This window comes from Haliotis rubra, unplaced genomic scaffold (assembly GCF_003918875.1).
Source record: "Haliotis rubra isolate DU_JTF1 unplaced genomic scaffold, ASM391887v1 Scf72, whole genome shotgun sequence".
In the NCBI taxonomy this organism is placed as follows: Eukaryota; Metazoa; Mollusca; class Gastropoda; order Lepetellida; family Haliotidae; genus Haliotis; species Haliotis rubra.
In genome coordinates, this window is record NW_025767435.1 from 368,660 (window position 1) to 492,131 (window position 123,472).

The 123,472-nt window shown below is 40.0% G+C and overlaps 4 protein-coding genes across 10 annotated transcripts; 2 read left to right on the forward strand and 2 right to left on the reverse strand.

The window, feature by feature from the left end:
- Window positions 1-20,747: 20,747 nt before the first annotated feature.
- Window positions 20,748-39,320, reverse strand: LOC124259367 (neuronal acetylcholine receptor subunit alpha-9-like). The gene is made up of 6 exons (XM_046693493.1): window positions 39,243-39,320; window positions 37,932-38,054; window positions 26,689-26,934; window positions 24,349-24,805; window positions 21,158-21,245; window positions 20,748-20,847 (listed from the first exon to the last, which is right to left on the reverse strand). Exons 1-6 carry the CDS (start codon window positions 39,318-39,320, stop codon window positions 20,748-20,750), a joined length of 1,092 nt encoding a protein of 363 aa, XP_046549449.1.
- A 2,242-nt stretch (window positions 39,321-41,562) lies between these two features.
- Window positions 41,563-102,420, forward strand: LOC124259353 (purine nucleoside phosphorylase-like). 4 transcript variants are annotated; one of them, XM_046693476.1, is made up of 6 exons: window positions 41,563-41,757; window positions 82,232-82,401; window positions 83,022-83,125; window positions 94,262-94,437; window positions 95,380-95,570; window positions 97,581-102,420. In XM_046693476.1, exons 1-6 carry the CDS (start codon window positions 41,687-41,689, stop codon window positions 97,781-97,783), a joined length of 915 nt encoding a protein of 304 aa, XP_046549432.1. In that variant the 5' UTR covers window positions 41,563-41,686; the 3' UTR covers window positions 97,784-102,420. The 4 variants fall into 4 exon arrangements, with proteins under 4 accessions (XP_046549432.1, XP_046549433.1, XP_046549431.1 ...); XM_046693477.1 differs by lacking the exon at window positions 41,563-41,757 and adding an exon at window positions 53,169-53,250; XM_046693475.1 differs by lacking the exon at window positions 41,563-41,757 and adding an exon at window positions 56,085-56,213.
- A 348-nt stretch (window positions 102,421-102,768) lies between these two features.
- LOC124259411 lies at window positions 102,769-111,104 on the reverse strand. Of its 3 annotated transcripts, none has more exons than XM_046693554.1 (6): window positions 110,948-111,104; window positions 108,426-109,908; window positions 107,313-108,296; window positions 105,597-105,766; window positions 105,068-105,275; window positions 102,769-103,923 (listed from the first exon to the last, which is right to left on the reverse strand). In XM_046693554.1, the coding sequence occupies exons 2-6, from the start codon at window positions 109,144-109,146 to the stop codon at window positions 103,541-103,543; spliced, it is 2,466 nt and encodes an 821-aa protein (XP_046549510.1). In that variant the 5' UTR covers window positions 109,147-109,908; window positions 110,948-111,104; the 3' UTR covers window positions 102,769-103,540. The 3 variants fall into 3 exon arrangements, with proteins under 3 accessions (XP_046549510.1, XP_046549509.1, XP_046549508.1); XM_046693553.1 differs by having other exon boundaries at window positions 107,313-108,362; XM_046693552.1 differs by having other exon boundaries at window positions 107,313-109,908.
- A 223-nt stretch (window positions 111,105-111,327) lies between these two features.
- LOC124259412 lies at window positions 111,328-115,373 on the forward strand. 2 transcript variants are annotated; one of them, XR_006893830.1, is made up of 3 exons: window positions 111,328-111,384; window positions 114,362-114,459; window positions 114,720-115,373. XR_006893830.1 is itself a non-coding variant. In XM_046693555.1 (3 exons), exons 1-3 carry the CDS (start codon window positions 112,572-112,574, stop codon window positions 115,158-115,160), a joined length of 588 nt encoding a protein of 195 aa, XP_046549511.1. In that variant the 5' UTR covers window positions 112,402-112,571; the 3' UTR covers window positions 115,161-115,373. The 2 variants fall into 2 exon arrangements, 1 of the variants encoding a protein (XP_046549511.1); XM_046693555.1 differs by lacking the exon at window positions 111,328-111,384 and adding an exon at window positions 112,402-112,620.
- The last annotated feature ends 8,099 nt before the right edge of the window (window positions 115,374-123,472 follow it).

Below are 123,472 nucleotides of genomic sequence, written 5' to 3' on the forward strand. Positions count from 1 at the left end.
AAATCGTGATTCATCACTGAACCAGATTCTACGCCAATTCGGTAGGTTCCAGGCCTGAACGTTGGTGCACCATTGAACTCGATGTCGACGATGTTGTTGTCGTAGCATAGGGCCAAAATAAGGTCTTCTGGCACGTAAACCAGCCTCTCTCAACCTGTTCCTGACGGTCTGTGCAGAAAGCCTCCTCAATCCGGGTATTTGTCGAACGGTACTGGTCGCCGTAGCTGTTCGATGACGCAGGTGATGTACCCGCATGTAGCAATCCTGCGCCGCAGTGGTCGCTCGAGGTCGCCCACTACGAGGGGCATCTGCTACCGCATTCTGCCGGCGATATCTCTCCCAGAGCCGTGAAATGGTGCTTTGGTGAACATTCATGCGTCGGGAAACTGCACGTTGAGACTGGCCAGCTTCAAGCAAACCAATGGCGATATGACGGTTGGCTTCACTTAGACGTGGCATTTTGCGTTCGTCAACAATATTCCAAATACAGTGAATAATCGATAGACAGCGATCAACCTTTTATACCCATCATTGAGACTATCTGATCCCCAACTTTTACATGCATTGCATGTGAATTGTGTATTCTGTGACACTACACGCCGAAATTGAAAATCATGCTGTTAAATACGGGTATGTTACGGATGGTGCGTTTCGTTGTGATGTTTCAAAACATAAACACCATAGGACTCATAAACAGAGCAAAACCTTTTGTAAAATGAATCACGTTTTAATTCATTGCTACATGTAATTGGTTTTATGATGCGTTTCTTTTTTGGGAGAGTATATATTAATTATGTCTAGATCAGGTTGTTAGGGTATATGCAATGTGTTGGACTGACATTATTGAGTAATGACACACGTGATGTATAGTGTTCATAAAGACAATAGAGTATTCAGTCTGAACTGGCTTATTGACATGAGTAAGGGGACGTACAGTGTGTGCAACAGTCAGTGTATTGCTGTATGATACAACATGTGTAGTAAGGCTCAACGGCTGTGTGTTTGAGGTTCAGGGATAGCCTAGTGGTTAAAGCATTCGCTCACCACGGCGAAGACCCGGGTTCGATTCCTCACATGGGTACAATGTGTGAAGCCCGTTTCTGGTGTCTTCCACCGTGATATGGCTGGAATGTCATACTCACTCACTATTGCGTGTTTGGAGATACTATTGTATGCAATGGCTCATATTCTGGATATTGTCTGGATCAGAGTACGCAAGTGTCGTCAGCATGGGCAATTCATAGACAGTTTTATGACGTTTTTTTGTTACCAAGTGTCCTGGCCGGCAGTGATCCGAGGCTGTGGGACATAGGTTAGTGGAACAGCTTTCAAGAAGACGAAGATACTGGACCTTGCCGTGCCGCGCACGCTCGTGTGTGTCTGTGTGCGTGCTTGCGTGCGTGCGTGCGTGTGTGTGTGTGTCAGGCTGGCTGCGTGTGTCTGTGTGTGCGTGCATTCATGTATGTATCTGGAATGTGTTTGACAATAGTGTATCGATATGGGAGAGCTAGTTGGAAATCAATATAGTCAGGATTTAATTGTAGATCTTATGATTATATTTTGAGTGAGAGATGAATTACAAGGTTGAGAGATCCGTGTGAGATTGGGTGTGATTACATGTTGAGTGAGGTTCTGAGATCCGCGTGAGACTGAGCGCCTGTGTGCCTGTGTGTGAGGTTCTGAGATCCGTGTGAGACTGAGAGCCTGTGTGTGAGGTTCTGAGATCCGTGTTAGACTGAGCGCCTTTGGCCTGTGTGTGAGGTTCTGAGATCCGTGTGAGACTGAGCGCCTGTGTGTGGGTTTCTGATATCCGTGTGAGACTGAGCGCCTGTGTGTGAGGTTCTGAGATCCGTGTGAAACTGAGTGCCTGTGTGTGGGTTTCTGATATCCGTGTGAGACTGAGCGCCTGTGTGTGAGTTTCTGATTTCCGTGTGAGATTCCTGTATGTGAGGTTCTGAGATGAGACTGAGTGCCTGTGTGTGAGGTTCTGAGATCCGCATGAGACTGAGCGCCTGTGTGTGAGTTTCTGAGATCCGCGTGAGACTCAGCGCCTGTGTGTGGGGTTCTGAGATCCGTGCTAGGCTGAGTGCCTATGTGTGAGGTTCTGAGATCCGTGTGAGACTGAGTGCCTGTGTGTGAGGTTCTGAGATCCGTGTGAGACTAAGCGCCTGTGTGTGAGGGTCTATGATAGGGTTCAGGAACAACTTAAACATGTATCTGGGTAATAACCTGTCAGCCTTCTCTCCAAAAGCATCGATGTTGCTACTTCATGCTTGCTGACCTTGAAACAATACAGAAGAATTACAAAGTGAATGAGAGAGAGAGTGAGAGAGGCAGACATTAAACACAGACACAGACGCACAGGGGAAAAGATGTGGAGAGGCAGACATTATAGACAGACACAGACGCACACGGGAACAGAGATGTGGAGAGGCAGACATTATAGACAGACACAGACGCACAGGGGAACAGAGATGTGGAGAGGCAGACATTATAGACATACACAGACGCACAGGGGAACAGAGATGTGGAGAGGCAGACATTATAGACAGACACAGACGCACAGGGGAACAGAGATGTGGAGAGGCAGACATTATAGACAGACACAGACGCACAGGGGAACAGAGATGTGGAGAGGCAGACATTATAGACAGACACAGATGCACAGGGGAACAGAGATGTGGAGAGGCAGACATTATAGACAGACACAGACGCACAGGGGAACAGAGATGTGGAGAGGCAGACATTATAGACAGACACAGACGCACAGGGGAACAGAGATGTGGAGAGGCAGACATTATAGACAGACACAGACGCACAGGGGAACAGAGATGTGGAGAGGCAGACATTATAGACAGACACAGACGCACAGGGGAACAGAGATGTGGAGAGGCAGACAGTTTGTTTATTTGTTGTTTAACGCCGCACTCAGCGATATTCCTGCTCTATGACGGTTGTACACAGGGACAGATGGTCAAAGGTAAATGTTCTGTATTTAACATTACCGATTGACATTGATCTTCTCAGACTTAGAACTACAGTCCTAGCCGAATAATGACTTCATTCTGCGTGTTACTATCAGGGTTCATAATACCTCCATTCAGTTTAAATAGACGATGGATACGGAACAAGAGCTTCACATTGGAAGTGACGACACGACCTCAGTTGCCCTGTCTCTGACTCAACACTCAATTTCTTTCGCTCGTACGGACATTTTGATTGATCTGTTATTTTTAGGATCTTGTTTAAATGAGACACAAAATAAAGCCATGGTTTAAGATATAAGAAGACCAACATTAATATTCTGTAATACAGGGTTATTGTAACCTATCTTACAATAAGAAATTTGTAAACACTGTTATAACAAAATCTTGACCTTTATCAGTAATTTCAAATATGGGTATAATATAATGACTAGACATTTCTTCACCCCCGTAATAAATTTAGACCAAAGTGTGCTTAATTTATTTACTATCACAAACAAGGTGCGCTGTCCCTGCATACATCAAATATGACAAAAAAGTGGGTCAAGCCTTTAACCTTGACCTAAATTCAGACAACAGACTAATGCCGTACAATACAATTCACCGAGGGTTACATGATCTACACACACTTGCTTGTCTGCTTGTAACATGATATGTAATGCGAGATTAGAGGCAAGAGTTACCTCCTCTTACATAGGTAAGACATAATTAGTGTCGCTGACTTTCCAGTGTAAAAAATTATACCTGAGGCAACCATCCTGAATTTGGCAAGAGAGAATGTTGGAATTATTCTTACAGTATAGTTTCTCTTTTCATATTTTTTGCTTCTCGCCCGTTATCGTGATACACGGAACGAATGCCATGAGGTGAGTTACGTTATAACCTCAAGGATTAACAACGTCATAAATAACCATCGACACGCCCATAAAACAGTCACGTAACAGCACCAAGGTATATGACTGCAATGTGTCACAACCTCTTGGCTTGTCAGTGTCGACGTCCTGTACAAACACTAGAGTCCCATTCAGACAACATTGATCAGTCACACGATGAGCTTGACAAAAACAGTACCGTTCGGAGAGGAAAAAACCAAACCTGAGCACTTTAGATATATGCAAAGAGGGGTTTGCACCACATTCAGACTAATTAAATTGATTGATTGATTGTAGTTTAACGCCGCACTGAGCAATATTCCAGCTAGTTGACGGCGGTCTGTAAATAATCGCGTCTGGACCACACAGTCCAGTGATCAACAGCATGAACATCGATCACATCGGTTCTTACGATTTTTGTTCCATAACCGCAAAATATATTGAAGTTAGTTTTTTTTATAATTTTATGAATGCGTTTTAACTCTAGTTTGGAAACAATTGAACAAAGTACAAACGATCATTCAGATCTGAAATTTTCTCAACGTTTTATAACAGATTCCTTATTTTTTAAATTAAACCGATCCGGTGGATCAACTCCGGGCCCTTATCTTACCTTGTTCTTGGAACCAATAGTCCAAACTCGCTTCTATTGAATAAGGCAGCTAACAGAACCAGATTCCTGGACAGACTGGTTGATCTCACACGTTGTGTTATTCCGTGCAATTTAATGGTAACATCAATGTGAATAGTTTTTACGTTTATGAAGCAGTGTGTTTATGTTCAGTATGTTATTCTGTTAATTCAGTGAAATGTACTTTCTTCTTCATCAGAGATGTTTGTTGAAAATAAACATATCAATATGGGACAGACATAGTTTGGTAAATGATAATGTACTAGTAGTTACCTGGATATGTGCGCTAAATAAATATCCTAAAATAACATATGAATTCTATGTTAGGTTGTTGGTTAACGTCCCACTCCGCAATATTCCAGCTATATGGCAGCTGTCAGTAAATACTCGAATCTGGACCAGAAAATCCAACAATCAACAGCATGAACATCCAGCTACACAACTAACCGATGACACGTGTCACCCAAATCAGCGAGCCTGACCACCCGATACCGCTAGTCGCCTCTTACGACAAGCATTACTGTGGACGATTCTAACAGGGAACTTCAAGGGTCTATGATTTCTATGTTTATCCTGCAGCTGGGAGAAGCAATACTTTATTCGTACTGCCATACACGGAAATTATTTTATTATTGTTGTAAAAATGTACAAGTGAACAGTTATAAACATGATAACTACAGGTACAGTACAATGTCCGGCCAGGTGGTCTATGAGACACGGTTCGTTAAAATATCAAATTGCACATATAAGATAAAAAGCAGCACATATTCAAACTATTTCCAATGCAATGTAGGTATATATACTTGTAATTAACAATGTCTATATGGCAATAATTGAGAAGTAAAATGGATGTTGTGTTATTGCTAAGTTTTCAAGAGAGTGACGGTGTCTCTGAAACATTATGATAAGTAGTGCAGCTATAGGGGTCTAACAAAGGCTACTGTCTCGCAAGAGAAATACGGTCTGGTCAACAGGAACCATATGCACAAATTGTGGAGAGAATTGAGATGCTAAACTCCATAAGTTATATCTTAAATCAGAGTAGAGGGGACATTCACCTAAAACATGTACCTCATCTTCAACAATATAAGTTTTACATAGCTTACAGATATGTTATTGAAGTGAGGTTTGGGGGCGACTGAATGTACCTAATTCTACTTCTAGAGTAGACTAACAATTAGTCTCTGAAATGAACATATTTTACAGAAAACACAGTTCATAATAAAATATATATGCTGAAAAGGAGCCCTGAGACTTTCTTCATTTCAAATCTCCACTTGCCACATATTCTAGACTTGCATGGGCTTTGGATGTATTTGTTTCAGGGTCTGTATGGCAGACTACTTCTAGACGTCATGAACCACGTAAACAATCAGAGGGATCTAGACACAAAAGGCAGGTTTTAGACAACAAAAACTCTTCAGCTGAGATAATCTTCAAATCATAAATTGGCAAATGGAAATGTTGCAATTGGTTAAAGACAATGTTATTCCAGGACCTACGGAATGTTACTGACCATCTGCCAACAGTACTTAGTGTTCTAGAATAATCTGCCGTTTGTAATCTGCGCCAAATTCGGAGTATTTAATTCTTTGCTTTGTTAGTACGGATCTCCAGCCCATGTCACCAGGGACAGCCAAATTTGGGGTTTTCACGCCAACTGCTAAGTAAAATCTACAGGATCGATTCTGTACAGTATTGATACAACTGAATTCTTTAGTGCTCAAATTACCGACCCATATGATAAGATAGGCTCAACGAAAACATTACGTTTGCAGATTTAGCTAATTCCCTTACGGTAAATTCAAATCTAAATTTCCTTGCAACCAGACACCTAAAGTACTTTTAAGCTGGGTGTACTCAACCGGTTCAGAACAAATAGAGAAAACAAAATCACACCTTTCAACACAATTCGGGTGATCATGGCCAACTTTAGTTTTCTTTATATCAATAAGAAGACGCCACTTAGAACACCAATTGCTAACACATTCTAACATTCTCTGAAAAGAGCTCGCATCTGGAGTTATCAATGCAATATCGTCAGCATATATAAAAATACTTAGCATGTCAGTGTCTAATGAATACCATAGTTGCAAGGTGTTCGAGCAAAAGGCTCTGGGAAAACATCCAAACAGTGTTGTTATTGCAAAGAGTTCTTTGATATCATTTCAATATGGTAATTTAAACGCTTTTGTTCAAACATTATGTGCTTATGTCCCTGGTCATGACTTAAGGAGGTTAGGGCATTCGGCCCCTGACTCTTAACACTAACCCCTGACACGGTCACTGACACATGCAGAAATTCCAATACGTAATTTCAATGGTAAAAAGGTGAATATTCACGTCTGTTGAGAAAGAGTTCGCCAACACAACATCAGCCTTTATTGTTGTATTTCTGTTTACTTGAGTCCACAAGATGGCGTCAAAGTCAGTACTTTGTATGGCCACTATTGGCAGCAATTACTGGACGGAGCTCTGTCGGCACAGACTAGATAAGTCGACGATGTCGCTCTTGCGGAATTCTTCCCCACTCTTCCTGCAATGCGATGGCCAGTTGTGGAATAGAAGTGTCTGAGGCGTGTTTTGACTTTGACGTACATGTCGATCGAGTTCATCCCATAAGTGTTCTATCGGGTTTAGATCTGGTGATCGGGAAGGTCATGGCAAGATATTGACGTTAGAGTTTGCAAGTTAGGTGAACTGACGTTGTCATTTTCTTTGAAAGGCATTTTAGAAGTTTTAAAGATGAAGGAAAACCAAGCTCTATGGAAAGACAGCTTCTTTATTGCAATGAGTGCGACGTTTCAGCGTAGGTACCAACTCTTGGACGACCGTTTCTCGGGCGATCTTGGGCGTAATTGGTCTGCGGGAAACGATCCCAAAGGCGAGATATGGTGTTCGGATGAACGTTGAAACCTGGGGCATATGCAAAGTGCCACTACCCAGCTGCAAGGCGGCCTATGGCGATGTTTCGATTGGCGACACTCAGTCGTGGCATAATGATTTCCTCTTTTCCTGGCAAAAAACGAATGACAAAATTAAACACAACGTTTGCTCTTTTATTGTGAGCAATATAACAAAATTATTAGTTTTATTTTATGCTTACTTGCACGTGCATTTTGCTTTGCATGTTGCATGAATATTTCTTCAAACGCTTCTAAAACCTGGGGAAAAGTTAAATCTGCCGCGTTTTGGAAAGAAATAGTTTATTTGTATTGTTTTTGCCGGAGCTACATGAGTCCCAGTAGTCTCAAACTCGCCTATGCGTTTCTTTTTCTTTCTTTTTTAGCAGACAGCTAAGATATTTCATTTTTCATTTTTTCGCATTTTGTCACATTCGGAAGAGGTGTTAACTCAAACATACCTCATGCACCTTAAGGACGGATTCTACGCAATGCATGAACGTAATGCAATTTCACTATAAGTTAACATAATCTCAGCTTCCAATGATACAGCATCCCCCAGTCCAGTCACTTTAAAAGCCTCTCAATATTCAGGTCTGAATAATAACCATTTATTGATATTTTCTGACGCTATTCAATTAAATTTGTGGCAAACATTTCAAAAATGATTTCTGCCGACACTGACGCTCGCCTCTTGTCAAACACATTCTGTCAAAATAGTCCACCGTACTTCTAGGACATTATTGTCTTTGAAAACTCAATTCTATGTACATATAAGCATATGCAAACGATAAAAACGCATAAATATCCTACTTATTTACAAGAATGAGATATACTTTTCAGATTCCTCTTGACAAGGGCATCAAAACTGAAAACGTAGAAGGGTTTTGGTTGACGATTCCCAGACTTGTAAGCATAGATTTCTTGGAGAGTACTATCGCCTTATCTCTCTAAACAAACTCCTTCTAAACTTGTTGATATCGCCGGCTTCATTGGGTGAAGTGACCATCTTGTATACAGCTGGACACTTGAAACAATAAAATCAGGATGCATCGAACTTTCAGTCAACCAAGACTGCTGATTGGGCAACGTTCATATTGGCGGTGGTTGAAGTGTTCTGGTGTCAGTTCCAGACTTTCCAACTTTCTTACATATGGTTATGACGGAGGTTGTTTGGCCAAACATGTAAACATTAGCTTTATCTTTTATGACCTCTAAACTAGGTAGACACTTTAACGTCCCCTTAACGTCCCTGCCTTCTTTCCATAGTTTAAAAAATTGACCAGGATGTTGAAAGCAAACAAGCAGGTGACAGGTGTCACATCTATTTACAACTTCTGGATGTATTAGGTTATTGTTTTGTTGTGTTACATCAGTGATCTTGGGTTAAACTAGTTGTTGGGTGAATGGAACTTTTAACTTGACGTGGGTAAGCAAGCGAACGAAAGCAATGTCAGTGGAAGATCGAAGCTGCAGGTACTGTGATTTCTCGTTATGTATCGCGTCAATAAGTAACCAAAATATTGCACTTGTACTTTTAGACTTGACGATAGAATGTAAAGAAACATTTTAGTCTTTAGACAACGAACACATTCTGTCCATGAAGTTTTCAATGAATGTTTTGCGGCAATCAGAACATAATAACCATGACTAGATATATTATTCTGTTACAGTCAGTGGTTTTGCAGAAAATGTCTTCAAAGAAGAGAAATACGCGTATATAAAACATTGTTGCCCTAAAGCGTCCTTTTAGATTCATCAGACATTAGCAGTTTTATAGTGTCGAAATTATTTATGTCAATATTGTTACTGAAAATGATATACCAATCCATCGACGAAATGTTTCTACCAGAAATTTCAATTTCGATTATACTTTCAATATTTCATTATCAATAATTACATAACAATTTGTTTTATTGCGAACAAGCCAGCTAAGACAGTTCCATCGTGTATATTTACAGACTAACTGTTTGTCAGACATCACGAGACAGCCATGATACAAACATGGGGGGTAGCAGAAATCAAGAGGACTTTACCATAGCGTTAGATTGTTTGGAACCATTGCATTTATCAATAACGATGACAGAATACAAATCATCACCAGAACATTGCGAACTAAGTATTCCAAAACTTATTTTCTCAGTTGCTGCAAAAGTACTGTAAGCCCCCATGGACCCTAGTATGATGATCTACCTTCAATTGTTGGCGACCTATAGCCTGTTTTTATATTGTATTATCTTCGTAAATAAAATAGTTTTAGATTTTAAAATTACATGTTGGTTTTAAACACCCATTCGACGATGAAATTAATACACTGCAGATTCCAACAATGACTTTTATACAGAAGTAGATCAACTTGTACTATACAGTCCTATTGCTGAACAGGAAATATTAGAAGCGATCAATCATCTTACACATGGGAAGGCTGCTGGACCTGACGTTATCATAATAGACATGATAAAGTGTTCGAAATTCGAAATTATTCCGTTCCTTACGAAATGTTTCAATAAGCTGTTTGAACATGGAAATTTTCCCTGCAGTTGGTCAAGCTCTGTAATAATTCCACTTCTTAAAAAGGGGGACAAAAAATATCCGGATAATTATCGGGGTATATCACTAATGAGTATCTTGGGGAAAGTATTTACGTTGATATTGAACAATAGACTATAAAACTGAGCGAATATGCGTGATAAGATTCCTGAATCCCAGGCAGGATTTAGAAAGGTATATTCTACCACGGATCAGATATTTACTCTGTATGTACTAGTCCAAAAAGCACTATCAAAAAGAAAACATAAGTTGTACATAGCATTTGTAGATTCCGTCAATCGTTTTAAATTATGGCAATGTTTACGCAAGGCAGGTTTACAAGAGAAAATGGTTAGCATTCTGAAATCAATGTATTCTAACGTTCGATCGTGTGTGCGTTGCAAAGACGGGGTTACAGATCTTTTCGCTTGCCCACATGGTTTAAGACAAGGTTGCTGCTTAAGTCCCCTCCTATTTTCCTACTTTATTACTGAATTATATCACGATATCAATTTAGGCGGAAAACATGAAATCCAAATGTATCCAGATCTTGTAGAAGTCCTAATGCTCCTTTTAGCTAACGAAGTTATTTTAGTGATACTGTGGTTAGTTTACAAAATTAATTAAATATCTTAGACAGCTATACTAAAGATTTGATGTTAAAAGATTTGGCAATGTGTGTTCATACATTACAATTTTTGACAGACTTGGCAAATAATTAATAAATGATATTGATAGCATCTTCACGACTTGGCCATGCAGTCATGACAATTTAAGGAGTGAAAAGTGAGCGATAGGTCTTGTGGAATTCAAAGATTCATTAAGACTGTAGCCGTCTAAGCGTAACTCTGTGTAATATTTATACATTTTCATCCACGGACAACATGCTTCTAATATTAATATTATTTTCATGGATTCATCATATTTTATCTATAGCTGTGCTATAGTTTTTCATTTCAAAAATGTCTTTTCTGTTGCTGGAATTCAAGTAAGTCCTACACAGAGCTGGGATCATATAATGTCTTTGAAATATAAATTATGCAAACGGCTGGAACCTTGTGTTCCAATACAAAACGTTCGTAACCATTGACTGGATTACATTCTCTTCGTCAGCAGAGAAATTTCGACTTCTCTTTTTCCTTGGGGTGCAGGCGACATTTTGCGTTTCCATATTTGGTAAACCGGAAGTAAACAGAAAACGCAACTATGGGATATATGGAAGCTAACCAGTGACGTTAACCACACTTAAACTTCGACGGCGACGTTAGCTAACGGCATCACTAACCATGTTTTGAACAACGCATATTTAACGTTCGGTTACCTAACGGCCGGGTAAGGATTCAACCGGCCGTTAGGATTTAACCGGCGGTTAAGATAACCGAGTATAACCGGGCCCAGATAGATAGTTAGTTAACCAACTAAGTACGTTTCCACGAACACCATCATTTTCTAATTTGTGCAATAAACCTTTATGCAATGCCCTGTAAAAAGCTTTTGAAATATCACAAAACAGCATACAGTAAAGGTGGGGATTATCTAGGACTGAGCATATATTATGATAAATGTCTATGTTGAGATGTAGTAGAATGACTAGCAGTAAAACCTGACTGGAATTTACTTAAAATGTTATGTTTATGGAAATGGTCGTGCACATGCTTTACCATTATTCTTTCAAGGATTTGCCAAAGGACAGGTAATAAACTATTAGGTCTGTAATTAGTTGGGAGGGATGTATCTCCTTCTTTCAAAATAGGAGTAACATTACCCGTTTTCCACAATGTAGGAAATACAGTCCCTCAGTGATATATTGAGGTTCAGCTATAGATGTACAAATTCGTTTTAACACTCTCATGTTAATGCCATCAGGTCCACTAGATTTGTTTGCTGGTAAGGTCTTATCAGATACCTCCTTTTCGGTTACAATGACATTTGTTATACTATTAACACAGCGATGGCTAACAAGTGGCAAAGTCTTGCCGCCATCAGTAACATTTGAAACAGATTTAAAATATTCATTTAATGTTTGAGCTTATCCAAATCTGTAAAAACTGAAGGTATCCCTGAATCATCAGTGACAAGAAGGGAATGGGTCCCGATGAAGTAGTAACCACCTGATTGAGTAGACTGAGGTGATAAATAGTTATCAAAAATAGATTAAACGTTTCCCATGGCTATTCTTTTTAGATCATTTACTTTATTCCTTTGCTTTTTGTACTTAAATAGCTCAGAAGTATTCAGAGATCGAAATGCTTTTTTCCTAAGATGTTCTCTTTTCTTTTAAGTAGTCAAACTAACTATATTATCGATGTTCAATGTTAGAAAAAAAACTTCCATTTTATTTTGAAGGAATCATTAGCAAAGTCCAAAATTTCATGTGGGTAATGTGGTTAACGAGATATTAGTCATCACAACATTGGGGTATTATGTTTCTTGCAAATTTGCAGAAAATGGAACACGATCTCCCATTTGGTATCTCGTAATAGTAATAGTCCGCTTATATGGCGCTCACATCCAGGCACATTGCCTGCTCACGGCGCTACGTACATTACTATCCCCGATCATAGGACACTATCGTAGTTTCCGATACCTTTTCAACTCCCTGGGGACTGTACAGCCATGCTGCCTGTTAGGCGCAATGAACTAAACACTCACATTGCCAGCACATACTCACGGGTACCCATTTAACAGCTGGGAGAACTGAGACAGTGTAGATATAAGTATCTTGTCCAAGGATACTACGCAAATGTGCCCATCTCGGGAACCGAACCTCGGTGCCTCCTCGAAACAGGGCCTTCAGCGTGATAGGCAGACGCCTTACAACTGCACTATTGCGCTATCTCTTGGATAATGGTATACCCTCAGATAATATCAAATAAAATATGTTCAGCATAGTATTGGATGACGTCCCGTCATCATCAACATTCAAAGATTTGGATTGCTTGATTTACATTTAGACGGGGACTGTTTTTTTTAGGACACCATCATTTTAAATTTTCAAAAACATTGTGTCCAGAAATACAACATATTGAGAGCTGACACTTGTGTGACCATTCAGTATTTAGTTTGAACCCTTGACATCATGTATGAATAAGTGAAAACTTTAGGATGAGTTATATCCTTATGATGACGTCAACTGAAAGGGGGTGGGTAGTGTCTCCAAAACAAGCCCTTTCAGTAAACATGAAGGGGGAGTCTCTTGAACAAGCGATTATAGTTTAAAATTGCTTTTTTTGTGCAGTTTAATATCTAAGATTGACTTTTACCAACATACATGTTTTTTGCATATTTTGTTTCAATTGGAGTAGGGGGATTGGATCAAAATCTATTAATTCTTTCCTGAGTTCGCGGCTACCAAGCTTGGCATGTGCAAAACTGTTACACCTTCGCTGTGACCTTTAAAATGACCTCAAGGTCACTAAATTCAAGTGGTGTCGGTAAATCTCGTCAATAAACCTTGGTACCAAGTTTGAACAAAATCCATCATTTCTTTCTCGAGTTCTTTCAGTAAACCGAAGGGGGAGTCATTTGAACAAGCGATTGTAGTTTCAAATTGCCTTTTGTGCAGTTTAATATCTAAGTTTGATTCTAGCCGACCTCTACCATAATCATACAAAAATGTTTCTTGCATATTTTGTTTCCTGAAGTTTAATTTGTGATGCATTTCATTGCTAGTCAGCTAGGCTATTCCATTTGTCCGAACCACAACAGACGGAGACAGATTATTTAGCAGACCCGGTGCTGTACTCTGAAATTGATTATCTGAAAATGTCAGAAAAACGGAAAATAGCAACAGTTTCCGATCTTGTCGCAAAACCATCCTCTTCAAACGAGCATTCGACTAAGCGCACATGAGCAGGACTCTGGATATGTAGCGCTATACAAATGTCTAATTTGATTTAATTTGATATACCCGTTAGAAACCCACCCCCACCCCACCCCAGCCCACTTTATATTTGTACATATCAAAACCTCAAAAGATATTTGCGAAAAGACATGATACACAGGACAGTAGGAGATTTTATATCGATTATATACTCTCCCAAAAAAGAGACGCATATAGGAATTTCAACTTTGTTTTTATGTTTATTTTGAAACATCTTGTAGGATTTATGAGTCAATGAAATATAGCGAAATTGCACACTGGGAATGCAGACTTATCCGTCTTTGGCACCAACTCGAGGAAAGTCAGTTTGAGTGTCACATGGAGACGTGTGGTGGCGCTGAAGTCAATACCTCGTGTGACCACCGTGGGCATCCAGAACTGCAAGGCATCGCCTCGGCATCGAACGAATAAGTCTCAAAATCTCGTGTTGCCCAATCGCAGCCCACTCTGCCCACTTGAGCTGTCAGGTTGCCCTGGATCATCACCAAATCACTTCTCCTACGGCAGGTGATCGCTCCCCACGTCATAACACTTTCCCGGCCGAATCTGTCCACCTGGGGAACGCAAGCGTCGGCGAAACGTTCACGTCGACGTCTGTACACCCGCATTCTTCCATCGCGTCGTTCCAATAGAAATCGTGATTCATCACTGAACCAGATTCTACGCCAATTTCGGTAGGTTCCAGGCCTGAACGTTGGTGCACCATCGAACTCGATGTCGACGATGTTGTTGTCGAAGCACAGGGCCAAAATAAGGTCTTCTGGCACGTAAACCAGCCTCTCTCAACCTGTTTCTGACGGTCTGTGCAGAAAGCCTCCTCAATCCGGGTATTTGTCGAGCGGTACTGGTCACCGTAGGTGTTCGATGACGCAGGTGATGTACTAGACTAAGGCTTAGTCTCTGAATATATATAATTTTGATAGTAACAAACAAGCCCATTTATATTGAAAAGGAGCCCTAGCTGAGGAAATCTAGACTTGCTTTATTTAGGGCTTTAGCACTGCAGAGAGGGCTTGGCAGTAGGGAAATTAATGTGGTTCAGGGACTGTGAGACAGACTAGTGATGTACCTGGATGTAGCGATCCTGCGCCGCAGTGGTCGCTCGAGGTCGCCCACTACGAGGGGCATCTGCTACCGCATTCTGCCGGCGATATCTCTCCCAGAGCCGTGAAATGATGCATTGGTGAACATTCATGCGTCGGGCAACTGCACGTTAAAATCGGCCAGCTTCAAGCAAACCAATAGCAATATGACGGTTGGCTTCACTTAGACGTGGCATTTTGCGTTCGTCAACAATATTCCAAATACAATGAATAATCGACAGACAGCGATCAACCTTTTATAACCATCATTGAGACTATCTGATCCCCAACTTTCACGTGCATTGCATTGAATTGTCTATTCTGTGACACTACACGCCGAAATTGAAAATCATGCTGTTACATACGGGTATTTTACGGATGGTGCGTTTTGTTGTGATGATTCAAAACATAAACACCAAAGGACTCATAAACAGAGCAAAACCTTTTGTAAAATGAATCACGTTTTAATTCATTGCTACATGAAATTGCTATTTTCATGATGCGTTTCTTTTTTGGGAGAGTATATATCAGGACGAATATCATTTTCGTCATTTGGCTAAGATTTGTCAATTCTTTCTTGGGTTATCGCGCTAACAATCTTTATATTGGCAAAACCCTCAGATTTTTGCTGTGACCTTGAAAATTATCTCAAGGTGACTCCATTTCACTTGTGTCGGTGAATCTCGCCAATATACCTTGGTACCAAATTTGAACAAAATCCATCATTTCTTTCTTGAGTTATCGCCCTAACAAGCTTATTTGATGTATGAAATGCAACGAAAAACAAACACCCGCGTATTTACGAGTGATTAAAACTGTTATTACAATTTACGCAAAAATATTTATTACATTTTACCTCAACGAAAATTATTACAATTTACGTCAATTTTTATTACAATTTACGTTTTTATTACAATTTACGTCAAGTTTATTACAATTTGCTGCAAGTATTACTATTTGCGTTTTTATTACAATTTACGTCGTAACAGGCCTTTCATACAATAAACAACTTTTGACTTGACTTTGACCCACTGTGATATTCTAGTCATTTTACAGTCCTTCGACGACTGATAATTTAACAAATTATATTTATTGTGCATGGAAAACCTTTCTCTCTCTTTGTGGCTTAAATATTGCCGAGGTAACGTTAAATTTTAACTCACTCACTCATTCTCAGTTGCTCTTAAGGAGGAGAGTAACCCATAGTAAATCCACAGCTGAACAAGATTATGTTGAAAATAGAAAGATTTCGACAAAGCAAGAATCCTCAACGTTCCTATTTCTGATGTCTAATATTCTAATATATGCGGTGGCTAGTTATGTACTCCTTGTTAGTTGGTAATGAAAACATAACAACCTCGTTAGAAGATACATGAAGATACGAGATCAGCTCGTTCATACATCTCTACTTGAAAGGTGTCAGAGAAGTTGATATCCTTTGAAAGAGTATGAGACGATACCGTCCAACGTCATGTTTTTTAGACTTCAGAATTGTTGTATTTGTAGCACTGTGGGAAGGACCAGCCAGTGTTGAAATGTTCCCATGTACTGGGCTCATGTACTGAGCACGGTTTTTTAATGTCATAACGTGCTGAGGTCTGTTGACATTTAGGTACAGTTCGCCATGTTCGAACAGTCTCGCTTTTCCAGATGAAGATTAACGTGCATGGGAATATAATTAGTTACATAATCTTACGGAGACTTAGATTTGCTTATGTTTCGAGTAGACATTCTGATTAACTGGCTTTCCGATATATTAAACCCCACACATGCTTACGGTTATTCTGAGCCTGACAACGTTTTGATAACGTTTGTAATATTTGGTCACATTCAATTTTCAGCTGTGTACAATAATATAATATATTATATTATTATATAGGTAGTATTTTTCCTGTACCACGATTGGTCAAAAGACCGTCACATGATTGACTACAAAACACGATATTGACTTGAGTTTTCTGATAAATTACGATAATGACTTGGGTTACTAAAAATAGACAAGGAATCCCGTACGAAGGGGCTTCCCCCGCTTTTCAGCCAATCAGATCACTCGGATAGATGGCACAATGTGTGCATTAAAAGTTTATGTTAAAACCCGTTTCTCTTTCATTATATAATAAAACAATTATAGACTCTTGTAGAGGTCGATATCGGTTTTTATTGACCTGAGAAAAACAATATCGACCTCGCAAGGTCGATATTGTTTTACTCAGGTCAATAAAAACCGATATCGACCTCTACAAGAGTCTATAATTAAAGTCTATAATTGTATAATATAATATGATATGATATGTGTATTGTATCATATCATACGTATCTTATCATAGCAAACGTATCTTTTCATAGCATACGTAATTACGTATCCATTTATCTGATGAAGGGGCAAGAACGAGCACAGAAACGTCGTGTTGTAAACAACAAAGAAGTTTTAAATCCATACCATACATTGTTATGCCATACGTATCTTACCATATCATACGTATCTTACCATATCATACGTATCTTACCACACCATACGTATCTTACCATATCATACGTATCTTACCATATCATACGTATCTTACCTTATTACCCACGTGGTCAACGTATGGGTAGTTGCATACTATTCTCGTACGTCACACGAGTGTCGTATCGCGTTGACCTGTGTCGTAACGACTTGACCTGAGATTCTAACGATTTGATTGGATAACCGATGACCTCTCAATTAGGTCACGTTGTGACGGAACTACTTGTCCATTCATAACAAACACGTGAATTCATTCATTCTACAAATTATATGCATTGTGGGAATGTAAACATTGTGAACGTTGCCGTGTCGCTGTTTAATTGTGAGTCGAACTGAGACATCATATCCGTCGAAAAACATAAACGCAATGGTTCCACCAGTGATGTTAGCCGAATGAAGCAACTGCAAACCAAGAAACGGGGTGCTACGGAGTAGTTTACTGTAGGAGGCTGTACGAGGCGATGACAACTGACATGCATCGTGACGTCAGTTACCAAGGCAGTGACGTCATTACAGTGTGACGTCATGCAAATATTGTACTACAGTACAAAACTCTTCCGCAACCTCTTTATGAAACCGATTTCGGTTTGAAAGCATAAAAACAACAAAAATACGCTATTTTGTCAATTAAATGCATGTAAGACGTAGGTAATAAATAAAATACCACACTCGGTCTGATTACATACGAATTATACGAAACTCGTGACCTTCCTATATTATCTGACCTCGCTTTCGCTCGCTTACATACGAATTATACAAAACTCGTGACCTTCCTATGTTATCTGACCTCGCTTTCGCTCGGTCAGATACCAAAGGAAGGACACTCGTTTCGTATAATTCGTATGTAATGAGACCTCGTGTAGTATTCTCTATATATCATACGTATATCTTACCACATCATACGTATCTTACCATATCATCCGTATCTTACCACATAATCCGTATCTTATCATATCATCCGTATCTTACCATATCATACGTATCTTACCATATCATACGTATCTTACCACACCATACGTATCTTACCATATACGTATCTTACCCATACGTATCTTACCACATCATACGTATCTTACCATAACATCCGTATCTTACCACATCATACGTATCTTACCACATCATACGTATCTTACCATATCATCCGTATCTTACATCATACGTATCTTACCACATCATCCGTATCTTACCACATCATCCGTATCTTACCATATCATCCGTATCTTACATCATACGTATCTTACCACATCATCCGTATCTTACCATATCATCCGTATCTTACCACATCATCCGTATCTTACATCATACGTATCTTACCACATCATCCGTATCTTACCATATCATCCGTATCTTACATCATACGTATCTTACCACATCATCCGTATCTTACCATATCATCCGTATCTTACCACATCATCCGTATCTTACCACATCATACGTATCTTACATCATACGTATCTTACCACATCATCCGTATCTTACCATATCATCCGTATCTTACCACATCATCCGTATCTTACATCATACGTATCTTACCACATCATCCGTATCTTACCATATCATCCGTATCTTACCACATCATCCGTATCTTACCACATCATATGATTCTTATAATACAATACGTATCGAATATTTATATTTATTATATAAAAATGTAGGCGATCATGTAATATAAATGTAAATACTAAGTAATAGAACAAAGCGTTGACCACAAGAATGTCTATGTCTGTTGCACTTAACCTCAAAACACCTCCTATTTTTGACACGTGAACATCATTAGAGCTACATCCGTAGTCAAAATATCCCCATGTACGTAATTCATTATTATTGAAAAGTTCATGTTTCACATAGCATATCCCTACACACATGGGGCGGTGGGGTAGCCTAGTGGTTAAAGCGTTCGCTCGTCACGCCGGAGACCCGGGTTCGAATCCCCACATGGGTACATTGTGTGAAGTTCATTTCTGGTGTCCCCCGCCGTGATATTGCTGGAATATTGCTAAAAGCGGCGTAAAACCAAAATCACTCACTCCCTACACACACAGTGAACCTAGTTATGATTTTCATTTTACATCATAATTCCTAGAGTATAGAAATAGGATGGATGAGTTGTGTCTATAAAAGACTGACCTTCTTGTATACAGTTTCCTATTACAAGGGCATAATTATTGCATGGACTTTAAATAGGTTATCTTTGTCTCTCGTTGGATGTTGTCTGTAAATAATTTTGTGGAAATACCAGTGAAGCTGTTACTGCGTCTTTTCCTCTCCTTAATGAGCTGTGGATGCCTTGTTCCGAGTGTCTACAGATAGTCTACGTGACTGGGCAAATAAGATCACCCTATACTTGAAAAGCTGAATCTCTGCAAACTTCCAGAACTCTGTAATGGACTAAAATAGCTTTGTAAACACAGCGCATGGTGAATAAACAGTAGATGCTTATCTATCACTCTATTATTAAGTTTATATCCGTCATCAACTGGACGTTTTGACTCCATTTAATGTGTCATTGATGGGTAGAGACAAAAGGTGTTGACTTAGTACACTTGTTCGATTTCGTATGCCATTAGAAGCAATTAGAGAGTAAATGTCTCGACAATATTTTGTAAGACCTTGCCTCTAGATTTTAATATATCACTGGGCACAGATGGAACAAATGCTTACAAAGTTGCCTCCTTTGGTCTTATCAGCACACGCAGATTCTGTTTGTCTTATTTATGAACATAGATTTGTAAAGTAAGGTAAAGTGGTAACCATCTACGATATTAAGCTGACTCACCGTAACCTAACTGAAATAACGTTCTAAGTAGCGTTAAACCCACATTACTCAATTATTTCACTCCTGGAGAGTCAAAACTTCAATAAATCAATGATCAGAAATTTATCAAACAAGTTCTTGTGAATGCGTGATTTCGGTGTGTTTTTCATGTTCACGTAACCCTTAAACCATGCCAGCAAGGCTGATTTGAGAGTCTTTCAGGCAGCATAACTCTGGCATCAAAGTATGCTAAAGTCTTTGATAAAGAGGTAGCCACGTCTGAAGTATACCTTTGAAAAAAAGTAACTTGACATGCTGTTTTGGAGTTTATTTGCTGAATGCATTTAACTGATTCAAACGTGACAGTAAACTCATCACTTTCCAAGACATGATTATCCAGGAAGTGTTTGATAAAACCACAGAAGGCTATTAAAACCACTTGGTCAGAGTAAAATGTGAGTATCTGGTGTGATCACCATGAGCATGGATAACAGCTTGGCAGCGGTGACCCATAGAAGAAAGGAGATGCCGAATGTTTCTTGAGGAATGTTTTGATATTCTGAAGTGCTGCGTGCAGTTCTTGTAGTGTCTGAGATGGCGGATTAAGCGTCGATCAAGGTTTGGCCACGGTAATACCTGAGCGTTGTTTTGCTGGAGGAAGTCCTTGCAAACACGCTCAGCGTGAGGTCAGGCATTGTCATGCTGCAAAGATCAACCATTGACGTTGATGAAGGGAACGATGTGACGTTGCCAAATCTCGTCTCTATAGAGACCCCCATTCAATGCACCTGTCACGTGCACAAGACTGACTAACTGACTGAGTTTGGTTTTACGCCGCTTTTAGAAATATTCAATCAAAACACGACGGGGGACACCAGAAATGGACTTCACACATTGTACCCATGTGGGGATTCGAACCTGGGTCTTCGGCGTGACGAGCGAACGCTTTAACCACTAGGCTACCCCACCGTCCTCACGTGCACAAGAGATGTCCGGCCATCATGATGGATACCTGCCCACACCAATTCCACCACCAAATCTATCGACCTGCGTAACGTTCATGCCGTCGTCTATATACACGTGGACGTCCATCAGCACATCTGAGAAGGAAACCGAGAGTCATCTGAGAACAGAATTGTCCTCCTTTTACCCGCGGTCGAACTAGTCTTCTGGCTGATTGCGCACCGTCTGGTCGGAGATTCGGCGCAGTCAAGGGATTAGGGTTGTTGTGGATGTTGCGGTCATGGTGCGTGAACCAAGAAGTCTCAACCGGATGTAGCGATCCTGGGCGGCGGTGGGAACTCTAGGTGGACCTGACCTGGGTCTGTCATTAAAACACCCAGTATTGTTGTATCTGGTCCACAGGTTTGAGAAGGTCTGTCTAAACACCCCAAAGTGTCTTCCCACCTCACGCTGCGATGCCCCTCCTTGTAAACGGCCGATGGCGTTGTGCTTCTGTTAGTTTTGGCATTCCTTTGTCGTCTATAGTTGCCTGGAGTACCGTTGATGAGGCTTTTTGAAGCCTACAGTCATAGGCTTTGGCTCGGGGTGATACACAATTTCATTATGTACGTGCATTTCATGTAGAGTGCGTTTTAGCGATACATTACAAAGGTGAATGTAACGTTACGTTTTTCTTCAACGCTTCTTTTTAAACGTTTTCTCGTCGGCAACCATTCCACAATATGTTGTGATTCAGGATGGATTGGTTTGTGTCGGATATATTTTCCTAAAATTCAAATTGTTCCTATGTCAAGATTCTCTTTTTGAAGAGTATAGATAAACACAGTTCACATAATTAATGTACATGTGTGTATGTCAGGCTTCTGTATTTGATCATGCCAGATATAGAAATGCCTGTTTGTTTACCAAATTGAAAATCATCTGACATTTCGTTTCTTTTCCAGACAATTATTTCGGTAACTACACACATATTCCCAGTGAGTTAATCAGTGTCCTTAGCTGATTTCGTGTTTATGGTTGACTTCCATGAACTTGAAATAAAGGAGACCAGTGAGACCGCTTCATGTGTTTCATATTTAGATCTAAGCATAAGGATTCAGAGTGAATAAACCCTCTCCACAAGGTTGTTTGACAAAAAAACGCTCACTCACTCCAAAAGTCAATTTTCCCTTTATGTCGAGCAATATTCCAACAGCTCCAACCGTAGGTGTTGACATTTCACAACGTTGGAAGTACGATCGATCATGTTCGATTTCCAAAATGTCACCCGTCCTTTACACGAAAGTTGTTCGATCAATGTTAAAACATTAAAGGCTTCAATAAACCTCTCAATAAACCTGTCAAAGTCCATCATGGTAGAGGAGAACATTTCCAAATTTGACGCATCAAAATGATGTACGATGTAAATTCCTATCTTGAGTTCAGGTGAGTGTTTTTCAATGATACAATTGACCTGCCTTTGCATGTATTTTGTGACAGGTGGGGCAGGCTACGCGCACCTTTTCGTGAACACTTGATTCATAAACACATACTTATATACTTGGATCGTAATATCAACTCTAAGGACATTTGCAGCGGACATATATATACTGTCGACAGAACGGTGTTTGTTGGTTTTTAGTTATTACTCACAAGACTTACGTGTAAACTGATTCATGTAAGATAACATAACTTCAACCTGCTTTTATTTAATACATTCCACACAAGTCTGACACGGCCACAATGCACACAGACTGTTAGCACAATTAACACGGGACTACAAATTACTGCAAAGGAATTACAATAGCAGTGCACTAATGAATGGCAGTACAAAATTCAGTGGAAACATATAATATACTGAAGTACAAAAGAAAGTACACATCTGGGGTATTGTGAATACGTTTGAAAGTAAATATTTTGAAAATCGCTTTGAGTGTGACTCAGAGGTCACAGATAACGTGTACAACATACAAAACAGCATAGATATCATACCCATTTGCGACCTTGACAGTGCCTCACGTTCCTAGCCCAGAATAGGTGCGCCCCTATCATACCACACAACACTAAGAACCTTAAACATTTAAATTGTATTTGTCAACTGTATCATAGGCCTTATGGCCCAAATACTACTGAATAAACTTCTCAGTTCTCAGTCATCAGAACCTTAAACATTTACAAAATCTCTGTACAGTGCTAGATTTGCCAGTGCTGCTCTTGAAGCTTCCAGATTTAAATGTAATAACTTCCACACCACTGCTTACATTAAATACATCACATACATTCCTGACAACTAACTATTGGTAAGCCACAATGTTATGAACTTCTACTGAATCGAAACAGTAACAGCGTAAAACAATTTCAACATTTTTAAACAGTTAATTTCATTGCCATATAACATTATGCCATCACATACAACAGTGACATACAGTACCATTCTGACAACAAAAAATAATAATAATATATTCCAATATACAGCACAACCAGGTTACAACGACGTAGAGGATGCATCTAGAATTACACTTGATACAATGCTACTTAACCACACGTCATATACTGACGTCAGCACAATACTCAGCTCTTTAACTCACATAACCTTGAATATCCGGGTTAGAAGTGGTCTGGACCGGGCTCGATTATTTACAAACCGCTGTCATAAAACTGTAATATTGCTGACTGCAGCGTTAAACTACAAACAAACTCATACGTCCTCGGAATGGCAAAGTAGCCAAAAACATAATGAATAACAACGTTTAGAATTTTGTATTTTGCACCCAAACCGCGTAAGGTTTATCACAAACTAACAGTCGCAAGTGATTCATATGACATTGAGCCGTACCCAACTTATGTTACTACAGCCACTCCCCGATAACAGGAAGTGCATACTTGCTGAAACGGAATTGACAAGGATGGGCTGCTGAAGACCAGTTCTAACCCGGGTCTTCGCGGGTCAGGTTCACATGAACAATACGGATGTCGATATCAGGGCCAACAGTAAGAATAGGATAAAACATTTGTGGTCTAGACTGACATTCCGACAACGGGATGTCGTCACACGTGTGTGTTCCTTTATATCATCAACCTTACTGTGATGACGATTAAGAACCACAAGTGTTACAATGAGCGCTAGACAACTCTGAATCAGGACGAGGCACAGATAAACTGATAAATTGGATATGGACGTTTTGGGCATGACATCATTGATAAAGTTAAGAAACACTGCATAAGTAACAAAAATGGATATCAGGAACGATATCTTCTCACCGGAATCTGCCGGAAGCAGAAACACTAAACAGTTCATCACAGAGAGAAGAATCATTGGAAAGATAACACTGACGACATAGAAATCACTTCGACGTTTGAGAATCATGTTAAACTCTGCATATGAATGATCAATTCCTGGTTGACGTAGTTCAATCACGGAAACATCCGTGTCCATAAGTAACCATTCTCCATTCACTGAGAAATACTTCTCAAGAGGAATGTCAATGACCTGAGGCTTCACAACAAACCCATAGCCATATTCCGGGGAAATGGTCATCTGACATCTCTGTTCGTCAAACGGGTAGTTCTTGACGTCGATGTCGCAGGTAACCTTGTAAATGGAGTATGTCTCCATCATAACGATACCGGTGAAGTAGATATAGATGTTGTAGTTGATGTCGGAGGAAATACTGTCTGCACCGTTGGTGATCATCAGTTCGGGTGTCCATATGTCGTCCTGTGTCACATGAAGGATGTGTTGGTCAGCAAAGTTGGCCGGATTCCATGAGAGATCTTGATCTGTCCAACTCACTTGGCTATATGCCGTGAAGGTTAAAATTCTGTTAGCTTCATCTAAGCTCAATATGGAGGTCGGTTTTAGATAGACTGTGATATTCAGTTCACTGGCCATAGTAGCATAAGGTGGAACGCTCTTCATGGATGTATAATTCTGTAGCAGATGATTCCGAAGATTCATCATAACTGTCCGTCGATTGTTCTGGCCTTCAATCCCCATGGCAACAAACAACAGAATCCAAACACGCGCCATTGACATTGTAATTATAATCGGTATGCACAGAGGGCCTCTACATGAATGATTCAAAAATGATTAAAATGATTCACAAATACAGTTGCCGAGTTATCAAAGAATCATCACCAGGTCCAATACCCAACACAATCTTCTTAAAATAGGCTTCTGTAAATGTTCCATAAAGTCAAAACTCTTTCCACGTGTTTGGCAGATTGTTCTTTTACAGAAGACTTCAGATCTAAGATTCGTCATATAAATCCTTCAGGGATGACTGAGATGACATCCATGTTTGTTCTTTAAAAGAAAATCTCAGATCTCTAACTCTCCAGAAATCCCATGAAGGTAAAATGAAACATGAAGAAGAGATTGGGAGTATCTCCTCGCCATATTATGTCGCCATGTTCACAAGCACTCTGGCTACAACAAGTATTGTGTCCTCTTCTACACGTGCCCGACACCGTAACTGCTACATGAAAGGTGGGATATATTATATATCTTTATAGGAGATCGAACTGAGAAAGCCATGAGTTTTCCACGTCACTTGGTCTCCATACAGCTGCTTTACAGAGTGGCCTGTCACTCCATATTACTAGACCTTGAAACAACAAACGCTGTTTTGCCTGGGATACATTTATCCATAGGTGCATACAGTGAATCGATCCGGTAAAAATATTCTGATTGTGGATTTGAGGTTGCTAATGTGCTGTTAGTGGGTACACTGGAGATTGATGCTGAATCGGTATACTTAGCACTTGGGTATTACAGAACATACTCTCGTTGGCGGATGATGTTACTAATTTGCTTTCATGTTGGATGCCAATCACGTTGATTGTCAGGTTTTGGAGTTGAATGCAAAGAGCAGCGAAGCGCAACTTTTAAAATAATTGTGAGGTAAACCTTAACCAATAATGTAATCGAATGCTTAATTACATTTGGTAAATACTGCTTCAGGCTGTTCAGAGCCTTCCATGTGTTATGTGTTATATACACAACACGAGGGAACAGTATTTGCCATACTTAACTATGTGAGGAAATAAACGTATCATCTGAGGCCCATATGACAAAATTTACATTCATGAAATTAAAGAGCTTTTGGGAAATTATGAACAAATATAACAAAGGAAAACCAAGCTCTACGGATAGTCAACTTCTTTATTTCATGAGTGCGACTTTTCGGTGTAGGTACTAACACCGTTATCAAGCAAGTGAGTATTACACCGTTATCACACAAAGGTGTGTGAATATGGCTATCGTTTTCTTATACAGTGACACCCCGGATACCCGGATACATTCGTTTTTGCGTAAATCATCCGGATAACTGATGTCTGGATTTTTCCTACATCTCAAGGAAAATCTATAATGTTCATGATCATCAAACCTTTATTGTACATACATAAAAGCCAGCATCACAACATAACAATCACAGTGATACCCTTACAGTTATACTGTCTTGAAAAAGTCTCTCACTGAGGACTGCTCACAATTGGTGCCGCTGCTTTGCAACCCGATATAAAACATTTTGTCCAGGTTGTCATGGTTCCCGATGTTCTCAAAGTAGCTGAGGAGACCTTCGTAATGTTTCTTTGCACCAGCAAACGAGCAAGGTGGTGGGGCTGCCTGATCATCTGTATCACCGCCACTTTCTTATTTGGCTCCTTCTTTGTGACCATGTCGATGATCGAATCATCTGACAGAGCCTCGCCAGTCTCAACATCGATGTCAACATCGACAAACTCCTCGGCAGTGGGCGTGGCTTCTGTTGTGGTGTCTGCATTGCTGGCATTGGCAAACTGTTGTTCGGCCAGCTCAGAGAGCACCAGGTGGTCGTCTGAGTCCTATGGGTCAGCATGTTGAGGCAGGATATCAATTTAGAACGTCTGAAATAATTGTGAATGCTGTCTATTTATGACACAGTTATAAATATCCTTGAAACTGTGAATGACCAAATTTAGATTTTTCCTGCAGTTCGTACCCTTCTAACAGCTCGGTCGTAGGTATATGAATTATTACCATATTGACAGAAATAAGTATAATTTATTTCAATGGTTTGGGAATATAAATTTTGTTTATATGATTTCTGTTTCTCAGGTCATGAAATAAAAAAATATGGTAGACTACGAACAATTTGACAAAGGTATGTAAATATGGCCATAGTTTTCTTATATATATAACGTCTGAAATAATTTAAATGATCAACATCATGAGCATCGTCCTACGCAATTGGGATGCGATGACATCTGACCATCCGATCCCGTTAGTCGCCTCTTACGATAAGCATGGGTTACTGAAGACCAATTCTAAGCCCGATCTTCACGGGTAGAGTTAATCAAGGATTTACATAGCTTTTGTTCCGAAGGTATAACTATTGATTATGATACGAGGATAACTATGATCGACACTTTTCGATTTGTAGTATGTGTACTCTATTTCAATCGTGACAGACATTCTGCTCTACACCCGCAATTGATTTAGTGGATAGATTATTTTTCAAAACTTCTGTAAGTTGCACCTGCTTTTAACTGATTTAAAAACACTAAACAACATAAATAAGTTAAGTTCTAGTGAGAATCACTTTTCTATGAATTTAGCCTGCCCTTTCTGAATCCTAGGGGAACACTCAGAGTGTATCTAGATATGTTGTTAGTAACCATAATATTCTGTGGATTCCAGTGGTTTATCTATGGTGGTACAATGACACGTATTTAGGAAGCCGCAGGTAGCATATGACCACCATTTTGTTCTGTTCCCACAAAAAAAAAACATTGGGTACTTGACGCTAACCTTGTCTAATATCGTAAGTGAAGCGTCTTTTGATACAAAAATAACTACCAAGCATGTCTACTGTTTCAAGTCTAGATGTCTTCAGTTTGAAAATGTTATATTTTAGCATAAAATTTACATAAATACGATTTCATCTAAGAGACTAAACTGCCTTTAACCCATACATTAGAACCATTTGTTAACTTCTAAATAATTCTTCCTCTCAGAGGGTAGGTAAGTCCCATTCTATTCAAAGTAGTTTTCATTCTCCGTGATTTTAATCGTAGAATATATGTGCGTTTAATGAAAAGTTAACTTTCGCAAACATCGCCAACACCTGAAAGAATGCTGTAAATCCAGTTAGGGTCAATGCAAGTAGCAAAAGTACTTTAAGGCCTCTTTAAGTACAGGTAAGGTTGTTTCACGTAGGGCTGGGACGGGTAGGAAAAAAATGGAATCGAGTACCCGCTTGTACGTACCCGAATCGGAATCGATTACCCGGAAATGTAAGGAAAACAGCACTTCTGTCAACTTTCGGAATATTCAATCACAATTTGACAGAGATTATCTTGGAAAATTGAGAGGGTGGCATAAAGACATTCAAACTGATCTGAGGCTTGTTCATTTTCGTCTGTTTAACGAATATAAAGAGTAATACCATTACTTACATTCCTCGTTAAAACACAGAACCTTTCGTTCCCGCTGTTACTGTAACTTGACTACTCACTGCTCATGCGCAGATAAATTACATTCGTTAATAATAACCTTCATTAACCGGGCAATACCAATGATGTAAATGTGTGCTTTATCATGACAATAATGAAAAAGACAAGTAATTAATTGTCCTTGTCTTTACAGAGTTCTTTCCCTTTCCGTGTACTCGATTCCACCCGGATTCAGATACCCGAGTATCCGTCTCAGCCCTAGTTTCACTTCAGGCTGTCGTTTTCGTTTTAGCATGTTTTTCACATACATGTGAAATACGAACTGATAGTTAGTATAGTGTATCTAAATAACAGCACCAATAGTGACGACCCTGTCGTAGCTACTGTATGCTATCGATAGACAGTACACAGTAGGGCTGCGCAATATAACCGGTTTACCGGTATTTACCGGTTCAGATATGAAATCGATACGTATTGCGATACGCTGATCGAAAACCGGTATTTTGACTTGCATTCGGAAAACTTCGTAACACTCGGAAATGTTCGGATATGTCCTTGTTTCATTTGTGCCAAATATTATTCACATTTTTATTTTATCATGATTAAAAGTTGTTATTAAAGATTAATCAAGCCTAGTGATTTTGTGTTGTTTTGGCTCTATAAATCAAGAAGTAACTCGATTATAAGTAGTTTTTTGTTTAAAAATACTTCATGCAATATATTGCAATACATATCGCAATACATGCTTTCGCATAGCAATATATCGCAATATGAAAATTCTCTGCAATACCCACCCCTAGTACACAGCATGTATGCAGCAAGTTAGCTGTTCCCTTGATTATTTCAGAATGAAATAATAAATCCCGGAAAACACTCGATGCCCGATATCAGCTTACCAAACGGAGTTTTACTTACGCGCGGTGTTTGGAATGGGTGTACGGGACTGTAAGACCCTTGTAAGAAAAACGGAATTTACAAGGGTCTTACAGTCCCGTACACCCTTTCAAAACACCGTTTGACGAATTTATTACCCTTAAGACCTTTTTATTTAGCTTATCTTGAAAACCCAGCATTTAATCTTCAGCAAAATGAGACGCAAAACGTTTCGCCATGATTTTACCTGAACGGTCATAAAGGGAGATAACTCGGGATGGCTTATAATAAAAATGATGGAATTAGAGTTTTGTTAAACGGCAAGTGAAATACAGAGACATTTTATTTTTTTAATACTTTTATTGGCACAAAAACATAAGAAATTATGACAACAGTTCTACTGCACTGTTTATGCTCATTATTGTAGACGCCAACTCTAACATTTCGAAACGATCAGCAGTTTGGCAGCCACATTCCATCTCAGGCCAAGGTCATTTGTACAACGGATTTGACGGGGTGTAGTCTACGGTCCGTACACCCTGACAAATCCCCCTACATGGTCTGGTATGCTTTGGCTATTGACCAATCAGAATGCGACAAATTCATCTTAAGGGTAACAAACGTACATGTATGTTATATTATTAGAATTTCAATGCATCTCTATACGATAAAAGGCTTCATCATTTCGCTTACATAATCAACAATCACATTTAACATGCCAATTAAGTAATTTTCCTTAATATTTTAGTCATGATTTATCAGTCTAAATTTGTCAGATATCCAACGACAATTTATGTATCCGTGGTAAACATTCAAATTTTTCAGCATCCCCTCAGAGACCTGGATGCTGAAAAAGTAAATCAAGGACATATGTACGTTTCGTAAACATGCCTACACAATTACTATATATTTTAAACCCTTTTGTTAACTGACATTTAGCCTATTTCTCAGCGTTTTAGTAATTTTCATATTAATTATGCGAGTTTATGTATTTCGTAAACAGAAGATATACGAGTTTGCCAGAAAATCTAGGATAATGTGTATGTTGCTTTTCTTATTGTTCAAGGGGGCGGTGGGGTAGCCTAGTGGTTAAAGCGTTGGCTCGTCATGCCGAAGGCCCGGGTTCGATTCCCCACATGGGCACAATGTGTTAAGCCCATTTCTGGTGTCCCCCGCCGTGATATTGCTGGAAAATTGCTAAAAGCGGCGTAAAACTAAACTCAGTCAGTCAGTCTTGTTGTTCAAGAGGCTGAACCGTAATGAATAGGATCGCCACAAACGTCTCGGTAAGAGATGCAGTCTTATTTTTCTGAAATGATCATGAGCTCGCCAGTCCGTGACTACCGCCGCTCTCATCATTAAAGGTTTCTGCACCAAATACAGCGCTCACAAGAAAATAGACAAATCGCGTTTATGCAGAATGGTTGGTTGAACATGGTTATGCCATGATACAGCATTGAAGAGTCTATATGAATTTGATGTAGCGTGCCTATAATTATTGTAACATTACCTCTAAAATTCAGCAGTTAACAAAAGAGACAAGACCCGTTGGTCTTCAGCCACCCATGCTTGTCGTAAGAGGCAGCTGACGGGATCGGGTGGACAGGCTCGCTGACGAGGTTGACACATGTCATCAAATCCCATATGTGTACATCGGTGCTCAGGATGTCATTCACTGGAGTGTCTGGTCCAGTTTATTGACTCGTTTATTTACAGACCTTTTCATATAGCTGGAATATTGATGTGTGATGTTCAACAATAAACACGAAACAACGAGAAAATCGTTTCCATAATCATAATAGATGCACCCTTTCAACCTCTCAGGAATGAATCGCTAACAAACAGCTATAATGACATGGGAGAACAGTCGAGGTCACCCAGCCCCGTCAGCGGGACACGCAACAAACTCATTCAATGGCAAGCCAGTTGTGTACCCGAAACAGAGATAAGGGGGACACACTGTACAACATGAAATTGCATGGGACCACATGTTTGTAACTGGTACGTCAAATCTGGAAATGACGTCATTAAAAACAAAACCTTTAGAAGTCCCCACCCAGACCCGAATGCTCACAAACCGACCAAACAATCCGACCAACCAAAGGATGGTCCTAATTCATTGTAATTACAGATATTTTACTCCAACTGAAACTTGAGATGGTGTAATCCATACTGGTTGTTGAGTAAATCTCATATATAATGTATGAATCGTCTTAGGATATTTAGTGCAAGTTACAAGTCTCCATGGTCCCTAGTATGGTGATCTACCTTCAGTCGTTAGCAATCTACAGCCTGTTTTTAAATTGTATTGTCATTTTTAGTTCCAATATTTTAGATTTAATTGCTAGTTTTAAATGGATATCTGTGATACACTAGTAGTTTTACTGTTCTTCGTCAACAGTTTTTTTAATTTCTAACTTTATTTATCTTTAATATAATTATAAAATGTTCTCGTCACGATATGGCTGAAATATTGCCGATGTGACGATAAATATTGACTCACTCACTCACTAGTGCAAGTTACAGGAGCTCTCGATAAACCAAACTAGCATACTTTCTACATGTAACATGTGATGAGACAGGAACCAATACCCTAGATGTACATGCCAGGGCATTTGATAGACACATACATCAGATTCAGAACAAAGCAGCTGCTAGTTAAAAGCTTCAGTACCCTAAAATCACCGCCATTACCCCGTCTCTACGCCCTGGCGTGAGAAATTCACTCATGAAGCTGTGGGGTTTCATATCAGGCTACACTGTTTGCAAACAATGTCAATAATATTAATTATAAGGTGCTTTGCTAAAAGATCAAAGGCGCCGTCAGTACTTAAACATTCGATAAAGCACACTTTTTGCATGACCTCACTACGCCATTCTCGTTTGCTCCCTCGTTATGAAACGTGCCCTTGGTAACCGACGTGACAATGCAAGCCAGTTGTCCTCGTTTCGTAAAGCCTCCTACAGTAAAGTACTCTGCAGCTCCCCGTTTCTTGGTTTGCCGTTGCCTAACTCAGCTAACATCACTGGTGGAAACATTGACCCTACGACAACACCGCAAGCGATTGTGCCGATGGAAGTCTCTCAAAACATGGGAGATAACTGGCCTTCTTGGTCGAATCCCCACTTCACGCAATCGATTACTGATAGTTTGGTCGATGACGCAAGTGAGCAGCCCGGATGTAGTTGTCCTGGGATTGGGTGGTAACTCTTGGACGGCCGCTTCTCGGGCGATCTTGAGCGCAATTGGTCTGCAGAAAACGATCCCAAGGCGAGATATGGTGCTCTGAAGAACGTTGAAATGTCGGACAAGTGCAGACTGCAGATTGGCGGCTCTCAGTCGTGGCATGATGGTTTCCTCTTTTCCAGACAAAACCGAATGACAAAATTAAACACAACGTTTGCCTTTATAAAGTGATCGATAGCGCATTTTTCCCGCGTCCGTGCATTATGCTTTGCGTGTTTTCTTGGTGGCGTTTTGGCGAATAAAGCAAGCCTCAAGACTCATTTGTTCGAGAATTAGACTTTTGATCATGATGTATATATGTTTGTGTTAGCGCTTCGAGCATACTTTGTTGCGTGGAGATTAGCGCATTATAAGACTTCTCATTATTATTATTATTATTATTATTATTATTATTATTATTATTATTATTATTATGCGTTTCTTTTTTTGAAGAGTGTATATGTGAATCCATGCCACATATACTGAGAACATATAAGAAAATGCGGAACAACTTAGTTATGGCCAGCTGTTCTATCTTGACCAACAGAGAGGACTGAGCTACAAGAACACTCTTCATACCATTGGAAAGCTTTGATGACATGGCTCTATATCACTTGATGACATGGCTTTATATCACTTAATGACATGGCTTTATATCACTTGATGACATGGCTCTATATCACTTATATCCCATTATGCATTAATAACGATTTGCCCACAAATCAGAAAATGCATGTCTGCAGACATTTTTGGCGGATTGTTTTTGCTACAGAAATTTCCGCAAGAATTATATTTTTCTTCCAGACATTTCTGTCTGAAATTCCTTTTTATTGCAGAAATATAACATATACAAAATATAACGGTTTTCACAGGTATCGCCTCTACATGTATATACATGTATTAATTCCTTCAGAAATATCACTCAATAGTAGTTTTGTAATAAAATGTCTACATTTGTGTTGAAACTTTAGACTCTGTGGTAAATCAATTATGCAGTCCATATGTCAGTATGAGAAATTCCTTTGACTGACAGGTGAAGGAATGAAATATAGATTTCAAAAAAAAAATTTCATACACTCACGTGGCTTGAAAACTAAATGAAACTGAAAAGGAAAAGCAGATAGTTGTCCTTTTACACTTGTATTACACATTACACAAAAAACACACTCTCGTAACAGCATTCAAGAACGGAGACATTCAACACTAACAAAATGCTTCTGGACATTCGAGAGTGCACTGACATTGAATATAAGGGTTACTGCTACTGGCCATTGTATTATCTTTATCGGAAAACTAGAGTGAGTGAGTTTAGATTTACGCCACAGTCAGCAATATTCCACCTATATGGCGACAGTCTGTAAATAATCGAGTCTGGACCAGACAATCCAGTGATCAACAGCATGAGCATCGATCTGCGCAATTGGGAACCGATGACATGTGTCAACCAAGTCAGCGAAACTGACCACCCGATCCCGTTAGTCGCCTCTTACGACAAGATAGTCGCCTTTTTATGGCAAGCACATGGGTTGCTGAAGACCTATTCTACCCCGGATCTTCACGGGTCTGTTGGTAAGTAAACGACGCCATATTGTTCATGAAGTATGAAATAAGGCATAATTAAATGAGCATCAAAATCGAAATCCTGAAAGTTTTATTTGCTCTATTTTAAAATCTCGAATCAGTGAGATTACAGCACGGTCATCAATGAATCGATGAAATATTATGAATGGACGTACGTAGTGATCTGAAAGTAGGTCCGACATCCAATGAAAATGTACAAATATACGATCAACCAATCAACGAACGACGAGGCGACGAACGGGGTCGGGTGGTCTGGCACACTGATTTGGTTGATCCATGTCATCGGTTCCCAGTTGCGTAGGTCGATGCTCATGCTGTTGATCACTGGATTGTCTGGTCCAGACTCGATTATTTACAGACCGCCGCCATATAGCTGGAATATTGCTGAGTGCGGCGTAAAACTTAACTCACTCACTCACTCACTTACCAACATGTTTTGTAACACGGCTACCCACTTAACTCCAATTAACGTCAATGACCTGGTCAAGACATGACATTGACAACTTTTTGGCTGCGAACGAAAACTGTTGTCGACTCGGACTAAATTTAGACAAGGTCAAGGACACTAACGCGAGCCAATTCTAGGTCACAGTTCGTTTCAGCAAAATGCTGCCAACATGTGTACCTTCTATCGCTAAAGCTCGGGACAGGGAACATTAATTTCACTCAGGACATATTTCCCGTAATCGCTTACCTTGTGGGTTATTCTCTAAATATCAGGCAGTTACCTTGTTCGAGGAATAATCCATCGCTATTCACAAGATCCCGTAAACCGTAAGCTGTGCAAAGAAACGTGTTCGATGTCACGTGTCTTTGTAACAATTAATCTAATATTTAAAACTAAATAGTTTCGGGATATTATATAACCCGTGTTTGTCTCTCAAGTTACTGATCATGTAAGTTTGTTACAGGTGATTCACGTCGGTGTCATGTCTCACTGGTCACGTGACATCTAGCACACGTGATATCCATCTTCATAATATCCCTGGAAAAGTAAGGGCTGTTACTGTTTTGAAGTTCATTCAGCGTATGAAATATGGCCCGTCCGACCGCCCGAGACGGTCTAGATTTCTGACGGACGGTCTAAATTTACAGCTAGCCAGCCCGATGGTCTGGTAAAAATTTTAGATGTTCCATACATCTGAGTAAATTCACCATATTTGGTCTGGTTAAATCCATTTTGGGCTGGTAACATTTTGAAGTTACAAGCCCTGATGTCTGGCTGGGGTTTTGGCTTATTTCATACACTGTTTCATTGTTGCAAAAATAACGAATATACGTAATTGCTGTATACTGAAATACATGATGGTACCTACACGTATGTAAATATCGAGGACGAAATGTTTCGATAAGCAGACTATAAGAATTCAAGCGGACTCCCCTGTTTGTCAACGTGGTCCTCCCAAGCTGGTCCGAACCCCAGTTTGTTGAGTCGCTGACTGTGTGTCCTTTAACTGTTGTATTGCAATTCCACAAGTAAATGTACTTGTATGTACTTGTGTACAAACCACAAACAAACGAGTCAGAATCAAGCTTTGTTTCAATATCTGAATGTGTAGAATGGGGCACAATGACTGAAGAAATGTTATAATTTCCATGGATGCAGTAACTACACCGACGAAGTCCTGGTATAAGTAAATTATCAAATAGTGAAATGACGTTTAAAACTTATAACACAGTATAATTTACGGGGCAGTGGGGTAGCCTAATGGTTAAAGCGTTGGCTCGTCACGCCGAAGACCCGGGTTCGAATCCCCACATGGGCTATATGCGTGAAGCCCATTTCTGGTGTCCCCCGTCGTGATGTTGCTGGAATATTGCTAAAAGCGGCGTAAAACCAAACTCAGTCAGTCAGTATAATTTACGAAGTCTGGACCACGTCAGTTGAACTGAATTTACCGTTGGAAATGTATATCATTAAAGTTACCTCTGCTGCGCATCGAAGATTCGGCAATGCAGACCATTGTTAATCAGGACGGGTTTATTGGGCTCGGTACCGTCCGGATTACCGAGGTTTCACTGTTCTCGGATTAGAAACTGTGGCGACAGAAAGTCTAGGAGTTTCCAGATAAGGCAATTATATCGGTCGACAACAGACAACACCGACTCCGGAGTGACATACCGATAGATATAATTAATGTTCGTGTATGTTTTGTTCTACCAAAAGGAAGCTCTCATTGATTTAATGAGCACACCACCATACGAATACTGGGGCTTTTTGCCGCCGTGAGTTGCGTCCCTTGCCTGTCCTATGATCCACTGCTTCATCTTGCGTTAATCAAGCCCATATCTGTGCTCGTGGGTTACAAGGAAGTGGTAGTGTCTGAGAGTTTCGCGCTGGATTCTCCCTATTCTTCTTAAGACCTGTGAGAAGAAATAAAAGGAGATCAGGTGGTATTTTGGCAGTGAAACAAAGTAATTTCAACTCTTGAGCAAAAACAGCAGCGTAAACAATTCAGCACGATACAGTGGTTGACAGTGGTTGACGGTGGTTGACTGGTTTCTCGTTCTAACAGCTTATCCTCACTTGTGTGCATGCCATCAATACACAATGCCATTTAGAAAGTGGACAAATGTAACATAAGTTATATTTGGGATTACACTTTTCATAGAATAGTCTTTACTTCTCTCTCCGGACCTGTAGTCTTTACGATTAGTACATAACATTACACCAAGGAAACTTGGGAATTTACACGAGCGTATATCGATACTTACTGATTATAGACTTGGGACGGAACATGTACACTCTTCAAAACAAGAAACGCACAAGCGTTTTCAGCAGATCATTTCGATACATTTGAGCAATCGTCATTAAGACAATTCCTATGTTTGAATCCCGCTAACCATGTCGTGGTTGTTGTGTTTTGCAAGCAAACGCATCACAGAAAGTGTTTGTAAACGTTTGTCATAAAAAATGAAAACGATACATGAAAAGTACATGCAGAAAATGTTTCCCACGTAATGCACGTGCAATGTGTCGGAAACATGGGTAGAGACATCAACTATAAAAGGCCAAACAAAATTCATCATTTCATCACGAAATTTACGACGTAAACGAAGATAACAAATGCCAAGATTGAATGCTACTGGCCGAAATATCGCCATTGGACGTTGGGAAGCAGGGGAGTCCCAGTCTGCCGATGGAATACACTTCACCGTCCAATACAGCACCATATCTCGATTATGGCATACCGCTTCAATTCGACCCAAGATCGTCCTAAAAGTGGAAGACCAAGCGTGACCCCTCCTGCTCAGAACCGATTCATCCGGGTGCTTCACCTACGTCACCGAGTTGCTACTGCAACGGACACTTCGGAACAGGTGCCTGGTCATTGATGAAGTTCCGACCAGACTATCTGAATTGGAAATTCGAGCATTTCGACCAAAAGTTGGACCTGTCCTGACACGACTACGCCGACAACGACGTGTCGAATGGCATAAAACCTGGGGAACTGGTCACGCGTTTGGTTCAGCGATGAATCGCGTTTCCTCCTGCAACGTGTCTATCTATGGGAGACAACGTGTCTATCGACGTCGACACGAACGTTTTGCTCCGAACTGCTTTCGACAGAAAGGACAGATAACTGCTTTCGACAGAAAGGACCGATGTGGTGGAGAGTACGTCAAGCTGTGGGTAGCCACTTCCTACACGGGTAGAACAGAACTAGTGGTGATTTAAGACAATCTTACAGCAAATCGGTACATCGACCAAATCCTGCTACCTAACCTCCTGCCACATTTTAACCACCAGAGGGAGCTGTTTCAACACGAGGAGTGCCACTGAGCTTGAAGATTCAGGACAATCTAGACTTGCTTCATTCAGAGCCTTATCACTGCAGGAAGGTTTTGGCTGAAGGGAAAATAATATGGTTCAGAGACTGTGAGAAAAGCTAATCGTATGTACGTTTCCCCTAATAAAGGAAACTGAATTCTTTGATACTTGGGGTAGGGTAGGGGGATGGGGGGGGCAATGGCAGTCAAGGGCTCTGACTGGCCTCCAGCGGAGACTTTACAAGTGGGGACCAGATGCGGAATTAACCCTCACGCTGAACCCTCATGCATTGAACACACAATGACTATTTCCATTTATAGGAGCACAGTATATATTCATCAGTATATTATTCTTCTTGTTCCACATAATGGACACAAAACGCATAGTGACCTAGTTCAAGATTGCTGACTAATGTATAAGACAATATACCACTATGTGAGGCATATGTGTCGACATCAGGCCATGTCCTTGTATGATTGGATCACACTAAACATTAGTCGGTTGGTGTGTACCCAAGTCAGTAAAAAGGTCACAGTCCCACCTGTCACTGACATCGGGAGCACTTCATAGAGGTGATAGTGGGACTGTCCCTGTTAGACTTCACTATATGTCAAATATTTTGGTTGCTGAACTTAGATATAATGTTTTTGTCCCCAACACGTCGACCGTGCGCTTCTCGTAAAGATATGAACAGCTGTGTCATAATTGATACGGAGAATAGGATAAAGTATTAGGCTTGGGATTAAAATAGGTCTTTACTGACCATACATGGGTAACGAACTACGGAGGGTAATTCATACATTTATACGTTTTTATGCAAAATGTTGTCTAACGCCGCACACAGTAATATTTAGGGTATATGTCCTCGGTCTGCAAATAATCGAATCAAAATCGGATAATCCAGTAACTGCCATCACAAACATCGATCTATGAAACTGGGATACATCGACATGGATAATCCATTGACATGGGTAATCCAAGACAGACCACATGTCCCGAGTTGTTAGTCTGTTGCTAGACTAAGGCTTAGTCTCTGAATATATATAATTTTGATAGTAACAAACAAGCCCATTTATATTGAAAAGGAGCCCTAGGGAGACCAGAGATTCAGAACCTGAACCTGAGGAAATCTAGACTTGACACGTTTAGGTTCTTTAGCACTGCAGAGAGGGCTGCTGGCAGATATGGAAATCTGGTCCAGGGACTGTGAGACAGACTAGTCTATTGCTGGAAGCATGGGCTGCTGAAACTAAACTCATCACTCACATTGTATTGACATGGATCGTCAGACCCACCGCATCTGGCTGTTGGTCGCTCGATACGACAAGCATGGGTTGAACCCATGAGGACTCTTCAGTAGGGGCATTTTCACGAGACAAAAAGTGTGTGTTTCAATGGTCATTTAATAAACTTGCAGGACAAAAGAGGGGTGTGAACCCCACCACCCCTACCCATGGATCCGCCCATGTTCACGGTGTCACCTGCAGGATATAATACCTAACAGTCTACCAGACATATCCGTCATGAAGGCTGCCTCACCAGTGTGCGATGTCGAAGGACAGAAATTAAACAGTACACACAGAGGTGTGTGTGTGTGTGTGTGTGTGTGTGCGTGCGTGCGTGCGCGCGCGGACGGGTGCGCACCCCCCTTTTGTCCTGAAAGTTATTAAGTGAACATTGAAACTCTCGTGAAAATGAGTGCGCACGCACGCACGCACGCGCACACGCACGCCCTTCTCAAGAGTGTGCACCCCACCTTTCTCAAAAAGCTGTATCCGCCCCTGGTACAGATGTTCACACGTGTAAACCATGCTGGGCCCAGTTGGTGTCGCTTATAGAAAGGCTGATCATTATACATTAAAAAGGCGCCCAATGTATTTTCTTAAGGTACCTTGTATATATGTATTTTATTGCATAAAACTATTTTCATCGGTCTGATTATATAACAAGCGTTGTTTCTAGGACAGATTGGGTTATTTTCACGTCCCAGCTCACTGGGGTTCCTTTTAAATTTCATTGGAGTAATTCTTTTCAAAAATAAATATTTCCAGAGACTTAGCGTCAGCCTACGTTAACCTGAGGAGTAGTATAATCGTGTCGCATTGGTATTTAGCAATAAATCTGAAAAGATATCTGAAAAAAAACAATAGATCTGTTTTTAATAAACAGATACATTGTGATTATTCGACAAAAGCCCAAATTAAAACAAATTCGTCGGTTATTGCAAATGATATTCATCAAAATACAAGCGATCATTTGATTGTTTTTATCAAGACTGCAACTGCTGTGGTGTGTAACTAAAATGCTTGAATTTATGTAACTAATTTATAATAAAGTGGTAGTCGACGAAGTGAAAATATGCTTACATCAGTTACTTGTTTGTTTTCAATGCAAGGCGAATTTTTCGCGTTTGGGTGTATTCAGGACATAAAGCCAACAAAGTAAACAACAGGCACGTGATGCAATCTGTAGAAAGGCTGGTCCCATGCTAACACGTTCTCTCGGGAAGCTCGCATTCTCGGAAACACAGCGAGATGATGAAACTGTAGATAGGGCATGCATACAACTAATAACGTCTTTAAGGTCAACCTCAAATAGTGTGTTCAAATAGATTGGGAAGAGATTCAAACCATCCGGTGAAATAAAGCAGTAATTGCGTTTTGCCAAGTGAAGTGTATGCGTGAATGTAGTATATCTTATTTAGAATGAGATATTGTGTATATTCCATTATATTTGGTGACCTGTCAATTAGTTTAGTTAGTCATAGCAGAGACCATATAATATCTATTATATGGTCTCTGGTCATAGAAAAAAGTAAATATATTTTTGCGTTTGAGCATGTGTGCCTGACTGATTACGAAACGAATGTCACACAATCCATGTGTTTCATCGGCAAGTGGGAAAGTAATGCATAAAAACTGACTTACATTATGCAAGAAATAAAATAAGTATGAAAAGACTTGAGAGTGTATTTATTTTTTATTTCCCATTCATTTTATTTCATTCAAGATCTCCTTCAGAAAAATGCGCCGATCACGACCGCTCTCTCTCTCTCTCTCTATCTCTCTCTCTCGAAAAATAAGGATTTCTAATAACTTTAACAATGACGCCATTTCCATTGTGGCGTCATCCCGACACTACCTTTTTTCGATACAATTGAAAAATGAATGACGTCGTCAATGCCGTCATGATGACGTAAACACTACACAAGTCCACGTGAAGTGATAATTGCACAAGTATATATACGATTTATATGAACATATTAATATGTAACCTTGTGTATAAATTATTACATTATTACACGAGTGTTAATATAACATTGTATGAAACGGATGTAAGACAGCCAGTGACACTAAACAACAACTTATATTGATTATGCTAACCGACAGCAACAGTCTCTTAATTAAATCAAATTGTAACTGAAAAAATGGTACCGGTGCACAAAATAATATTTGTCTCATTGACCGAGTTACTACCACTAAATAAGAAACCAAGGTCTTGGTCACAAATGTTGTTAGTTCTTAGGAAATCAGCCTCACTTTCTATATATAGATTCGAAGGCATGGAGGAATGGCGTTGTTTGATTGGCTGATCGATGTACAGTACCGGATCTGGTTCTTGGTGGTGTAAGTGAATGGTATAAACAGGTATACAATAACATTGTAGTACTCCATAAACGACTTGTCGTCTTGCAAAGCTAACACGTCAAGATGTCCAACGAGGTCAGCGGTATTCCTCACAGTGAAAATGACGAAATGAGAACTAAAAGTCTGTTGACCAGGTAACGTTTTAACAAGAAATTATTTATTTTCAGACCAGCTGAGCCGGCGTAATTTGACGTAGTTCAACTCCGGCAACCCGATTTTGGTCATCAACGTGAGAATTTGTGTAACCTGATCTGTTGAATAGTAATCGAGTCACAAGTTATTCCATTTTTGTTGTGTATTTTCCTGGTAGAAAATAACTGGCGTTTTACCTCGACTAAGAATTAACTATATTATAAAAGGGTGTCAGTTAGGATTTTTTTTTACACATACATGTATGTAGGTTGTGAGTCGTTTACGCTGGTTGGACGAACGATCGTTGTCATATTATGCCACGATGACTTGTTATCGCGATTGATACAAGTAGCGTCCAACTGCGTTGTTTTGCAAAACATATCAAAATGAAATATCTTTTAAATGTCATAGACGAGCATGTGTTTTATTGAGATATATTCTTGGTGACTTCAAAATGATTTTATTTCCACAGATTATCCCAAAAAAAATTTTTTAGTTCCATTTATATTTTAAATTTAAGGTGTCTTATGCTAAATGTGTGAATGCCTTATGCTAAATGTTTGAATGCCTTATGTTAAATGTGTTTTATGCTAAACGCTTATTCCGTATGTTCATTTTCTAAAAAATGAAAGCCCCTATTCAGTAGCCAAGAGCCGCGATGCGGTCCTATACAGTCAAGACATGTTTGGGGCGGTGGGGTAGCCTAGTGGTTAAAGCGTTGGCTCGTCACTCCGAAGACCCGGGTTCGATTCCCCACATGGGCACAATGTGTTAAGCCCATTTCTGGTGTCCCCCGCCGTGATATTGCTGGAATATTGCTAAAAGCGGCGTAAAACTAAACTCAGTCAGTCAAGACATGTCTTGACTGTGTCGTGTATAGGACCGCATCGCGGCTCTCGGCTATCTATTCAGATATTTCGTAATGTTATGGGTTTGAATGCCAAAATATGATCATGTCCACACTTGTGAAAATGTTGGTCATACCCATTATCATTGCATTCACCAAGTTTCAAGGCCTGAGATCAGGTGGTTTGTTGATGCAGCAGATCGATGCTCATGATGTCAATCACTGGATCATCTGGTCCACACTTGACAGACCACTGCACATAACTGTCATATTTCTTAGTACAGCTTTAAACAAAAATCAAAACATGGGATGAATTTGAACAGTCTACATCTTCACAGAACACACACTTTGTCATTAGCTGGAAATATATTTCAACACTCACAGCTAGGTCAGAAGAGGTCAGATAGGGTGGACTAGTTTTGTTTCATTCCTCCTGTGTTTATTGACACTGGGTGCCATTATACCCGAGGATGTTTGTCTGACAAAACCGATGTAGGAATACGTTTTCAAACCCTGTGAGAAATTTTAATATCCGCAGGATACTATTGCCAAAATTTAGGTTACTTGTTAATATTTCTATACATACAGCCCATTCTAGCATTGTCCAGTGCCGTTTGGAAACATTTTTATATAAATACTATTTTGTTTCTGTTTTCATGGTGACAAGTTGTATAGTGCTGAAAATTTTTGTTATGGTAATTTCCAGTGCATAGCTCCAAAACCATTAAATTCTTCTGGAGCAAACGGGGTGGTGGTGTAGCCTAGTGGTTAAAGCGTTCTTCGTCACACCTAAGACCCAGGTTTGATTCCCCACATGGGAAAAATGTGTGAAACCCAATTCTGGTGTGCCTGTCTTGATATTGCTGGAATGTTGCTAGAAGCAGCATTAATCCATCCTCACTCACTCACTCTTGAGGACACCTATTATGCATATCATTATAGTGCTGAACTGGTGCCTTTTGATTTGATTTAGAAAAAAAATTCAGAACAGAATCATTTACTTGTGTGTGCCTCCCCCTGCCCTCCCTTTTTTTTCACCCCCTCTCCCCACACCCAACCTAACCCATCACACCCCACCTCTCAAAGGATGTAAATACTTACTCAGATATACTCACTGCCAAAAGAAACGCAAATTGTGTGAAATGATGATACTGACAATGAGTGAAAATATGGCGGTTTTTTCTACTAACTTTACTTTCACAAAAGACAACGATAACTCGAAAGAAAGTATTTAGTGTGTTTATTCTCCATGTGACATGAAAATCTATTAAATCAATAGGAACCACATAACGCATGACTTTAAGAATTGTCCTTTATAGGGAAACAAATGTTAACATCAATCACGGGTGTGACCTAGTGTTGGGAATTGGATCATCGAAAATAATTGGTCAGCATCATTTATCAAATTTTTCTGGTTATGTTTGTTACTGCACAAAAAACAAAGAAAAAACATTTAGTTCTTATGAGTCTTTTTTGCAAATTCCACAAAATGCATGTGCAAATTTAACATCTTTAAAGGATGACTAGTATGTTAGGAACATAAATTTCCTGGACTCTTTAAGATAAATTCAATCCTGACTTGGAACGAGCTTGTAATGTTTGTGAAATGTAACAGACAAAACCAACCTTGTGAAAAATATTGTTAATGCAAACAAGTGTTCCATAATTGTTTGTGTTCGATTATGAGAAAACATGATCGATTACTTGGTCGTTCAGTCATTGCGACCGATCTTCGATTATTTCAATTAATCGGACCACCACTAGTGTGACCTCCATTGGCATCAGTGACAGCTGCACATCTGCTCCCCATTCTGTTGAAGAGACATCGAATGAACCTCCTGGGAATGTTGTTGTAAGCGTCAACAACACTCCGTTGTAGTTGTTGCAAGTTAACTGGATGTACTCGCTGTTGGTGAATTAGTCTTTCCATCTCATCCCAGAGGTGTTCGATGGGATTCAAATCCGGGCTTAGAGCTGGCCAATCCATGGTCTGGCTGTTGTTGTTCTGGAGAATGTCTGTGTCTTGCTGTGTGCGCTCTCGTGTTATCTTGCTGAAAAACAAGATGACTTCTTTGAGCAAAAGATGGATGAATTACTGGTCTCAACACTTCGTCGATGTAGCGCTGAGCAGTAACATCCCTTCCACAACCTTGCCCTTTGTTCTGAAAGATTACGTGTTGAACATGATGTCAGACGTCACCAGCTCATTGCCCCCCAAAACATAAAGGAAGGCCCTCCCCAGAGACCTCTCTCCAAAACACAGGGTTCTGAGGATCTTTGACCTTGACTCTGACATCTGCCGTATCATTACATAAGCGACTTTCATCTGAGAAGACAATGTTCTGCCACTGTCTGTTGCACCAGTTGCGATGGACTGCTGCCCAGTTCAGTCGAGCACGTCTATGTCGTGGTGTCAAACGTGAACAAACGTATGGTCGACGGCAACGTAAACCAGCTTGAGCGAGACGGCGACATACAGTATTGTCGCTGATGGGTCTGTTGTGTCTTCCCATGGTGTTTCTAGCTGTTATGGTAGCTGATATGAAGCAGTCACATGGTCACAATGTAGTGGTCTTGCCGGTATGACGTTACACGTGGACGTCCACTACGAGGGTGGTCAGCGACAGTGTTTATCTGCTGGTAGCGGTCAAGCAGTCTGGAGATGGTGGACTGATGTGTTCCATAATGCCTGGCGATGCGTTGGATGCTCTAACCTGCCAATATTCCCTATTGCTCTCTGACGTTCGTTTGCACTTAATCATGGCATGCTCTCTGTTGCATGAAAATGCGAATGCAGACGTTTAGCAGTATCCGTTCCTTACGTAGCATCGTAAGAGCAGGAACATCATGCAAAGAATGCAGTTCTAACTTCATGAATTATACATTGAGTTCACATATTAGTGATGTGTGACGTCACTTATGCTGCGTTTGTGGTAAACATTTTTCTTTTGCCATGGAAAACAGTATTCACGGAATATGTTACATATCAGAAACCTCTTCAACACTGTTGATTTACGTCACAGTACATATTGATGAATTTCGCGTTTCTTTTGGCGGGGAGTATATATTGTGTCATGTTTTCACATACAGTTTCAGTAACAGATATGCTTTATAGAATTGTCAACAATTCCCTTGTTTTGTCAGCGTTCATTTTTTATCATGCGCTATCACTGTTATTGTCATGACCCTGTTTGTATGCGTAGTACATGACTCTGATGTCTGGGATGTTCCTGCCCCAGGCTCGACCTCCTTTATCACACAAACTTTGACATGATGAGTGGTATATAAAAAAACAAAAACATTATTTGACAGTGATGGTGATGCAAAAAAGGGGATGATTTGTGTCGCATAATTTGAGTACTTTGTATTATTTAACTCTCTCACACCCATGGAATTAGATTCTTATTCACGTTAAGTTGTCAAGATTTTAAATCAGAATAGATTTCAAGTGAGAATAGGTCCACGAACAGGGATGTAGAAATATCAATTTTCTAAACTTGTCCCTCAACATATAAACAGTATATCACAGCCTGTGTGCAGACAAAGTCAGCTTGTCCAGATTACTTACCCAATTTGGCGATTTGTTCCTAAATATACATGCAAATCTATTTCCCATAATGAATGACAAAGTAGTCCCTTGCTCAGCCATAGTCTAACAATAACAGCGGTGAGGCAACCGGCCATGAATTCATAATTCGTTTGGCTGCTTGGTACATTGATCAGTTAATTAGTGATGTGTCCTGAACCATAATCATCCTATTTACAAGTTTAGCGTTGTGTACGATATTTACAGTATCAAGTAATCAAATCTGAACTTATTTACAAGTTTAGTGTTGTGTACGATATTTACAGTATCAAGTAATCAAATCTGAACTTATTTACAAGTTTAATGTTGTGTACGATATTTACAGTATCATGTAATCAAATCTGAACTTATTTACAAGTTTAATGTTGTGTACGATATTTACAGTATCAAGTAATCAAATCTGAACTTATTTACAAGTTTAATGTTGTGTACGATATTTACAGTATCATGTAATCAAATCTGAACTTATTTACAAGTTTAGTGTTGTGTACGATACTTACTGTATCGAGTATATTACCTGTAAGGGTACCTGTATGGTAACATTGGTTGGCATGTTTAATAAAGATGACCTTAAATAGTATTGTTTATAATGTTTAATGATGTGTATGGCATTTGCAGTAACAAGTATACTTTTTATCAGTGTGCCTGAGAACTAAATTAGGTCAGCATATTGAATTAGTTAACAGTCAAGGTGAACCCGTTCGGTTATGTTAACCATAAGCAGATAAAATATTTTTCTTTCAAACTATTTAAGGTGTTTACCGTAGCCTCATTCAATTCTTTTGTTCAGTTTAGTAAACATAATGAAATGTCAACCATTATCTTTATTTTTTTATGTATTTTCAATCAAAAAGGAAAGAGTAGAGAAACAGAAATACACGTAGAAACTAATTTTTAATTTATTTTCTGTGGCTTTCGACTCAAGTGAAATCGGAACTACTAAACATGCTGAAATAAATGTATCCATTATGAGGGTTGAAATCCGGTGGCTACACTTTGATGCGATGCTGACGGCTCCAGCAGCCCAACAGTGAGTTATGTGTGAATCCATCACTCCATGAGTGGTGTGACTGTGTGTCATACTTTGTCTGCATGACCTCATGGCGTCATGTGGATGTGTGATGCTGATGGATGGTGGGGAAATATTTATTTAATTCCCGAGTTTAATCTGTGATTTGTTTATTAGGTCGTATGTTGTCGACTCTAACAACAATGACAACAATACATCGTGCCTGCTCCCAAGGTACGAGTATGTTGCGTGTTAATGCTTGGGTTGTGGTGGTCATTGTTTTGTGTCAGGTCATGGTTAGAGTGAGTGAGTGAGATTGGTAATTTTTCAGCTATATTGTGATGAGAACAATTTATACATTAATAGTACATACTTTACTTTATAAGAAAGAAGGGGCTGTGGGGTAGCCAAATGGTTAAAGTGTTGGCTTGTCACGCCGAAGACCCGGGTTCGAATCCCCACATGGGTACAATGCGTGAAGCCCTTTTCTGGTGTCCCATGCCGTGATGTTGCTGGAATACTGCTTAAAGCGGCGTAAAACCAAACTCAGTTAGTCAGTATAAGAAAGAAACTGTCATCCATAAAGTATCCAACCTTTCTTATTACTCGTCTTACAAAATGCTAAATATTTAAAAGATCAAATCTGTGATACTCTGGCTGTTCTACTGTCCATTGTCCACAGGTTTTTAAATCTGTAAAGGTCGGGGTTAGAATTGATCTTCAGCAACCTATGCTTGTCATAAGAGGCAACTATGGGGATCGGGTGGTCAGGCTCGCTGACTTGGTTGACACATGTCATCGTATCCCAATTGCATAGATCAATGCTCATGCTGTTGATCACTGTATTATCTGGTCCAGACTCAATTATGTACAGACCACCGCCAAGTTGCTGGAATATTGCTGAGTGTGGCGTTAAACAACAAACAAACCAAACAGCAACATCCCAGCCATTGCACCATGTCGCTACCTTGGCCAGACACTGAACACATGTCAAGACTTGATCCTGGATTATCTACAACATTGCCTGTGGATATATTGCACATGATATATTGTTTAGTTAAGATAACAGTAAAACACAATGGTTACCCAGGAGGTAGTGTTTGGGCATTTCTTTCTGACAATGCGTTGTTTTCATTCAGACTTTAGGTGTTTGACTTAGATGTGTCAGGCAACTTTGGTCTATGAATGATCAGCTCATTCTATACATGTATGTTAATAGTTTCTGTCTGTGCCTTGGTACAATTCAGGACCTTTTGTAACAGATTCCAGATGCACAGCTTTTGGGGTAAGGGTCATGGGGAGCGTCGTACATGAGACACAAGTATGGACTCAACCCAGGATTACTAAATCCTATGGTCATGATGACCCTATAGATTTCAATGGATCTGTTTTGCAACATAGAGGCTTTGAATTCATACAATGCAACTTTATGCTGCGAGCGTCATCCAATACCGCTTGCCCTAAGACTCGATATTGCAGGCCTGGTAGTTATTGCCTGTGTCCTGGTAGTTATTGCCTGTTTCCTGGTAGTTATTGCCTGTGTCCTGGTTGGTTGTGTCCACTTATCCCATACACATGGATGGTAACCAAGGTACTAGCTGTCTCACATTCACAACTGATCACCGGTATGTACACACCTCTCTTACATACCCCTGGTTAATACGTGTTCCTGACTTCATTATTAGAGCTGAGTATTGTCAAAGGTCTTCCTGTTGCCATCAGTTGCTTGCTTCATAATGGCCTCACATGTTAATGACATTATGGCCCATGAAGGGTTAGGATTGTTCTTTAGCAACCCATGCTTGTCAAGGCAACTAACAGGATCGTTTGGTCAGATTTGCTGTCTAGGTCTTAGCATGTCATCATATCCCAGCTATGTAGATCGATGCTCATGATGTCTATCAGTCGATCATTTATGGACCACCGTCACATAGCTGGGAAATTTATCAGTGCTGCATTAAACAAGACACGATATTAACATTGTAGGTATTGTTTGCAGCCCTAAATGTTACATTGGTATAGTCCCCAGGAGAGAGTTGAGATTGATAATACAACGTTCCGTTGAGATTGACATCCAGTGATCGAGGGGAAAAACAAAGCGCCTTTGAGCAACTGAGCTGAATATTGGCGCCATACAATGTTAGTATGTATGTATGTTGGTGGTGTCAGTGAATGCATGTGTGTTTCTTTCTATTAAGGGGGCGATGGGGTAGCCTAGTGGTTAAAGTGTTCGCTCATCACGCCGAAGGCATGGGTTCGATTCCTCACATGGGTACAATGTGTGAAATGCTGAAAACTCAAAACAATGTTAGGTCTGTTCAATAACATTGTGTGTTGGAATGAAAGATCAGGTTAAAGGTCACATAAACCCTAGGGGTAAAAATACATAAATCACTAACTGGCATCGTTATAAATGAAACCCGTCATTAAAACTACTCATTTCGACCTTTAATTGACTTAAATCGACCTTTTTGACAACAGTGCACAATTCTCACCCATGAGCGAAATTTCAACCAATCAGAGCGGTAGCGACTCTGTGGCGTCATATGAGGAATAGCTTTGAGGGCCGATGCAGAATTCATCTACATTTTAGGGGTTAAATTATCTTGTTTACAGGCTTGTATAAACCTGAAATCGTGACAATTGTTGTGGAAAATGAAAGCTATATGTTCTCACAATCTACTGGCATTTAATTTTGTCTCCTGCTTTGCCTAGTTTCGAGTTACAACTTGTTTTCATAGGCGCTTCTGTCACAATTGATTGGTGTCGTTAGGCCCTATTTGTATAATGACTGATCCAAATTGATCCCATTTCTGTGTTTTTTACCTCGATATTTAATCATGTCATGTAAAAATCTGTTTGTATTCTCAAAACAGTGTCGGCCCATAAGTTTTCACATGCAATACAGCAATTAATACTCCCTTGTTGTAACCGTGTTAGGTGGTATAAACCTACACATGTTATTTGTCATCATTCACTTGATGGTCAGTTAATGAATTTATAACAGGTATAATTAGTGGTAACACACTTAGATTACCGACAAAGGTTCCCATTTGGCATTTCTTGTGTCTGGAGTAAATATTCAACATTATGAACATCGATCAAAGGATTAACCGATAACACCTGATTGATTAATTACTTTTATCTTACACAGCGGAATTGTCAAAAGGTAGTGTTTATGTATGTAGATTTACTAATCTATACTGAATACACTCTGCCGTGTCGGTGTCTGCGTAAAAACAACGTCCTTCTTTCAAAGGATTAACCGGCAATACATTGATTGATTGCCCATTATTGGCTAACTAAATTACTGTTTTAAATGAAAGGCGGACATTATGCAATTAGTTGACAGGTGTGCTATCTTGGGTGACCAATGAGACTATACACCAATACCTGAAAAGATTTATCACTTTTAAGTATATTAAACTGTTAAAAGACACATCATTTGGAACAGTTTTGTGGATATTGATGGATACATTCCTCAAACAAGGTAATGGCCTGATATTGTTCCTATAACTTTAATCTGTTTTAATTTTAATATTTGCATTTTGTTTTTTAATCATTTGTCGTAGCATTCAACAGAATCATTGTTTTCGCCGTGAAGTGTAATGAGACAGACAACATACACTAGGGTGTGTGTGCGAATTATGATTCACATTGGCAAACTATAAAATGTCTAGATATTACAGTTCTGTTATAAATTCACTATAAGTATCAGCAGATCGTCAGCTTTTTATTTAGTTTCAAAATGCATAAAAGTATGATAATAAACTAATTAGGATTATAAGACCAAATATAAAGACGTACATTGACTAGTATCTACAATGTAGCAAGAAATTTATCGCGCAGTATTGTGACTTCGACCCCCACCTCGCTTCCGTGGAAGAAATCGTTATGTTATAAGTTGTGTCATGCAAAATCCTTTTGGTTATGATTCCAATACATATTTAACTACGAGTAGAAAGTAGTTTTGATTTTCTAACTTGATGAAAACAAACCATAATCTCATTAATTCTAACAGACTTTACGATTTTCAAAATTGGCGGCGACCTGTCGGGAACATCCGCCAGTCTGTGGATAAATGCTATTTAGGTTTGTTTTCACCGAGTTACAAAATCAAAACTACTTTCTACTGGTAGTAAAATATTTATTTTATTGATAGCCAATAGGATTTTGCATGACATAGCGTATAACATAACAATTTCTCTCCTGGCAGCGAGGTGGAGTCATCAATATAATACTACTTACAATATTATTGTTACTTAGACCACAACCTCACTTCGAGGAAGAAATCGTTATGTTACAAGTTGTGTCATGGAAAATCTTTATGGTCATCAATCATATACATATTTTACTACAACTAGTAAGTAGTTTTGATTCTTTAACTTCCGTGAAGCGATCTGAACACAAGTAAGATATCGTTTCAGGCTTCCCTGGCGCTCGCTTCGCACTCTGAAACATAACCCATTTAGCTTACGAACTGCGGGGTCCTGTGGAAATCTGTGCATGGTGACACCATCGCCCGACCCTAGGAGCAATTGGCGACAAAGCAGCGATTCGGCATGTAAATTCGTTGATGTCGAAAATCATCAAAATGATGGCGTGCTACACATTTCTATACAACTAACTGAAAATCGTTCCTCATATGACGTCACTGCAGTGCTCTGGCGACAGAGTTACGTAACCTGTCTGTGGTTTCGTTGGCGGGCGAGAGGGAAGCAGGCGACTTTTTGGCCACTTTTAATCGCTCGGTATTAATTAACCACAAGTTTTTAAAGAATAAATTTGGTGTTCCGCATAAGACTAACCACAAATCTTTCATATGTAATGGTTAAAAGAGTAACAAAAAACAAAGTTTAGTGGTTCTTTAAAGCATCTGCTTGTCTGCTCACGATGAAGACCCAGGGTCGATCCCCACATGGGTACAATGTGTGAAGCCCATCTGGTGTCCACGCGTCATGATAGTGCTGGAATATTGCTAAAGCGATGTAAAGCCATACCCACTCACTATTAGGATTGGTAACTTATCTATCGGACTGCCTCCGTAGTGTAGTGGTTAGAGCGTCCGCCCGGAGAGCGGAAGGTCGCGGGTTTGATCCCCGACCGCGTCATACCAAAAGACGTTAAAATATGGTACTTGTTGGTCCTTGCCTGGCGCTCTGCATTAATGGGTACAAGGACTGGTCGGCTGGGAGTCAGTATACTGTGTCTGAGTAGGGTATTCATGCTTCACTGCGGCATGGTATCTCAGTGAGCTAGCACTATAAAACCAGCTTAAGTCTAGGCTAGTACAAGCAGCCGCACATACACATACACACGCATGCACGTCGTGATATGAGCGAAATATTTTCAAGCACGACGTTAAACCCAATTTCACCTCACCTCACCTGGTAACTTATCTATGTCTATTAGTAGCAGAATGGATGGCCAGGAAGTCTAAGGCGCCACAATTTGTTCTGATGAGTTGTGTCCCTTGGCACTCTAGAAGCCGATGATCATTTGTTCGAATCCAGGTTTGCCCTGACTAAGTTTTAGGTGTGTCGGGAACATACCCTAGTTCATGGGTTTCACCAAAATGGTAAACATGTGACCTGCATTGGGGAGGTGGGGTAGCCTATTATGGTTAAAGCATCAGCTTGTCACGCTGAAGCCCCAGGTTAGATTTCCCACAAGGGTATAATGTGTGAAGCCCATTTCTGGTGTCCGTGATATTGCCAAAAGCTGCATAGAACCATACTCCTAAATGAGTGACATACTATCTCAACAGGAACTATTAGAGGGCTAACATGTATATGAACAGGATGTTAGACTTACAAGTGATTGCCGGAGATCATTTCAAGTGTGATTCTCTGTTAGTGAACCACAGATTTCTGAAAAATTGTCTTTACCCAAAATGTCAAACAGTATAATATAGTTACTGATCATGTTGATAATTACACCGTTGTTACTTTTATATTGTCCCATCTTTGAAGCTGATTTTCCAGATGTGTTAAAATGTCACACAAACAAGACACCAGATATTTTCTATCTTCAACTAGCAAGACTTCCATCAGGTAAATTAATTTTAAAATTTGTTTTTTTATTACATTAATAAATTAATGTATGAAAATGTGGCTTTGTGGCCCCAGATGGTTACATCAGGATGATTTGGTTTGCCATATCTGTGCATCCTTTGTTTACATTTCAATAGAAAGTCAGCTTAGGCATAAATAACATGCCAATGTAGAAGAGAACAAAGTATGTTTATAATGTTTTTCTTACGTTTGATAACATTTGGAAAAAATATCTTTTTCTCCTTACATGACATCAACACATTTGATAACATTCAGGAAAAACTCTTTACTTATATCTCTTTACCACCCGTGAATGAACCTTCAGTAACCCATGCTTGTCGTAAGAGGCGACTTCAACGGATCGGGTGGTCAGGCCCGCTGGCTTGGTTGACACATGTCATCGGTTCCCAATTGCGCAGATCGATGCTCATGTTGTTGATTACTGGGTTGTCTGGTCCAAACTCGATTATTTACAGACCGCCGCCATATAGCTGAAATATTGCTGAGTGTGGCGTAAAACTGAACTCACTCACTCACTACCTCTTTACCTATAGCTAGCATGTTAAAACAGCTGATGACGATGATATCAACATATTTGACAACATTTAAAACAAATTTATTTATATATTTCTCCTTACCTGTTACAATAGCTGATAATGACATAATGAAAACACATTTGATAACATTTAAAAGATGTTAAAGACATTTAAAAGGGATGTTATCGTACATTGACTCCAGGGTCATGATCCCAAGTGTGTCAGGGGTAACACATTCTCTTCCCACAGAGGTTACTTGTCATATCTTCCTACGAACCTCTGTTCTAATACGGCCATATTTCCCGGTTCTCGTAAAATCCCCTAGCGGCAAAAGATCGCAACACGAATTATCTCCCTTCTTTCTATCCAATCAGAACACGTGTTACATTGACTTAGATTCAACTTGACTAACACAAGCAAATGTGGGGCCACAAATATCCCCCATCTGCCGGGGACTTGTGTTGATGTTACACACAAGACGTTTAATGGCTAGCTTGTCCGTTGTCAACGAGGGCGATGGAGACGCCACTGATCCGCCATAACATGACTGAGTTCTGTCTAGAAGAAACGTTTGCGCATCGCGCAGGGGAAGAGGTTTCTCGAAGCATACGGAAATTACCGAGGCCTTGCGAATGATCCCTTTTGAAACAACGTCGCTGATTGCACAACTAAATCTGATGGCCTCCAATCACGAGTCTTGAACGCTCACACCATGAAAGGGCCGTATTAGAACAGAGGTTACGTAGGAAGATATGACAGGAGTAACCTCTGTGGGAAGAGAATGGGGGTAACATGGCAACCACTCATGTTTATCTGTTTGCTATGAATGAGCTCATATCTAAAAGATTAAGTGGTAGCATCAACGTCACTCAAGAACTTGCTGTGTAAAAATGACGAAAAAATGAATTCACACGCTGAGTGTTTGTAACCATGGTGACTCTGCCTTTGAATTTGAAATGATAAATACCTTTGTACGTCCAACATTTAATTTCCGTGCATATCGTGCAAATGGAAATCTATTTCGGATAAATACTTGTCAAGTTTCTTTTGCGAAACGCAATTTGACACATGAGAAAACCCCGACAGTAGGAATCACTTGCGTTGCGCTGCAACGATATGCGTCACTATTTTTCAATTGGCTAAAAATTACACTGTTCCTATTTATATCCAGTCTGACCTGACATTTCGCGCATCAAACGATCGCTCAGTTATTTCTCACGCGTCTTCAAATACAAATACATGGTTGGAAATAGTGATCGATGAATCGTCCAGACAAACCACATCACCAACTAGCTCACACAAAAAACATGTCAGTACTCCTTCAAAATTCTCAGTACACCTCCACTTGCAATATGATGTGTAAGTACACTCGCACCCCAAAAAGTTATCTGGAGCCCTGATCTAAAGCACTGGTCTCCGGGTTTCAGGTTTCTTATAATGTTTAGTCTTGATTACAGGGTGCACAGTATTTACTGTGGTGAATGAACAGTTTATACCAAACTGCATTTTCTGTCCAAACTCTGTCATATGGAGCACTACAAAAGGTAAACACTTTTAAGTATGAACCATTTTGTATCTCGTGATTCATGAATTCACAAACTAACAACTTGATGTTGTCATGTGGAATAACGTCACACCATGAACCATGCTTGATATCGCACAGCATTAGTTACCCTCTTCACTGCTGCTGTTTGGAAGTTACGCTGTGTTGTATACAACAATGGCGATTGATCAACAATATCTATCAAAGCTATGATTGTCCCTCCCATAGCCATCAAGCAATCTTACGAGTAGCTTGGGCAGTAAACAGGACGTAAGGATGAGCAAAGTGGTTTGTAAAATAGTTTTAATTTGATGTCAGAGCACCAGATTTAGACTGCTTTGTTCAATTAGTGCCCGATTGTACTTTTAGTCTATTTCCAATTAAGGTAGGTAAATGTATATTGTTATTGCTGTTATCAATATTATTATATGACATTTTCCAGTAATGACAACAAGATATATCAATCACATTGACCCATGTTCAGTTTACAATGCAGGAAATATTTACTCAGGTCCTAATATCAACTATAGTAATGAGTTAAGATTGTTGACAGAGATAATACACCCTGCAAATAAACTTGGTCCAATGTCCATGATTTCAAAACATTTTCATAACATAGTTGCAATGTAATAATGTAGTGCAACACAGAGTATTTGTTTGTGGAAAAGGTTTAACATACATCATAAAAAACAGACTGTTAACTTATCGATTTTTAGATAGGGACTTATGAAGAGTAGTTACAGATTGGTGTTAAAGTTGGTCAGCAGGTTGGAGCAGGGTGCTTGATTTTGGTGAAAACAGATAAACATGATACATGAAAGTGGGGAGTTGCCTCAATGGAATTGGGGCAACGGGCATGAAGAAATGACACCGTTCTCCTGTGGGTGAGTTAAAATTTGATGTCACATCTGCCATGTCAGGGGTGGAATTAACCCATTGCCCGACGTCTGAGTGCAGTATTTTTTTCTGTCGGGCAAGCAAATTTGTATATCACACAATACTGTGTCCAGTTGACTTTCTAATGTTACTTACGTTGTTTATTTAAGAAATCAACAAGAAAACGTCCGGTATAGTGGAAAAATTATCAGGGCAAGTGATTTTACATGTGATACTGTACCGGAGTACACTAGCAATTTTAAAGTTAGTTCCACCCCTGCATGTCATGATGAGTCTGCTGTGGGGGCTAGCTAAGTTTGTGTGATAAATGGAGATTAATCCATGAGTGTCTGCCAGATACAATATATTTCACAATGAGTAGATTGAAGATGTATGTAACAAGGGAAGGCAGTAGTAATGTTCTTACACACACGAAAATCACAACATTTCAGCATCAAATCAATACATATTTTATCTGTTCTAGTCACTTCTACTGATCTGTGTGACACATAAACACATGACACATTCAACTTATACCTACAGTAGGGGGCGGCGGGGTAGCCCAGTGGTTAAAGCGTTCGCTCATCATGGCGAAATCCCAGGTTTGGTTCCCTACATTTCTGGTGTCCCCTGCCATATAATTGCTGGAATATTGTAAAACTCACTCACTGTACCGTATGTCAACTTTACCTTTGGCACCAATATTTAGTTGTTTAATTCGCCTGTCTCACATTCTTCCTCACAGACCCTGAACCATTTTCCCTTTCTGCTCCGATCTTTCTGCATTGCTGAAGCCCTAATAAACTAAGTCTAAATTAATTTCCTTACGTTCTGAATCTCCCATCTCACTCATCTCCCTTTCAATTTGAAAGGAATTTCTTGTTTCTATAAAAATAATTATGTATATTCAGAGACCAAGCATTAGTCTAATTCTGTCATGGTTGGCAGACATTCAATCATGTGCTGTTACTTCAAATGATACACAATAACAATGAAAGAAAAATCTCTTTATTTGGGATGACAAACTCTATAACTGAATTTTCTAGTTAGGTCAATGGATACAAATAGCTTTTATCTCATTTTCATCATATTCAAACATTCTCCGATGAATTACAAAGCTAAAAACTAAATTGGAGTCAGAAGTAAGACTGATGGACTGTAGTGTCACCATGAAAGAATGTCTGCCCTATCTGAGTTCTTAAGGCGATAGAGATTAAATAGCATCATATTTATGAAACATGTGAAAACTGTTTAACACAGATGTAAATGAACTCAATAGATGCGTGCGTAACATATATATATGTTCGCCATAATCTAAGCGTAACTTATCACCATAGTTGAGCCAATCTCAGACCTGGAATATCATCTCCCACAAATGAGTTTCTGACCTACAGGTGAGTGAGGAATTACTTTTACATGTACATATCAGGGCTCAATTTAAAAGATTTTAACCTTCTTGCACCAGGTGCAACCTAAGATGACAACCTAGTTACACCAAATTCCAGTTACTCTGCTTTTATTGCAATATGTAATGAAAGAAATATGATATTGAATTATCTAGATGGTTTATTCAGAAGTTTACCCACACAAAAATGAACTTGCACGTGCAAGTTAGACTAAAAACTTGGTTGCACTTTGGAATATTTGGTTGCACCAGTGCAAGTAACAAACACTAAATCAAGTCCTGCATATTAATATGTAGGATTTATGTCATGGGACTGCTCTGAATCTCCTGTATGTTTAGTTTCCATAGAAAAGACAAAATCCTTCATTCTGTGAATGCACCCATGAAGATTTGGATATATTAGAATTGGTCTTCAGCAACCCATGCTTGTCATAAGAGGCGACAAACGGGATTGGGTGGTCCTGCTCATTGACTGGGTTGACACATGTCATTGTGTTCCGATTGCGTCGATCGTTGGTCATACTATTGATCACTCATTTGGTCTGGTCCAGACCGCTGCCATGTGGCCGGAATATAGAATGCAGCATTAAACAGTAAGCAAACCAAATTATTTGGTTAAGCCAGTTACCTGAATCCTTGATACCAATTGTAACAGCCTGCTGTTAATAGCCACCAGAGCCGAATGTATGTGTTTTATACATGTTTTTGTAGTTTCGATTACACAAATGATAAGTTGTAATGATATGGTATAATTTGCCAATTCAGCAGAATGTTCCTGCCGTTTTTTCACTGCTATCTTCTGACATGATAACCACATGATCACATCACAACACTGGGTATACTGAAACAAGGTTATCTGAGCCTTGCCTTAATATTACAAGTACTTTTAAAAAATCCAGATAAGAACGGGTCTTCAGCACCACGTGCTTGTCACAAGAAAGGTGTGCACTGTCGTAAGAGATGGCTAAAGTGATAGGGTGGTCCGACTTGGTTGAAGCATATTTTCATATACCAAATTGCGTACACCTATGATGATCTTGATTAGAATTGGTCTTCAGTAACCCATGCTTGTCGTAAGAGGTCACAAACGGGATCGGGTGGTCAGACTGGCTGACTTGGTTGACACATGTCATCGTATCCCAGTTGCGTAGGTTGATCACTGGATTGTCTGGTCCAGACTTGATCCATATAGCTGGAATACTGCTGACTGCAGCGCTAAACAGCAAACAGACAAACCAATTCGTATGACAGTGCTCATGACGTTAATCACTGGATTGTTTGGTACAGAGATTACTTACTGAGTGCTGTCATGTAACAGTGTTATTTGCTAAGTGCATTTAAAACAAATTATAAACTTTACTCCTCTTCCAACAACCCGAACTCATAGTTTTTCAGAGCCTTTTTACTACAATTGTTTGACAGCAAAGTCGTTGAAAGAATTGCAAGATAGCTCCAAGACAAAATCCCATTTGTGGTACAGTCACCTCACAGGAAGTAATACCCCCAGATCTGGGTGTGATGAGAAATTGCTTCAACAATCAGGCAAGTCACCAATTCTCTCCAGAACACTTTCGCTCCGATCGTGAAATGATCATGAACTCAATCAGCTTCTAACCACCTCTGTGATGTCCACGCCTTTTCTGTCTGCAGTCCATTTCCAGAAATTGTAAGGATCACTATATCCAAAGAGGATTTCAAGTGTCTACTCAAAACTTACATCTTTCATATTGCCTTTCTCTAGACTCTATGGATTTTGTCTGTACATATGTTCCTTGACTTTTTCTGATTTTGGCAAAGCGCCAGGGAGCACCTATTGATGGATACTAGGCGCAGTATAAATCAAGTATTATTATATATTATTATCAAGTCATTCATCTCCCCTTCTACTGCCCATGAATGCATAACATTTATACATGTTATTTGTGCTGATCCGAGTCATGTGAGGCAGAGCATGGTCACAGTAACAGGAGTGAAATAAGATCAGATGATTACAACAGTGTCGTGGCAGCTGAATCCATAAAGAACAAATAACTTCTACTGTGATGCAATGGCCTGATTGTCCCGCACTACTCTAACTTTGCCTGGTCTAAACATCTTTTCCTCAAAAACTATGTTAAGGTGAAACTGAAACTTGCTGGATTTGTTCAAGGCTTAGATTCAGTTGAAACATAGACACGATACTCGAAACTTTTTTCCAAAAGTGTGTCTTCTCCAGAGAGAGGTTGCTCATTTGTTTTGGTGTGCATATCTCCTCTCCATATATATGGTATATCATATTTGACACCCCTAGCAGGTTATTTTAATATTATATTTGACATTCCATATATTTTAATATCATATTTGACACTCCATATATATTGTGTATCATATTTGACACCTAGCAGGTTATTTTAATGTCAGAAGATATATGTTATCATATTTGACACCCCTAGCAGGTTATTTTAATGTCATATTTTACACTCCATATATATGGTGTATCATATTTGACACCGCTTATTGTAATGTAATTTGAAACCTCCATGAATGTTATGTCATAGATTTTGCCTCTCCATGTCAATTGGTCACCAGGGTCATATCCACATAAATATTCATGTCAATTGTATACCTGGACACCTATCATAGGGACCAGACAACTTACTATATTGTTTATATTTGAGTCTACCCTAAATATTTCAAAGTATTTATACAGGATATGTAAAAAGGGCAGTGCATATGTTGAGTTTTATTGAACTTGAGGAAATATTCCTATGTTTGTAACCTTTAACTCAAGAAGCCTTTTGACAAACATCAGAAATGTTTTTAAAAAGTTATCCTTACATGAACAAATGTTAAATATAAGTTTTTAATTCTTTCTGCCTCTTCACATATTTCACATTCTGACCAGACAAAATTCACTAGCCAGACAACTTACTATCCAAGATAAAATAGTGTGAGTATGGAAGACATAGGGAATTAAATCATGATTTTATGATATAGAACAAACTTTATGGATAACAACTTTTTTTTATTCGTGAGTGCGACGTTTCGATACAGATGCTATACTTCCCAACTTCTAAAATGCCACTGAAAGAAGTTATCCATGATTTTATGAGTGCTTCATAAAGTGAATGTGTCTACTGATGTTGGTAGCGCATTATAAGCCTCAGTATTATTACCCCATCCTTACTCTACCAACTGCAGCGATTTCATTTGTAAATCCTTTGTAACGAACAGTCTCAAATATCTTGCAGTGGATTTAGTTATTCACTGGGATCACAGTTTGGCTTCCAGCCAAGCTATACTGTGATGACCCACCAATAACACCAGTGTATTAAACAAAATTCATCCAACCAAACAGAAGCTAATGATTTTCCTATATTCCAGCTATATGGCAGCAGGCTATATTAGAGAGAAGGGGACAATAAGCGGTACACTTGTGCCTAATCCCTTTGTCTTTTTGGACAATAAAATATGTTTAAAACACATTGGCTATATTTAGAACAAGCTGGGTATCTTCTCCCAGTCACATGCTGTATGTTTTAGTCAAAATGCTTAGGCCAGACCAATTTTATTTCTTGTTTTACAGATCCACCGGTCATATTTTTCCCATATAAACTTCATAAATTGCCAAAAAATAAAGTACTTTTGGAATTTAAAAGGAAAATTATTTTGACTAGTGATTTTTATTTTTTATTTTTCCCCTCCTGCCTTTAGGTTTTCTGAGGACAAAAATCCTTATTGTACATTGCTGAAATATTGCTGAGTTCAGTGTTGAACAGCAAACAAACAGAAAGACCCAATCATTTATTTGACAGTGCACTGGACAGATGATGTACCCATGTTTTGTACGTTTGCAAAATTAGTTAAATACAGACTGATTGCCAATACATATGTATTAAAACATTAACAGACAATACTATACTCTCTCAGGATGAATCAGAACTGTGCCATGGATATGCTTTCTCAGAACTGTTAGTCAAAATACGATCAAACTTCTGTTCAAAGTTTCAGGCATTGTCTTCCATCATGTCCCATCATCAACACATGGATTATTCCACTCTGGTATTGTCAGACATTGGCTATTAATAACAAACTCGTACTCTCTCAAGTGGGTGCTTTAAGTGAGTCTAAACCTTTGGTGGGTAGTATGTATACAACAAAAGCCCTTGAATACAAGCGGTGCAACCTGTCAGTTCTGCAACAAGTAGATCAGTACTTGGTACCAACTGTTTTGAACAAATATTTCTTGAATATATCAGCAGTTGGATGGTAATATTATGTGGCAGAAACATTGTCTAGAAAACTGATTTAAAAACCTCTGTTATATGTCTTGAATATTGCAGAGAACTGAAACAGATAAAAAATCACAATATAGAACAAACTTTATGGATAACAACTTCTTTTTTATTCGTGAGTGCTACGTTTCGATACAGATTCTTGTACCGTTGTCAAGCATAATGGGACATGAAGAGGGGGGAAGTGTGTATATACTGGATGTGACAATGTGACAAAGAAAACAACATAATTAACATAACTGGCTAGGCAGAAGGCTGATGAAGCCAGAGAGTAGACAAAGTACAGGCGTAGAAGCCAATGATGTACAAATGATAATGACATGTTTATACAGCAGTGAGTTTATTCTGTGGATTGGGCTTGGTGGATGAGTGCATCATAAGCGGATGGAATGAAGTATCCTTGGTCTCGGTTGATGGTGGGCTTTTGGCGTTTGATGTGGATGGCTTCGGTGAGCTTGCGTTTAGTGAAGTCTGTTTGTTTGTTAGAGAGAATGGTGATGTCAGACCACTCTATTTGATGATTGGGGCTTGCTTTGATGTGGTCGGAAATGGCTGATTTGCTGTCGGAATTGGTAACAGAGGTCTGATGTTCTTTCACTCGGGTGTTGATGGGTCGGGGAGTTTCGCCTATGTAGCTCTGCCCACAATCACAGTTTATTTTGTAGATGACACATTTTGGGTTGTTGTTCTTTATGGTGGTGGGTTTTCTTCCATTGGCATGGAGAATGTTGTTAAGGTTGGAGGACGCGGAGAAGGTGGTATCTATGCCAGCTTGATCTTTCAGGAGGCGGCTGATTTGATGTTACGGTTTGCCAATGTAGGGGTTGGTATGTTGGTATCGCAAAGTGGATGACACCTTCGTCATCCTCCAACCTCAGCAAGATCCCACTCAGCTTCTCACCCATCTCAACAACCAACATCCCCGCATCAAGTTCACCATGGAAACCGAGCAGAACCAGCAACTACCTTTCCTTGACGTCCTTGTGTCCCGCACCTCCAGCAACCAACTCCAGACCACTGTATACAGAAAACCCACCCATACGGATCAGTATATCCACTACAACTCCAATCATCCACCTAAAGTTAAGACCGGCATCATCTCCACACTAACCAGAAGGGCCAAGAACATCTGCTCAACTAAACTACAAGATGAAATCGAACACCTCAAGAAAGTCTTCGTGAGAACGCAAACCACTTTCCATCCCAAATAGTCAACAGAACCATCGCTGCCACCCTGTCACCCCTACCAAAAGACCCCAACAAGATTTAGCCCCCATCAAGATATCCATCCCCTACATTGGCAAACCGTCACATCAAATCAGCAGCCTCCTGAAAGATCAAGCTGGCATAGATACCACCTTCCGCCGCCCCTCCAACCTTAACAACATTCTCCATGCCAATGGAAGAAAACCCACCACCATAAAGAACAACAACCCAAAATGTGTCATCTACAAAATAAACTGTGATTGTGGGCAGAGCTACATAGGCTAAACTTCCCACCCATCAACACCCGAAAGTGAAAGAACATCAGACCTCTGTTACCAATTCCGACAGCAAATCAGCCATTTCCGACCACATCAAAGCAAGCCCCAATCATCAAATAGAGTGGTCTGACATCACCATTCTCTCTAACAAACAAACAGACTTCACTAAACGCAAGCTCACCGAAGCCATCCACATCAAACGCCAAAAGCCCACCATCAACCGAGACCAAGGATACTTCATTCCATCCGCTTATGATGCACTCATCCACCAAGCCCAATCCACAGAATAAACTCACTGCTGTATAAACATGTCATTATCATTTGTACATCATTGGCTTCTACGCCTGTACTTTGTCTACTCTCTGGCTTCATCAGCCTTCTGCCTAGCCAGTTATGTTAATTATGTTGTTTTCTTTGTCACATTGTCACATCCAGTATATATCCACTTCCCCCCTCTTCATGTCCCATTATGCTTGACAACGGTACAAGAATCTGTATCGAAACGTCGCACTCACGAATAAAAAAGAAGTTGTTATCCATAAAGTTTGTTCTATATTGTACTTCCCAACTTCTAAAATGCCACTCAAAGAAGATAAAAAATCACGTTCTTAAATATCAAATGTAATTTTAGTAGCTTGAAAGTTTACAATGATAAAATTACATCAGTAATAAAGTTCATTATTCTTTAGTTAGAACTTGTAATAGTGTTAGAACATGTAATAGTGTATGACAGAATACCGCAGTCTGGTGTCGAAATATAATGTAATGTGAACAACCTTATTGTTTTATTTACATTTATTATTTCTGTTTTTTCTCATCACCCCAAATGTAAATTGGCTGCCGACCCACTAAAAAAACTTTTATATCTGCCGACTTGAACTCGGGCTCCACCAACTGCTGATTCTATTGCTTCCTTCCTGCATTTGCTCGGATAAAGGCTACAGGTAGAGGACAGGTGTAAATTTTCAACAAAGCTAAGCGCCAGGTATTACCATTCTAGAATTTCATTTATTTATACTCTATCTTGTACATGTATTAAAGAATACAACACTTTTAATGACCTATGTGTCTGACTTTATGATTCAATCTATTTTGATGTTTTCTGCTAACAGGTCAAAATTTAATTCTGGACTCACAAAAGTCCAGAAACTCCACACTGTGGGCACTTTCTGACAAGAGATTTGACCAAATGAAACATGCAGTTGTTATGAATATATGCCAAGGATGAAAAAATGAATTTTTTTTTTATCGAAAACTTGAAATTTAAACTCGCTCGCCCATGGGCGAGAATGTTAAATTTCGATCAGAATTCATGTTTTGGAGGTTGTAAATGAATGAGTGTATGTTTATAAGCATCATGACACAAATTTCAACTCATTTTGACTTAATTCAACTAACTTAGAGCGATATTTAAAAATCTCGCCCATGTTAGTTTGTTGTCAACAGCTATATACTATACTGAACTATCTCAATTTACTTTCTCGTCTCACCTTCTCATTTCCCTCCACTTCTCAATAATACTGTGTATCTTTTATCATGGCACTAAAACAACTTAATTTCAACATTTAACAACCTACACATTATCCAACTTGTAAAATTGTTCTACTCACTAGAGGTTTATCTTTCATCATGAAACTAAAACAACTTTTAGCTAATCCCAAATTTCCTTGACACAAAACACTAAAGAACAGTTTAATCCCTCCCTTGATCTCATCTGTATACTCTATGCACTAATCTCTCTTTGGGTCATTTCATTATGCCAGACAGGTAAATGCTGTGTGTTGTTTTAACTAATTGTAGGCGTACCGGGCTGTAGGGGTAGTGACATGTAGGGGTTATGGGATACAACCGGCAAGCAAACATAAACATGCATGTCAATGCCGCTCCATAACAATAATACAATTACATAGATAGTGATGTATACTGTCCACAAGAGCAATATTAAAAATATCGCATGCAACTTACTCTGTGGTGTCCTCCGATCAGTTAGACGTCCCAGACACATTAAATCAACAAAGGTATTGGTTGGTTGCACTCAGGTACACTGCACTGTTACCTTTATTGGGTAATGGATTGATCCAAAGTTATGTGTATAAGAATATATTAAGCGATTTAATTAATAGGGCTGTAATGATGCATCAAACTATCGATGAATTGCAATTATTCCGAAAGCAATTAATCGATGGTAGAAATGAAAAACTATCGATGCATCAATAGTATGTGTGACTATCGATAGTTTAGTGATGGTTATTTATTCTTATTAAATATTTGTGTTGTTTTGATTTTGTTAATTGTTTAGGTGCAAACTTGCAGCTTCATTGAGTTTATGTTTTAACTGTTTACTCGATCTTGGTTTCAAGTTTCTTGTCAGTTATTCATAGGGGGAGCAGAGGAAGCCCAAAAGCCCGTCGTATCCACCTCTGTACCTCTGGGAGTAACTTAGTTAGTTACATGGGAAATCTATAATCCTGTTTTGATCAAAGTGAACATTATGAACACAAACTCTGAGAAGCCGGAGTCAATAAACATTAGTATTCTGATCAAAGTATTTCTGCACAAAAAGTAACAAACTCATAATTAGTGTTAAAATATAACATTAACCACTAATATGAAAACATCTCGTTATTCTATGGGATAGGTCTATTACGTCAGTGGGTAAAACTAGGTTTGTAATCACAGTCACGCCTGATTGGCCCAAAGTTGTCTGATAATCGGCGTGTCTGACAAATGGGATGTCTAACTTATGAAAGCAAAAGCATACATGGAATTGGAGACCCCCTTCTTCATCTCGGTTAAATGTGTGTTTAGCAATAATAAATCCTAAATATAAAAACCCAACTTGCTTATATATACAGGATGTACAGGAGGACTGCAACAGTCACAATGGATTGACATGAGAGTGACGATGAGAGCTATCAGGATAGGTTTGTATGTTGAGGTACAATATCTTCTCATAAGCTTTCATTACTATAATCAATGCATCCCGCTAATATATGATAACATTCATGATAACAGCACTCATGTCCAGCTCGTTAAACAACACAATAAAAATACAATTATTATAATAGACTCACTCAGCGGGCCCCAGCCGTTAAAACACCAAAATAACCAAATAAATGAAATACTAAAACTCACCAAGAATCTGCACTCCTCAGGTAAAAAAGTAGAGTGCAAAAGTGAGAACCGCCAAAATAGTGCTAATCTTACTCTGCTAAATAAATCAGAATGGTCTCAGTGTTAGCACTGCCATATTGTGTGTACTTTGCATGTTTATTTATGTGGAATTGCTTCATGTTTCTATTTAAATAGGGGTTTGGGGACGGGGTGGGGTGTACTCCCCTAAAACCTCGGCTAAGAATAGCCGACGGGCAGACGGAATTACAAAATAATTGATCACAAAATACTAAACGTGCGAACCTGGGTAGGTACACCTCGCAAGTGTGGGGTTGCCCACGATAGAATTTATTCAACAATGAATACTATGACGACATACTGAGTGTCACGTAGAATAAAAACACAGTTTTGATGCTTTTTTTTCCTTTGTGAGAAGGTTTGACAATGTCCTTAGCTCCTGAGTGGTGACGTGTGACGTCCTGGGCAAGAAGTGACAGTGTATTGATTTCTTTCCTTAATTACCCAGTTGGGGCTCCCTAATTAACCTTTATTTGTTCTGAAGCAGCATAGACTATTTATTTTATTTGGAAGTGGTTATTGGCAAATGTCAATAGGATTGACAAGACATATTTCATTACAGTTAAAGTTCTCACAATACTGTTTATGTTACAAGAATTACAAATTAAAGTAATATTTCATATTCAACAATTTCTTAATTTTGACTGTTCCGACGTGTATGTTTTGATATTATCTGTTCGTACACGCAACCATTGACGAGCCACATTTCCAATTGCACTGAGTTATTTCGCATGTTGTACGTTAACAAATTAGTAAATAGGCTACTATACTGGGGCTTATCTTGCTGTGATTTCTGTTCTGTTTTATGAATCAATGTATCATTGAAGCAGTATGTCAGATACAGTTTCCAACACAAGGTAGTACCTTTGTGTTGTTCTGTGAAGCCATATCACATAAAAATGATAGAACTCTGGATCATTCGCAGATTGTCGCGAAACGTCATTTTGGACATTTTCAGTCATCACTCGATCCTGAACTGGGTCACTAGTGTTATGCCCTTGGTGGTCAAAAACGATGCTTTTTCAGTGCTTCTGTATTTTCAAATCATCTACTATACAATATCACGTCATACTGTAGTTAGATAACTTGTTCCATGGCATTACTTCTAATGTTTTAAGTGCCTAGTGACTACATATGATGATGATTATGAGTTTAACGTCAGCTTCTGGCTGTAGCCAATAACGCCGACAGGGTGGGTGGGTGGGTGGGGGTGGGGTTGGGGCCGGGAGAAGTGAGAAGGTTATCTTAGCCATTATGTGTGTAGAAGGAGTAGGAGTATAGCTTATGAATTTGGTAGTACAGTTAAGCTGCAGCTGATAAAAATACAGGGTCCTAATAACCAAATTAAATTGGGTTACACTTTAACTGTAAGCATAAACGTTGACCTATGGGGCTTAAAGAGTCGAGGTAGGACGGCTGGCGAGTTTGAGCACAGACAATCACTTTGGACTTATGAGTGGTCTCTGTTTTGTCATCACGTGGACTACTTTATATGCTGATAACGTACACGGAAGTATACAGGCTTGACACTCTCAAACGGCATGATACTTGACAGCCCAGGCAATCACACGACACAAGCCAGCAGTGCATGATACAGAATGATACTCGCATGTTGGAGTAGTTACAGATATAATATACAGTTAGAGATAAAATTATGTAATCTGCTTTGAATGTATCTGGACGTCTGTGGTGAGTCTATCGGCAGTGTCTGGTTCATGCAACTTGATTACTTGCCTGTAAGATAGATAAAAGTACTCGCACTTTGTTCCTGTAACAATACGTTAAAATCTTGATAGTGTTCTGACACTTGTCCTCTATCTATTTTTTAATATCTTTGTAAGTAAGTTGAATTAAGTCAAAATGAGTTGAAATTTGTGTCATGATGCTTATAAACATACACTCATTCATTTACAACCTCCAAAACATAAATTTTTTCCTTATCCTGACTCATGCTCTTTTGCTTGTCTTCTTCTTCTTGCGAACATAGTGGAAACACTTGTATCTCCCTAACTGAAGCTCCCTTCAATGTATAATCACTAATTAATACTCACCACGACTTGCCTCCCTTGGCCCAAGCGCGGGAAAGGTGGCGCCACCCTCTGGCCACATGCTTCACTCTCTCCTTCTTCGCCCAGTGAGCAGGATGTGAGAGCACCTGTGTCTCCCAGCACACTATATCCTTTGATTATTCTTAGTTTATTACCTCTTATTCCTTACTAAAGAGGTGTAGCTAGTATCCTTTAACAATATGTATTGATTATTACTTGTAATTCTACTGTTTATTCACGGTTTTCCGTGATTGTTCAGCTTAGTTTACGTGGATGAAAATCTGTACTGTTTGTAGATTACGTTTTTCTGCTGCTGATCCACATTTAATATGTCCTAGTTGTACTACGCCTTGTGCGTTTACTTCACGTTGCAGTTATTGTATTAATTTATCCATTTCTGCATTTAACAAATATCGCTTTTCGTCTTGAGACGTGCAGCAGATAGATCACGTAAACAAGCCTTAGGCATGGCCGATACATGGGACCCTCTAGCCAGTCAACTGCTGTCGGACGACCCCCTCCCGTCTGGTGTTCCGCTAGAGATTCCTTCGGAGGAGGGGCGTGGGATGCAGTCCGCCGTCTCAAGAAGCTTACCTGCTTCCCCAGACATCCCGGCCATCGCAGCAGAAGTCTAAGAGGGCATCGACTTCGTCACAGCGTAAACTCCGTACCCCCAGGGCAGCGTCGATCTCCAAGGGAAAAGCTAAGAAGCCAGCTAGAACGTTCTCAGCCGAGATTCTTCCCGCCGCTGAACTAGGCCTGTATGACGACCAGCCGATCATCATACCCGATCTACGCCACAAGAAGCGACCGTTGTCAGCTACAGTAACGTCAGCATAGATCACCATGCAGCCTGATGTCTCTACACTGATGTCCGACGATCATTCTGAGGGGCCCGTCGCTAACATCGCAGAGAGGGCATCGACGACATCGTCGCAGACCATCCCAGACGACATGATACAGAAGATCATGAAGATGATGGAGGACCGTTATAGACTGCAACCAACCCAGAAGGACCTTCATGAAGGCACCAACGCAGAGGACTGCCCAGAGGGACACTCCGTCAACGTAGAGGCCACAACCAAGCCACCTTCATGAAGGAAGTCGGAAGATCATCACTCTTATAAAGACTCCAGAAGGAAGACTACGTCGTCCTTGGACTCAGACTCGGACCCCCCAACTTCACGAAATCCTTCGCGAAGGTCAAGCCGTCACTCCCCAGAACCGGACACAGTTAAGGCTTCACGAAGGGCTTCCCGAAGGACACCAGTAGCAGGTTCTAAATCATCTTCGTCCAGACGATCATCTGCAGATTCCTCAAGGGCTTCGCGAAGCTATCAGCGTTCACCTCACAGATCTCCGCGAAAGTCAAGACGCAGCTCATCAGGACGATCACCAAGATCATATCGTTCTCCTCGCCGCCTCGCCGATCACCTCGCCGATCACCACATCGATCTCCACACAGATCCCCACACAGGTCTTCACAGAAGTCCCAAGGCAGGTCTCCTTTATCGTCACCATGTACAGCGATAGAACCATATATACCGGCGTCACAAGAACATCAACCGCTTATCGACGACCCCATTACAGAAGACGATGGAGGCATCATCTTCTCAGACGCTGAGATACGATACTGGATGGTAAACAACTTAGACCTTTCTTCACCTTCCAAGAGTAACAACTCGGCACAGACGTATCTGATGAAGGAGGACGATGCTGATGCCATCACCTTACCACCGATCGACCCGATTGCTGCGGTACCGAAGAATTTGGACTCAGCCTTCCACAAAGCCACTAAAGTCCAAACAGCACATCTACCACAGTTCCATGCTAACAAGTTTTCAACCCACAACATGGAACCGTTCCTCAAGGCACAAGACATAGACGACAACTGCAAGTTGATCAATGATGTCAAGAACAAGAACTACAAGATTGACGATCGCAAGTTGGTTCAGTTAGAAACCATGACTAGGCGAATGTTCTTTGGCCTTAATAGATCTAGAACGATCAATGAGACTCTTATCACCAGATTTCGTGACACGACATCTGAAGATGATAGAATGATTTACTCGGCCCTACTTATGCAGAAGGACCAGCAGTTCCTTACGGATCATCTCACATCAGTCTCAGCAGCCTTAACCTTAGTCAAGGCCTCCTCGCTTCCTGCAACTGGGGTGAGCAGTTTACAGCTCCACTCTATACAGCCCCGTGGTCTGCTCCATCCATCTTCGACGGAGGAATAGAGAAAGTCTCCAAGGAAGTCACTAAGGATTCTAGAGAAGTCCTTATGATTAAGTCAATGGATACGCTAGCCAGCATCATCAGACAGACTTCACAAAGATATTCAGGGAAATCTAAATTCACTGGATTACAGAGAGCACGGGATAAAAAGATAGCCAGTTCCAGGGGAAGAGACTCTTTTAAATTAAGCCATTTGGCAACTACAGAGGAGGATCAGGAAGAGGCAGGGCACCCAGAGGTTCCCGCAACTATAAACGCTGAAAGTCAGGTTCGAACGACTGGAGTCTTCCACCCCAGCCGTTCCAATACAGCCGTCACAAGTGGGTGGACGCAACTATACTGGAGAACTGGGGAATGTTACAAGACCCATATGTCTCCAACATTCTTCATCACGGATATCGTGATCCAACTAAAGGCCACGCCTCCGCTGACAGTCAACCCTTGCAAGTTCGACTTCCAGACACAACAACTACCAAAGTTAAGAGAGGCGATTACTTCCCTCCTGAACAAGCAGGCCATAGAAGTACTAGATCAAGTAAACATCGAACCAGGTTTCTACTCCCCAGTTTTCCTAGTACCCTTGAAAAACTCCAAGGAGAAATTACAGACTCATCTACAACATGAGCACGTTCAACAGAGATTATCTACGCAAACCACCAAAGTTTCGCATGATACATCTACCCCAGTTACGTCACTTAATCCGCCCTATGGATTACATGGCCAGTATAGATCTACAAGATGCGTATCTACACATCCCGATACATCCCGAATCCAAGAAATATCTACGATTTACACTGATTCGGAATATCATCAGCCCCATGGTTATTTACAAGAGTAACGAAACCCATCGTCACCTACCTTCATCGTCAAGGGCTACGCAGTGCGTTCTACCTCGACGACGGGATACAAGTAGATCAAGATCCAAAGCGTCTCAAACTACAGTTAAACTACATCATCAAGCTACTAACACAGCTGGGATGGTTAGTAAATCTACTCAAGTCGGACCTAGTACCTTCGCAAGATCTGCAGTTTCTAGGCATTCGATTTATCACGACGCTCAACCGTATCGTCGTTCCAGAAGACCGCTGGCTCAAGATCCAACAGACCATTCCACCAGCGCGCTACTCTCTCCGTTACCACTACGACAATGGCAGAGTCTATTGGGTCTCCTCACATCAGCCCAAGATTTAACACTAAGAGGCAGGCTACAGTTACGCCCATTACAGGTCTTCATCAACGCTCATCTCGACGATATACAACCATTCAGTCTACCGGTACACCTCAGACCTCATCTACTATGGTGGACCAGAAGGTCGAATGTCTGCAAAGGCATTTATTTAACAGAGCCGGAATTCCAAACCCATCTCTATGTAGACGCGTCGCTCCAAGGTTGGGGAGCTCATCTCGCCAACCGGACGACATCAGGCATATGGAATCAGCAAGAAAGCAAGCTCCATATAAACATGTTAGAGATGAAAGCGGGTAATCAATGCCATACGTCATTGGAGTACCATTCTATGACAGGCACATCTGATGATTCATACCGACAACTCAACAGTGGCGTATTATGTGAACAAACAAGGCTTAACGAGATCATCAAGCCTATTGACTGTATGCTTTCAACTGTTCGATCTAATCAATGATCTCAACCTACATGTCAGAGCATGTCACATTCCTGGAGCCAAGAATGTACTAGCAGACGCACTCTCTCGGCCACGCCTACCGGCACCGACAGAATGGATGCTCCATACAGAAATCTTCGCACAGATTATCAAGAAATTAGGAGCTAGTAGACCTATTCGCCACTCGCTTCAACAATCAGCTAACGACATTCGTATCACCTGTCCCGGATCCACAAGCATGGGCAACGGACGCTTCTAAGCATATCCTGGGAAGGCCTCAACGCTGCGTACGCCGCCGCGCCAGTGCTAATCCCTCAAGTGTTACAGAAAATCAGACAAACACAGAGGCTACGACTAACTTTGGTCGCTACTATACTGGCCAGCCAGAACGTGGTTTCCCATTCTAATTCAAGAAATCGGACAACCAACACTAAAGCTACCAAAGCGCCGAATCTACTAGTACATCCTCACACCAAACAAGCGACGGAAACCCAGAAGTGTACCAACTTCATGTATGGACTGTATTAAAGTGTGTTTGAACAAGAGAGGATATTCTACAAGAGCGGCAAAAGCAGTCACGCTTTGCTTTACGCTATTCTACTCGTGAACTTATATAATGACGACAAGTGGCAAAGTTTCAAAACTACGCAGCAAAAATGGATTTACAGCGAGATGCTACACATCCACAAGTGGCTGATTATCTGTGTTACCTACGCCAAAAGAAACATTTGAAGGGCTCGACATTGTCAACATATCTTGCCGCTTTAGTTCGGTCGCTACCATGAGAACGGGTGTCAAGTTAACTAAGACGCCAGAGTTACTCGCCTTGCTACTTTTTCGCTTGAAAGATCAGAAAGTGAAATTCAGCTACCAGCGTGGGATCTAAATATAGTGCTTCAACACCACACAAGTGAAAGTTATGAACCGTTAGATTCAACAAACTTTGAACTTCTCACACAGAAAACGGTATTCCTGTTATCGCTAGCGACTGCAGCCAGGATGTCTGAAATTCACGCACTAGATTACGAGAGGATACAGTTTGATGACAATCACAACACAGTGCACATGGGGTTGCGATGGGACTTTATCGCTAAGAATCAATTGCCAGGTCAACCAGACAGATTATTCCATATCCCTGCACTATCCTCGATTCTCGGATCTCAAGATACGTTGGACTTATCTCTATGCCCAGTCAGAGCTCTCAAAATCTATCTACGACGTTCCAAACCAAGACGCCGACATCTCAAGCGATTATTCATCCCTTTAGCGGCAACAAGTCAGACCGAGGTCTCTCGTACCACCATATCTATATGGATTAGAACTGTCATACTGCGCGCCTACAAGGCGGCTGGACTGGACCCTCCAAGAGCAGCAAATCCTCACGAAATCAGAGCCTTAGCTTCTACGCTTGCGCTACACGGTAACTGCTCACTAAATACCATCATGGAGGGATGTTTTTGGAAATCCGACATGGTGTTTGCTAATCACTATCTGAGAGATATCACCACCGAGGACGTCTCAGGTATTCACCATTTCGGTCCTATGGTCCTCGCACAGCAGTTGACAGTCCCTCGTAGACGATAAGACATAGTCTTATGAGATTAATATGTATAATTATACATGTATTATCTAGCTTAAACTCTACGGAGTTGTTAGGGCTAGTGATATACCTAGCTTAAGTCTAGCCTTAAGCCCAGTACTGATATTTATGTACTTTTTTTTTTGGATAACTTCTCCATGTTGGAGTAGTATATATACTTATTGCTATGTTCATAGTATGTTTTGTATAGTAATACCCCGTTTTGTCTATGGCAGTGTATAAACTGATAGTTTATAGTAGCAGAAAGGATTACAAATTTATGCCATTATAAGTTCCCGTCAGGGGGTTATTACAGATATATATATAAAAATCACTAATTAATTTGGTAAATCCAAAGTCTCTACTCTTTCCCACCTCCGATTCCGTCGGATACTACAAACAAAAGAGCATGAGTCAGGATAAGGAAAAATAAATATTTGATATTTTATATTTATCCTGACTCATGAGGTAAGCCCTCCCATCCTCCCCACATAACACTTTGGATTTCCCTGTAAATTCAAGTGTTGGGCTCGAAAAATAAGGAGAGAGTGAAGCATGTGGCCAGAGGGTGGCGCCACCTTTCCCGCGCTTGGGCCATGGTGAGTATTAATTAGTGATTATACATTGAAGGGAGCTTCAATTAGGGAGATACAAGTGTTTCCACTATGTTCGCAAGAAGAAGAAGACAAGCAAGAGAGCATGAGTCAGGATAAGTATAAAATATCAATTTTACTGTAAAAATTACATTATTGAGTAAAAGTAAATATTCTAGCCCATTGGCCAAAATGTTTTTCGCCCATGGGCGAGATTTTTAAATATCGCTCTAAGTTAGTCGAACTAAGTCAAAATGAGTTGAAATTTGTGTCATGATGCTTATAAACATACACTCATTCATTTACAACCTCCAAAACATGAATTCTGATCGAAATTAAACATTCTCGCCCATGGGCCACTGTTCGCCCATGGGCAGGCCCATTTGTTCATCCTTGGCATATATTCATAACAACTGCATGTTTCATTTGGTCAAATCTCTTGTCAGAAAGTGCCCACAGTGCGGAGAGTTTCGGGACTTTTGTGAGTCCAGAATTAAATTGTGACGTGTTTGCTGCTTTTCTGCAAATTTGACAACAAATGATCTTGCTGTATGTATTTCTTATTTCTTATTTCCTGAATACCACAGAAAACAGAATAAATTAGTCTTTTTAAGACAGGTCTTTTGTCTTTTTCCATTATGCTGATTTTCTTAGTGTACTAATGAGATGTATGTTGTGTACTATGTTAAGGATCTTAGCGCACTAGTGTAGTAAGTTAAGGATCTTAGCGCACTAGTGTACTCAGTTAAGGATCTTAACGCACTAGTGTACTAAGTTAAGGATCTTAGCGCACTAGTGTACTAAGTTAAGGATAGCCTGAATCTTGCACATTGATACAGGTAATCTGTGTTGGAATGACAAGTTCATATAATAATACAGTGAATAAAAAGAATTGGTCCTTAGCTTCTGTTGAGCAGTATAAATGACCAGCTTGTTGAGGGCGTGTTTCCATGGTTACAGTAGAATTACAATACAATGAGGATTAGTATCGTTAATTATGTTCATTGTTCAGTTGTAATTAATAACAGTTGTAGTTATTTGTATACACACAATGACTGCATGGTAGTCATGGAAAAGGGAATGTAGACAATTGCTGTATTTTTAATTAAATTTAATTAGTGAAAATGAGAATTGAATAACACATTTTCTAATTAACGACTACTCAAGTGTACATAAATCATGACAGACATAGCAACAGGCTGTATGAGACAGGTCCTGAGTCTATCAGAAGTGTTCCATGTTTACTGTGTATCAGATTTCTTGTGAAAGACTGTATGACATAGCAATTGGCCAGCGGGTGGAACTGACTAATCGCCATGGTTTGGTATACCTAAATTAGTTAGTGCCAGCACATATTGATCGTCAGAGACATTGTGTTGTTTTGTATGGTTCTGTCAGATCCTGGAATCATGGAGGAGCAAGACCGAGTGATGCCTTGTAAAGTGTGAGTAGTTTAGATTGCACTTTTTGTTGGAATGATAGACTAATGCTTAGTCCCTGAATATATATAATTTTGATAGCAACAAATAATCCCATTTGAACTGAAAAGGAGCCCCAGTGAGTTGGGAGATTGAATCTAGGCAAATCTAGACTTGCTTCATTTAGGGCTTTAGCATTGCAGGGAGGGCTAGGCAGTTGGGAAAGTAATGTGGTTCAGGGACTGTGAGACAGACTATTGGGATGGTAGCCAGTGTAGTTCCGTCCATGTTGAAGTGATGTGTCCTCTGTTCTGGTCAGCGTTCTAGCTGCTGTAATCAGAACAGGCAGGGTTTCTTCCCCATCCTTCTTCCATAGAGGAGAGGGGCGGTGGGGTAGCCTAGTGGTTAAAGCGTTGGCTCGTCACGCCGAAGACCCGGGTTCGATTCCCCACATGGGCACAATGTGTTAAGCCCATTTCTGGTGTCCCCCGCCGTGATATTGTTGGAATATTGCTAAAAGCGGTGTAAAACTAAACTCAGTCAGTCAGTCAGTCAGTCCATAGAGGAGAGGATTACAATACCCCCATCTGAAGACAACAAAAACTCAGATCAACAATATTTTCCCTCTATGTTGACATATCTGTTTGTTGACATATCTGCTGATCTGTGCTGCGCAGAAGCGTGAATATGGTAATCGTCTCATTTGCATGTGATATTGTTTATCCAAGCTGTAGTGTGCATCTATGATGATGTCCAGGTCGAAGGTTACTAAGTTGATGCATGTATAAGTGCATGTGTCACAACAAGTTAGTTCATTGTTTGATTTATGTATGACGGACCAGCTGCATCAGCATGAGTGGGCTGAGGTCTGGTTTCACATTATTTTGTTAATCACAGTCACTGGTGAAGTTGAACGTCACATATGTCCATTATCATCAATGGAGTCGGAAAAAAGGATAAGGTAAGGGATTTATTGAATTAAAATGGTACTGAAGCCACATTGACAATGTGATCTTAGCGCTGGAACCATCATAAGTCAATATTACAGTGAGGGATATATGGTCATTGTAGTGCTAAGATCACTGAGTGAACCCGATTTAGTTAGCGTGTGCCAAAAACTTTGAGTCCCATAACTACGCAGAACTGTGTCTTTACGGACTGAACATATGTCACAGGGGATAGTGGGTTGATACAGGCAGCAGTTTGGTGGGGGTCATCAAAATATAGCCAAGCTATATGTGTCTATGTATGTGTGTGTGTGTCAGAAAATGGGATGCAAGAAATAAAGTATCAGTAAAGAGGTCCTCGGTAAGAAAGTCCTTTGGTAGTAAAACTGATTTGTAAAATAAAATATGAGTCAGATATTTCTTCTTGTCAAATCTCCTTTATATCTGCACAAGATCTTTCGCCGTTCAACGGCTCTTCAGGTGTACAATGAAAGCTGAGTGTCGTCACAGGTGACACATAACGGCAATAGCTATGTCGTCATCATGTATATATATATATATCCTGGTATCCTACCTCATCCGACTTCATAAATCTTAGTATCAGTTACGCATAGAATATCTCAAGTCATCATGTGTTTCATTTTAAAAATTAAAAAAGCAGTGTTTTTCTGTACATTTCTTGTTAGAAAATTAGGGGAATCAAACCCGGGTTAGAACTGGGCTTCAGCAACCCATGCTTGTTGTAAGGGTGACTGCAAGTCTTATGGTGGGTAATGATGTAAGGTGGTCAGGATCGCTGACTTGGTTGATCCCCACCATCATATCCTGACTGGTAGATCATGGTGTTGATCACTGGATTGTCTAGTCCAGACTTGAGTATTTACAGACTGGTATCATGCAGCTGGAATATTGCTGAGTGTGCAAAGAAATATACACATGATGCATTGTGACTTTATGCAGTCAGATTTGACCCTGGGCTGGAGCTGCACACATACACATACACACACTTGCAAACACACATGTACACACATGCACATGTACACACACAAAAACATACTCTGTCTGTCTTTTTTCTGTCTGTTTTGTCTGTCTGTCTCGCTGCCTGTCTGTCTCGCTGTCTGTCTGTCTCGCTGTCTGTCTGTGTGAAACGTAACTGCTTGTCTGGACTTGTAAAGATGGTGAAACAGTAGACAGCCATCACAGGGTGATCCCCGAGAACAAATGATTAATGTTTGCCGTACCAGTCAGATCATCATCAAGATTACTCATTTTCAATTATGAAAAGAATTAATGCCTGCACATGCAGTATCACTTAACACATGTAATGTAAATCATGAAAATAATACACAACTTGTGTAACCAAACAGGCAACACTTGGCACAGAACTCGGTGAGATGGTCGACACCTAGTGCTCCATTACATTGTAAATTGGGCCCCTTGTCATATGTGTCATTATTTCTGCCCATGCACATTGCAGTAGAAATGTCAATACACTTCAGATCATATTCCTTATAAGGCATACACGGTATGGTTGCATTTCTCACATTTAGTTTATAATTAATATCTTCATGTTTAGGGACCATTCATAATTCATGGCAGGGGTGATGATTTTATGGAGAAACATGCACAATGTAAATGGACCACCCCCCCTCCATTTATGTACAAAGTAAGTCCACCCCCCACATGTCATATAAAAAAATCATGACACACCACCACACCCACCACAAGAATTTAAGCACAACTATTTGATATTTCTATGTATAAAATTGCTGACCCCACTAGTACATGTGTGCAAAATTGATGACCCCCTACCTCCCCATGACAAAATGGTGACCCCCCTACCTCCCCATGACAAAATGGTGACCCCCACCTCCCATGACAAAATGGTGACCCCCTTAAAATCATCATTAACCCCCCTAGCCATAAATGATGAATGGTCCCTTACTGTGTTTCATCAGATAAACAGTCATACATGTATTTTTTTTATGTTGTATGAATAACCATAAGTTTTTAGATTGCTAAGGAAACACTTTGCCATATTACAGCTTCATTGACATGGCTGTCAGAAATGATGGAGTGGAGATCTTGAGGTCCAGAGGGTTAATAGCAAGTTCTTTCATCAGCAGCTGATCAGAAATATTGACATCCCTTTTCTCTGGAATTAAGGATAACCATTGATGTTAGGATGGAGCTTTGTGGTCCTTATGCCTTAGAACTGGTAACATTTTATTGTATGCAACACACACAAGACAATGCATTTATACTTTTGAGACACGAAAAGGTAAGACTGCATGTATTTTTATGTAGGTGTTTTTATATGGAGGTCAGTTCAAGTCTATCACGTCTGATATTCTTTCTATATTTTTTACAGCAAGAAACGTCAAGTTTAATCTAGTGTTGCAGAGTTACCATGGAAATACTACTGCTTAATATAGATAATGTTAACCCTTATAACTCAGCTTTTCCATTAGAATATGGTCCAATCATAATGAAATAATCATGGCAGTTTTGATCCCACTCAGGTGTCTTGTAATTTTGACTTGTGTTAATTCTGTCAATATCCTTGTTAGTTGTATTCAACTTGTTCCTCACCCAGGCTATTCTCAGTACATAAAGGGTGAATAGTGTAGCACTATTGATCATCAATCTCTGTGTTGTCGTTATCGTCGTAGCTGCAGCATGGCCGACAGGTAACGGTGTCTCCTTCACCAGCACAGCACAACGATGTCACAACCAAACACAGCGCATCTTAACAGCACAATTACCCCAAAACAGGACAATTTAGCACCCTAACTTTGATATAATTTCACTGTTGACATTGTTTTCTGTTGCTAGGGGCCTATGAGTTTCGGTTACCATGGTTACAATGAAAACTATTCATAGGCGTGGCTTATCGCATAACTGTGAATGAACCTGTGTGATTCCTTGGTCAGAAGTTAACAGCTGTCTTGATGTTGACGGGAGCGTATTCTTGTTTCACTTGTTTGTCTGTCCATGAAACTGGGAGAGTTGCTAACATTTTTTCTCTCTATGCATTGACATTGGGCAATTAGTGACTGAGATCATTTTAGTAAAGAATATAATCTCATGATTGATGAGTGGTAAAAGAAGTGTGTCAAAGTGATAGCCATGCAAGTGTATACTGACTCTCCAGGTGCTTGTACATTCACAGGTATTCACTAGCTAATGTTTCATATTTTATAAGCATTTTATAAGTTCTATATGAAATTAGTTGTGAGACTATCAGGTTACATAAGGTGAAATATGTTTTAGCGTTACATGTAACAAATGGCTGCCTGTTCAAGATGAAACAGTAGGTATGCCGCAATTCAACATTGACCCTCAGGTACATTACAGCCAACCAGCCCCGGTGTCATTCCTAGTGGTTAAAGCGTTCGCTCAACACGGTAAATACTTGGGTTCGATTCCCCTCATAGGTTTAATGTGTGACGCCCATTTCTGGTGTCCCCTGCCATGATAGTGCTGGAATATTGCTGCAAGCGGCATAAAACCACTCACTCACTTGTGTTATTCCCTTGGAGGTGAGCACTAAGAAGGGTAGCATCAATTACCATGTTTTAATCTTCTGTGTTTGGTGACTGGGGTTTGAAATTCTGACAATACAGATGTTCAGTCCACTTGGGGGGCAGTGGGGTAGCCTAGTGGTTAAAGCATTCACTCGTCACGCCGAAGACCCGAGTTTGATTCCCCACATGGGTACAATGTGTGAAGCCCATTTTTCTGGTGTCCCCCGCCATGATATTGCTGGAATATTGCTAAAAGTGGCTCCATACTCACTCACTCACACTGTCCACTAGGCCACCATGTAACCATGAAAATATACACAATCATTTGCCTGGGTGTATTTGAAACTATTCATCTGCTGATTTCAAACAAATCACTAACTGAAATTCTAAATGTGTTCTTTAATCATCCAAGCTATATATTGTTAACACAGGCTGTACAACAGATTCCGTTGAATTATCATTTATCCCTTGCTTGACCAGGAGAAAAAGTTCAAGAGGCTTGAACCAGTGTCCCCGGTATGAAAAAAAAGCTTTGTGTTCCTAAAACGCATAGCCTCAAGAATAATGCGTGTGCATGCACCGCAGCTGTTTCCTTGGGGATAATATGTTTTTTGGTTACTTGTTCCCAGAACACAAAAGCTTTGTGTGCAGAACACGCAGGTAGAAAATATCGTGCGTGATTTGTAGATAATTGTTTGCGTGAAACATGCAGGTTTTTGCATTCACGCGAACACTGCTTGAACTGACATATCATCAGCCATTCCAGAATATTGATTTATTAACATGAATAAGTTTGAAAATCTCATGCAATATTTTTTCATCGTTCTGGAATGATAGGATGTCCTCAGGTATTAATTTATAGGCGTGGGTATTGCAGAGAATTTTCACCTTGCAATATATGGCAATGCGAAAGCATATATTGCGATATGTATTGCAATATAGTGTAAGAAATTGTTTTAACAAAAAAACTACTTAGAATCGAGTGAATGCTTGATTTATAAAGCAAAAACACAACAAAATCACTATGCTTGATTAAATTCAATAAAAACTTTTAATTATGACAAAATAATTATGTAAATAATATTTGGCACAAATGAAACAAGGAAAAGAACAATTTAAAAAACGGAAATATCCGAAGATTTTCGAGTGTTACGAAGTTTTCCGAATTCATGTCAAAATACCGGTTTTCAGTCAGTGTATCACAAAATGTATTGTTTTCATGTCTGAAACGGTAAGCCGGTATATTGTGCAGCCCTATTTCTTTAACAGAAGCAATAGATTTGATTTTAATTAGATTGTATTATACACCTGTGTATGGGCAACATAAACCGGTAGTTAGTGTTATTGTATACATGTTGTATATTTGTTTTAGTTCAGTACTTTAGTTCAAGTAACATGATTATGAATGAAGTCAAAATTTGCCAAATGTATTGTATAAGTATGTTGTATATTGAAGAGAAATTCTACAAATTTCCTTGATTGCGATAACAGGAAACGTTTCTGTAACTTCCCTGCCCCACCCCAATACCCTTATACTAAATGACCACCCTGCCCGCCCTCACTACCCCACCCCCAATACCCTTATACTAAATGACCAGTCCCTTACCATCTTGACCTGTTTGTGAAACATAGCCATAGTGTTGCCAGTACATCACTGTTTAACTAGATAACGTCATTTCAACAATATCTGTTTCAGTTATACGTACAATGAAGTGGAAGAAATCGCTACAAGTGTCCTGAACAGAGTGAAATGCCGACCGACACTAGGGATGATTTTAGGCTCCGGGTGCGGCAAACTGGCTGATGGTGTGGAGGACAAGGAGGTGATCAGCTACAAGGATATTCAGGGCTTCCCCGTCAGCACAGGTGAGATACATAACCGTTAGACAATTGCCATGGCTTCAGGTGAGATACATGGCTTTACATGGCACAGAAGTGGTCCCCAGCAACCATTGCTGGTCATATGAGGTGATCTGAATGATCAGATCTTCACTGAGGTGATCAGATGGATCATATGATCATTGAGGTGACTTCCCAGATTGCAAGTCGTCCTGCCCAGATTGCATGGATCGCTGCTCACACTATTTATCACAATGCCGCCAACATACATCTGGTATATTGCTTAGTGTAACATTTAATAATAACCAGATACGTCCCATCAAGGCCTGTTCCACCGAGCAACCATCATACTAAGAGCTAAATGCTTGTACCCCATAAACTAATGCAGACTTAAGAGTGTCTTATCATTCAGAGACTGATTCTTTAACATTTGGCCATATTCATAACAAATGGTTCGACCCTGAAATATGGAACAAGTGGAGGTCCAAATTATTTGGTGGAACAGCCAAGTAACTGCCCGATTCCTGCCCATCTCTCAATGCATTTGTCATGAGGGGGGGAGCATATACAAGCCTCTCCAGTAGAAACTATTCTAGTCAGCCAGCATAGTGAGTGGCCTTCTGACAATATGACATATCTGTCCACAGTTCATGGCCATGAGGGGAGGCTGGTGTTTGGGAAGCTGAAGGGCAAGTCTGTGGTGATGATGCAGGGGCGAGCTCATTGTTACGAGGGCTATTCCCCACAAAAGGTAGGTAACTCAAAACATGTATTTAGTTTCCATGGAACAATATATGTTTAAATAATAAGAAGAACAAACTCTGCCAATAGGAATTAGTGAGTGAGAGTGGAGCTTGAGAATTTGATTGGTTGGGTTTTGGCTTAGGTCAGTAGGTGTGGGTGGTAGGTATGGTACTTACAAACCAAGAATCTGTATCAGGGTGAATCTGGGATTTGAAGCTGTAGTCATCAACTGGCGGTGCCAAAGATGACTGGGCACTACAAGAAGTGACGTGCTGTTACAGTGCTTGCAGGTGATAAACACAGGGGCCATGGAACTGAACTGGTGGCTTAACCCCCTGGGTGCCACAGGGACATATATGTCCTTCCCTCTCAACCCCCAATTTGAAGTCCAATAAAAATCAAAATATCCCACGCACACAAATACACTTCACAGTTTCGAATTCAGCGGGAAATTTCCTGTTTCTTGATACCATCCACTATTAGTTTAGACAAACCTCAAGTGCTGAAAATGACCTTTCAAAATAGGCTTCATCGAAAATGTCGCCATTTTTAACACAGTACGAAATCGCGATTCACAGTGTTATTTGCTATATGTTTTGAAATGTGAAAGTCGGATAATTACTGGGAGTATTGAATTTAAAAAATAACATATTCATGATCACTGATATCAGTTTTACATGAAATCGTTAATGATAATTCTGAAACATGGCCGATGAATCTAGAATCGGTTGGGATGTTTTCGAAAATACACTTACACGAACGCCATTGAGCGCTTTCCGACATATTGGATAGCGTTTACAAAGTCACGTTTCGCGAAGGCCGGTATTGAGATGCCTATTACATCACGTATATTTCATATTCAGCTCCGAAAAATGCATCACTGAATTCCCCATACATGTTAGAATCAAATTGCAACTGGTCTTTGTCACCAATACCAACTGTCTAGATAAAATGAGAAGAAACATAATGGGTGTGAAAACGAACGCTGTGCTCGAAAGACTGCTCTTGTTTGAAATGTAAACAAAGACAAATTCCCGATTTTACACTGCGTAGCATTTTCTGAAAGTTTTCAACATTCATCCGTCTATTCATTGCTTGCAATGGCTCAATACCTTTGGAATATGCATGGAAAGAGTATCGTAGCCAGAAATAGGAAATTATAAATAGATACAATGCAATGTTTATATAGTTCATAAGAAATTGTCAAAGTTTCCGTGCAGCGTGACGCCATAACAGACACAAAATCACGCAAAACGACAACGTCAATTATCAGCATTTCTGGCTTCTTCTCTTACTTACAATGAAAACGATTAAAACATATAACAATACACAGATAGTCAGAGTCACTCTGATTACTTACATCTCATATTTATGTACAAACGATCCCTGAATCAAGGGAAGAGTCCTCGCAAAATCCTGTGTACCCTTGTCAGCAAAGCTGCCATTTGTAAGAAATCGGTCAACGGTAGTGATGTCATACGTCAACATTGTTGTACATATTAGGCAATTTCTTTGAGGTGAAGGTCGGTTGAACAAGAGTTAACACAATCGCCCAATCCTTCCGATTACACTGTCAGTATTATGGTGTATATTTTGCGTGTAGTTCAGATATTTTTGCATAAAACTGACTTCAGTATCTACATTTAGTCTTGTTCAATATCATATCATACGTGCATATAGAGTTTACTGAGTTTTATTCTTTGAAAGTTTTTGATTGTTTGAATAATATTTACATAAGAAATTGGCACAATTAGAGCAGTACACCATATTCTAAACCTTTACACAAGTGTTAGAAGATCAAACGTAGCCATAACTGCAGCTACTTTAGTTCCTGTGATGTACAATATTCAATGCATTTGGACTAATATTGCAGTTTCATATGAACAGGTTAATGAACGGCGATTTAATTCGACCTTATAAGTAAAACTGATAATAATAATGAAAATGATTTATATATGTTATGAAATATATATGCACACATATTTAAAGGAATTGTCTTGATCATTGCATATTTTTGTGCCGTTGTATAGACAAAACAATGATGTATATTGATTTGCCAGGTGCACGTTTGTCGAAAAACGTTTTATGATTCACTATCATTGTTTTCGATAATATAATCAATTCATCTTCAATTAAAAAAATATTGTGATGTCAGGATATCAAACTCTAACTATATTTATACGAAAATTGTTTAAAACTATATAAACCATGTCATGTCTTAGTTTGGACAAATCTTAAATCTATATTCTAATATATAGTTCTATATATAAAAGCTATCTTTTTGCAACTTTCATTGCATACTTATGAAGAGAAAAATAGCTACATAGTCATAAACAAAGAAAATTCTTATGCTAAACAAAATATTCGGGTGTTGTGAAATATATTTTTTTTATTTACATTAAATTGATGCCAAACAGGTGCACGTGTTGCTCACAATAAGATACACAGTCAAACCGTCAAATTGTTGATATATTGAGGACACTATTTAAATGGAAAAATCAGTTATTTTATGTTTTGTGTAAAGAGTGTTAAATTCTGACATAGAAGCCGAGACCTTTTATACAATTAATGGACATTAGGTGAGATATATACTAATCAGCATACCAATGTCATCTTTTTCCGACGTCGCAAATTGCATAAAACAAGCAATGACGTCAACTAAAATGTTGTATTATTTTCAGCAATTTCATTACATTTGAAGATATGGCTAGTACTCTGGTAATGACGATGCAAAATTAGTCAAAATACATCTACACAAACAGGAGAATATGGGAAATCTAGGACTAACTTACATATCTAATAGGGCCATCCAAATCGCTATTACGCGATTTCACATGTAGTGCGTCGTCATCTTTTCTTATAAATTGTGAAACTACCAAAATGTATCCGCTCACATTGGGGAACTTTGAATTGGAATAGTTTGGTTCACCATGAACAAAAAATACCGAAAATATAGCGTCCGTATCCACAACAAATTCGCTCCATGTGATCTGAGTTACATTTACCTAGTGTTAAGCATAACGGAGTTATGCCCCCTTATCATTATAGGTGAATGACCTCTCTGTCGTCGTTTGACGTCATAGAAGGAAATCCATTTTTGACATTTATTGCTAGTCTTTTTTAATGTTGAGCGTATAACGTTATGCATAAGCACATAAACCCAATTCATATACACTTATGTCGTTCAGATATCAGGCTGTATTTTCTTCGCTCACACTTTCCGTAAAGATACCAAATTAAAAAAATCGTAGCACAGTGCCTTTATCGGTGCGCAAAAAAAGCAGAGAAAATTTACTGTTTTTTAACGCATAACAAACATTTTGACAACATTCAGTAAGGTCTATTTCTCAAACCGCCGAGGTAGTTGCATTTTTATTTATACCAACGGATAGGAAATTTAATATTCTACATTTCTGTGTAATTTTATAGCCGTACATAGATCCAGGACCACGCGAGCGCAATTCCCGCACAACGCTCACTTTTCAAACCTTGTGAAAATGTGCACCTGACAAATAACTCGGCATCCAGGTGCCCGTTTCACGAAGCTCTCGTATCGCTACGACTATCGTAAGTCAATGTTACAGTATAGGAAGTACGAATGCTACGAGAAAAGTTACGAGATCTTAGGCTTACGAGAGCCTTGTGAAACGGGTCCCAGGGGGTTAAGTAGTCAATGTTTTGGCACATTGTAAAAGTCAGTAGGAGTTTTAACATGTAATGTCATGTCATGTCATCATGGTCATGTCATGTTATGATGCCCAGAGAATCATCATCACGCACAATATCGCTATTGAACATCTGTATTGATCTGTCAGTCCTGAACATGCTGAGAAAGTTTTAATTCCAAGTTAGAATGTTTGGTGAAAAAGTCTCCGAAAACCTATATTTTTCCTTATCCTGACTCATGCTTATTGCTTGTCTTCTTCTTCTTGCGAACATAGTGGAACACGTGTATCTCCCAATTGAAGTTCCCTTCAATTAAAAAATCACTAATTAGTACTCACCACGAGTTACCTCCCTTCCACAAGCGCGGGAACGAGGGCGCCACCTGAACCCATGTGCCTCACTCTCTTCTTCTTCGCCCAGTGAGCTGGACGTGAGAGCGCCTGTGTCTCCCAACACACTATATCCTTTATTTATATTTAGTTTAGTACCTCTTATATTCAGTTATAGAGGTGTAACTAGTATCCTTATTCAACTTGCATTGATTATTAGTCGTGTTTCTGCTGTTTTATTCACGGTTCGCCGTGTTTGTTCAGCAGTTTACGTTCATGAGAATCTGCACAGGTTGTAAACTACGTTATTCTGCTACCGATCCACATTTAAAATGCCCTAGTTGCATTACTCCATGTTCTATTTTTGTCTCGTTGTAAATTATGTATTAATTTACCAATTGCTGCCTTTGATAAATATTTATGTTCCGTTTTGAGACCGAAGGCAGATAAATCTCGCAAACAATCTTCAGTCATGGCTAATAGATCGGAAGCTATTATACCCTGTCAACTGTCAACTGTTGACTGACGACCCGCCACCGGCTGGTGGCATGCCGGAGTTTCCCTCGGGGGATAAGCGTGGGACGCAGTCCGCTATGTCCAAGAAGCGACCTCATCTCAAGACATTCCGTCTTCTCAGTCTAAGACTAGGAAAGCGTCCACATCATCTCAACGTACGCTTCGAACCCCCAGGTCCACAGCTTCGTCAAAAGGGAAATCTACGAAAACTACAAATAATTTTGCCTCCGATATTCTACCTGTCTCAGAATTATGTTTATATGATGATGACATTCCGATTATCATTCCAGATGTACGTCATAAGAAACGTCCAGTATCTGCTACCGTCACAACAGCGCAGATAAACACCCAACCAGAGATACCTACGCTGACGCCTGAGTTTACGATTGAGGGTTAACCAAATCATGAGACTGATGGAGGACCGTTACGGTTTACAGAGGCCCCAGAGCCACGGGCCCCAGAGCCCAACACTTAATAAGTCATACAGGGCCCCAGAGCCCGCCTTGGCTTCGCGTAGGGCCCCAGAGCCCACAAACGCGCCTCTGCGAAGGGCAACCCAGCCCATAGCGATCACTTCGCTAAGGAAGTCCCAGGCCGCCTCCGCGAAGGAGCGAGAGCCTATCCAGTTGCGAGGGACATTGCGGAGAAGGAGCGCTTCGCCGAGCCCACACCCTGTAGAACACAGAGGTCGTTTGCGAAGCAAGCGCTCATATGTCGATTCGGACACTGACTCGATACATTCGCGAAGGTCGCGAAGGCTAAGTGGCTCCATATCTACCTCGCCCAGAAGATTTAGAAGAGCTTCGCGAAGTCCCCAGCGTTCGCCGAGGATGTCTCCTCCAAGGTCTCCTTACACTAGCCACTCGTCAGTCCATTCACCACAGTCCTCTCATAGATCTTCCTACAGATCTAGGGGCGGTGGGGTAGCCTAGTGGTTAAAACGTTGGCTCGTCACGCCGAAAACCCGGGTTCGAATCCCCACATGGGTACAATGTGTGAAGCCCATTTCTGGTGTCCCCCGCCGTGATGTTGCTGGAATATTGCTAAAAGCGTCGTAAAACCAAACTCAGTCAGTCAGTCAGTCCTACAGATCTAGGACTCCGACATGTGACCCTACATCAGAGGAAGAAGGTATCATTTTCTCAGATGCTGAGATCAGATACTGGATGGTGAATGAGTTACAACTTGCTTCCCCATCGAAGAACGAGAATTCAACTCAGACTTACCTGATGAAGGATGATGATGTAGACAATATCACCTTACCTCCTATTGATCCGATTGCAGCGGTACCAGCTAATTTGGATACAGCCTGTTGCAAATCTTCAAAAGTCCAATCTACACATTTCCCGGTCTTCAATACCAAGAAATTTGCTGGACACAATATGGACCCCTTTTTCAAGGCCCAGGATATTGATGACAACTTTAAATTAATCAGCGATGCCAAGTCCAGAAGTTACAAAGTAGACGATCGCAAATTCGCTCAACTAGATACCATCGCCAGGAGGATGTTCTTTGGATTGAATAGATCTAGAACGATTAATGAAACTCTCATCACCAAGTTCAAGAATTCTACAGAGGAGGAAGATAGAATGATCTACTCAGCTCTACTCATGCAAAAAAGAGACCACCAATTTCTTACAGAGCACTTATCAGCGCTTACTGAAACTACTACCATGGCTCGTCGGCAAGGCTTACTAGCCTCCTGCTCTTGGGATAAGCAATGTACAGAATCTCTATACACAGCAAGAACCATATGAATCTCTATACACTACAAGATCCATATGTATCCAACATCCTACAGCACGGATATCTAATACAACTCAAGGCCAAGCCTCCGTTAACAGTCAACCCCCCAGGGTTCAACGTTCATCCGGCACAACTACCTATGTTAAGAGAAACAGTACAGTCTCTGCTAAACAAACAGGCCTTAGAAGTTCTGGATCAACGAAACATCGTACCAGGTTTCTACTCCCCAGTTTTCCTAGTGCCGAAGAAAAATTCCAAGGAGAAGTATCGTCTCATTTACAACATGAGCACCTTCAACAGAGAATATCTATGCAAACCACCAACGTTTCGCATGATACATTTACCACAACTTCGGCAATTAATTCGTCCCAAAGATTACATGGCCAGCATAGATTTGCAAGACGCAAATCTACACATTCCGATTCATCCCAGCTCAAGGAAATATCTAAGATTTATCCTAGACGGCAAACATTACCAATGGAAGGTACTTCCCTTCGGAATCACTTCAGCCCCTTGGGTATTCACAAGAGTAACCAAGCCTATTGTCTCATACCTACATCGTCAAGGTCTGCGCGCATTTTACCTAGACGACGGTATACAAGTGGATCCAGATCCACAGCGTCTCAGACTACAGCTGAACTTTATAATCAAGTTACTAACTCAATTAGGTTGGTTAGTAAATCTACTCAAGTCGGACCTAGAACCAACGCAGGATCTGCACTTTCTAGGTATACGATTCCTTACAGCTCAGAATTGTTTAGTAGTCCCGGAGGACAGATGGATCAAGATCCAACAACTGATTCCCCAAGCCCTACTCTCTCCGTTACCACTACGACAGTGGCAGAGCCTATTGGGACTACTCACATCAGCTCAAGACTTGACAGTCAGAGGCAGGCTTCAATTACGTCCATTACAAGTCCTCATCAATGCTCATCTCGAGGACCCTCTACCGTTCAGTCTACCAGATTACGTCAAACCACATCTACTCTGGTGGACCAAGAGATTGAATGTTTGCGCAGGCGTCTCCTTAGTAGAGCCGGCAGGACAGCGTCAGGCCTATGGAGCCATCAAGAGAGCAAATGTCACATAAATCTGCTAGAGATGCAAGCAGTCATAAACGCCATAAGTCACTGGAGCAACCTACTACAGAACGCTCAGTTGATGATTCACACAGACAATTCAACAGTGGCGTTTTATGTGAACAAACAAGGTTCAACAAGATCACTGAATCTACTCACTCGTTGTTTCAGACTGTTCGATTTAGTCGACAATCTAAACATACATGTCAGAGCTTGCCACATTCCAGGAGCAAAGAATGTTTTAGCAGACGCTCTCTCTCGGCCACACCAACCGTCGCCGACAGAATGGATGCTCCACACAGAGATATTCAATCAAATAATCATGGAAATAGGATCTCCACTAATAGACCTATTCGCCACTCGATTCAACAAGCAACTGACAACATTCTTGTCGCCAGTGCCAGACCCACTAGCATGGGCAACGGACGCTCTAAGCATATCGTGGGAGAGACTCAACGCGTACGCTTTCCCGCCTCCAGCGTTGATCCCACAAGCCTTACAGAAAATCAGTCAAACGCAGAGCCTCCATCTGATTTTAGTCGCGCCCTACTGGCCAGCAAGAACTTGGTTTCCAGATCTCATTCAAGTAATGGGAAAACCAATTCTTCAGCTCCCACAACGCGCCAATCTATTGATACATCCGCACACCAAACAAGTGCACGAAACACCAGAAGCATTCCAACTTCACGTATGGATTGTATCAAGGCATGTCTGAATAAGAGAGGTTATTCTGCCAGAGCGGCTAAAGCGGTCACGCTTGCACTACGTTACTCAACTCGTAACTTGTACGATGACAAATGGCACAGTTTTGTCAATTACGCTGCTAAGAAAGGATTTACAGCCAGATATGCTACACATCCTCAAGTGGCAGATTTCTTATGTTATCTACGGCAAACTAAGAATCTAAAAGGCTCAACCTTGTCCACTTATCTTGCAGCCATAAGTTCTGTCATAACTATGCTTAACGGGCGTCAAGTTAACAAAAACACCAGAGTTACTCGCTTTGTTACGGCGTTCCGATTGGAGGATCAGAAACGGAAGTTTCACGCTCCAGCCTGGGATCTAAATATAGTGCTCCAATACCTCACTAGTGAGGCTTATGAACCATTGCTATCTACATCGTTTGAATCACTGACCCACAAAACCTTATTCCTGTTAGCACTAGCTACGGCCGCCAGGATGTCAGAGATTCACGCTTTGGATTACGAGAGAATACGCTTTGATGATATTCATAACATCGCTCATCTGGGACTTCGCTGGGATTTTATAGCGAAAAACCAACTGCCAGGTCAACCAGACAGATTATTTCACGTCCCAGCTCTCTCATCCATACTTGGACCGCATGATACGATGGATCTATGACTATGCCCAGTGAGGGCACTAAAAATATATCTCCAACGATCCAAACAGAGCAGAGGGAAATTCAAGAGATTATTTATCCCTATATCTACAGCTACGCAGACGGAAGTCTCACGCACTCTGATCTCTATCTGGATCAGAACTGTCATACTACGTGCCTACAAGGCTGCAGGACTCGACCCTCCAAGAGCTTCTAATCCTCACGAAATTAGAGCGCTAGCCTCAACTCTCGCTCTACATGGGAATTGCTCGTTGAATACCATAATGGAGGGATGTTTCTGGAGATCCGATATGGTGTTTGCCAACCACTATCTGAGAGATATCACCACCGAGGACGTCTCAGGTATCCACCATTTCGGTCCCATGGTCCTCGCTCAACAGTTGACAGTTCCACGGAGAAGATAAGTCTATCTTACAGATTTTATACTTATCTGATAACAGTACTAATAGCTACATGCTATCTATATATTTTGCTTAAGTTTAATTTATTATCTTAAGCTCAGTACTATGGTTTTTATATCATACTATATATAAGCTTACAACTCCTAGGAGTTTTGCTACTATATATATATGTTCAGCTTAAGTTTCATCAATCCTTAAGCTCAGTCATATGGTCATATGCATAAATGTATTAGTTAACAAACTCTAAGGAGTTGGTTACTATTATACAGCTTAAGTTATAATTATATCTGAAGCACAATACTATACTATTATAGCTTAAATATATGCATATCTTAAGCTTAATACTTTGGTTAATTCATAAAAGTATCCACTATAAACTCACAGAAGTTTATATTATCACATTAATAGCTTCAGCTTACATTAATGTTGTATATACTTCTATCATATTCTATAAATTGTAATAACCTTTATATGGCAGCTGATAAGTTAAACAGCAGGAATTCATCAGTTCAGTGCCTTTATGAAGTTCCCATAGGGTTATTACAATCATCACAGTTCAAATCACTAATTATTAAAATCCAAAGTATATACAGTCAGCTCTCGTTAATCCGACACTCATTAATCCGACAATCACGTTAATCCGACAAAAAAATAGGGAACCATTTAAAACAGTGATAATTACTCTCGTTAATCCGACATTCTCGCATTCCGACTCCGACACACCAATCTAGCAACTGATTATTGTAAATACATTGTAAAAACATTCGTTAATCCGACAATCAACACAGCCGGTCGGATGATCCGACCGTATACAAACAATCACACGTGAGTGGTAATTAGCGTGTGCCTTACTGGCTGCTTGACACCGGCGTCAGTGAACATCACACCATTTAATTAGGAACACAGGATAATTAATTGAGACGATTTAATCAAGAAATAACAGTAGAGCGAGCTGTATAAAATGTTTACAACCGACATGAGTTTTCATCACAAGATGTTTGTCACGAGTACACCAGCTGCTAAGTATGACAATCATGACATTTAGTAAACATTGATATTTTCACACAAATACATTAATCCGACATTTTCATTAATCCGACATTTTCGTTAATCCGACATATTTCTCTGCAACCACAAGTGTCGGATTAACGAGAGTTGACTGTATATTCCCACCTCCTTTTCCGTCGGATTCTACAAGCAATAAGCATGAGTCAGGATAAGGAAAAAAAAAAATTTTAGAGTAAAATTAATATTTTATACTTATCCTGACTCATGAGGTAAGCCTTCCCGTCCTCCCCACTTAACACTTTGGATTTCTTCGGAAAAATAAAGTGTGGGGCTCGAAACTAAAGGAGAGAGTGAGGCACATGGGTTCAGGTGGCGCCCTCGTTCACGCGCTTGTGGAAGGGAGGTAACTCGTGGTGAGTACTAATTAGTGATTTTTTAATTGAAGGGAACTTCAATTGAGAGATACATGTGTTCCACTATGTTCGCAAGAAGAAGAAGACAAGCAATAAGCATGAGTAAGGATAAGTATAAAATATTAATTTTACTCTAAAAATTTCATGCTTTTTGTTATATTCGTCCTTTAAAGCCGCACTCAGATATTTTCCAGCTGTATGGTGGCGGTCTGTAAATAATTGAGCCTGGACCAGACAATCAGTGATCAACATCATGAGCATCGATCTACACAATTGAGAAGATACGATGACACGTGTCAACCAAGGGAATGAGCCTGACCACCCGATCCTGTTAGTCGCTTCTAATGACAAGCATGGGTTGCTGAAGACCAGCTCTAGCCCAGATCTTCACGGGTAGGAACCTATGCTGGTTGTCAGAGGCAACCAACTGGATCTGATGCTCAAGGGACATGGCTGATAACGTGTCCTCCTTCCCTTTCGGCATTGATTGATGATCACAATATCAATCACTGGATTGTCTGATCCAGACTCAATTATTTACAGGCCGTCATCATATTGGTGTGATGTTATTTCAAATATTGTTGAGTGAGGCTGTAAATGAACAAACAAACTGATGTATGTACAGATCACCCTGCCAGTGCGCACGATGAAGCTGATGGGAGTGAAGGTGTTGTTTGTCACCAATGCGGCAGGTGGTATCAACGACAAGTTCAGTGTGGGGGACATTATGATCATCAAGGACCACCTCAACCTGGCTGGATTCGCTGGCATCAATCCTTTGGTTGGGATGAATGATGAAAGGTTAGTTTGAACATCCACTTTGTTTACTTTACTCTACAAACGATGGTTCAAACAGTGTTGTTGACCTACATGAAGGATGAGTGAGTGAGAATGTTTTTACGCTGCTTTTAGCAATATTCCAGCAACATCATGATGGGTAACACCAGAAATGGGCTTCACACATTGGACCTATGTGGGGAATCAAACCTGGGTCTTCATCAGGACGAGCGGACGCTTTAACCACTGGGCTACCCCACTGGCCTCATGTAAGATGAAAGGTGTGGGCGTGATGTCCATATCTAATCCATCCAAATTTGCCAGAGTTGAGATGGCCACAGATCAGGGCCTGACATAGGTCCTGAAGATCTGCAATTTGCAGAACTGAGTTGGATCTCTTTGCATACATCAGAAACTTCTACATGATGATAGGTTTGAATCCCAGTTTATGCTGCCATGTTTCTAGGTTTGTCAACACCATACCCACGGGTTTCACCAAAGTTGGAAACATCTGAAACTTGCATCAAATCTAGTTTTCCTCCCACTCCAAATTGTCGTTCCAAGATATGACTGGAATCAGGGATGAGACTTTTCCGTGGATCTGCGGAATTCCGCAGATTTGATCACACTGGGGTCATTGGATCTGGCTTGGGGACCTACGACCCCCAACACCCCCGGCTCATATTCCTCTTTTTTCACTCTTCGATCGTCACGCTGAAGACCCGGGTTCGATTCCCCACATGGGTACAATGTGTGAAGCCGATTTCTGGTGTTCCCTGCCATGATATTGCTGGAATAAAGTGGCGTAAAACCAAACTACCTCACTCACTTTTTTCACTCATACGCATCCTCATCCCTGTGGAAAACTGTTCAATGTTAAACCATGCTTACTGACTCTTGAAAATAGGGCTGACTATAAGAAATTATGCCTGAAGGTGAAATGTGTGAAATGTCTCCTGTCTGCAGGTTTGGTCCCCGCTTCCCAGCACTCTCGGGAGCGTATGACAAGGAACTTCGGAAGATTGCGAAGCAGACGGCAGCTGAGATGGGCATGACCAAATTCTTCCAGGAAGGCGTCTACAGCATGATGGTAGGACCGTCCTTTGAGACTGTCACAGAGTGCAAGTTCCTCCACCTCATTGGTGTTGATGCTACAGGTAACAGCATTTATGCACCACTTATTTTCTCACCTGCCTGACAGTACATATTGTCCTCAAATTGTCTCACCTGCTTGACAGTATATATTGTCCTCAAATTGTCCCATCAACTTGACAGTACATATTGTCCTCAAATTGTCTCACCTGCCTGACAGTATGTATTGTCCTCATATTGTCTCACCTGCCTGACAGTATGTATTGTCCTCATATTGTCTCACCTGCCTGACAGTATGTATTGTCCTCATATTGTCCCACCTGCCTGACAGTATGTATTGTCCTCAAATTGTCTCACCTGCCTGACAGTATGTATTGTCCTCATATTGTCTCACCTGCCTGACAGTACATATTGTCCTCAAATTGTCCCACATGCTTGACAGTTTATATTGTCCTCAAATTGTCCCATCAACTTGACAGTACATATTGTCCTCAAATTGTCCCACATGCTTGACAGTACATATTGTCCTCAAATTGTCCCATCAACTTGACAGTATTTGTTGTCCTCATATTGTCTCACCTGCTTGACAGTATATATTGTCCTCACATTGTTCACCTGCATGACAGTATGTATTGTCCTCAAACTGGCCCATCAATTTGACAGTACATATTGTCCTCAAATTGTCCCACATGCTTGACAGTATATGTTGTCTTCAAATTGTCCCATCAACTTGACAGTATTTGTTGTCCTCAAATTGTCCCATCAACTTGACAGTATATGTTGTCCTCAAATTGTCCCACATGCTTGACAGTATATGTTGTCCTCAAATTGTCCCATCAACTTGACAGTACATATTGTCCTCAAATTGTCCCATCAACTTGACAGTATTTGTTGTCCTCATATTGTCTCACCTGCTTGACAGTATATATTGTCCTCAAATTGTCCCACATGCTTGACAGTACATATTGTCCTCAAATTGTCCCATTAACTTGACAGTATATGTTGTCCTCAAATTGTCCCACATGTTTGACAGTATATATTGTCCTCAAATTGTCCCATTAACTTGACAGTACATATTGTCCTCAAATTGTCCTATCAACTTGACAGTATATGTTGTCCTCAAATTGTCCCATCAACTTGACAGTATATGTTATCCTCATATTGTCTCACCTGCTTGACACTATGTATTGTCCTCAAATTGTCCCATCAATTTGACAGTACATATTGTCCTCAAATTGTCCCACATGCTTGACAGTATATATTGTCCTCAAATTGTCCCATTAACTTGATAGTATATATTGTCCTCAAATTGTCCCACATGCTTGACAGTATGTATTGTCCTCAAATTGTCCCATCAATTTGACAGTACATATTGTCCTCAAATTGTCCCACATGCTTGACAGTACATATTGTCCTCAAATTGTCCAACATGCTTGACAGTATATATTGTCCTCAACTGTTCCCATTAACATGACAGTACATATTGTCCTCAAATTGTCCCACCTGCTTGACAATATGTATTGTCCTCAAATTGTCCCATCAACTTGACAGTATATATTGTCCTCAAATTGTCACACATGCTAGACAGTATGTATTGTCCGCAAATTGTCACACATGCTTGACAGTATGTATTGTCCTCAAATTGTCCCACATGCTAGACAGTATGTATTGTCCTCAAATTGTCACACATGCTTGACAGTATGTATTGTCCTCAAATTGTCCCACATCTTTGACAGTACATATTGTCCTCAAATTGTCCCACCTGCTTGACAATATGTATTGTCCTCAAATTGTCCAACATGCTTGACAGTATATATTGTCCTCACATTGCTTCACCTGCACACATGACAGTATATACCTGACTATGTATATTTTCCCCATATTGTCCCACCCGTCAAAAAGTCATATTGTCCACATATTATCCCATCTAGCTGACAGATATTTTCCCCATATTGTCCCATCTGACAGTCATATGATATTGTCCCAGCCTTCTGACAGATATTGTCCTCACACTGTCCCACCTGCATGACAGTATTGAGTACTATGGTACTAACATCACCCATCTTCATCCACAGGTATGAGCACCATCCCCGAGGTGACCGTAGCCCGTCACTGCGACATGAGGGTGTTTGGTCTCTCCCTCATCACCAACAAGTGCGTCATGGAGTTTGAGTCTCAGAGTTTTGCCAACCACGAGGAAGTCCTGGCAACGGGGGAAATGAGGAGCAAAGATCTCAAGAGATTTGTGGAAGAAATGGTCTCCAAGATAGATGTATAGCAAGACCTGACATACCATTGATTATACATACACCTCTCAGCCTGTTTTAGACATTGTACCTGTTATATTACTAAACACTGTAGTAGATTTTATCCAAATCATGGGTTATGTCCTCAAAAATAGTTCCATGTTTTTGTTTAGGTGGATCGGTCTAAATATGAATTTACAGTTCCAGTTTCATTATCATTGAAGCTAAAGTAACAAAATAATTAAATGTTTCATGTAAATACATAAGTACATAGTACTTAAATATGTATTAATAGTTCAGAAAAGTTTAGTAATTATAGGTATTATAGGAATTACAGTCAAATGGTACTTTTGTAAACTATTGTACAATTTTTGGTAAACATGTGAAGGGTTACACTTATATCATTATTATATCAATATTAAGGTCATTGGAGCCACAAAGATATTTATACCTTTCATCCTGGTCCGTGTAACTTATTTTCAATTTCAAGTCAGACTGTTTCATTCCCACAATTTGGACCTTTTCACGGAACTCCATTTTCCGACTTTTGTTTTCATGAAATAGTCCAGTAATTGATAGTTGGTTTACTGCCATATATAGTGTAACAGAAGCTAACTGGCAATTAGGTAGGTAATATGTTATGAGAGCGAGGGTTGTCATTATGTGGTGATGAATCTGTGTTACAGTTTTATTCTCATTGCAATGTACCATATCTGTACTGTCATTGTACCAAAGGGAGAAAACATCAATATATGTACTTTGAATTAGGAGATAAACCTAGTGTGTTTGAAAATCAGAGACATGTTTTACTGAATTGATGGCGACTAAATTTCAATTGGAACCGAACGCGTAGCAGTGAATTGCAAAATCCATGTATGGATAATTTTTGTTTGTCCATACAGTGTTTAAATTCATAAATATCACTAAAATAATTATTCAGTTACACAGAAAAATTTGTTTTTAGGATTACCAAAGTAAAGATGGACAATAAGGCAACAATTTCAATTTTAGTTTTAGAATTTTAGTTTTCAGTGAATCAGCTTTGTTCATATGTAGCATTAAATTTAGAATTTTTGTGGATATTTAGATACTTTTCATCTATACATGTGCAGAATGATTATATTATTTTTAGTCCTGCGCTATTCTTGAGTCTATATATCAATGTTAAAATTTTCAGTCAATGATCTCTAATGAGTAAAAAGTGTCTGCAGATGTGTTTTTTTAAACATTTTTTATCATTTTCATGAGGAATAGAAATCTCCACATTAGAAACAGGAGATTTATACATTGTACGTATAAGAACTTTACTGTTAACTTGGAAACAGCTGACATATATTTAGTAGATAGGATAAATATTATAAATATACAATTTACAGTTATAATTTTCTATTTCTACACTTTCTGTCCCTAAACTGTAATAAATTCCTACCACCCACTCCGTTCTGTACTGCCAAAGTCTACAATAAGCTAGTCTAGATATTCCTCAGCTTTGCTGGGTTAGTTCTATTAGCATTCTATATTTTCAGAGACTTGATCTTGTCGATATTCTTTCCAGTATAAATTGTTTGTACTTGATCTCACTGTTACGCGTTATTTTGATGCATAGAATTTAAATATGCCATTATGTTCTCAGTTAAATTCATCATGGTTAGAGAGAGTACAAGTTAAGATCTGTTTTATTAAATCTATGTACTTGTGATGTTAGTTTTAGTGATCCTCATTACTCATGCAACCATTATCATTATAGATTTGTAAAACTGACCAATGGCAGGCCTCCTTTCAGTGTGGGATGACACTCTGACCATTGTCTCAACGCCTCGGGTATCCTAGGTTACCTCAAAGAAAGGAAATATGTTGGGACAAAAAGGTCATCATCTTGGTTACCATTTCAGGATGTGCTTATTTTGGGTTTGAATGCAGTATTTGCTTTGTTTGTGATCCTTGGAATATCAGCAACATATAATGGTCATAGCATAACTCAAATTCCAAAGTCACTCACATTTCACTGTTATTTGAATGCCATCTGGAATTAATGATTCTCCTAACAATGCCATAGCAGTAAACCATTTGCAGGTTTAGACAATTAACTGTCTGGGTTAAATATCACAATGCAATAATAGCAACATACTCTGGAACAGTCATCGCGCTGGGGTTGATCTGCAGTATAAAGAAACCTAGCGATAAGATTTGGGCACTGGGAAGGGTCGAAACAGTTTGTCAATGTACATACATAGATCTGCCTGGTCTGCAGGTTAGACGTGCCTGGTCTGCAGATTAGACATGCCTGGTCTGCAGGTTAGACGTGCCTGGTCTGCAGGTTAGACCTACCTGGTCTGAAAATCTAGTTCCTGGTTATAGCATCAGGGATAACTACCACACGTTATTGATGTAAGAAGGGAATAAATGGGCAGTCGTCTCACACACTGCATCCCACTGTGCAGAGTTGCATCCCTTAGTTATGGCAGGATCCAGCAGTCAGATCTTGGTTCTCCCTTGCACATTGTTTCCTGGCTTCACCACCATCATATTTATGGTTTTCACCAAAGTGTTAAAACATCTTACGTCTCCATCAATTCAGACTTTTTTCCCAGATCATATTCTCCCACCATGACACATTCCACAGGAGCTACAAAGGTAATAACATATTCATTATGGAATTTATCGAATTGTCATCATATTTTCAGCAGATATTAAGCTGTTTATTATAATGGTGCGCTTTATGTAGCTCTAACATTGTACCAGATGTACTATGTATGTGAATATAACCAGCATTGAACTCAATACTCAGAATGTTGTACACTGGCTTGTATGGCTGTCAGAGAATTGAACTCGACCTAAACAAGAAAAACATTGTATTTCAGTCTGTATGCTACTTTATACCAAAAGCATTAAACATTAAAGTCCTGAAAATCTACACTGCCTGTTTGAATGAAATATATTGCACCTAGTGTTTCACTAGAATTAAAATAAAATGGTATTTTATTTTATTTCTACAGTGTATAATGCATTGCAGAAATGCACTGATGTCATACAGCTGTTACAATTTTTAAAGTGTGATATAGAAAAGGTTGATTATGATAATTATGTACACATAATTAATATTTGCCCTGTGCAGTAAGCAGCTTGTAAAGTAAGAATTAATTTAATTGTTTCAACAACACTTAAACCTCAATGGTTTTTAATAAAAAGTTATCCTCCTTAAAATTGATAAAAGAATTTTCACATAGCTTTGGTCTTTTTATTAAAAGTTATATTTAGTTTTACATCAAAAATATAATTACCTTAGCAGCTGTCTCCATATTAAGCCTGAATAGAAAATGGACAGTCTACTGTTTTAGTAGATCAGTGTTGAAGAATACACATTCAAAAAGACCTCAAATGGCAACTCAAATTAGGAAAACATTGTATAAATTGATGACATGAAGGTCATCAATACTGATGTGTTTTTAGCTGGGGAACAACGTTGTTATTTGTTCAGGAAAGACCAAAGCATTTTAACACTTGTTTTGAATTGTTATTGAAATTTTCATCATTTTAACATCTTTTTCATAGTATTCTTTTCCACTACTGTATTGGCTGCATGTTTCTTGACAAGGACATAAATCATATGAAACAGTCTTTTCAGAAATATGATTCTGAATTTCTGATTTTAGTTAGTCACTTTGTTCTTCATTCAGTATACTACACAAAAGAACATACCAGGGTACCTTTGTTGTGACAAGTGTTACTCTGTGACGGCTGGTGGGTATTGCTATACAGCCTTCTAAATGTGGCTCTTGCTATACAGCCTTCTAAATGTGGCTCTTGCTATACAGCCTTCTAAATGTGGCTCTTGCTATACAGCCTTCTAAATGTGGCTCTTGCTATACAGCCTTCTAAATGTGGCTCTTGCTATACAGCCTTCTAAATGTGGCTCTTGCTATACAGCCTTCTAAAGGCTTCTAAATGCGGCTCTTGCTATACAGCCTTCTAAATGCGGCTCTTGCTATACAGCCTTCTAAATGCGGCTCTTGCTATACAGCCTTCTAAATGCGGCTCTTGCTATACAGCCTTCTAAATGCTGCTCTTGCTATACAGCCTTCTAAATGCGGCTCTTGCTATACAGCCTTCTAAATGCGGCTCTTGCTATACAGCCTTCTAAATGCGGCTCTTGCTATACAGCCTTCTAAATGTGGCTCTTGCTATACAGCCTTCTAAATGTGGCTCTTCTTTCACTTGTTTTCAGCATTATACGTGTATCTTTTATCTTTTGCTGTCTGAATTCTGAAATACTGGCAAAGACATATAATTTGGACATTCCAGCCAGCTACAAAGTTATGTAAGACATGGATATTACAGAAGTGTATGACTTGGTTCAATTTCATACTAGTCATGGAAGACGTGAATAATTATTTTGTTTCCACCATTGCTTGAATCAGCTATTTCAAACCGTTAATACTGACCTTTGTCAAACATGCTGTTCATGTTAAAGAGAAACATTTCAAAATGCTTGTTTTTTTTTCTTTGCCTGGTGGATGTGTTTGAATGACTTCTTCTGTGGGATTAATCTGTAGAACGCCTTAATCGTCATCATCAAATCCAGACTGTCTCATACATTTATGTATTTATTGTCAACTGGTTCCCTGTACAGATGTATTGGTGTTTAGTGATTAAATGTTTAAACAAGGAATTGGCTTGAATTGTGTCTTTGTTAATGGTCTTAAAGCCCCATCGTCATATGAGCGAAATATTCTCAAGCACGACGTAAAACCCAATTTCACCTCATCTCACCTTAAAGCCCCAACGACGTGACATTTACCTTAGCGAGAGTTGTCTGTGTGTCCTTACGCTCTGATGACATGACATTTACTGGAGCACGAGTTGTTTGTGTGTCTACATATACCTCGTGATAATGACACGGTAACCTAGTGATCATGACAAATGAGACACAGCGTTACATCGTGATAATGACACATGGTCACATGCCACGGGCAACTCCATTTCTCAAGAAACAAAACAGTATTTGCAACACCAAGAATAATCTTCGCATTTCTTTATTGCAAATATATACCAACATAATCTTATTACCCCAACAGTACATATACATGTTGATGTAGGTTACAAAAATATATCCACCTCATAACAAAAATACATTCACTGAAACATGAATAGGCCATAACAACCAAGTATTACCAAGTACTTGCTCCAGTATTCATCCACCAGCCTAAGGGAACTCCAAGTCATAATGTACATCTGGTGAAAAGCAGAAAACAAGAACACATGATGATCTTGTAACACATCATGTTAAAACAAACCTCAATAAATAAATAACAACTGATTCAGTTCGCGCTGATTGGACATCCAAGTAATATATTTCGGCCACAAGCACCAACGGACAAGTGTTTACAGATTGTCTGACAAGGACTGACTGACTGAGTTTGGTTTGACGCCGCTTTTAGCAATATTCCAGCAACATCACGGCGGGGGACACCAGAAATGGGCTTCACACATCGTACCCATGTGGGGATTCGAACCCGGGTCTTCGGCGTGACGAGCCAACACTTTAACCATTAGGCTACCCCACCGCCCCGTCTGACAAGGAGCAGGAACTGTATTGCATAATTGTATTGAACAATGTCACTGAGCGTGTATTGATGCCCACATTGTTTGTATCAACCATTAGATATCCACTCCAATACATAAACATTGCTGATGTGTTTTTCTTCAAGAATTGACTTAATCATGTTTTGTGTTATAACACAAAGAACAATGCAAGCCCACTGCGTCCATAAACCTTCGGAACTCATTTGTCACCTTCTTTCTCTTGTAGCCAATTTGCCAAGACCTTTCGCAAACAACCACATTAAAGCACAGAACAGACAGATTGCCTGCACCCACACGTTGGACACAGCAGCATTCCTCAATGGTCCACTGGTGATCTCTATAGGAATGTTCATCCACACGTACAACAGGGACAATACAGCACTGAGGCACACACACAGCACCATGTGTAACGCGTTCCCGTCAGTCCTGCGATTTGATTGGTTACTGAGGATATGTCTGATGAGCTGTTGGCTGAGTGGCCTGGTTTGAATACGAGGAAGAGGCTTCTGATTGGTCTTCAGTTTCTTCTCCTGCCGGGCTCGTTTGATGTAGATGTCACTATAGTACTCACTCAGTTGTAAGTGCAGGTCTGGAAATGAGAAAGTCAGCGAATGAAATTAACATATTCAGTCATATCAGATGTTGGCTATTTTAAGAGGAAAGCAAGTTTACACCACATGCTTAAAAACATGGTGAAAGCCATGAGCACAGTTTTAGGCTAACAAACCAAGGCTTATAATCAACATGATCAAGGGGCTCCTTTCACGAAGCAACTCACATTCTTTAATGTTGCACTAAGGTTACCTGAGTGACTTACGATCACCTTAGTGCTTTGTGAAAGGAGGCCCTGGTGTTTTGGTATTAGAACCCACAATCAGTGGATCCTGTCATGGCCATGTGACATAACTCTGCACACTGACTTGCAGTTCTTGGGTTCTTTCACCATCCGTTACCACTTGAATGATGGAACAGTTGGGTACAAGTTTGAGGAATTTTTTAATTTTACAGAAAAACATTCATAGTGCTATGACAGTTAACACTGTCAATAGATGTTGTGTTCAGGCTGTTGCAATCACTTTATCAGCTCACTACACAATCGTATCAAATGGGGGCGGTGGGGTAGTCTAGTGGTTAAAGCGTTGGGTTCGAATCCCCACATGGGTACAATGAGTGAAGCCCATTTCTGGTGTCCCCCGCTGTGATATTGCTGGAATATTGCTAAAAGCGGCGTAAAACCAAACTCAGTCAGTCAGTCGTATCAAATGGCACAAATCTACTGAGATACCTCTACACTTGTGGCCCCTTTAAGAGCAATTTTAGAATTGATCTTCAGCAACCCATGCTTGTCATGTGAATTGACTAATGGTATTCTTCGTTCAGATTCACTGACTTGATTTATTGCATATGATTGCGTATCATTGTTTGCATGGATCGATGCTCTTGATTTAAATCACTGGATTGTCTGATCCAGGCTGAACAAGGCATATAGGCGTGAATATTGCTGGGTGTTGTGTTACTCAGTAAAGAGAAATTACAAATGTTGAGTGAGTGAATTTAGTTTTACTCCGCTTTTTATATTATTTCAGCAATATCACTGCGGAGTACACCAGAATTGGCTTCACTCATTGTACCCATGTGGTGAATCGAACTCGGGACTTCGGGATGACAAACAAACACTTTAACCACTTGGCTACCTCACTACCCCTACAAAAGCGGAAGGGCCTGTTACTCACCAACATCCATGACACAGGCCCGGATGTCCTGCCGACACAGAGGACACACAGCGTTGTCAGCCAGAGCGGAGGACGGCAGTTTGCGGAGGCACGGCTCACAGAACATATGCTGGCAAGGATGCACTACGTGGGGCTTGTGGTATAGATCCAGGCACACTGGGCATGTGAAGTCTGGGTGGAACGTATCCGCCTTGTTGGCAAGCAGTTCCTGAAAGATGCTTGTAACTTAGACACAGATCACGTACACAGATCACATTATACACGTCATAAAGATACAAAACCCCCTCCTTACTACCAAGACATGTATCAGATCTCAACCTTACTATCAAGATATCCATATCAAATCCACACCTTGCTATCAAGATATTTATCATATTCACACCTTACTATCAAGATATCTATCATATAACCATGACAACCTGCCTATCAAGATATGAAGCAGATCTCCACCTCACTTACAAGATATGCATCCTGTCAATGTATACCGTCCCTATGACCAATGGTCATATCACTGCCAGCATGAGCTAACCTGAAAGGACGCAGCATATCTGCGGGCACGGGCTGCACGTGATGTAGTGCTTCTGGACAACAGCTTCTCAAGCTTGGCCTTCTCCTTCTTCCTCTTCTTGGCTCGGGCTGATACTGCGTTCTGACGAACATTTACAACAGATGGCACGTCTTGTGAGGAGAAACGCTGATCTGAAATAGACAAACACTTGGGTGATAATAAGCAATATAAGTCATCAGGTTTAGAGGATTTAATAGTGAGTGAGTGAGTGAACGCCACACCCAGCAATATTCCAGCTATATGGCAGTGGTCAGTAAATAATCAAGTCTGGAGCAGACAATCCAGTGATCAACATCATGAGCATCGATCTACGCATTTGGGATACGATGGCATGTGTCAACCAAGTCAGCGAGCCAGACTACCTGATCCCGTTAGTCGTCTGTTACGACAAGCATGGGTTACTGAAGATCAATTCTAACCTGGATCTTCACAGGTATTATGCAAAAGGAATATATCTAAGACAGGAAGGAAAACATTAGTCTCGTATATCTATTTTGACTATACGAGATCAGCAGTCATTGACACTGTCGACATGGTTAACACAGGTCAAAGATATATTTTGATTCTGTTTCACTCTAGACAAGAAAATACATCTACTGCGGAGTAGTTATGGTAGTTGTTACCCAGTATTCATATTCATTACCCAGTATTCGTGATATGCATCATATTCACCTCATATGGGATTTGTTGCAGCCCTAGTACATAATGTATGTGAGGGAGGTTTTCCTCACTAATATAATTTGGACATGGTTTTACTGAACAAGATAAGGTGTCAGTTCACTCTGTAACCATGACAACACACATATATGTGTTTAATATGTGTGTGAACCCGACATGGCCAGACAAACAAGTGAGAGTGAGTGAGTGAGTTTTAGTTTTATGCCTCACTCACACAGGTGATGGATGTCTGGCAACAATCAAATGTATTCAATACCAGAAAGCCTTTGAGACCATGTTAGTGCCAAATTGTAACACAGTGTACACAGCATCATGTTGCCATCCAATAACTTACTGCTCTTCGTTATTCATAGAATTGAGAAACCCAGATGTTCCATCTATTATATTAGGCCTGTCATAATTCAACCATGATTCTAGTGAGTATATATTTTATGTTCAGGCTTTATGTATTTCTACATTTTTAGTGACTTTTTTAGACAATTTTTTACGAGCAAAAGGGTGGTAAATATGATATGGAACATTTCAGATACTCTGTCCATTCTTTATTCTTTATGAGATGTATATACAAAATCTCATCAGAATGTATTTGGCAATTTGCCATCAAATAATATAGCAATATTCACATGAGTTCATTAAAGACAATTGTAGGAAAGCTCTAAGGCTTGTATATTTGACATAAAAATACACCAAGACTTTACTTAATATCCAGGGCCCCATTTCACAAAGCGATCATGGCACCAAGATGATCGTAACTCCCATACTTTAACATAGACTTACGACGGTCGTAGCGCTGTGAAACGGGCCCCAGCATTCTTTCAGATTAGTTGGACTAGAATTGTTTTTCATTTGAAAAATCAAGTTAATCTTGAATATTATGTTTAAATGAGCATTTAAAACCCTGATACTTTTAATTTGACTGACACATTTGCAACTTTATAACTAACCTTGCTACCTTGTAATAAATGTACTTCAATTTACTTTGTAAACACTGTTTCATACCAATATTTTCTGTGACGAACTGGTCCAAATGTTCCTCCTCTGCAAACATGTTAAATGTATCAGAAAGATCAAAATGTGGCTGTCTGTCTCCACACACAACAGGAACATAACCCAGGTCTCCAGGTGGAGCTGCAGGAGCCCCAACAGGCACCCCGACACAATCTGTCTCATTGCTGACGGACTCTGTTGATGTTGCATCTTCTCCACCACCTGCACAGTCATCACCATCAGCATCACAAGTGAAAGGTTTCACGCTACATTCAGTATTGCAAATCTCCAACCCATCTTCACATATCTGATCTGCTACACACTCATCATCAGTCATTAAAACACAATCTGAATCAAGTGAAGAGACCATCAGAATCTGTTTCCCAGTGTTAAATGAATGTTCATGGGATTCACCCACTACACTAGTCTTTTCTTCAGCAACTGCACTCTTGTCCTGGCCTTGCTGGTCAGACCAAGCTCCAACAACACCAGATACAGCAGGAACACCTTCAGAATGTGTGTCTGTTGGACATCCTCCTGCAGGTTGCTGAGGAATAAGACATTGTTGTACATCTTTACAGTATTCAACATCTTCGTTGACGGGTGTAACCTCCTCACTATTTTCTGTTTGACCATGGTTACCAGTGCTACCAAATCCACAACAGACAGGTGGAACAAATGCAGTCTCAGTAACCTTATTTTCTCCGGTTGGTTCAGGAAAGTCAGTGATGTCTTCCTTGGCTTTCGCTCCAACACCTTCCTTCAAAACACATACTCCTGGAACAGTTTCATCATTCTTGTTCTGACTGAACACTTTCTCATTACAGCCAACTTGTACTTTACTGGCAGGTTCCACTTCTGCTATGTGGATGTGATTTGCACCATAAAGCTCGTCACTTTCTCTGACCGTAACTTTGTCTGATTCAGCATGTTCGGTGCAGTCAATATCAAGAATATCACTGCCTTCCTTTTTCTGAGATAACATGTCCTCCATAACTCCTTCAGTAGCTTCTACAGCTTCTCTGATATCTTCCTCCTTCTGACTAGACATGTCTGTGACACCTCCTTCAGAAGCTTCTACAGCTTCTCTGATATCTTCCTTCTGACTAGACATGTCTGTGACACCTCCTTCAGTAGCTTCTACAGCTTCTCTGATATCTTCCTCCTTCTGACTAGACACATCTGTGACATCTCCTTCAGTAGCTTCTACAGCTTCCCTGATATCTTCCTCCTTCTGACTAGACACGTCTGTGACATCTCCTTCAGAAGCTTCTACAGCTTCCCTGATATCTTCCTCCTTCTGACTAGACACGTCTGTGAAACCTCCTTCAGTAGCTTCTACAGCTTCCCTGATATCTTCCTTCTGACTAGACATGTCTGTGACACCTCCTTCAGTAGCTTCTGCAGCTTCTCTGATATGTTCCTTCTGACTGAACACATCTGTTACATTTCTTTCAGAGTCTTCTAGATGTCTTATTGCTTGTACTTGACCTGAACAGAACTCATCACCAATACTGGTCACAATCTCCATTCCCTGACCCCAAGCACTACCATCATCAGCCTCCTCTTCCTTCTGCATCACACTGCAGTTGGGTAGAAGAGGACCACATGGTCCTGTGTCTGGTTTATGAGTTCCTAAAGAAGCCTGATCACCACAATCACAACTTCTAAGAGAGTCACCATGCTTCATGAACTCCAGCACATCCCTAGCAACCAAATCTGCTTGACCAGACACAGAATTCTGTATGATATTGTCACCATGTTTATCCAATGTCTCTTCTCCCACTGGTGTCTCACACAGAGGAAGAACATCCATGTCAACACAGCCTGCCATAGTCACATTCATTTCAGAACCCAGTTCATCCCCTGTGTTGTCATGACAACAACTGTTGTGATACGGTCCTGTGGTGGTTGAGCATCTACTCTAAACAAGACAACCTTTCTGACTGTCATCATTTTCTGTTATCCAATCTAACGTATCATCTTTCTTCAACACATCTTTCCCTGTCTGCGGCACACTTTCATTCCTTAGAAAATCATCACAGTTTGTAGTTCTTGTAGCTGAAGTCAAGTGGTTGTCTGTTTATTCTTGAAATTGTTGTAAACCATCCAGTTCCATCAAGGACTTGCTGTCTTCCCTGGAACTTCCTTCTCCTTCCAAATCAGAAATGCGTCACTGTCTTTTTCATGTAGTTCTGACCTTGTGATTTCAGATATGTTTGTCCAAACACTCAATTTACTCAAAGCAGTAGATCCAGAATTGACAGGAAATTCTGCTTTTGACAATGAGAGATGATAAGATGATGGCCTCTCCCTGATGCAGAAGATACCTTCTTCTCATCTTCACTGTAAGAAGCTGCCCATCAGATGACATCTATCAGTAACAGAAACTCTCAGCTCTCTTGGGGTAAATGCCTCATATTTGGATATAGACCTGAAATTAATTCATGAATTTTCATCTTCTTCAACGACTGAGCTTAGTTACACGAACAGACGATGTCAACATCATGGACAAACATTCATCTCCGTGCTCAGCAGTCATTCAGATCTCATCGTGAAAATACTTCATCGCATCAGACAGTATTCTTGTATCCTGGTTTTTTGTTTTCTGCAAAGAAAACAAACAAACATTGATTACTAGTGCACGATGATAATTGTTATCATGTATACAATTATGCTGATAATGTACTGAACGTATGAGCAGCTGTGGGTGTGGTTTTGGTTTAACAGTACAGTACTGAACAGTACTTCAAGTAAATATAGAGAGTGTATCACTAGGTGAGACATATGAGATGTTATTGTTCCATTCACAGTGTGATTATACAGAATCCTTGCAGCAATAAGCATGATAAGCAGGGTGTATATTCAATTATTCATATCAATTATGTTCTTAAAATATTCAAAAAAGTATATTTTGAGAGGCAAAACTGACCCATATACAGTCCAGGTTAGTGTCATAAGTTATTCTTTCAAGTTGGGATGTTTCCTGTCTAAAAATGCAACTTACGTTAGCAATAGCATCTTAGACTTTTATTGTAAACATACACTAACAAAGGTACATTGTCACTGTCAGTGACTTACAGAGATAGTTCTTTACAAACATTACTCCAACAATCATATTGACTACATCTACCAGTTGTAACCAATCTACAAAAGATGTCAACTTCGTTAACATTGTCCCACAGATTTTCCTATTACCATATTCATTTATATATCAAGACTGTATAGGACCACATTACATCTCACAGCTATGTACAATCTAAATATTTAAAAACTGTTAGAAATGCCACACTTGCACTTTTAACTATCAATAATACAGCAACAATATGTAAACTGTGAAATTACAGCTAAACATGTATTTAATTTAAATAACTGCTGTAGTTTCGGTTTCCCTGCTAAAGTTTCATTGTTTATTTAATGACATTACTAAATTTTTTCGTAAATGATGAAATTATTGTCGGTGTTCTCGCTGCCACAAGACAATAGGAGGACAGACAGACACTGTCGACACATCTCCCATCTGTTTCAGTCTTGTTTTTCATTCGTCGAATGTTTCGAACAGCTGACCAAGTGACAGCTCAGGATAATGGTTGCGAGAGAAAACGAAAATGAGTAATATATTTAGTAATTATAACAGAATTACGTACCTTGTTTGGTATATAATTATGTATTAGTTTCAAATATCTCACAGCCATTAGAGCTTAACATATGTTGTTTTATACAGTACATCTCTTGCAAGCGCTTGTGCCATCGTAATAAGGGAGGCTACTCTCCTTACGAGTGCCGACAGACTGGTTTGCCGGCGGTAGAGCGCTTGCGAAGGGGAGGTACCGGTCTAAAGTGCTGACAGTTTAGAGTTATCTTGCCATAATCAAAGAGGCCTCGTGTGGGTTGATTTATCTGATTATTTCTCATTACAACCAGCTTTAACTGAATTAAAGACAAAGACGGACAGAGGTTTTAGGATAAACAATTCAGAATGGTATTCCACCACTATTCGTATTCACATAGTATTAGCAGGGAGACTATATAACGTTGTAGATTTTCCCTGGTAGTAGTAAGCAACATTCCGCGTATTTAAACGGTAACTGTACCATATTTTACTCTGGTCAAAACCAACACAAAGCTGAAACTGAAATTTGGTAACAATTCCCTTGCAATCTGAGAAGAATACACAGAAAAATGAATATCAACAAGTATAGCTCAAGAAAGTCCCTATGCTATGGTAATGTTACGATGGCGTTGCTATGTAAATGGACGATGATGGTTCGAGAACGGAGAGGTCTAGCGTTGCCATCCATGGAGGACTGGCAAGGGTTGTTATCAAAATATCAAAAACTGGCGGTATCCAGTAATTCATGTTTATAACTCTGACCATTGATTGCCCCCAGTACTGTAATGAGATCTAACTTGATGTCATTGGAAATGCAACAAAAAAAACAAACCCACACAATCCCACCCCACCCCCACCATCACTGAGCCACTACTAGAAGGTTCAGTTGCAGGGATCATCTCGTGGTGACATGAAGGATTTTAACAATATTCCAACTAAACTGACGGCGGAAAAAAACCAGACACTGCACACTGTACACATGTGGGATATCTAACAGAAGACTATGGCGCCACGTGTCATGAAGAATCAGTGCTTCTGAATGTATCGACGGATTGAAATAATTTCAAACCAGGTGGAGGTGTGAATTCAGGAAACATATACAATTTCAACTGAAGATACCTGGTTTGTAGTCCTGAAATTATCTCGATATTTAGGAATTAGGTGTTGAATATACGGTGGCCCGGAGGTCACATCCTACTGACACTGAAGATGTTATTACAATAAATAACGCGCATGTGAAGCGGGTGTGTCAGAACAGACAGTAGTGCCCGTAGCTACACAATGTAACCTGAATGAATTATGTTCATGAAACAGGCGACATATCATGTTCTGTCATTAAAATGTACTTATTTCAAGTAAAACAGTTTATGTGTCTTGCTCAGGGAAACATGTCTTCAGTAATTCGAAAAAAAACCCAACACTCTCTGTAGTATTTAGCAGCTGGGCACTAGTGTATGACCCTTATGTATTGTTAGATTTAGTGGTATGCGTGTCTTTATTCAATCCAGTTACCTCCCGTGGTGCTATGACGTCACAATTACGTGATGTAACAATGACGTGACGTCATGACAATCACTCCGACATCTACTCGGTAATGTCAACACGCTTGATTTTTGCTCTGACTTTTTGCGACTTTTACTGTGAATCAAGTGTTGAAAATGACTTATTGTGGCCGCGACTGGCTCCGAGGGGCAAGAACAGCTCCAGGTTAGTTTTAGCTTACAGTAAGTAAGATAAATTTATTTCAGGATTGAAATCAATTTCATTCAATGTCTCCTTTCTGGAGAAAACGTCAATGGTGATGATAAATTAAAATAGGTCACGTGAGTGGTGATGTAGATATCTATTTGATGTCTGATGGAGAGGAGTTTAGACTGAAGTGAAACACATTTCAATAAAGTCAAAACATTCAGGCCAAATAATAAACAGTCTGTATTATTAGCTAAAATAGATTTCATAATGGTAAATGCAACAATGTGACAAAGCTTATAGACAAACTAAAACATTGGTCGACATTGAGCCTTCTTCGCACCCGGCTACCATCTGCAGTCTTCCTCTTTCTCTTCTTGGTGGGGTTGTGTTGAGGAGGGGTGTGGTTGATGTCACCATCCATATCCTGCAATTACATTTGTTTGAAGTAAGATAAATTTATTTCAGGATTGAAATCAATTTCATTCAATGTCTCCTTTCTGGAGAAAACGTCAATGGTGATGATAAATTAAAATAGGTCACGTGAGTGGTGATGTAGATATCTATTTGATGTCTGATGGAGAGGAGTTTAGACTGAAGTGAAACACATTTCAATAAAGTCAAAACATTCAGGCCAAATAATAAACAGTCTGTATCATTAGCTAAAATAGATTTCATAATGGTAAATGCAACAATGTGACAAAGCTTATAGACAAACTAAAACATTGGTCGACATTGAGCCTTCTTCGCACCCGGCTACCATCTGCAGTCTTCCTCTTTCTCTTCTTGGTGGGGTTGTGTTGAGGAGGGGTGTGGTTGATGTCACCATCCATATCCTGCAATTACATTTGTTAGAAAGTTAAAATAATAACACGCTTCCTTCCACCAGAAAGTGTGTATCGTCAAACAGGTAATCTAGTGATTATCAGCAAGTGGAATGTTGTAGCAATCACATTTTGCAAGAACCTTTTGGCAAAACAAATATTTATGTTTGGTTAAACAACTATATTTCACAGTATAAACAGAAAAGAGAATATATATGATGAATATCATTATGAAATTATTAGTGTCATCGAATTTCTAATTTTCAATTGGCATGAAGATAAGTGACATAAATAATGCTTTTCGACGTTTAGGTGAACTAATACGAATACCTGTGTGTGCATAACCTTGCATCATGTGAATATATATATATATATATACAAGAAACAACATATAACGTACGTCTCGTGCCGTGCTGATGACATCACGATCGGTGAAATCCCTGACGTCGATCGACTTCAACTTCGGGGGCTGGCAATCGGGTTTGTTGACGCATGGTACCATCCATCCGCATGAGCACAAACTTGAACACAGTTTCCCGGCGGCGCGACACGGACATGTTCCTCTCTTCGATACACGAGTACAAGTGTTTTTGCATCTGCATACGATATCCTGTGAACTAGCCATGTTGATTGTCGTCCGTGTTTGTGGTCTGGGTAGATAAGGGTGCAACGAACCAATCAGCGTTCAGAAAACAGAAAGGGGATTTCCCCGTCGCGACGGCTCGAATGACAAGTCTGCCAAGGTGGTCAGCTGCCCAGTCCCGGTGTTTGTCACGGTCTAGAGAGCAAGCACTGCCCGCGCGGCAGCCGAACACGACAATTAACACGTTAGCTCGGAGCAAAAATCACTTCGCATCAGTGCCCCTTTAAAGAAGCGTTTCGTTTTTCAAGCTGAGAAGGATAATTGAAGACTGTAGACTTATTTCATCTTCCAGATCTGAAGCATCTGTTTACCAGTGAACTTCTGGAGGAGTTTGACTGTATCCGTCTTTGGCTCCATCTGCTCCGGACTGCCATCCTCCACGAACATGAGGTACGTTCTGTGGCCTGTATGCAAGGAATGTTGTAGCACGGTATTCCCCTCCAAATAAAACTGTATTGTAGTGGAACGAGATTCCCTTTCAAAATATTGAGTTGCATGTTTCATTTGCAGTTAAAGGGGCCTAAAGCTTTAAACAAATTTGCCAAGTAACATATTTTCCAATTTTCATGTCTTTGTTAAGATAAAATGACATCTAAAACATTTTGCTGTAAAGATGTGTGGAATATGAATGTATGTCGTTTTTCTAACAGGTGACTGAGACCAAGAGAGGCAAGCGAAATCTGTGGCTGTTACAGAGAGAGGTTGGCCGTGGCTGGACCCAGATGTCTGAGCTTTTCGTCAGCAATGATCACCACCCCAGCGTGCGCAACTCACTCATCGATATCCACAACGCCGTCACCACGGCCGCCGCTCACTACAGGCTTTCGCGACTTCTCCCACCACCCATCTTCGTCCAAGGAGAACTGGTCCCCCCGGCTCTGCCCCCAAAAGCCGGGAAGCTCAGGCGTTTCTTCACCAGTGTCCGTACAAGACTGGCAACTGTTGTCTCCAAACACAAAGTGAAACCCACAAACGTTCCTGTTGTCAAATGCCGTGTAAAAGACACTTCTGGACACAAGTCCGTCTTTGTTCGTGTTGTGCAATGTGTCAGGAACATCACAGGAAGCAAGAACCAGATTCTCCCTGTGTGAAAGAATACACATGTATTGTAAAACCTATTTTGATGTCCGTTTATTGAATGTGATTTGTTTGAACTTGTACATATTATCTGACGCTATACATCTTTGTAAATCACGAAACTGTAATTCATTCACTCTAAAAGAATATACAAATCCTGTTTTGCTTGTAATGTGCTATTTCTCAAAAGCATTGCCATTTCACCATTCCTTTAACCTATGTCTCTTGCTGCCAGTTTGGTAATGCAGACATTAAATGGAATGAATGAAACGTGAACTTGTTTGTTTTCTGTTTCCCTTGGCATGTACAGAGTTAGACAGTGGTCTGTTGAGATGCCGACAACATTTAAAGCGTGTCTGGTTCAGAGTTTCGGGTCTTATCTGCATGCACAGGATCAAGTATATATATGTACCTATGTGTGTTACTCAGACAGTTGATGGTGTAGTAGCAGTTGCTCGTAAAAGAGGGAAGATAGGCTAATGATGGGACAGTGGTATATATAGTTAGCATATGTAGTAAATACTTTGTCTGTGATGGCGCTTTGGGCTAAGACATGTAGCATAAAGTGATAGGTGCTTCATTCTAACGGACACTGTTACACAACTGTCAGTTCCGTCTATGTCACATGAAGGAAGCAGTGAATGGGATCATCATGGAATTTACGCTGATTTTAGCAATATTCCAACTAAACTGACGGCGGAAATAAAACCAGAAACTGCACACTGTACACATGTGGGATATCTATAAGAGAAGACGGACTGTCTGATCCAGGCTTGATTATTTACTGACCGCCGCCATGTACCTGGAAAACTGAGTGCAGCGTAAAACTGAACTCACTCCTACCTAAAGAAGGGGAAATAAGCTATTGATGGTGGCATATATAGCAAGTACCTCAATGTCTTTAGACACTGTAAAGGAAACCTGTCAATTCCGTCTATGTTACATGAGAGAAACAGTATAGAATTTACGCCTTTTAGCAATATTCCAGAGGAAACGGCTGTGGGAAATTAACAGAGATCCACACACTGAAGGAATAAGGGATATTGATGTGGGCATGTAGGTTTCTAACATTCCGTGACGGTAGGGTATCCTCTTAGGGAAGCCCCTTTTTGGTGTCCCCTGTCGTGATCTTGCTGGAATATTGCTAAAAGCGGCCTAAAGCTCGCGCCGAAGTGTGAACTGAAAAAAGTTTGAGAACCTCAGGACAAAAAAAAAATCAATTTTAAGTGTACTTTGAACCATGACACACACTCAAACATGTGTGAATGACATTAAAGCATCCACTTCGAAGATGAAGTTCGGATTCGGATGTATGTGGTTGTGCTCCACTGTCTGAAGTCTATCTCCACTTATCACGATCCGGGCAGAACGCCCAGCCTCTGTGCACTTCAAGTGACCCGTGTCCGCCTTCTGTCGGTAGGGGCGGTGGGGTAGCCTAGTCGTTAAAGCGTTCGCTTGTCACACCGAAGAGCCCGGTTCGATTCCCCACACGGGTACATTGTGTGAAGCCCATTTCTGGTGTCCCCCGTCGTGATAATGCTGAAATATTGCTAAAATCGGGGTACAACTAAACTCATTCACACACCCTTCTGTCGGGTGAGGGGACATTTGTTTCTAGCAAAATAAAGTGACCTTCCTCCACTTATTGATTGGCTTATGCTGGACCCATCTTAGAATATGCTCCTGAGGTCTGGGACAATTGTGCCGCAGATATTTGTGATAAACTTGAAATGGTTCAGCTTGAAGCAGCAAAAATTGTAACCGGTCTGCCAAAATTTGCTTCAAGAGCTAGTTTGTATAGTGAAACTGGTTAATTACCTTTAAAAGTTAGACGTACACATAAGAAACTTTGTACATTTTACAAAATTGTTAACATGCAAGCTCCTGATTATCTTATAGACTTACTTCCATTATCTACTGAAACTATTTCTCAATACAATTTGCGTAACTAGTTTTATTTCGCTAAGTTTCGAACCACAGTTCTCCATAAGTCATTTACCTGTGATTGTGCTTTTTTATGGAATAACCTTTTCCCCACAGTAAAATGTACCAATTCATTACCATCGTTTAAATTTAAATTATCTGAAAAATTAGATAAAGTTCCTAAATATTTCCTTTTTTGTGAAAGGAAGATTAATATTCTACACACTAAGTTAAGACATTCATGTAGTTTTCTGATCTTTTCCGTGTCAATATATCTGAAAGTAACGCTTGCCTCTGTGGTGCTCTGGTGGAAGATGCCAATCATTTCTTTTCAAAATTTCCAAAGTATGGCAGCTGCCGGTTTGAATTAATACAAGGCTTTGAAATCCCAAAAGTTAGTCTTGATATTAACACCATTCTGTAGGACAGCCTTAGTCTGCAACAAACTATAAATGACAATATTTTTAGTCAAGTCCATAAATTCATTGTACTTAGTAAGGTTTTCAATTAATGTGTAATATGTCTTGCCTCTGTTCAGTGTCCATTACATGTATGTTTTAGATGTAATTGTCGGGAGAGGGCTTTAATAAGTTGAATAATTTCAGCCCAGTCCCTTTCAATACTGAATAAAATCTGTACAAACAAACTGATTCAATGAAGTTAACTCTAACCTGCGCATCTCCCATCACAAATATGTGTATGTAGGTTCGGTGTCAGTTTGCAACTTAAATAGACGCTCTTCTGTTTTTTTAATTAAATACATCTTCTCACGCACTAAATAAAGTTCTAAACAAGCGATGTTTTTTTAAAAAGATTATCCTGATATAAACCCGGATACATTGAAGACAAATAACCTTAAAATAATCTGTACACACTACTAAATACAGTTCATGATTGGTGTTTGGTATTATCGGTCAGTAATTAGTGTGTGAAAAAACAGTTCCCCTTCAGCATATAGTGGATCCCACTCAGTGGTTTATTGTGTTAATATGTAGTGAGTGAGTGAGTTTAGTTTCACGCCGCACTCAGCAATATTCCAGCTATATGGCGGCGGTCTGTAAATAATCGAGTCTGGACCAGACAATCCAGTGATCAACAGCATGATCATCGATCTGCACAATTGGAAACAGATGTCAACCAAGCCAGAGAGCCTGACCACTCGATCCCGTTCGTCGCCTCTTACGACAAGCATGGGTTACTGAAGGCTCATTCTAACCCGGACCTTCACAGGCGGGTTAATATGTAACACTCCTCACACTACAAGCACGTATGTCATCAGTGCATGGACTCCCAAGAAAAAGCTGCGAAACTCCAAGGGTAAGACACAACCAGTTCAAATCTGGACTGGGTACAATGTATGATGCCCATTTTTTGTGTTCCACGCATTGATATTGCTGGAATATATACCACTAATCTCACTCACTCACTCAAATCTGGACAAACAAACGAATATGAAGTACATGCGTAGTGTGTTTTTTATTTATTGAAATCATAATTATTTGCATACAACTAAACATGACTGTACATCTTTGTACAAAAATGGCAAACTCAAAACAAAATGGCTGAACCTGTGTCAATCAATATCAGGAGAGGCAGGTGGTCCAGGTCGTGGACCTAAAGGTTCAGAGCAACACCATGGGTTGGTTAGTTGGTTGTTTAAGGCTGCACTCAGCAATATTCCAGCTATATGGCGATGGTCTGTAAAAATTGAGTCTGGACCAGACAATCCAGTGATCAACAGCATGAGCATTGATCTACACAATTGGAAACAGATGTCAACCAAGCCAGAGAGCCTGACCACTCAATCCCCGTTCGTCGCCTCTTACGACAAGCATGGGTTACTGAAGGCTCATTCTAACCCGGACCTTCACAGGCGGGTTAATATGTAACACTCCTCACACTACAAGCACGTATGTCATCAGTGCATGGACTCCCAAGAAAAAAGCTGCGAAACTCCAAGGGTAAGACACAACCAGTTCAAATCTGGACTGGGTACAATGTATGATGCCCATTTTTGTGTTCCACGCATTGATATTGCTGGAATATATACCACTAATCTCACTCACTCACTCAAATCTGGACAAACAAACGAATATGAAGTACATGCGTAGTGTGTTTTTTATTTATTGAAATCATAATTATTTGCATACAACTAAACATGACTGTACATCTTTGTACAAAAATGGCAAACTCAAAACAAAATGGCTGAACCTGTGTCAATCAATATCAGGAGAGGCAGGTGGTCCAGGTCGTGGACCTAAAGGTTCAGAGCAACACCATGGGTTGGTTAGTTGGTTGTTTAAGGCTGCACTCAGCAATATTCCAGCTATATGGCGATGGTCTGTAAAAATTGAGTCTGGACCAGACAATCCAGTGATCAACAGCATGAGCATTGATCTACACAATTTGGAACCGATGACATGTGTCAACCAAGTCAGGGAGCCTGACCACCCAACCCCCGTTGTTAAGTGTTTCTTATGACAAACATGGTTGCTAAAGACCAATTCTACCCCGGACCTTCACGGGTTGGATTCCCATGGGATCCCCATACCCAATGCTTTGTATTTATTGAAACACTGGTGTGATCCATGTCTGACAGTCACGTGATGTAAACATGACCCTCCACCCATGATGCTGAATGCATGAATATCACTGCATGTCTGGGAAACTCATCACAGTTGGTTACATCACACAAGGCACCAGGCTAACTTAAATATTAACTATCAAACATATTTACAAAAATATACATTGTCTTGAGATAGATACATCAAGAAAAACTCAAACTGAGAGATTGGGTGAACATGACCTGACAAAACTCTGTTGCTTAGTAAATACTATCTATACATGTTCATTATGATCAATAATGTGGTACAATGTAGTGCAACTTATTTCTGTGCCTCTAACTACCAAAAACAAGTAACAAGCACTCTTGTTTGATGCCATCCTATTGGGTAAAATACAAATCTAAAACATTACTTTGCAACATAAAAACCCAGACTCTTCCATACCTCGAACTACATGAATAGCTACAAACACTTCCTCGTTATTCAGAAACACATGCCCACTGCAGTAAATCTAGGCCTCTAATCTGGCTTGTTACCTCTTACTGAAGACTAATTCGAACCTGGATCTTAACTAGGGTTGGAAACCTGTCTACCAAAAATGTCAATTGAGGCACTTGATATAAAGAGCAGCTTTGGTGTATGACCCACACAGCACTTTTGGTCCATCAAAGCTATTGTACAGTTCTGTATTCAGGGAAGACTGTCAGCCAAAGGAAGAAGTCCTTACAATCCCGACACCTTGAGAGAAATACATGTCAAGGAACATCTTTGAATTCTTTCCATTGTTATTGTTGATTGTTATTCATTGTGGACGAGTGATCTACATCATCTCTTTTAAGATTCAGTAGAGGGCAGCGGTGAGCTAGTTGTTATATATACTAGGCACATAAAGAAACTGTGCATACAAAAATTTAAAATCTAAATTTATCAAACCTGTGTAGACACATAAGGATTTAAACTCAGAGATTAGTGACATGTATCCAACATGCATGCACGTGCCACGTTCCGTGATGTCAGTGGGTTCGTCCTTGAGACGTGCAATACATTGTTGCACATGCATTCCGGGAAATAGAAACAGAGCAAATGAATGCCACAGAATACTGTCACTTTGGAAAGATCAACCCCTGCCCTTGCGATCGTTCATAAAATGAAACGGCTATTGAAACGCATAGCATGCCAAGGCTCACGTCTGCACAACGTCATGAGGCCATTGGGATGGTCCGTGGGGGAATGTCTCAACGACAAGTGGCTGCACATTTCCACTGCCACCGGAACACCATTTCTGCACGGGTGAGACGCTACCAGAACGCAAATGCGCCACAGGTTTCAGACTGCAGTGATGACTGCCCGAACCATCCCAGGACTTCGCTGCATCCACCCCAACACAGTTCGACAACGTTTACATCATCACGGGATCAGACCACGACGTCCCGCCATACAGCCTATCCTGACACAACGTCATCGACAAGCTCGCTGAATGTGGTGCTGAAATCATGTCCGCAGACCCTTGTTTTGGTGGAGAAATGTTGTTTTTACAGATGACTCCAGGTTTAACATTTCCCATAGTGATGGAAGTCAACGTGGGAGAACATTATGCACAGGCCTGTGTCTTGGAGAGGAATCGCTTTGGTGGTGGTTCCGTGATGATTTGGGGTGGAATAACAGCATGCCAAAGAGCTCCTTTGGTGATTGTTCAGGGCAACTTAACTGGTGTGGGCTACAGGGATCAGATTCTTCGACCTGTGGCAATTCCTTTTCTGCAACATCATGGCCCTGGGTTAACATTCTAACAGGACAATGCCCGCCCTCATACGGCAAGGGTTGCTATGGATTTCTTGCAACACCACAACGTTGACTTACTGCCTTGGCCTGCAAATTCACCGGATCTCTCCCCGATAGAGCATGTTTGGGACGAGATGGATAGACATCTACGCCGTCTTCCTCATCCGCCAGATAACGTTCTTGACCTTGCAACAGAACTTGAGAGAATCTGGCGTGACATCCCACAAGCCTTCCTTGCACGTTTGATAGGCTCTATGCATCGTCCATGCACTGCTGTTCTCAATGCCGATGGTGGACATACCTGTTATTGAGGTTGTGAGCTTGTTGAACGTTGATTGGCCGTTTCAGAAAATAACTGTCAATCATTGATTCCCCCACATCGCGGGTTTCCTTATAGAGAAACTGCTGTTTTCATTTTAACGTTTTTTAGATCGAAAACTGATATGGGTACTACAACATTACCCAACTCGTTATATCATTTATGTAATTCTATCAACAAGAATTACACATTTAATATAACTCAGTAACGATAACCTGTCATTCCCCGCCACTCGTTAATTATTGTCTACAGTCCATTTGGGGCAAACTCTCCCTAATGAATTGCACTCTAACTAAAGAACCCTTGACCCAAAAATGCTACACCCTTGTCACAAATCTTGAAATATCCAATGAAAACAATGATGGTTTGTTAAACAACTGTTTTATTTTGCGGACCAAAATCATAACAAAATTCTGCAGAGTTGGTGTGTTTTTCGTATTTACTTTGGCGCTGGTTTAAGTCATTTACGAGTATTATTTGTTTGTGAGTTAGAGTGCAATTGATTGGGGAGATTTTGCCTCAGACAGACTGTAAGTCTCTATAGCTACAATCACTGTTTTCACACAATACTGCCATTGTATCTGCAGTGCCATTCAAATGGTACTGCCACTGTATTTCCTTTGTAGTAGTCAGCATAGATTTGTAACATACCGTAGTTATATAGAATACAATTGTTAATTGTAAAACATTTCTTCGTTGTTCGTTGGTTTCACATTGAATGCTTTCACCAACAGATTTCTGGTTAACTTATTGTTTCAACTTGAAAAATCAAAACATAACATCATGATCAACTTCATGTCACACAAAGAGGATTACAACTTAACCACATAATATGTTCTCTAATAACTGATGAACACTAGAAAGAAACATACCCAATAAACCTGGACATATACTAACAGTAACTCCTGCAATGACCCACATGATGGAGGGTATGATAACACAAGCTGCTGTATAACCTTAGACATCAGTGAACCAAACATCATGCTAAATTTACAATCTTAGTACAAAATATCACAAACATTACAGATCTATTGGTGTCTATCTGGATAACTACCGGTACAATTTCCATTTTTGATTATATGCTTTCAGAAATATATATTAAGTGAGTGAATGAGTTTGGTTTTAGGCCGCTTGCATCAATATTACAGCAGTACCACGTCCGGGGACACCAGAAATGGGCTTCACATATTGTACCCATGTGGGGATTCGAACCCAGGATTTCGATGTGATGAGCGGACGCTTTAACCATTGGGCTACCCCTTCAGAAACAAGTCATCAGGATGACCTATCTCCTGTTTGAAAAGTTTCTTTAAGCATGTTTTGCGGGACTGACTGTACCAATATCTACAAGGCCTGTTACTTATTGCTTCAACATTAATTTGTCCTTTGCATTGTCAGTTTCAGTTGTAAACCTAAAACTGCACTCTGAATATAGTTTGTTGACTATTCATTGACCTTGTGTTGACAATTACTTATTTCATAGTCTTGTATGAACTGATTTCTTGGCAATATTGGTTCAATGTGAAAATCCCCTTACATAAAGTACATAAAACATGACTTTCTGTTCTTGAACTCTCGACTCAGAAATATTTCGGTCACATGACGATGGTGGTTGATAAAAAATTAAGTATATGATAACAATTAATAACATCAGGTTATAATTCCATCCAATCAACTTGTTTGTATTCATGAACATGTACAGAGCATCTGAAGATAATGAAAACATCCATCTATTTCA

Bases quoted from the DNA above. Each gene is read 5' to 3' on its own strand.
- LOC124259367 (XM_046693493.1), bottom strand. From the start codon at position 39,320: ATGGGTTCAACCCATGCTTGTCGTATCGAGCGACCAACAGCCAGATGC. The intron at 26,935-37,931 runs GTTAGGTAGCAG...GCTGACCCATAG, and splicing joins TGGTTAAAATGTGGCAGGAG to GACTCAGACGACCACCTGGT. The intron at 24,806-26,688 runs GTGCAAAGAAAC...CATGTGACACAG, and splicing joins ACCACCTTGCTCGTTTGCTG to GACGACATATGGACACCCGA.
- LOC124259412 (XM_046693555.1), top strand. From the start codon at position 112,572: ATGACTTATTGTGGCCGCGACTGGCTCCGAGGGGCAAGAACAGCTCCA. The intron at 112,621-114,361 runs GTTAGTTTTAGC...TTCATCTTCCAG, and splicing joins AGGGGCAAGAACAGCTCCAG to ATCTGAAGCATCTGTTTACC. The intron at 114,460-114,719 runs GTACGTTCTGTG...TTTTTCTAACAG, and splicing joins CCATCCTCCACGAACATGAG to GTGACTGAGACCAAGAGAGG.
- LOC124259353 (XM_046693475.1), top strand. From the start codon at position 56,137: ATGATACATGAAAGTGGGGAGTTGCCTCAATGGAATTGGGGCAACGGG. The intron at 56,214-82,231 runs GTGAGTTAAAAT...TATCTGTTTCAG, and splicing joins ATGACACCGTTCTCCTGTGG to TTATACGTACAATGAAGTGG. The intron at 83,126-94,261 runs GTAGGTAACTCA...ATGTATGTACAG, and splicing joins AGGGCTATTCCCCACAAAAG to ATCACCCTGCCAGTGCGCAC.
- LOC124259411 (XM_046693552.1), bottom strand. From the start codon at position 109,146: ATGAATGTGACTATGGCAGGCTGTGTTGACATGGATGTTCTTCCTCTG. The intron at 105,767-107,312 runs GTATGAAACAGT...TGTCTATTTCAG, and splicing joins GTTCGTCACAGAAAATATTG to ATCAGCGTTTCTCCTCACAA. The intron at 103,924-105,067 runs GTGAGTAACAGG...TCTCATTTCCAG, and splicing joins GGCCTGTGTCATGGATGTTG to ACCTGCACTTACAACTGAGT.